A 115,552-nucleotide genomic window follows, 5' to 3' on the forward strand; every position below is an offset into this window, starting at 1 on the left:
TTTCAGTAACAATATCACCCAGTTGACTCCTTCAGCTTGCATTCAGGTCTGCCCTGCGGTGCTGGTGACAGCTCAGCCAGTCATTCCCCCATTTTGTACATATTCCTGTGTTTGGTTGCTCCTTCCTAAGTACAGTGCTTTACACTTCCCCTTACTAAATTTCATTCAATTTATTTCAGACTACGTCCCTAATTTATCCAACTCATTTTGAATCCTATTTATGTCTTAAAGTATCTGCTACCCCACTGAACTTGGTATCATCCGCAAGCTTACTCCATCCACTCCTGCAAGTCATTAAGTTGTGAAACAGAGCCAGCCCCATGACAGACTCCTGCAAAACCCCACTTGATACTTCCCCTCCTGTTTTCACGTTAAGCCATTAAAGACTCAGTGGCTGCGTCTACACAAGATGCTTACGGCACTGCAGCCTCATAACACTGCACAGTAGTGTGCTGGTCAAAACCTATGCCAATATGCTACTGGGTGATGTTATTAGGCTACTGCGCAGTAACCGTCACAACAAACTGTGCCTGTGCTACTGCACAGTAACTAGTTACTGCACATTTAGTTAGTACTTCATTGAGTAATAAACTAAACGTGCAGTAACTACTGTGCATTAATGAACATGTAGACGTTCCCAGTGAGCATGAACATCCAACCTGTTATATGCACATATGACCATAGTTCCATCTAAACCATATTTCTTTAGCTTACTTAGGAGAACCTCATGGGGAGCCCATGTACAAAGCCTTACATACATTCCCATGTGTATCTTTGAAAATATATATGCATATAAAATTCAGCTGGGTCTCTAGCAAAAGATCTACAAGTTCTAGAGGCAAATACAATAGATTCAAAAAGTTATCTGGCTCGGGGAAGGACACTGGTCTGGCAGGTTCGCTATGAAAGCTCTCACAGCATTTTTGTGGGGAGGAGCAGTAACAGTTTTGAACAGTGGTTTTGTTCAGTACCAAGAAATACATCTTTAGTGGAAATGTTCAGAGCTTGCTCTACAACAGACCGTTCCTCCATAGCCGGGGGTGTAACTTGTCACAGACCAGTGTGTAACCACAACTGGCTGCTGGCCTGATGAGGGGAGGAAATGAATGAGGTCCCTTGACAAAAGCATTTTGTCTGCATTACACGATTTCAAAATGCAGAATGATGGCAAAATCAGGACTTGGCTACATGCACGAGGGGTTCTGCTTTATCTATTGCACATGATTAAAGTAGGAGAACTCTGCTACCTTATCCCCAAAAGTGAAGGGTAATTATATGGGTGCAACGTCCGTTATGGTACAGTTATCACTACTGCAGTAAAAAGCTACCACGTTAACTAAGAGCCGTGCTGGCCCCAAGCCTGCCCATAGATCAGATGCAAGACCTTAAGGAGCACATTAACAGAGCTAGGACTGGATCCCAAGCTTTAGCTGGCCACAGGATTTCAACTGTGATAGGGCTGCCACCATTCAGTAAAGGACTGACAGCTTTAGTGCTTGACAGGTGTGAATGACAATGATGCTAGGGACCTATTCGGATTTCCAGAGTCCACGGTGTCCCTACGTCTTGTGTCTAGTGATTCCAATAGTTCCTTGTACTTTCAAAGTATACGATGGTAACGCACACGCACAAAGCAATATTCAGTTGTCAAAAATTCCAGGAGAATTAGGAATGTAGCCATCATCACTGTAGCGCGTTTCTTTCCCTGGGCTCAGACCTTTAATCTGGCCTTGCACAGTCTCTGACCATATCAGCTCTCGATCGTTATCACCCTCCCCTCAACAGACAACGATTCTCAGACTGTCTGTCCTCAGCCACAGATCAAAGCTGAGAGCACCCAGTCTTGCCACTGCAGGCTTCAGGGTGGGGGAGTTCAGGAATTTGCAGCGCTTCACGGCACTGGCAGTGCCTGTCGCATTCAGTCTCCTGCTACGCTTCTCACTCCCAGGCAGCCTGCAGTTTTTTCCACTTTCAGAGCATGTTCCCAACTCGCTCCCAAGCTGTGCTGACACCTGCGCAAAGGCAATCAGACAAACGGACAGGGTGCATCAGGATAGTGAGTTCTTTTTAAAGCATGACTTGCCCTGGCTACGCTAAAATCTTGGTAGTGTTGGCCAAGCCATTTCCCCTCTCTTGCCATGGTCTAGGTGAATCCCCTCAGGCAGCAGAGCTGCAGGTGAGCCCCCGAGTCCATCCCTATCACAATCACCCTCCATGAGCACAATGTGCAGATTACGGTTCGTCTTCATCTCGTTATCCCAGGACTCTAAAAGCTGCTTTGTAAAAATGGCTGTAGTTGCTAAGTGACAGCATCTGTAGAAACCTATCACATTCACACCCCCAAGCTCTGAAAAACAAAGAGATGAATAGCTACAGCTGGCATAAAACTGTGCACTGCCCGCGCAGTGAAATGGTTTATCGAGAACAAAGGAACAGTGTGTTTGTTGTAGCACGGCCACCTTAACTCTGACCCACCGGGACTGCAGTGGAAATAGGTCCATATTTCCCCCTGAAATCCATGGCAGCAGAGAGCAAAGTTTGCATCACAGACTTGTTATCTTTGTTTAGTTTCACCCTTTTTTTCCCCAAAAAAACTCTGCCAGGGAAGATAAGATGGAAAGTTCAGCAGTAAAATTAATTTTCATAAAAAGAGACAAAAGTCAGTATTTTCAGTTGGGTTTCATAGTTTCATAGTTGGTCAGGCCGGAAGGGACCTGAGCAGATCATCAAGTCTGACCCTCTGCCATGGCAGGAAAGAGCACTGGGGTCAAATGACCCCGGCAAGGTGTTCATCCAGCCTCCTTTTAAAACCCCCAGGGTAGGAGCCAGCACCACTTCTCTTGGAAGTTGGTTCCAGCTCCTAGCCGCCCTGACAGTGAAGTAGCGCCTCCTGATGTCTAGTCTGAAACTACCCTCCACCAGCTTGTGACCATTATTTCTTGTCACTCCCAGTAGTGCTCGGGGGAACAGGGACTCCCCCATTGCCTGCTGGAGGGTCCCCTCTGACTAGTTTATAGACAGCCACCAGATCCCTTCTCAGCCTTTTCTTGTGGAGGCTGAACAGGTTCAGGTCATGTAGCCTCTGCTCGTAGAGCCTGTCCTGCTGCCCCCTGATCATGCGGGTGGCCCTCCTCTGGACCCTCTCCATGCTGTCCACATCCCTCCTGAAGTGCGGCGCCCAGAACCAGACGCAGTACTCCAACTGCGGCCTGACCAGTGTCACATAGAGGGGAAGCATCACTTCCTTGGCCCTGCTCGAGATGCATCTGTGGATGCACAACAAGGTGCAGTTGGCTTTCCTAACCGCGTCCCCACACTGTCGGCCCACGTTCATTTTGGTATCAATAATGACTCCAAGATCCTTTCCTGCCTCTGCACTGACGAGAAGGGAGTTCCCCAGCCTGTAGGTACACTGCTGGTTCTTCCCCCCAGGTGCAGCACCTTGCACTTGTCAGTGTTGAAACCCATCCTGTTCTCATCCGCCCATCCCTGTAACCTGTCCAGGTCCGATTGCAGCCTATTCTTCCCTTCTAGTATGCCTACTTCCCCCCACATCTTAGTGTCATCTGCGAATTTGAACAGGGTGCTTTTCACCCCCTCGTCCAAGTCACCGATGAAGATGTTGAACAATGCAGGCCTGAGGACTGAGCCCTGGGGAGCCCCACTGCCCACATCCCTCCAGGTTGAATAAGACCCGTCCACCACCGCTCTCTGGGTGCGGCCCTCCAGCCAACTAGTGACCCATCTGAGTGTGTAGGTGTCAACGCCACAGTCTCCTAGTTTTTTAGTGAGAATGGGGTGAGAGAGAGAGTCAAAGGCCTTCCTAAAGTCCAGTTTGTGTTGTGTGTTTGTTTAAATTACTTACAATTCAATGATTCCTTCTGTCTTCAGTGTCAACCTGACAATTTTAAAACTAAACCAGTTTTCCAAGCCAAAGCTTTCAGGGCCCTAAAACAGCCTTATCACAGACGCAGGTTGCAGTCTTCTCCCAGGCACTGACTTCTGCCTGGTGTTCTGGGAGAGCCACGTTTAACCATCAAGATTCCTGAAATATTCAGGACCGGTGATAAATATTTCACAGCTCTAAGCAAAAGCATTTAAACTCTTATTCTCCATGCCCTTCTCCTGGGTCTCCAGACACTTTGAGGTGCTCAGGCCTGTTCAACACCCAACACCCACTCTCCCAGCCAATGTTTATAAAAGGATACCAATTAAACCAAATGACGCTTGCCTTAGGGTCGATCCAGCCCTTTAAGAACTTGAATAGAAGCTGGCTTGGACTCTTAATGCAACGAGATTTTGAAGGAAGGGAAGAAAGGGCATAAATGAGCCTCCTGACACACACAGGGGGCATGTGAGGGGAGGGGAGGCAAGGCCATGTGGCAAATCCTCCGCACCCAGGAAAGAATAAATCCCTTATTGTCCGCCTCTGCAGCTGTGTGCTTCCAACAGTGCACACACACATGCCATGGGCACCTGATATAGATATTAGGCAGTACCCAACGGCTTTGATGCTGGGGTGCAGTGTTCACTGAAATCATTCCTTGGAATAAATAATGAACTTACAGAGGAGAGGAGGACAGCTATTCCTCAACTACAGGAGACCGCCACAGCATGCTGGAGCGCTGGCCGCTGGCTGGGGCTGGACTAGGACTCAGGAGAACTGGTTTCCACTTGCATCTGTGCTGGGATAGACTGGCTGAGGGATGCCGGGCTCAACATCTTGCTTCTCTTCAATCCTTTCCACTCCCCTGTCTTGTCTGTCTCGACAATCTGTCCTTAAGGCCCTGGCTGCCTCTTGTTGCTCATTTATTCAGTGCCTGGCGCAGTGCTGGGGGGGTCTGGAGGTGCCACTGCAATCCAAATATCATGGAGCAAGACTTCCCAACAGTTGTCTGCTACTGCAGGCTGCCAAGGGCCCATCTCCTCCAGTGAAGGCAGCCGCTGACCAGGAGGACGTGGCGGTCGGTTTCCACGGGTCAGTTTCCACCTGGAGGTCAGTTTCCCCGGTGCAGCAACGCAGTTCCCCGGCAGAGACCTGCTCCACCTGAAGAGACAATGTTAGGAGTCATCCCCCCTCTGACGGCAGCACCCCTCAGGCAGGCATCCAGGAATGCAGCGGCAGAGGCTCAGAATCTGAGGACAGAAGAGAACCTGCTCACGTGGGCGTTATGGGCCAACAGAAAACTGTGCCTGACACTAGTGGCCAGGACAAAGCACAGATAAGGGAGGTGAATGTGTCCACAGCTGATATGAGAAAGACAGGACCTGGCCCAGGAAAGGTGCCAGCTCCAAGTCAGGCAACCTACAGACAGACTTGCCTGTGTGCAAGCCCATTGCACACATCCATGAATCTACTGGTGTGAAACACATGTGCAGGCATTTGAACTGATACTCCAAGTAGGCCGGTAGGCCCTTATAGTCATGCTCACCTTATGGTCATGCTTTACTGGGGATTACTCTACTCTTCAGGAAGAAAAGTAAGGACGCAGATATGCAAATGATTTCTGAGCTTACCTGTCATTGCACATGTGAGAAATACACAAGCAATGGGCACAAAATCGGGTTCATATTGAGTAGAGGCCCCAGGACTGGAAAAGCCCGTTATTTTCTTATGCCTAAAGGACTTCTCCTTTTTGTCAACAGGTAGAAGCAAATATTTCCATTACTAAGGGCTCCAGATCCAATCTTGCTAGCAACCATGGAGCATGCTGGCATATGGACCCATGGTTCATTACAAATGGATGCAAGAAGTAGACCCAGGCCCTTGCTCACCCCCAAGCGATCATATTAACTGTGTTAAATTCTGCCTTGCAGTAAAAGAGGACATGATTCTACATCCTACACATGAAGGCAACCACTTCCCTCCAGCCCGGAAGAAAATGAGAAAGCCACAGAGCAGGGATCTGTGCTCTGCACAGTGTCATGAGGAACCTGCAGCACAGGATGGACAACACCCTGGGAAGTGCAGTGCAGACACCTGGCCTGACTCCCCCGTGGTGGTGCCGACTCACAGTAGCCACACGTTGTCTGCCTGCCTGAGCAAATGCCACATGTCAAACCCTGTCTGCTCTCCCTGTCTGGTGCTGGCAGGGGGGGCACGTCCCAATTTAACCCCAACTACAGGCACTGCAGAGTCCAGAAAAGATGCTTGTTTCTCTGACTCCCAACAACAAGTTCTTCTTCCCAGTGGGGATCAGCCCTTCCTTCAGCTCTACTTTGGGACCATCTTCCCCACCCTCTGTTTATTACAATGAGATCAAAGACACATCTCCATGGAAACAGCTTAGCGATTTCAGTGCCAGAGCCTTAGATCCTGTGTCTTGTTTTTGGCTCGGATTTTTCAGCCGAAGGCTCGAGATGAGACCTATCAGCAGTTGCTTTTCTCTATACATGAATCAATTAGTAAGAGCTGATAACACGAGCGGCATGCATATGTATGATCATGTTAATTAATATGGATGCGCACATGACGGAACAGAACGGGGCTGCAGTCCAAATCCAGGGGAGTCTCAGCGCAGCTGTCTGGAGGGAGACCCAGAGGCAGACAATATGAGCAGATGTATGCAAAGGGGGAGGGGGGGAGGAAGAAAGGGGCATGCCCAATGTCAAAAGCTGCATGTGTTTGCAGTTGGGTGTAGGGGAAGGTTGTGACTGTCTCTGCTCTGCATTTCCACCTCCCGATGGGAGTGGAGTACCTGCCGCTGGCATTGAGTGCAGCCACCCACCTCTGCAGCACAGCCTCCAACACCTGGACTTGCGAGCAGTGGTGGCAACAAATAAAGCCATAGAGGGTCCAGGCTCTGGGGTCTCAGGCACAGCCTGTCTCCCAGTGCTTTGCCCCACAGTGGTAATCTAGGTGAGTCTCAACAGCACTCAGGTCATGCACCAGAGGGATGAGGGTAGGACCCCGCATGGAGGTGCCTTTCACTTACTAAATAACACCATTACAGAGACAATAGCAAGCACAGACACAGCAGAGGAGGGATGACATGGTGCTGCACCCACTGCACTGAGTAGAGCAGGGACAGGCACACACATGATCCTTCTCTCATCAGAAGCTGAACCCATCCAGCTGTACCAGGGCTGCCCAGCTGTGGACGTTCTCATTTCTGACCCTTTGCAGCCAGATGCCCTCATGTGCAGACCTTGTACCGGCTGAGAGAAGTCAGTGCTGGGATCATGCCAGGTACCAAACTCTTTGTGGTTCTGAAACCCAGGGGAGATTTTGAATTGGGTTTACATCACCGAGCTCTCCAAGACACTAAAGGCTCCGAACAAAGGGAATGAAATTCAGTAGGAAGGCTTGCATTTTAGCATGCGTGTCCTGAGATGAGCAGGCAGGCAGGAGAGAGCAAGCTATTTAAGCAGCTGATCAGAATTCCAGGCCATGCCTAATCAACACCATTCACTACTGAATTAGATAGCATTCAAGGCAACGATTCTGCACCCGCTGAAGCCAATTGAAACCTTGCTACTGGCTTCAGCAAGAGCCGGCCTGCGACTGCCAATACAAATGCATTTGAAAGCACAGTAAGGGATTCCAGGGTACAAACCCTGCACTGTCAAATCCAGCAACTAACACTCAGCCATATCCCAGTGCACACACAGGCAGAGCCTGTGAAGCATCAGTCAAGGGCACATAAGCTGCACCCTGCTGGGTCTCAGAGCTTAATTATAAAATAGAAAGCAAAGAACCAATGGATCTGTTGGGCTAACAAATGCTTGGAGAAGACAGAGAGGCAGAGAGTTACAGACAGTGGAGTAGGACACAGATGGTCACAGCTGAACAGCACAATATTTTATAACTCTATGTTCTGTACTAATTCACTTCTGATTCTGTTACTAGTCCTGGACCTATACCCTCACACCTGACACCAGGCCAGACCAAACAGGACAGTCATTCAAGCTTGTTCCAAACTAGACTGTGGCTTATTTATAAGTAAAGTCACAGCGTGGCCACCGTACAGCCACGAACAAGGTCAGGTCAGACAGACATATGCAAACCACTGCAGACCAAGGTTCAATTCCTCATTGCTTTGCATGCTGCGGGGTCACGCGTGCACACAACGCACAGGCAGTGTTCCCAGTGTGAACACCTGAAGTGTGCCAGTTCAGTCACATCCTGCACCCATTCTGTGTGCTGCAATGGACTGACTATATACAAGCAAGGCTGCCCTAACCCCGTCCTGCCTGAACACACATTCCCCGTCATCTCTGCTGGACAACAGCCAGAAGTCCAGAGTCTGCAGGCAGCTTTCCTCACTGCTTTTGCTATCTCATTTCCCACCCAGTCTCATTTACAGACAGGTGCTCATTGGTATCCACTTCCCATTCACAAGTCTCACTCCTTTAAATGAATTTTCCTTGGACCAGAGCCTTCCTGGCATGGCACCTCACCCATTCAGGCCCCGGTGCAAGAGGAAGTGTCAAACCAGAGATGTCATTAGGCAGAACCCCTCCACTGGCAACGTACCCCTAAACGACTTTTAGACCGAATCCCAGGAGCGAACATGGTGCAGACCTTACCGTTTATCAAAGGGTGACACTAGTAAGATATTCCCAAGGGTGGCAGCATTGCAGTGCTGGTTACCGGTGGATGCTTCATGTAAAGAAACCAAAAAAAATATCTCAAGCATCTGCTTGGGCTAAATAATGTATTCAGGATAAGGCAGTTTCTTTGAAGCAGCTTTTCATCCTTTAGCTCACTACAAAGCACAGGACCCCTCTTGTAAGATCTCTGTGCAAAGATCTATCCTCGACCAAAGGACTTCAAACATCTAGCCTCACTCAGAATCCCAAATGCACCACATCTGACTTAACACCCCAGGATGTGAAACGTTATAAATTTAATACATCAAGACATGAATAATGAGCATTTCTGCTGGCCGTGACAAGCAGGGATCTGGGGTTTCCATTCGCTGCGGAAAAAAACATGGATTTTCTTCTTTAATGGAGAAAAACACAGATTTTTCTCTTTTAAAGGAGAGAATCACAGGTTTTCACCTTTAAAGAAGAAAACGTGTGAAACGGTGGGTTTTCCCTTGCAGGCTGGCAGACTTCCAGCCTGCAAGGGGCTGCTTGGGGCTATGAGAAGAGGGTGATCAAGCAGGTGGCACCATGCACATGCACATGCACATGGCGGCCAGGCGGTCATGGAGAGTAGCTCCTGTAGCTTCCTCCAGGTAAGTCTATGGAGCCAGGGGAAGGGGCACAGGCCACACATGGGGGGAAGGGGGCACAGGCCATGCATTGGGCTGGGGGTGGAAGCGGTACAGGCCATATGTTGGGAGGTGGAGGGGAGTGGGGGGCATGTGCCCCCTGAGATTTCTGAGCCCACAGTGGGGCACAGGGCTGCAGTGGGGTGGACCAGCTCTGGCCATGAACCGTTGCCACAGCCCAGTGGGAGGACCTAGCATGGGAAGGAGCACCACACCAAGGGGTACCAGCAAGACTAGAGGAGCTGTGGGTCAGGAATGAGAGGCCCTGGCAGGGCCAGGGGCATGTGGGTCAGGAGTGAGGGGCACCAGTAGGGCTGGGGGGCTATGGCTTGGGAGTGAGGGGCAACGGCATGGGCAGGGCACCAGCATATTGGGATGCTCAGCACCACAAAGCAGCAGGGGGGACGATAGCTGCAGCTGAACCCGCATCCTAGTGAGCAACGGGGCAAGGGAAGCCTGATTTTCCATGATAAAAATCCCCAAATCAAATGCCAAAATTAATAGGTATCTAGAATTGATTTAATTATAGTGATTGAGGCACTGGTAGGCTTCCAAATTGCTTTAAAATTGTAAACATATCGATAAAACATTGTATTCAATTGATACCTCTCTCTCTCTCTCTCATATATATATGTAGTGGCATTTCATTTTAATTGTGGAAAAACATGGATTTTGGAGTTTTATCAGAGAATTTTCAATTTTTAAAAAGAGAATACCAGGATCCCTGGTGATATGCCACTGTTAGAGACACCACAGCTTTCAGGCAAAGCAGCTTCCAGAAAAGACACGTGCAGCTTTGCCTGGGTGTCAGGGACTGTCTACCTACCCAAACCGTTAACTCTCTTCTCCTTCCCCAGTAGGGGTTAATAACGAGGTGCAAAAGCTATAATTTCTAGGATGAGGATGCAGCCACATCAGGGCATGTAACAGCTTGGCTGCTACAGCAACAGGCATTATAAGAACCTGGGTCAACACTGGGCCAAATCCGGGGCAGCACCTCTCTCAGGGGATGCAACCCCTGCAAAATCCTGGGCCTGACTCTTGTTCTCAACCTAAGTTAGAGCAACCTCAGCAGCTGCTCCAATTCACAGCAGCTTCCCATGGGTGTTGTGAGTCCCACCAGCCCAAAGCAGCCAGAGAGAAGTGAGCTCTAACCACTCTCCTTCTTCCCCTATATCACAGACTACACAAGGGGTCAGGACAAATCCAGACAGCACTGGCTACATATCACCTGGGAGGCCTCCAGCAGAGAGGATGTTCCCAATGTGTCTTCACCAATGGTCTGGTCCCTTCACACTGATGCATTTCAGAAGAGGGAGAATCAGGTCCCGCTGATCGTCCCATAGGTACCAGCCACCATGGGATAAGGGCTAAGTTCCCAGCTCCAGATCAGCTCTACTCCAGACAGGACCCAAATGACTGGAGGCAAAGAAGACTGTGCACCACTGGGCAACCTGTGCCCTAGAGCTGCCAGAAGAGTTCACACCACAGCACACATGCTCTGTTGCCGTTCTGGTTTGCACCCAGCTGGAGCAAGCCCAAGGGGGCTATTCTGGTAGATGGGGATTGCGAGAACACACAACCCCTGGCCCATTTCCCATGCCCTACACCAGGGGGGCTGAGCGCAAGCCGGTTATGCTGCCTTGCTGCTCCCAAAGCAGTCCCCAGGTGACCAATGAAGCTGCCTTCATGAACCCTCTGCATTGTTAGAGCAGCCCAAAGCAGCCAGGATCTGAGAAACCCATACAGCAAAACCTGCCATCGTCACGAACAAACAGCGTTCTACCTGGCAGCCTCCGAGAGCACCACGGGCTGTGATAGACTGAGCCATCCTTGACAGTGCCCCCGTCAGACAAAGGCTAAGGCCCTGGGGCAGAGCTGTGCGTGGAAGTCTGTGCTGCAGCTGTGCCAGTTATGCCTTTCTCCCTCTCCCCGCAACATGCCAAACTCAGAGGGCGCATCCAGATGAGCGCGCATGTGCCTCTTGCCCCACCGCAAACCCCACTGAGACAGGGCAAGAGGCATGTGCAGGAAGGAAAAAATGTTCCCTGCGCTGAAAGTTTGCAGTGCGGGGAGAAAATTAGACCCCTGGATATCCAGGGATCTTAAAAAAACACTCCGTAGAAGAGCGGAGCAAAGCACGGTCCCAGACCATGGCAGGAGGTCAGTCCTCCAAAAGAGACGCTTTGGTGTCAGCCAGAGCGTCTCTTGTTCTCCTGCTGCCTTGGCCCCTGGTGATGTCCAAGGTAAGGGGGGAGGGGGGCTGGGGGATGTGAGGGGTTTGGGGAGTGGCAGGGGGGATGTCCCCAGGGCTGCGGGGGATATGGACCCAGCCCAGCCCCGTGCGGCTCGCTAGTCCAGCTTTGCACTGGAGCGGGTCATAGGGCTCCGGGAGGCATGCACAGGACCCGTGCTTCCCAGAGCCCTGTGACCTGCTCCGGTGCAAAGCCAGACTAGTGAGCCACACAGGGCTGGCCCATGTCCTGCCATGTACCACTCCCCCGCAGGCACAGCAGGGCAGAGGCAGGACCCAGCGTGGCGTGCAGGGACTGCATGCCATGCCCAGCTGGGTCCTGCCAGCCCTGGGACCCTTCTGCATGCTGCGCCAGGTCCTTCTGCCATGACTCGGCCTAGCCAGGTGGCAGAGAGGCCCCAGGGCCGGCAGGACCTGGCTGGGCCCGGCGCGCTGGGCCGGGTCCTGCTGCCATGACTCAGAGTGCCCCGCTCCTACTGCTGCTGCTAAAGGTAAGTTATGGGTCCTGGATGGGGGGGTTGGGACCCTGGGCAGGGGGTGCTGTGGCCCTCCAGGGGGGAGCTGGGGCCCTGGGCGGGGGGCATTCCATGTGCTGTGTGGGGGGCTGCACCCTGTGGGGGCCAGGAGACCAACCCCTCCTGACCAGCCCCCCCACAAGGTCTGCCACACCCACAGTCCTCCCAGCAATCACCCCACACCTACCCACACCAACCCACATCCCTCCACACACACCCTCCCCCTTTCCCCCACACCCCTTCCCACCCCCTGCCTGCAAACACCACATTCCCCCATCACACACCCATCATGTGCGAAGAAAACCAAAATTACACATCAACACATATAGGTATTTAGAATTCATTTTATTATGATGACAGAGACACTGGTAGGCTTCCACATTGCTTTAACATTGTAACTATACCAATAAAGCATTGCCCAACTGATCGCTGTCTCTCTGTCTCTCTGTCTCTAGTGGGTGTGTGCGCGTGCGTGCGTGTGTAGAGTGGTCTTTTGTTTTAATTGTGGAAAAACATGGATATTTTGGGGTATTTTTAAAAATGGATTTGGGATGCTGCTGCAGCAGTCCAGCCGGCACAAGGGGTAGTGTCCCCAGGTACCAAGTGGCCGGGCCCAAGGAGCTCCTGAGAGCAAGTAGCCCTGAGCTGCTTGCCAGGGCAGCTCTTTGTATGGATGGGGCCAGGATAGGGCAGCTTTTTATACTGCTGGGGACAGCACAGGTGCAGGCCCCAGGCTCTAGCTCTCCCTGGCTGTAGCTCCAGGAGGGTCCAGGCAGGGTTATTTTGCCCCAAGTGGCACAATTTGCTTCACAACAAAGTGCATGTCCAAGCACACGCACTGAGGCAAAAAGCCCCGGCTCAAATTTGCACTGCTTCTATTTGAGCTGCTGCAAGCACATGTGCTTGCATGTGTGGATGCACCCAGAGAGAACCGCATCTATCGGCTTAAACCAGGGCAGGCTTGGCTTTGTGTTATAACACCGTGCACCATGTCTGGAGCACCTGCACTGTCCACACAACTCACTGACTGCAGGGAGAAAAGGGCACTTGTAGTGCCGGCTGCTCTCTGCCATGCAGGCCTGCCTGCCCAGACCAGGCCCAGCACAGGTTCTTTATATCCTACAGGTCCAATCAAGACACTGAAATGGGACCAAGCCCCCAGAGGTGGTTTTGTCAACAAAAAGCAAAACTTAAGATGTTGGGTAGCTGTGAGGGACACAGAGGAACAAGCCTGGATACTGAGGGGGGCACAGCAGAGAGGGAAAATGGAGACCCCGGTTCTAAGTCCATCTTGCACCCTTACCAAATGCTTCCCAGGTGCTTTAGGAAGGAGATGGGGAGAGGAAGGATGACAAGGGACAGTGTGTGCAGAGAAGAAATGACAAGAAGACCAATTATCCAATAAATACATGTGGGCCTCTGCACTCTGCGCCTGACATGCATTCAAGGGCACAGACAGCAGCATTTTCGTTAGCCAAGTGAAATTCATATCCATAGCATATAAATTAAACACACATACAGGTACAGCATACAGGTCAGTGTGCTAACATATTTCATGTAGACTTTCCTGCTGCTGCTTTATAGAGTTGCTGGGGAAAACCCATTAGATAAAATTCATTTAAGAGGAGAAAAATGAAAAATGACTTGCAAAGGGTCAGAGTGTACCCCTCTCTGACCTACACCAGGCTTAATCCTAGCCTCAGTGATCTGGGAATTTATTTCCATGAAAGTTAGCATCTTCAGAAAGTCTTAAGCATCCCCTAGGTTGCTGTGTCCAGAGCTGTGTCCCAGGTTATTGCAAAGTCTTTGAAGCAAGGTACTGACAGATGCTTTTCAAACTCATATCGGAGCGTTAGCACTCATGTCCAAGCTATTTACATATCCACTGAGCACTGACTGCATTACCAAACTCCTCAGCCCCCATGCACTGGGCTCAGTCTAATGCCAGGCGTAGGTTATCTGGACAGCAGACTCTTTACTGGTCACCCCCAAAGCCCTGGCCAGGAATCTAAATGGAGCATCACTAGGATTTTGCAATGAGAAAATCCAAGAGAATTGCTATGCAGCATCCCTGGATTTGCAGCAGACAGAAGAAGTTGTGCACCTCCTGAAGCTTCCTCCTGGGCTGCAGAGACAACGGTCTTGCTACCTCACCTGTTTGTTAGGTTGCATGAGGATCCAGGCAAGCACCACAGGCTGCACTCAGTACCCTCCAACAGAGCATCGTAACGGACCCTGTCAAGGGACAGCATGGGAGGAGCCCACAGACAATGTGACAAGGTGGCATGAGCCAAGGTTAAACAAACCCATCCGGAGTGGGTTCTCAGGGTTTCATTTTGAACCTGTTGTTGACTGGTTTCCACTTTCTCTACTCACTGTAACATCAAGGAAAAGGTCAGTGTAAACTAGCCACCCCATGGCAGTACAAGGAGCTCAGCAAGATGTGGAAAGAAATGATCTCGCAAAGGACCGTGAAGTAAATATTCTTCCTGGAGGTTTCTGGCTGAGCTTCTCCATTTTCTGTTTATAGCCCATCTCCTTCTCCATGCTCTCTCATTATCCGTTCAACCAGATTGACTCTGGTCCTCCGAAGCCAACCTGTAACAGCCGATTGTTCTCAACAGCCCAAGGAGGGCTGCCTCTGCTCTGCTTGTTTCTTTAGCTCCGAACCACTTCAGTAACACCAGCCAGCAATGGAGGCAAAAGCTTGCTTGTCATTTTTTTTTTAAAGACATTTTTTGTGTTCCCAGCCAAATCCAGTCCAAATCCACGAGTCAGTCCAGAGCCATAAGTGGCCCTACAACGGGTAAAAATCCTCCACCCCTGCCAGGGGCTTCAGATATTTCCAAAGTCTTTTGGCAGGCATCCTATGTGCAGGCCCAAGCCTAGAGGCTTGGGGTTTGCACGCCACCAAGTTTTGCCTGCCCTCAGCCAAATGGCCGCAGGAACAAGCTACGGAGAAGCCTCCCATTTCCATAAAATGGGCATTAAGCCTCAACAGCTCGGTGGGTACTAAACCATGCCAGAAGAACAGTTATCCCTGAGAGTCTTAAGGAAAATTGCCTTCTTGGCCCCAGATACATGGTGTTTCCCCTGCCAGGCAAGCTTCCTTGTCATTAGCACCGTTCCCAAGTCTGCAAATGGAGACTAGGATTATGCCAGGACCCTGGAAGAGATGGAGAGGGTCGCTGGTCTACCGTATCTTCAGAGTGAATGCGAGTTGGCCAAGGCATGCTAATTCCTTGCGTCCACCTCTTTCCCATCACCCACCAGGAGGCTCCCACCACTCTTCCTCTTTCCATTTCCTTAGCCTTTAACAAGGAACAATGCATTTTCTTGCTGCTGACCTGGAACTTCCACCATATACCACAAGGAGGGTGCTATGTGCAAACCCCTGCCCCCATCCTTGTGATCTGCTTCCCTCCCAGGTCCATGGCATGCAGGACAAGTCACTCACACGCCAGGGAATATCCTGGCACACAATGCGTAAAGCCTGTGTTAGCAAGCCCAGAACAGCAGCTGTGCACACCAGAAGCCTTTCCAAGAACACAAACAAGACACCCTGCACTTTCAAAGGCATTATTGCTCATTTCAGAGCAAGCGTAGGATATAATGAAAAGCTTCATCCCCTTTCCCATCCCTCTTCCTTTGTATCTATCAAACCAAATCAGCTCCTTTCAGCTGGAGAAGCACTAAATCTAGCAGCGTTATCTGGCACAATCCTCTAGCCGGAGGCGACAGAGCACTAAGACCAGATCCACCCACTTCAAGGAAAATTCCTGCTCTTTTAATCCTTATCTCCTGCTTCAGACTGGCTGCTGCAAATGCACCATGAGATGCTCAGCGGGCAAGAAATGCACATTCTTCCCCAGCCATCAGAGGGTCGCCCACCACTAACTCCTGAGACCCTTAGGAGGTGGGCATCTGACATGTTTCCACCGATGTAACCAGCCTGATACTGGTACAATACAAGACTGGACACACAGCGCAAACCACTACAACAGCTCTAAACTGATGCTGCACAGAAATCCCTGTGGATTGAAGGCAAAGGTGGATTAGAAGGTGGATTAGAGGTGGATTATCATCATTACATGATGATAGTGCTGGGAAGGACCAGCCTAGACGTAGGCAGCATTTTGTCAGACACTGCATAGACCCACAGCAGGATACAGTCTCTGCTTTGAGGAGCTTTGAGCCCAAATAAATGAGGCAGACAGCAAGTCAGAGAGTAAAACGAAGCATTGAGGGTGGGACTTGCTCAAGAGTAGCAGCAGAACTAGGAAGGGCCTCCAGGTACCCAGATCAGAGTCCTGCCCACTAAGCCACACTACCTCTGTGGTGAGGGACAGGCGAAACACCCCGCTCCAGCTACGACCAGCGCTGTAGCTATACTGTCACCTTCCAAGGCAGCTGAGCTGCAGGCACTCAGGGTGAGCCCAACTAAAGGGTCGTGCTCCAGAAATGCAGCTCAGCACTACAGGGAGTGATACAGGGCACTAGGTAGGACTCTGGACCAAGCGAACATTTATAGATCCGTGGAGTTTAAGGCCAGAAGACATGATTAGGTCTTTCCACCTGATAGCCTGCATATCGCCTGCCACCCAAAGCCACACCTTTCACCCAGCTGTTCCTACACTGGGTTTGCATAACCTGGGTTTGCAGTCTCCAGAAAAGCACCTGATGTTGACTTGTAGAGATGGAGAATCCAACACTTCCCTTGGTATCTTGCTCCAAGTCACCCTCCTGGTTAGGAATGCATGCCCCACTACCAGCCTGAATTTATCCAGGTTCAGTTTATAGCCATAGGCTCTGATTACATCTTCCTCTGATAGACTGAATAACAGGTCAGCGCCTAGCACTCCCCTCGATGAAGTTACTCATATGCTGCAGTCACGTTACTTTCCATGTCCTATACAAACTGAGCTTCTTAAATCCCATGGGAAGGCATTTCCCTCTGCTGTTCTTTGCATGGTCTCCAGTGTTTCAACACCTCCTAAAACATGGACACCAGAGCTGCAGGCAGTATTGCACATTGGGTCCCATTCTTTCATTGTTTCCCTGTTTAAGATAAAAACCTCTTAGCCTCAGCCTCCCAATGCAAGCTCATGGCCAGTTACTTGTCCACTGGGACCCCAAGCCTTCTAAGAGGTGCCGCTTTGCAGAATGCAGTGTCCCTTTCTGCATGTAACTATGTTTTTGGCTATATTAGAAGCATTTTTCTTGGAAGGGCCTGGGATATCAAGAACCCAAATTGTTCTCTTCTCCTCATTATTTACCACTCTGCCACATTTATCAGCAGTGATTTTATAATTCCTTCTAGATCATTCATACAAAAGTTGAATAGCACAGGGTCTAGTCCTGATTCCTGCAGAACCCAACTCCAAAGCCTCCTTCAGCCATGCTTCTGGATGGGACCACTACTTTCTTAGGTAATCTATCAATTACTCTGTCCTTAAGGTAATGAATGCTTTGATATAAGATAACGCTAATTTTTTAATTAGAGAATCTTGTAAAACATTGCAAAGTCTATTACATTCACCTCTATCAATCAAACTTCTAACCGCTTCAAAGAAGGAAATCAGGTTTGACAAGCTCTATTTTCCATAAAGCCGTGTTGACTGGCATTAATTACATTCCTATCCCTTAATTCTTTATCGACTCAGTTCCATGGCAGCTCTTCTCTGATTATGGCTGGGAGTGATGTCAGACTAACTGTCCTAGATTTCGTCCAGCAATTCCTCTTGCCCTCTGTGAATCTTGGCACAACACCGACATTTTTCTGGTCTCCTGGAACTGCCCCCAGATTCCAAGAGTTATTAAACATGAATGGCAATGGTTCAGAGATCTCTTCAGCCAGCTCTTTTAGGACTCTTGGATGGAAATGAACCAGGTCTGCTGATTTAAAAATAGGTTTCCACCTGGTTGATGTTGTCCAAGACCTCCTCTCTAACAAACTGGAAGGTGCTGCCTCATCCCTATATAATCACCATCCTACTCCCGACACGGAACAGGACTACTTTTGAAATTCTGCCTTTTCTGCAGCATTATCAGCCATTTTGCCCTCTCCAGCAAGCAGCAGGCCCATACCCCAGCTAGGGTTTCTTTGGCTCCAAACAGACTGAAAATAACTCCTTACTGTCTATAGCTCCATCAGCCACAGATTTTCCCAAACTGTCCCTCATCCATCTGACCTTGTCTGCTCTAACCAATGCACAGCAACTTGTTCATTAAAGAAACTACAGAAACAGACTTCCCTACTGCTCACACCTCATCTTTGGGGAAAGGACAGAGGAATAAACAGCACGTAACAAGCATTAGTCACATTACTGCACTCCAGGAAGGTGCTAAAACACTGCATGAGGATTGTGGTACCAGAACCTATGAAGAATAGAACAGAATACAAGTGCAGCCGTCTCCCCCTCCCACTAGCTCCAGTCTTCAGGGTCCAACTCCTACTATCCCATTAGCTCAATGTAGACATCTACACCCTGTCTAAGCCACCCCCATATTTACTTATTTTGATTCCTTGCTTTTCTCTCCCTGAGGCCGTGCTTATTGTGGAGGGCTTCACAAGTGTGAAGGGCATAAGTGGAATGGATGCTGCTTTAATAACCTGAATCTACTGCAATTTGTTAACCTTTTCCCACACTGGCCTAATTTCTGCACTCCAAGCAGGGGTCCAATAAGAGCACTTAGCCATAGGGAACTGGAGACCAGGCAAGTGGTTCTTTCTTTGCTTCAGGCCTTCCCTCTTCCATTATGTTTGACCTTTAACTCGTCCGGTAGTTGGAAGAAAAGGAGACCGTCCGTGAAGCTCCTGCTAAGCTTACATGGAGCTTCTTGGCGTTCACGCACTGACACAGCGCTCCTTCACTTGTTTCAGCACTCCCACCTCAAGGCCTGTCCATTATTCAAGACCCTGTATCCACTAGGAAACTGGAGCACATGTAGAGAATTGAGCTAAGTGAGGCAGCATTCACTACAACAGATCAGCAAAAGCAAAGGCAAGTTGTGTTTAACATCATGTCTCTGAGGGGACCTGCTTTTTTTTGCAGCTGGCTGAGCGGATGCCAACACAAGCATGTTATAGCTCAGAGAAAACTGCCAAACCCTCACCCTTCTTGAAGCCCCTTCCTTTCAGCCTCACTGCACCCTTCCCTGGCATCCCCTGCTGTCTGCCCTTCTTGCTTCTCTCTTCCTTTGTCTTTCCCTTTAGTCAACTCCCTTCCCCTCCAAACCATAGAACGAACACGTTGCCTTTACGCTGACCGCTCTGCTTGGATGTCGTTTCCTTTCCCCCAGCCTTAGCTCCCTAGTTTTTTAAACTGCAGGGCCAGTCCTCCACTCTGTTTGTATGATGGAGTCCTGATCCCACTTGGCCCCCTGTGTTATGATAGCAAACATGTTTCATCCTAACAGCACAGCTCATCTCTGCCTACGCTGACTACTCAGCTGTGCATCAGTCAACCTGAGTGCTAAATATTGAGCTTAAAGAGGATTCAATTTCTCAGTAAAAACAAGGCCCTGACACATGGTGTGTCTGAGCATCATTCCTTGACTAGTTTAGCTGCTGGCCTCCTTGGGGCAGGAGCCAATTCTTCCTCTGCATTTTATATGGAGCTGAAAACTCTGATGGTGCCCAGTAAACAACTGGCAAGGAGGCAATTTATGTTAATTAATATATACAGCCAGCTTCAGTGACAAGCAGAAACGAGTTAAAGGCAGAGGCATCCTCAGTGCTTGCAATGGTGAACCAAGTGGGAAATTCTGCTACTGCAGTTCCTTTGAGACTCCCCAAGCTCCGCTACTATAGCTGTTTGCCGGGAAGCCCAAACCGCACCCTACCCACTCCATATGAGGCCAGATGCACCACCTCCCATCCGAGCGGCAAGCAGCAGAGAGGGCAGCTTCCCACTTGCTGCCCCTCAAGGAGGAAAGTGCAGCCCATCGAGAGGCAGGTTCCAGCCTGCAGTGCTTGGATTGGCTGTTAGGGCCAAGAAAAACCGCTGCATGTTGCCGTCTCTTTTTCCTGGGCCACCTTGCTTGGTGCAAGTGGGGAGGCTGCTTGCCAACTCCTGAATCCCTCACAGGTTACTGCCATGGACCCAGGGGCGCCATTCAGCTTGCAGGCTGGCAGCCCCGGGATGCCTACCCACACTGCTGTGCAACCAGCAGCAGGAAAAAAGCAGGGCACGGTTGCTCCAACATGCACGGTGTCTGGAACAGCTATTGAGTGGTTCGGTTTTCCTGAGCCACTCAATTCACTGCACAGAGATGCTCCCAGACTCACAAGGGACAGAGGGTGGGGAAGGAGCTGAGCCAAGAGCACACACCAGCACTCCTGCTCCTAGAGCATGGGAAGGTGCCTTCCCCTGAGTAACTTCTCCATTTGGTGTTAAAAAGACAGGATCATAAATGGCTTTAGTCCTCCTGGGCACCATCCTGCAAGTCACGTCTGACCAACCTGACTGCTTTCTAAGATAAGATGACTGGCTCTGCAGATGCAATATACCTCGACTTTAGCAAGGCTTTTGATACTTTCTCCCACAACGTTCTCACAGGCCAGCTAGGAAAGTACGGGTTGGATGAATGGACTCAAAAGTGGACAGAAATCTGGCTGGATCATCGGGCTCAGAGGGCAGCAGTCAATGGCTTGATGTCTAGCTGGCAGCTGATATCAAGGAGCGCACCACTTAGTTTTGTCCAATATCTTCATCAATGACCTGAAAGATGGCATAGAGTGTACCCTCAGCAAGTCTGAAGATAACACCAAGCTGGAGGGAGTAGTAGATAAGTTGGAGGGTAGGGCTAAGATTCAGAGTGACCTAGACAAATTGGAGGATTGGCCAAAAGGAATCTCATGAGGTTCAATAAGTACAAGTGCTAAGTCCTGCACTTAGGACAGAACAATCCCATGCATGGATATAGGCTGGGAGTGACTGGCTGGGCAGCAGCTCTGCAGAAAGGACCTGGGGGTGACAGTGGACAATAAGTTGAATATGAGCCAGCAGTGTGCCCTTGTTGCCAAGAAAGCTAATGGCATCCTGGGCTGCATTGGTAGGAGTGTTGCCAGCAGATTAAGGGAAGTGATCTTTCCCCTCTATTCTGCACTGGGGAGACCACATCTGCAGTCCTGTGTTCAGTTTTGGGCCCCCCGCTATAGAAAGGATGTGGACAAATTGGAGAGAGTCTGGCAGAGGGCAATGAAAATGGTGAGGGGTTGGGGGACATGGCTTATGACGGGAGGCTGAGGGAACTGGGCTTATTTAGTCTGGAGAAGAGAAAAGCAAGGGGGGAATTAAGAGCAGCCTTTAACTCCATGAAGGGTGTTTCCAAAGAGGGTGGAGCTAGGCTGTTCTCAGTGGCGACAGATGCAGAACAAGGAGCAATGGGCTCAAGTTGCAGCAAGGGTATAGTTAGGTTAGATATTAGGAAACAAACTCTCTCACTAGGAGGGTAGTAAAGCACTGGAACAGGTTACCTAGAGAGGTTGTGGACTCTCCATCCTTGGAGGGTCTTAAGACCTGGGTAGACAAAGCCTTGGGTAGGATGATCTAGTTGGGGCTGGTCCTGCTTTGAGCCGGGGCTAAACTAGATGCACCGGGATGAGGTCCCTTCCAGCCCAATTTTCCATGATGCTATGATCCCATCACTGAGCCCAAGGCTTTCAGGGGCTCAGCTTCCTAAAGGGACTTGTAGCTTCTCTGGGACTCACTTTCCCCCTGCCCTGCCTCAGTCCTTGATCCACAAACACAGCTTCCCTGCAGGCCTGGGAACGGAGGACGGTGCCTAGCCCGGTCACAGAGGGCCTGGGCACATTCTTGGAGGAAAGGGGCACGGGTCACTGTTGAGCACGGGGCCTCTGAATCAGACCTGAAACGCTTGGGAGAAGAACAGTGGAAAAAACCCAGTCACTCCCCTCTCTGCCCCCGGGGCCACACCAGAGGCTGGCACAACCCAGCCAGGGGCAGCACTCATGTTCTTCCAGGCGGTAGTCAAGGGTGCCCTGGTCTGGGTGCCGCGCCAAGGACCAGCGCTTTGCCCTCCGGCCTCAGTTGTCCCGCCTGGAGCATGGGGAGAAGCAGAGGGGGTGCGGGTCTGCGCACAGCGCTCCTCCGCCCGGGCAGCGCGCAGAGCCGGAGCGGCGGGCGGTCCCCGGGGAGGCGAGGGATGCTCCGGGCGGCGGCGGCGGCGGCGGCGCAGCGCAGCGAGACCCCTCCGCGCTCGGCTTGGCCCGCCCCAGCGCCGCCCCGCGCTCCTCCCGCTCTGCAGACACCGGCCCGGCCCGGCCCCGGCACCAGCCCGGCTGCAGCGGCGGCGGCTCCAGGTGAGTGCGGCCCGGCGGGCGGGGGCGCGGCGGGGGTGGGGGGCTGCGGGCAGGGGGCCGGCACTCGCCTGCGGGGCCTCAGTTGTCCCGTCCGGAGCATGGGGAGAAGCAGCCCCAGGCAGGTGCGGGGGTGCCGGGGCTTTGGGCTCGTGGGAGACGGAGTCTGGTCCAGAAACACAGGCTGCATAGATAGCTTCACCCCTCCGGCTTGTGCGGTCTCTCGCACACCTAGATATCTGTGCGCACACTTTGCAACCTTGCAGCATATATTATTTATTTTACACACACGTGTGCATGTGCACATTCACATACACACAGACACTTTGCAGCATCTATTGCACACATGCAGGGGCACACACCCATAGACACACTTTGCAACCTTGCAGCATATATATATTACACACACACACACACACACACACACACACACACACGCACGTACACATTCACATACACACACTTTGAAGCATTTTGCACACATGCATATGTACATGTACCCGTGTGTACACACACTTTGCAACTTGCAGCATGCTATATATATTACATGCAGCCATGCATATGTACTTGTACGCACACACACACACACACACACACACACACACTTTAGCTAGTCTAAAAGCTGGAAATGCACCCTGCTTTCTACTTGACTTCAGACTACCAAGCCTAACAAGGTGTCATTGCTCTAAATAGTGACTGAGCTCAAAGGAAGCTGCAAACATTTGCACAGAGGCTTGTGCCTTACAACTGCAGCATTGCTTTACTGGGCAGTTTCACTTCTTGAATCTATCTAGGCAGCTCCGAAAGTTCACTTTAGAAAGCATAAGGCCCCTGGAGAGGAGGTGAACAAAGGGCCTTGAGCTAGGAGTAGTGGCTTGAACTTGGGGCATCTCCAGAGAATTTTGTTGCGAGATGCTGCTTCTCTAGAGAGTGGTCAAACCCCTGCATCTCCTATAGCCATGTGGAAGAGACAAGGCAGCTGCATCCTCCCTGCATTTGCCAAAGTAGGCACAGAAAATAGCATCTATTAATGGCAAATTGTCCAGCTCTATGCAGCAGTGACAAACAAACAACTTTTCATTTAACCTACCTTCTGGAGAGATTCAGGACTTCATTAAGGTCTGCAAATCACACTGAGATGGTCAGAGGGCAGGTGCTTTAAAAGAACAGTATCTTCCATGTTTCAGGGGTGTAGGGTGTAGCGAGCGGTGTTGGTCTAAGGACATAGGCAGACCAATGTCTAATAAAAGATATCAGATTTACCCGAAGAACCGTGACTGCTTAAAAGAGCAAGCTATTGTTATAACAAGGCATGCATCATATAAAGCCTTTAGAAGAGAAGCATGAAATTAGGGAAATGGTTGTCCTGAATACATATTCATGTGAGGTTGAGCTTTGTCGGAATCCACCCTTTTCTGCTTTTCAGTACAGACAATATTAAAAAAAAATAATCAAAGGGGATTGGGTACCTTTGTGCTTTCAAACATGCCTCTAGCTACCCAATAACCTTAAAAACTAACCCCTAATCCTGCTAGCCTTTATTTCTGCAAGTCGTCTGACTGACTTCAGTCCAACTCGCTGCATAAGAATGATTCACCTGAGTAAGAGCTTGCAGGATTAGGCCTTCAGACAGTAATAAAGCCAACAGACCGATCACAGCTACAACCTGAAGGGTAAAATGCCTTACCCATAAGCGAATATATGTTTGCAAGTCCCTGGAGGTTTCTGCAGAGCTGGGAATGACTCGTGCCAGGGGGACTAAATGAAGCACGTTTCACAGTGACAAACATTTCTTGGAGGCGTTACAAATGATGATGAGCAGAATCAGGTGGCACTTGTGGTGACAGGACCTGCAGCTTTATGGCATGAAATGCACCCAGCCTGACCAACTGCTGCCTTGGACCTTACTTACCCAGTTGCTCCAGGGAACGGTGGCTTGTGTAGGTCTCCACACGCAGCAAGGTTCAGCCTATTTTCTCCTTCAGCAGAGATTGATCTCGCACGCTTGGAGGAAACAAGGTTAAAGGAATGTGAATTTGGTTTGCACAGGGGTTAAACATCCCGACATGCAAGCATCCTTCCCTTCCTCTCCCAGGTCTTGACTTTCTTCCACATCATGAGTTCAGCCTCTTAGTCAAGAAAAATCTTTCTTTAGTCTACATCAACAGACAAATTGAGAAAATTGCCCTCAGCCTTGCATCCCTGTTTATCCTGGTAACAAGAGGATGATCTGAAAGCAGCACTGCTTGCAGATCTGGGGAAGAGAGCTACTAACTGGCTAGGGCATTTCTCCATAATTAGCTAATGCTTGTTATGTGCACTCTGGGCTTTTCATTTAGGCTGACGGGCTATGAATTTTCTGCACTATGACTGCTTATTTACAGGACAGCATCTAATTCAAGCAATTAATCAGCTTTAACAAAGTCAGCTACGGTTCCTCAGATGCACACAGCGCCCAGTTTACTGTCCCTCTCTCTGAATATCTCAGAAAAGTTCAGAGGTGAAGAAACAGAATCCATATGCCTCCTTGAGGGTCTGACGCCCAGTTTGCATGAAAAAGGTTGCACGCAAAGACACACAGAATTTAAGATTGGCCGGTTAGAGACGACATCGCCCAGTTTAAGGCCAGGTTGTTTTTTTAAAGCACTGAACAATTCAGATGAGCATCTGCACACCCTTTTCTCCCCCTGGGACCAACACACCCTCTGCACACCCTGGGCGGCTCCTCTCCTCACCAAATTCCAGCGAACGTGGGCTGCGTTATGTCGGCAGTAATTATGCTATTGCTATCAGGCCAATGTCAATATAACTGAGAATAAGTGACACAACCGTGAAGTACAAAAAGAATAATTCATAAATAATTGTCAATTACAGGGAGTCATTTATAGGGAGCTGATTTACAAAGGGAATAATTTACGAGGAACCGAATCGCATGTAAAATCATTTATGTGGAGCTGTCAGGGAGGAGTGCATTGCCTGTATTCTGCTGTGTGATAAGGCGGCTCCGTTTTGAAGGGAGGATTTCTGGCGAAAAAGTTAAAAGCCGTCAGAATTCCCCAGTAAAAATAGTTGCAAAAGGTACTGTCTCAGCAATTCCTCAGCCAGACAGGACAGCGCAGACGGGGTCCCTAGAGCCCCAGTCCCAAAGGCTTTGTCCTTGAAGTCCTCTGCAGCTACCTTGGGCAGCGCAGGACCAATGCCAGTCTTGGAGTTGTGTGTGCTACCTTGTACACAGCGTGTGCTTGTGTGCGATGGAAAAGGTGAGGAAAACCTTTTTACAGGCTTCCAAATGCTGAATACATAAATCCACTGAAGGGCTGTGGGGGCACACTGGCATAGTACATCTTCACTGCACAAATCATTTCCTCCACGCACTAGAGTTTAGTGACCAGACTAGGGCTTTAAATCTCTTAATCTCTCCTGTAAGTTTTAGGAAACTTTGCAGTACTTCAGATCACGCTTGCTCTGCAGATGTTAGGGTTTGGGGAGTTTTGGGGAAGAGTGCAGGGAGGAGGTGCCCCCCTCCCCATACATATTGCCTTTTACCTTTCTGCAGTTTGCTGATGTTCACAGATGTCATAGATTTTTAGGGACAGAAGGGACCTCAATAGATCGAGTCCGACCCCCTGCCCTGGGCAGGAAAGAGCACTGGGGTCAGACAACCCCAGCCAGGTGCTTGTCCAGTCTCCTCTTAAAGACCTCCAATGTAGGTTGCTCCATGGGACCAGGTGGGAACATGGATGCAGTGATTGCTACTTTTATTATTCAGTTTTTTTCTTATTAAAAGAGCCTGCAGGAGTCCACAAACCACCGCCCCCCCATTGTGATATTACATCTGAAAGTTGTACTAAGGTTTCCTTGACACAAAAGCAAAGGATCACATAGCCCTTTTTGCACCACTTCAGTTAGTGAAAGAGCCTGTCCAGATATCAGAGCAGGCACAAAACACATCTCTTATAGTTAAGGTTGTAAACCAGCTTCTATTTTAAACTTAAGGTGCCCATGAGCCTTTCCTAGCCATTAATTTTCTCTAGTGAAGTGTTTTAGGAAAGCTTGCTAAATGGAAGCAATCATGGTGGTTTTACACAATGTAACAGGTTGTGGCCATTCTGCTATAGGCAAAAACATTGAATGCAGAAGAACTATACAGGAATCACACCAGGCAGACATGGGATAATGAGTGAACTCCTGCACTGGATCCCACAAGATGCTAAGTGCCTTCAGCCAATGCTAACCTCTCTGGAGCTGTGTGTGGTCAGCACAACACCCCTTTGAAAGTCCCTCAGTAGGAGGTTGATCCAGTTTGCTACAGCGGGCATTGTGCAGACTACCCACAGTACGGACAGTTTTGAGAAGCCATATATCTATCCCACAGCTGTAGGCCTGCTCGATATCCTGTACAGGAAGCTAGGTAGCTGCACTAGAGGGCTGTGCACACAGTAGTATTCACAGTTACACGCTACAACTCTTCTCTCTTGACACATTGATTAAAAAAAAAATAATTTTCAACAAAAAAACTTCCCCAACCTGCCCTTGACCCTGCCTCTAACAGTAGATTTACTTACCAGGGAAGTACTAATAAAAGGTAGTTTGTGTTTCTTAAAACCTTTCTTGCCAAGATTAGTTTCAACCAGGACCACAGCGAAGACGCTTTCTTAGACCCCCCCCGCATCTTTCAAAGGGCCGAACACTCCAGTCTCCTCTTGCCTGCCTTGGTGGGGGTGAGTATTCATGATCCCGTAGTGATTTTTACATTGCTGATAGTTTATACATGTAGGTGCTAAGTGTGACTAAGAAACTGGTGTTTGGATTATGGTTTTGTATGATTATTACAAAATTATTGAATGGGTGAAATCTTGGCTCCCGTGAAGCTAATGGCCAGATTCCCATCTACTGCAATAGGGCCAGGGTGTGCAAGGAAGTCAAACCGATCTTCTAGTTACCAGTCTGGACCAGGGTATGGCACAGCTCTCACTGTATCTGCTAACCCACAAATGTTTGCTTTGCTAATGTAGGTTGCTTGGGGCTTCTGTGGATAGTAACTGCAGAGTGGAAAGTGCCTCCATGTATATGCTTGGATTGCCATCTGTAAAGGGAGAGAAGCAAGGGTTCTTCTGACAGTATCGTTCATTGAATCAACTGTGTATTTGGGAGAGATGGTAGACAAGTCAGCCACAAAGGGCATGTCTACATGTCGCTCTGTGTCACAGTAGTGATGTGCTACGGTGATGTAGCAATCACGTGAGTCTACACTTCCTCGTAACGGCACGCTCCCCCATTTTAACACACTGCTGCAGTGAAGTCATGGCTAAAACAACCCGCGTGCTGCAGTACGGGCGGTTACTGCGTTGTGTTGTAGTACTTCCTTTTAAGTACTAAAGCACACCACAGTAACAACGTTGCCGTAGGGCAACATGTAGACATGCCTAAAGTGCCCTTCCTCAAGTCTGGGAAGGGAACAGGTACAGTAGAGACACAGGAAGAGCAAAGAAAAGTTCCCTCCTCTTCTTGAAGACTTGCATTGTGTTGTGTGTCAGATGACGGGGAGCTATTTAAAAACGGCCCTGCAAACCCAGGAGAAAGGCCCACATTTGTGCTGGATGGGCACAGTATTTGCATAGCACAGACTGGAGGCCTAATCCCATCTCAGCATGCGCTAGGCTCAGCATACACCCAGGCTGGAAGCCCTCTCTTTCTTTCCCCAGAGTCCCAAGCAGGGATCTTCAAGAGGAACCTATGTTGTAATGGTAGTCAAATGCCTAATCCCCGAGTCTGGGATTTTCCAAGTAAGGAACCTGGAGGTGCTATTCCCAGGACACAAACGGCATTTCCTTTCAGCTGGATGCTTTGATTTGCACTAGGTTTACCTTTTTGTATCAGCTCCAGGGCTCTTGATGCTAATCTAGGGTGGCACAAAGGTACTCAGGCATGATGAAGCTGGGCCATAAGTGCCTAGCTTGATGGGCAGATAAAACAAATGAACACAAGTCATTCACCACGTCCATTTGCTCATCTGAGCTGGCAGTCTGCCCCGGACCCAGGCTCTGAGGCTGCTCAGATCGTCTCCAGCAGATACTCCGAGTCAATACTGTCAAGAGCGGGGGTAGAAAGGTGCTAGGAGAAGCAGTTGGCAGTGCACAACATGTATTATTCATGTTACAAAACACAGGAACTAGGCTACCTGTTTTGAGCATCATCTGCTGGTACATCATCAACTAGTCCTGTAAACAGAGGAAAACGGCACTTTAGCCAGCAGCAGCCCAGACCGCAAACTTACCCAAGAGCAAACTGTTAAGGGTCGCAGGTGCCTCGCAGGTCTAAAAGACGGTGGTTGTATTCACTCTTTCTAGGCAGTATCACAGTCCCTGGGCCCATCTGCAATGCTGCAGTGCAGACATGCTCAGGAGTTCAGCTTTGGGCCCCGCGCTTTGAAGGATGCCCTCATCTCGACCAACCCTGCCCTGCAGGAGCTCTACACCAAAGCTTTCTCCAGTGCAGAGAAGCTGTTCCTCTCTGAAGCCTACAACCCCCAGAGGACGATCTTCTGCACCCTGCTCATCCGGACAGCCTTTGACTGGATCCTCAGCCACCCAGATGCCCCCGAGGACTTTGAAACCTTCTATCACTCTATGATGAGGAGGAAGCAGAGTTTCTATCGAAAGCACATCTACCTGCAGCCTATCGGTAAGGCAGGTGCCTGCACAAGGAGGGGAGAGGGGGAACATCTTTAAAGACATGTGGGGGTGATTTATAAATACCAACAACCTCCTTTTCAGCCTCTTATGAGCACAAGGCTGGGAGGGGCTCCCCAGGCCATCATGTGCAGCAACTACTTACTCAAAGGCACCTAAAACCCATCTGCTCCAAACTTTCAACTTACTACAAATCCTAAAAATCAGAAATGCCAAGAAGAGCCCACAACACGCTTCAGGTAGTAGTGGAGGTGAAGGCATGGCCAGCACCCTGCTACTGCCACGGCAGTGAAGTGACAGGTTACTTAACTCTTCCATCCAAGAGCAAAGTCTGCAAATGGCCAATGCCACAGCACGGCCCTTGTGTTCCCGTGATCAGATACTGGGATGCCAGGGCTGGCTTCCAGCTTTGATTCAAAGCCATGGGTCACTGACAACAACTGGAGGGAAGGGACACACTGGAGGCAGCACATAACCTGAGGGGTCCTGTCCCGTGTGTCCTCTGATATACTTACATTCAAATACTCACAGGACCCACAGCTGTAGGGCTAAGCTTTGAGAGGCCTGCCACAAAGAACCTGCACCTAAGATTACTAAGCAAGCACCCTCTCCTAGAGACCCATCTCTCGCCACCCCCAGGCAAACCTTGATAAGCAGCCAAAAATACAGCTCCACCCCTACCTCATTCCCATTAGCCCTAAAGAAGTCGCTTCAGATGTTTCAGCTTCTCTCTAGCTATAAGGTTTGACACTGGTGCTTTTGTTCTTAGATCTCACTGAAGGGTCTTCTGGGATCTCACTGCTAGATTCCCTTAGGAGCTGTGTTGAGTCTTTCTTCCTGGGCCTTCGGGTAAAGTGCCTTCCCTCCATTCCCATCTCGTCCATTCGCTGCTGCTACCGACAAAACCAGGACTCAGACAGGGTGCAGCTTCACACAGGTAAGAGCGTGGAGTGATCTGCCAGGCACACCAGCTCCTGGCCCACACCCGCTCCCTTGGGAAACATCCGAGTATTCATCTCCCTGCCCAAACAGGAGGAGGAAGGGAGTGAATAGGGAAAAATCCCGTTCCAGTGGAAAACGCAGAACTTTGGGGCTGGAAAGAACAATAGAAAAAATAGACAAGGCAGCAGTTCACATTATATTTTCCCCCTGTTTTTATTTGTCAGAGATATTTTATTTAAGTTTTGCAAGATAAAAGCTGCTCTGTCCTCCCTCAGGGAACAGAATACCTTTTGGCCCATGTTTCCCCATCTGTTACTGAAAGACAAACTAAACAGATGGCCTGGGCAGTGCGAATGGGGTGGGTATTTGTTAGCCTCACATTAGGAAGTGGGGTTCAAATGTCACTTTGGTCCCAAGCGAAATGGGCTTGTTGGTTGCCAAACTAGCAAAGCCATCCTGCTGCCTAGTACTGCAGGCAGTACTGGAGTCAGGCTGCTATCACAGGTCAGGGCTGAAATACTCACAAGGAAGTTCTCACAGCAGCAAGAACTAGTGCATCCTTTCTTTCATCTGCCTTGGCATTGAATTCACTCACTGGCCCAACAAGAATCCACTTCTTTGTCCCCAGAGCTCTCCTTTGGTTTCATTCTGTGTCGTAGCGTCATCTCCAGGAAAGCAAAGTCTGAAAAGTTCCCAGGGTAGAGGAGACAGACAACTGGGCAAGGAACTCGGCTAGCTTGGATTTTCATCCTTCCAAACCACAGTGGAAACTGGGACTCTTGCCTCGTCTTCCAGGCTGATTTGATATTTACCCTCCCTCTTCTGTTTATCCAGATGGGATCCTGAACTTCCTAAAGAATAACAAGCCCATGGATGCTCTCTGTGTCCTTGGACTCACACTCGTGGACCTGTACCCCTGTGAGACCTGGAGTTTCACTTTCAGCAAATTTCTGCCAGAACAAGGTGGGATTCACATTGTATACTCTTCCCACGTTGAGCACAAACAAGAAGGGTTTGTATAGTATAGTGGGACATATCCACTGGGAGACTAGAATAGCCAGGTCCTTCCCGGGATTGCTGTTCATCTCCACGTTGATAGGAAATAGGACTTCTCTGTTTAAAACATGGAAACTCAGGACTCCATGCTGCCAGCATCCTGCTGATGTGTACAGGGGAGGCTGACATGGTACAAGCCTTTTGGGATGTATGCTCCACCCCATCCAGTGCAGTGAGGTATACAGTCACTGGATTGTACTTAAGCAGCTTTCCCATTATGATGTCTATAGGTTAGAGGCAGCTGATAGTAGGCTAAGAGAACATCTCTTACTTATTTGCCTGTCTTCACAGAAGTGGGAGTCTGCAGCTTTGCCAGATTTTCTGGCGATTTCCCCCAGGCAGGCTGTAGCGCCTTAAATCCAGCCCTGCGGAGGGGAAAGTTGTGCGAGGTCACAGAGAAGACTGGAGACCGGACATTGCTGTTCAGCATGCTGGAGATGGTCCAGTGTTGCAAGGTGCGGTAAGCAGCCTACACAGACCCAAATGTCCTGCAGCAGGGGGGTTATGTTCCAGCAACCTACAGATCCTGCCTTCAAGTCTCAAGAAGCAGAAGTGAGACTGACCTAACCACTGCCAGTGAAAATGGAACAAAGTATTCGCGTTAACACATCATGCTCAGCACTTTGCGCCTTCCAATCCTGTTCAGCCATTCATTAATTCACCACAGGACCCCTGAGCAGAGTGAAGGGGTTTCATTTGTTTCACACACAGGACAGAGAGCAGCACCGGGAGGGTGCGAGACCTGCCTTTATCATCAAGTCTGGGTTTCTGCTCCCACTACCAGTCTCATGCTCAGGGCACTGTCTGGAGCGCTGCCTGTCAGGAACTGGGTGGGCAGGTGGGCGATCCCCTCTCTGTGCCCAACGCTGTCACTAGAGAGATCCCACCAGTCTAGGAAGCACTTGTCTCTAATCCATGACAGATGTAACCAGGTTCACAGGTGCATACAATTTTAATCCCAGCCCTACAGCATAGAGGAAGGGATTTGCCAGACCCACCTCCATGGACCCACCAAAAAAGTTTGCACATTTTCAGAACTCCTTGTAACCCAATCCTTCCGCCTGTACACACATCCTCTTGCTATTTCTCCCCAAACTCCCTTCTATAGGGCTTCTTACAGGGCTTGGCTCCTTCGCTGAGCAGCTGTTGCAGCTTCATACTTCTCTGCATTCCCTGCTGACTGCTCAGTCTTTCTTGCCCTGCAGTGCTTTGCCAGTCCCCACTGGATCTCTGATTGGGAGAGGAAGGCAGCTATATTGGGTGGCTGGAGCATTTGCAGGTGGCTATCTAGTGTTTCTGACCTATGACTGTGTGCCACCAAGAGCGCTCTCCCCCCCACAACCCAAGTTGCTTACAAAACCAATATCCAAACCCCCACTCTGTAGAGCAGAGAGTCTGCATGTTGGGATAGATTGGAAATCTGGGAACTAGGCTCACTCAGGGCCACTAGCAGAGCAGCCTGGAGGGAGCCTGTAGTTGAGCTGACACGGAGCTTGGATTCCTCTTTTCCCCCAGATGTGGAAAGGCAGAGAGAAGGGAGGTTGCGGTGGGGGCCGGAGCCTGGAATGACCCTTTTCTTCGACGATTTTTGCTTTCTTGGAAGGTCATGTGCCATGAGATCTGCCACCTGATTGGCCTGGGGAACTGCAGGTGGCTGCAGTGCGTCATGCAAGGCGCGCTGAGTTTGGACGAAGCACTTCTACGGCCCCTGGAGCCTTGTCCCATCTGCCTCAGGAAACTGCAGTATGTCGTGGGCTTCAAGCTCGTCGAGCGCTACCAGGTGAGAGACAGACTGCTACAGCTGCGTTTTGGGCACTGGGGTGAAGAAGGGAGTCCAGTAACTTGGTAGTCTATCCCTGAAGCAGCATCCTGTGAACATGTTATAGAAAGGACAGGCCTAAAAATACACACAGCTCAGCCCCAGGTGTCAGTGCGAGTTACCATGGGAGAGGGGGCACAACATGACAAACTGTGACTAATACTTTGCGCTTTGTAGACAGCCTCCAGAGCTGTGCACCAACACTAAGATGGTAACTGCTATCCCTATTTCACTAATGAGGAGGAGGAGGCAGAGCCAAGGTCAAAGATGTAGTCAGAATGTGAAAGCTCCTGGATCCAGTCCTCTGCTACAGGACTACATGATTTTGTCTCTCAAAGCAACCCCTCCTAGCACAACTACCTTTAGACATCACTCATAGGTCATTCCAGTATTAATGACTGCTAATGCTATCTGCCACTAGTGGCTAAACAGCTAGACTCAGTAGCGCCGAGAAGAACACACTGCAGTTCTTGCAAACCGCCCATCTTGGTTTTGATTCTGTTCTCTCCAAAGGACATGCATCATGCTCAGAGACCGAGTTTTCCAGAACTGCCCATTTTCAATTCCATGCATTGTGATTTCACCATGTCTGTAATTAGCTGTGCAATTTCAGGGGGATTTCTAGGTTCTTTTCCTTAGTTCTTGTTTGTTCAGTTTGGAAGGAAGACCTCTTTCATACAGAAAACAGTTTTCATTGCAAGTGGAGACAGAACACACTATACCTGGTTGTGTTGCTCATCACTGTGAGGAACAGCCCACCAGCCTTATCTTCTAGATCAACTGTCTGGGTCTAAAACTGAGAGATCCTCACACCCAGCAGCACTAGGCTCCAATTACTACAAGTCAAGGGGACAAGAGCTGCAATGCAGCTACTCCTTTTCAAGAAGAATCGCTCAATTAATGTTTCTATAAATGGCTTTCTTCAACACCTGTTTCACTGCAGTGAATATTGCGATTAGTTCAGCCTCCCCAATGCCACAGCAAAAGCAGCATCAAAGAGAAGAGACAACCCTCACCACCATGCATCATGATTGCCTCTAAGCCCATAAGAAAATAACTAGACTAGGTACAGGCTATGTATTATAGTTGTACTCATCTCTCTAAGAGGCTTAGGTACTGCCTTGATGCAGGCTGAATAAACATCTAGAACGCCTAGAAAGGCGGATGAAATAGGAGAGGGCAAAGAGTGTTTGGAAGCAAAATCTGATCAGAAAGCCAAGCTGCTGGCAAAACTCATTTTGAGAGGCCACAGCAAATCAGCGCCAGGCATCTGGAGTCAGCCTTACTTTTTGCTATTGGTTTTTCCAGTTGGAGAATAACCAACCTGCCTAAATCACATAATGGCTCAGGTCCTGAGTAATAGATCCGGGGAATACCAGGCACAAAGCTGCTCTCCCGCCTGGAGCAGACAATGCTGCCAAGGTTAATGACTGCAGCGCAGGTTACGGGCAGGGCACCCAGAGGAGGAAGATAATCTTTCTGTAAGAGGATGAACGCTGCAATTAATCTGAGCTGCCCTCATAACTCTGAGTTATTTAGACATCAGGCAATTAAGAGCCTCTTGTTCCAGGGTTTAGTTTATCTTGCAACTTAAAGCAAAAAAATCCACAGGCACATAATGCAATCTGTTCCACTTACAGCATTGGCATATCCTGCATCTCTGACCTTGATTTTGTTTGTAGTATTTTTCTTCAAGGCTGCAGTGAGGAGAGCAACTGGAAAGGGACCCGGGCTTGTCTTCTCAACAGCATTAGTTCCATTTAGTTTCTCAGTTTAGCCTAGCTTGATCTCTTACCCTGGAGATTTATTCTCCCTGCCCTTTGCAAATTGCTCTGTTCTACGTGACTGCATAGAGGAAATCCTCACTTATAACCATGTCAAACTGACCCAGGGATTTAACAGATGTGGGCAAGGGCAGGATCACCCTCTGCTACAACCCACTGGCCCCTAGTGTCAAATAGCAGGCTTTATGCCATGCTCAACAGTATATTTTGAGCAGGCGAGGTCCCTGCTGCTTCTCCACAACCATTCATTTCGCAGTAACAAGTGTGTGCACAGGCTCCCCTGTCTGGTTAAGCACAAAACACACAGCCAGATCTACCACCACAAGTAAAAGAAACCCTGCAGACAGAGAGACTGGAAAGGATTCTGCCCTATAACAGTGATCTTGGGGAGAGCTATCCCTCCACTAGACCTGGAAAAAAACAACCTTGTGTGTCTGGATGTCCTGGCCTCAGCTCACTTTTGCTTGGACTCGTGCTTCCCTCCAGTATTGTGGCTTGGGCCGGGCAGCAATTTTGGTTTCTTTGGAGTTTCATTAATGTGCTGGATTTTAAAGAGCCATTATAAAATCCCTAGCATAGCTGCAGCTCTCAGGCAGCCTCACTGTCATCAGTCCCTGCTCTGGCCCCTGCCACACTAGCTGATACGTGCGCCTGTGTATGGAGGAGGATAGGGCTGGCTTTAATCATACAAGGCACCGCATCAAGGCAGGGAGGGAAGTCTTTCTTTCTGGCCAAGAAAAATAGCAAGGGATCTCAGCTGTTCAGATACAGCTGAGCTCAAAGGGACCATTTTTTCCCTGTACAAAACTCTTCTCCAAGGCTTTGCTTTCAGACTGAAACGGGAAACATGGCAGCCTTCTCCCAAACACTCAGCTCAGTCTCTTTATATCACTGGCCTGCAGGAAGGAGACAACAGGGGGAGGGAAGAGCAGGAGGAAAGGAAAACTTTGGGGGAAAAGCAGCTCTGCAAATTGCCTGCAGGGCTCGGAGGCTTAGCCGGAGCGCGGCACTGGTGCCCTCTGCTGGAACAAGCCCGGCACAAATCCTGCCAGGGGAGCACAATGCAGTCCCACCCCGAGCCCGCGTTAGGGGCTGCGCTGTGTGCTTGTATATCCCGGCTGTCTCCACTGGGTGTCCGTGACCAATTGTACAACCTTGCAAAGACACCAGCTGTGGAGTAACAGGAAATGTAGATAAAAGGCACTGGTATGTAAGAAGGTGGGCACAGGGGTGTAGAAAGCTGAGCAAAGGAGCACCCCGCACATAGCAATGCACCACTTAAGGAGACTGTTAGCAAGTGGTGACTGTCAGTTGCTACTCTTCATTCCCAGCCGCCTAAGGAATCAGCGTGCCAGGAGCAATTCGTTGTTTGCCACGTTGTTTGCAGCATTTAAATATTTAAACAGGGAATCATCTCGGGCATTTCGCTTTCCATGGCTTCTTTCCTGGAGCCCAGCTTTTCCTCATGCATATTCCAGCGTGAGAGATGAGGAACAAAACTGCATGTTAAAACAGGATTTAATAGGCTGCTGAAATGAGATTCTTCACACTGTCTCAGGAGCATTTAATATTCATATTGCTTCCTCTAGAGGGGCACGGGTTGGTTTGTTGCTTTTACCCTGATTAAAGGCCTGCAGAGGTGAGCAGACGAGCACACGGCTAGGCCTCTGCCGGCTGCTGCTCAGGAGTGGTCCAGCCCTGGCCGCCTCTTTTAACCATCAGGGCAGGGGCCTTACAGGCTGTCAAGGTGCAGATACATCTTTCACACCCAGTCCCTCCCAAATAGGAGTTCAGTTTGCAGCTCTGCTCTTCTCTCTCTCCGCTGCATCACCAGGACTGTTAAGGGTGCTTCTAGCTGTAGGCACCTGCCTTGTACTATCTGAAAAGGGAGTCTCTTTTCAGAGATGAAGTGTTCGGTACTTCCTGAAAGCCCGAGCCCTTTGGGTCTCAATCCTGAATGAGCCCTTTGAATATCCCAGCCCCCTGGTGTTTGCCGTTGTGCCAAGTTCTTTCTCATTCTCCAAAATGAAACCTTTCTCCTGTCTCCACAGAAACTGTATGCTTGGACACAAACTGTACTGTCAGCCTGGGCCACTCAGGAGCCAACAGACCTGTCAGCCTCCGAGGACCTCCTGCCATTCAGCTCGGACTCAGGGATGTGCTGCGAGAATGACTCCGAAGCGGTCACTTCCCTGTCCGAGCCCCTAACCCCGGACACATGCAGCCAGGCCCTCTCCATTGGGCAGGAGCTGGAGCACGATGAGCAGTCGTGTTCTCTGGCTGACACGCACAGCGAGCAGGAGCTGGACGGCACCACCAAGACCACAGACATCATCAAGGAATACGAGCTGTGGCTGGAAATGTGCATTGCTGCCTTGGAGAGGAATGTTTCTGAGGAGGAACTGGCCCAGGTGGACCAAGCTGTGGATGCCCTTGCCAGGTGGGAAATGTTTACAGGGCAACTTCCCACCATGAAGAAGGACTTGCCCTTCACCAGGGACAGCGTAGGGTTGAGGAAAGTCCTTGGAGACAAGTTCTCGTCCTTGCGGAGGAAGTTGAGCTCCAGAAGACTGCCGAAGGGGGAATCCTCTCCTCATCACTGGAGATGGGAGGAAAATTAGCTGGGGCCTGACTTGTATGTGCCCATCTCTCTGTCCTTCTGGCTGGGAAAAGGCAGCCTGACTCCTCCGTTGCCTTTGATTTAAGTTTTGTTTTGTTTTGTTATTACCCTGCATCAGATCTTTCCCACCAGAAGTTACATCTCACCAGAATGAAGTGTTTCTTTTTCCCCCAATGTGGAGTTCAGTCAGTCTGTCTATCTCCATCTCTAAGAGCTTGTCTGTATGAGAGAGTAGCACTGGCTTAATGTAAAGTGTCAATCCAAACCTATGACAGGTCCCATGTGGATGCTCCTACTTCAGTCTGCCTTAAGGTGGCTTGGAACAGGTTTAAGTTAAAACCAGCTTAAAATACATTCATGTAAAGGTTTACACCAGTTGAGGGGAAAAAAAGGAGCAAGTTAAGCCAATGCAAAACTCCAGTGTAAGGAAAGCGCCAATCTACTTACTAAAAGCTTGAGCCATACAAACATGGCCATGATTTTTCATCTCATGTAATGCCAAGTGTCCATTTCCAGCCAGATCTCTGATCCAGAGGTTGTAGGAGCAGAGCTGAGGCTTTCTAACCACAGACCCATAGAGTCCAGGTAGACAGCAGCAAGCAAGGTCTGGGAAGTCAGATGGTAATGGGCACTGGGTACAGCAATAAGTAAAAACCACCACTGATTATCCATCACAAACAATGGCTTTATGTTGGCTGCCACTTGGATGACACACAGGGGATCTCTAGGAGCCAGTACAGCCAAGATTGTAGCCATGAGCTGTAACAACTTCAACTTTTATCCTCTGAGCATTGGCACAGAGAGGAATTCCTGACACAGTCACTGGTTACATTTGCTTGCAGGGACTTTGCTTGCAGCAGCTGACACGTCAGCTCCTTCCCCTCTGGCCAAGGTCCCCAAGTCCGGTCTGAGTGCATTTACTGATAGGAAAACACTGCAGAACCTGCCTTTCAGTTGATAGCAACTCTCCAGCTATTTATAGCTGGCTGCTCATGAGGCTGACAGTTTTTCAAGCCTCGTAATAGCAGGGGCTGGCCCTCTCCATCATGGTTTCCTTCTGAATTCTGGCACTGATAATGCAGTCATCAACTTACTCTTGGTGGCCAGACTTAGTAATTTTAGATCCAAAACATCTATTTAGTTTCCCGCTGCCCAAGACAAGCAAGCAGGTCAAACTGAGTCGCGAGACTCCCCCCTTCCCCCAGCTGAAATGTTGGGCTTTAATAAGGGCACCGAAATACAGGCCCCAGCTTTCTCCATGCAGCTGAAAACTGCAAAAACCAAGGATTGCACTTTGTGGAAGAGGGCAGTGAGACAGCTTGCTCATGCAGGTGACTGGAGAAGCCGGGGTGGCTTTTCCAAGACAAGCTTGATCAAGGGCAGATGTCTAACGAACAAATTAAAGCCAGCACGGTTCATAGAAAGAGGAAAAGGGGGCCGACTTCTACAAGACTAATGATGTCAATGACTGGAAACGTTCCCGCCCTCTCCCCTCCCACAGCCCCTACATCTGGAATCCATGTTAGGGGAAAGCAGCTGCAGCCGCCCCCTGCCGGCTCTGTAAACCCGAATCGCTGGTTCACAATTGCTTTTCATCTCTCAGCTTTTTCAGATCTACTGAAGCTTTTGAACAAATCCTACATGGACGATAAACCTAGTTGCTGTCCGCATCCTGTTCTCACCCTTTAAAACACTGTTACTATTTTAAACAGGAGCCGACTGGTTGTCCAGCCTGTTCATTCTTGCTTGCTCCTACAGTGAAGTCATAGGGCTAAATGTAAGGCAGTTCCCAGAAAGATCATGAACTCGAGATGATGGCATTAGTGTAGAACCAAAAAGGAAGAGGGAGGTGGCAGCCCTCAGCTGTGATTAAATTGCAGAGGGAACACAGGAGAGGGGTGGCTAGCTAAAGCAGAGATGTGCTTTTAAACATCTGATTGACATGGAAGTCTCCCTTGCAGGAAGTGACAGAGGAAATGCAGGGCTATTCCCACTCACTACTTTGAAGCCAAACATTAAAAGGGGGGGGGGAGAAATGCGGCTGTAGCCGATTTAGCTTATATATAGCTTTTTGTTAGACATTTATACCATAAAAGCAGACACTTCCTTTGAATAGCTCAGCTCCCCAACTCCTGACATGCTTGCAACATTATAATCGATAGTCACCCACTTACCAGTTCAGAGTCTAGGGCCAGTCCAGAAAAGGACAGAGGCTGCACTGGAACTTGGAGCTTCGCATACCTGGGTAGGATCCAGGATGCAACAGCACTTCAGGGACGGAAATATAAAAGGATGACCACTCTTCTAAGCTCTCAGACAGCTGTGAGATAGTCTCTACAATCCTGGTGTGCAGGTTTCTTGTGCATCAGGCTACACTTAGCACCTGCAGAGAGGTTTCCAACAAAGTCCTCTTTAATCAGGCCACGCAGTTTTTCATCCCCAGTCAGATAAGTGGCCAGTTAATATTAGATACTACATGAATTGTGAAGCAGCTTAACCAAATACTGCACAGCCCAGGTCTGGCTCATGGAAGCAGGATGTACAGGTGACCAGAGCCAGCAGCCACCAAGTCCTGCTCAAGGTAGGTGATGGGCATGAAAGAGGCAGAACAAATGACATCCAGTTTAGTACATTGTCAGTATATTGTTGTCCATGGTAACAATTGGGAAACATTCACACAGGAGAAAAGTGCCTGGCCAAAGGTTTTGTAGATAGTGTCAGACACAGAATCAGGACAGATACCATTCCCACCTCTCCGCATGTACCCAAGCTCTGGAGGGGAGGGGTGCCACTGCTGGAAGAGCAAACCTGACAATTCTCTGAGGGAAATAAGCAATTATCAACATCAGATGAAGGTGTCCCTGTAAAGAGTTAGTCTTCCCTTTTAAACAGCACCCACTGCGGTTAAGATTTGATTAACCTTGCTGCGAGACACTGCAGTAGAGTTCACCAATAAAAGCACCGGCTACAGTGATTAGCTGCAAATAGGCAGGGCACAAGAAGCAGTCTTCGGGTTTGTTTTTAGAAGGTTAATTTGAAGGACCCATAAATCAGTGCAAAGTAGCTTAATACTCACCACAGGCTGTCAGCCAAGAGCAGTCACAAGCCCTGGTGAAGCCATGGACTGCTACATGAGGTAACGCACACAGCTACATCGTCCGCACATACTGCACTGCAGCACCTAGGCTTCCTGTACTAGACAGTACTTCACCCCCACTTGGGGAGCCTTTGGTGCAGGATGTACACTGCAGAGCTGCACCAGCAGAATCAGTGGTAACTAATGACTGAGAACGCTCCAGGTCATTCAGCTCCTCGGCATCTCTCTCAAGGAAAGCAGTCAGTAAGCTGGGGTGGCCTGCAATCCCCAGGAGATGAGCTGTGGTGGCGTGGGACAGGGGGTGGGGGGGACGGGACAGCGGTACAGGGTTCAGACACAGCTATGTGAAGCACTGGCAGGAGGGCAGCAGTGTCCTCAGCTGCATCAAAGCAGAACTTTGTTTCTTTGGGTGTCAGCAGCTCCCTTGCCTGCTGTCTAGCTCCTAATCACTGCACAGGAGACCTACGCAGCCAAGAAGGAAACAACAAACGTTTAAAAGGATATAAGTAACAAGGTAGAATTTTACCCCTTGCAATAGCACAGCTCCACTCGTCAACTGTGTGTGAGCTTGGGGGCAAGACCCGATGTTTGGAGCCAGTCGTGCCCAGTCAGGAGCAAGGCCGCACGCACTATGAAGCATGCTCGTGGCATAGTCTGCAGGCCACTGCTCCAGGTCTGCCCCGAGAAGGGGCCCTCTTGCCTCTCCCCAAGGATCAGGAGGCATCCAGATACAGACAGTCTGAATGGGGCTGTGAATTCCAGCTCCTAACAGGACGTCTGGCTGACAACCCCTCTCTGCCACCCTTGAAAGCCAGCGCGCCCATCTTCTCAGCAGGCACAGAGTGAAGGGGATGTCTTGCCTTCCTGACTAAGGAGAGACTGACAATAAATGGCGATTGGATTACCAACCCATTTCTTTCATGGGAGCAATGCTAGGGAAACTCCCAACAGCAAACGCAGGCAAGGAAAACAGGTAAGATAGCGGGTGCTTTTAGTGCACCCAGAAGCTGAATGGAGAGAAGAATACCACACCACTGTTCTGGATTTGCACAGTCATTAGTCCACTTGCATCACATCCAAGGGGCCTCACTCAACTTTGCACAGGTGGGACCCAAAATCTAGCCTCCTCAAGAGTGCTGTACAACTAAATCAGCTTGGGTGAGCTGGTGCACAGGGACCATCTTCAGAGCCTTTGACTCCCAGTCTGCAAAAGCAGTAATGAGCAGTCATCTCTGTCCAGTTAGACTAATTGGAAGCAAGACCAAGCTTAGGCCTCTCTCTCCCTCCAATGACCGAGGGAGGAATCAGCATTGCATAGACAATTTTACTAGCTGTAGAACAGGCAGCTTCATGCTTTATAGTCCCATGTGTAGGGGTCAATTTTAGCAACTAGTGCAAGAAAGGCAGAGATGTAGAGAGGGATGTGTCCTGTCCTACTGAACAAACAGTAGCTTGAGGGAAGCATTAAAAACAGTATGAAAGCGTATTTAGGACAGCTTCAAGCCGAGTCAATGGGATAACTTTGCCAGGGAAAGGCAGCAAAGTGTCTTTATTTTTTGGAAGAGGTGGGGGTGGAAATCAATTGACTGCCCTTCGCTCGAGTTCCCCACTATCCTATAAATTGCTCCAAATAATAAAGATTTCAGCATTCTCACGAGGAAGCACTTTTCCTTCGCATTCCAGTAGGAAACCCATCCTGCTTGCTTAACGCATCACCTAATGGGAGTGGGAAGTCACAAGCATATTTTTGGTCCTAGTTGCTCATCTGCCTTGCTGCGTTTGATCAACAGAGCAGCATTTCCATGTGTTTATCTGCACACTAGTTGGGACACAGATGAAAAGTCAAAGTTGGGTTGCACCACTTGGGTGTCTGTATTTTCTTTCTGGCTCAGAACTGAACTGACTTTTGAGGTGTCTGGCATCCACAGTGCCCAGAGAAGGTGCAGGTGCTTAGAACTTCTTTAAAAGTAAATCAAGCAAATTAACATCTGTGCAGAGAGATTTTAGATAACAAATCGGAGGCAACCAACCTCTCAATTGCTTGCCAAAATGGCCAAGATCTCTTGGTGAAGTGGTTAAAACTGTGTGCGATTGCCCAGGTCAAAGTAATCAACAACGTAGTGTTAATTCAAAGGACTTGCAACAGACATGTCACCTCTCAAAGCACAAGAGATGAAAAGTAAAGGTACAACAGTTAAGAACAATGCTAATAGAATCAGCTGGTGCTAAGATTGCAATACTGCAGGAAGGGACCAGTTAGATCATCCTGGGGTCAACACTTCTACACTGGTGATAAAAAGCAAGCAAGGCTGACAGGGGAGAAACACCACCCAGATGAGGGCATAGATGGTGAGACTGCTCTTACTGGAAGCTAAATCAGCAGGGGAAAAAATTACTTTTAGCAGGTGCCATCAGCCAAACTAGCTCAAAAATCTTTCTTGCTTGAGTGTAAAAAAATCCATGAGCACAACTGCTTCTAGCTGTATCCCCATTAGCTTTAATACCTATACCAGCTACTAGAATTTGCCAGAATTGGAGTGAGCTTGAACTGAGCTCTAAATAGGAGAGCAGTTCACCAAAAGTCCCTCCTTGCGCCGTTCTCAAAGGCTCATTCCTGGACAGAGTAGAACTGAGGACGAGGCAGGGAACCCAGAAAGGTTACAGAACGTGCACTCCTTCGCCCAATGTCTTGTTGCAGGACAACCCAGCCTCATGTGGCTTGTATGTTACTCACTCAAAGCTCAGATTTTCTTCTCTCAGGCAGAAAGTTCTTTCCCAAAATAAAATTATCCCATTTAAGACATGGTTGAAGGATACGGCAGGCCATAATGAACAGTATAACAAGTCAAGTTTTAATAGATTTATAAAATTCATATATACAAAACAGTAAACTAATTCACCAAAGCTATAAAATACACTTTGTACACATCACAATATAAATTTTATCTAGTACACAGTTTTCATAAAATTGAGACTATCACAGCAAATAGGCTGCTTCTATTATGGATGCTGTTTTGGTGCTTTATAAAGACACTTCAATGGGCAGTCTGACACTGTGCTTTTCCATTATGCAATTTTCACCTTAACTCATTTTAGTTTGTCACTGTCTTTCAAGTACGTACAAGCTGTTAGAAATTAAGGCTAAGGCCTTTCCTGCCCATGGCAGCGAGCAGTGAGCTAGTTTAGAGTTGCATGGCATTGCATAGGATGTGTGCTACAATGCATAGGCACCGCAGAGTTAAGTTAACTGCAGAGTAGAAGATAATACTTTGCATTGATTTCCTGGCTACATGATTGTGTCACAAGATTAACTAGTGTTTTGTCAGTTCATTTTCACATGTATCAAACCATATTAAAAAAAGTCAGCTTTGTCAAACAAATGATAGAATTGGCTGTTTGTGTTAAGTGTAGTCTTTGGAGATCCTGTTTAGCGGACATTTAGTTTAATTAATAAAAAGATGTATTAGCTCTTCTAGTCCATTGGGCAAATCCAAATAATGAAACATGCTCATTTGCAAAAATGCTCTTTATCCCATAGACTGTAAAGGCTACGAGGCAAATGCAAGTTTGAACGCGCTCATGCGCACAACTTGCAAAGAATTTACGGCAGTGCCTTGAAGTCCTGTGGTCTGCTGAGAGATCATCCTCGCACTATTGTCTAAAGCCACCTGCCCAGCAGCTTACCATGAAGCATGGTCTGACTGAAGCAATTACTGGGCAGAAATACTAAGAGACAGTAAAGTCACTCTGAGTGAGCAAACTCCCCTCAGGTCTTGGTTACCGGAAGCAGTCACCCTTCTCCCATACCAGGTGTCTCACTCATCTGGCAATCTCTGTTTATGCATCAAAATGTTTCTTCAAGGTTTTAAACTGGTGTAAGACATGCTGCCTATCAAAGGCTTGCAGACCACATATAAAGGGATTAGGTGCCTATAGCACAATGAAGAATAGCTGAAGAGGATCTTTCCAATGGAGAAGCAGGCAGGCAGAGAAGTTCCAACTTACTGCTGTAACAAGCAGCCAAAAAGCTCCCAGGAGTCAGTCACCTGAGCTCAGAGTCACCGCTGTGGGCTTTTGTTTGTTCAGTACAATCAGCCTTTACACAGCAGCATTCAGGATCTGTTTAGAAACTAGAGTCCCTTTCCCCTCCACCCCCTTCCCTCATGTACTTTGGCATTTTACCAAAAAGCCCATCTTTACGTTGGCCAGCAGAGATGAAATATAGATGTAGGCCAAGAAGGAAACTATAGCAATTTACAGAATACACCAAAGCAGCCCTAGCTCTCCTGGCACTGGAGTCATCCAGTACCTCCCCCCCTTCCCACGGAAAGGCAGGCATGTCAACATGCAGACAAACCTAAACACTGTGTTTAGGATACCCTTTTAAAAAAAGAGACAGTCAGGCAATTCATAGTCAAGGCCCAGCTGTCTGACTCAGTGGTGTGAGCAAACAGAGGTACCACCTGATTGGTTCACGGGGTACCCTGGCTCCAAATATTTTGGCTTCTCATTCTCGTTTGTGTAAAACAATGTAGTGTCCTTTAAGTAGCGAATGAAGCAAATGTAGTGTTTGTTGCAAAAGCGTGATTCATGGCTCCAAAGCGGAGATCTCTCCAGGTAGCCACAAAAATAGGCCCAGCCCAGGCAGGAGCCACACAAGTACTGCGGTGCTATGTTGCCCTGTTGGAGGTCATCTCTAGGCTGGGGTGACCTTATGTAGAAGTGAGCAGGCAGTGGATTTGATGCTCTTTCAGCCTAAGACTGGCACAGACTACCCTAGTTAAAAACATGTCCCAGGTCTGATGTCAGCTAGAAATCTGAAACATTGCTCCATTTTGTAAGTAAACTATTCTCTAGGTGATCTGCTAAAACATCCCTACCCACAACTTTTCTTGCATTACAGGAGAAGGGGCACAAACAAGAGGGGCTTAGAAAGGAAGTGCTATAAAGCACCTCTCCTCCACCCCATTCATTTTGTACTTGACACCTCTATGAAGAAGTACATTACTATTAGTTTGCAGAAATCAATACTGCCTCCATCAGAGAGGATGGATACTTGAGTAAACAAATGGGGGTGTTCTCCAGCCTCTAGTTTTTATTGCCCCAGGTGGGCATTAAGCAGGTTGTCTGACAGTACTAATGGCCAGCTGGACATGAACATCTGTTGAAAAAAGTGTCAAATCTAATTCAGGCCTCAAGGTTCATTGTTTGAAACTTTGGGAAACATATAAAGGCTACTCTCAAACAGCACTTGGAGTTTCCCCCTCCCCCACATACAACCCCCACCAAATTTAAGAAAAAAACCCACCCAAGGCCTTGCAAAAAAGGTCAAGCGTCTACACTAGGGAATCTAATCAAAGGCAAAGCATAGGGCATGTCCTATTACTGCAACTGTGAGCTGCCGGTTACAGCCCAATTACACAACTTACATGGTGGTTACTCAGCTTGCTTGCACGGTTCAGTTTCAAGCAAGAACACGAGGATCATCATCGTAAACATTTACATTTCACTGATCAGAGCAACCCAAGAGCTAAAGGACTAACTGCAAACCTAGTCCGGTATTATACAATGAGAGTTCAGTTCCCATTGTCCTGCTCAGTGGTGTAATAAGAAAGGCCATACAAACATTCATTACCTCTACATTTCAAAGTACTGTCCCTGAGCTGTCAGCTTAGGGCACAAATGAAGTGGTCCTGGGCCTTCCAGCTTGTGCCTGCTCAAGGAAAAAGGATTACTACCCTCTCCAGTGGCTCCATCACCAATTTCCAGTTTCTCTGATCACTGGACTTCTTTGCAGACTCCCTCTCTGCATGCACTTGTCCACCAGGACTGCTCAACACCTGGTACTTTATCAATTCCAACTTTCCTTGGCTACAGCAATTGGCTTCAGGATAATAATTCAAAAGCAACTTTTTCCCCCAAGTTGGCAGAATTCAGGACCATGGATGAATTTTGAGAGGCAGCTGCTTGCAACACCATTTCCTACTAGCCAGTGTAAGCAGCCTCACCCCAAAAGCATAACAATGGCTGCCAGCAAAGATACTGAAAAGAAAGGAATGCAAAGAGAAGTTCCTCTAGACCGAGACTTGCTGAGCAAGACTCCCACTTTTGCCAGCCTTGGATAAGATACATGTATGGGAAACACAAGAGGGCTCTGAAACGCACAGAAACCAGGCCCCATGTAAACAGTGATGTTAAACATCCATTTTCTCTAGCGTTTAGACAGCCAGCATTAAACAAAGGCTAGACTGTAGAGGGAAGGGAAGGGGAGGGGAGGGGAGGGGGGGGAAGGAAAAAGCCTGTGCACAAGACATGAACTAGAAAAATTAAAACCCCATCAAAATGTGACACCTTCTCATTGCTTGCATAACCCCCTACAATCCTTGTGATACCCTTCCCCACCCCTCCCTGGGAAAAAGGAAGTTAGTGCTGCAAATGCATTGATGGGAGGCTGCTTTTCACACCAGCGACTCCATTTCAGCTGCTGTCGGGGCTCCAACACAGTGAAACTGTAGCCTACATGGCCACATAATCAGCTTCACGAGCTCCTCCCACACTCCCAGAGCTCCTTCCAAACCAGAACCTCTGAACTACAAATGCTCCGCTCCAGCTGAACCTCAGCCAGCACTGTTAACCCATTGTTAGCTTTGAAAAAGCTGGCAGAAGGGGCTGGCTTCAGAAGCTCCTTTGGACACGTTTGAGCCTTGCTCAAGATTTGACAGGAGACTTTTAAACGTGTAATTACACAAAGTCAGCACGCTCAGTTCTGCTCCGCTGTATCGTATGAAATGGGAATCAGATGTTTAACGTTGATGAGAACTAGAGACATCCTAAGGAGCTGTAATTTAAAGTCAAGCGGCTGTTACGCTTAACTCCATTAAACCTTCATTGTCAAGACCTCTTGCTCCCTCCACATCTCAGGAGTCTGGTTTAATGGCTTGTTAAAAACAGCAGTGGCCTATTAAACGTGTCACTTAAATACAACTGTGAAGTAAGCTTTTAAGTAAACAATCCAACATTTAAAACCCATCCGCCAAGTAAATCATTTGGTAATTCTGGAGTACTAACTGCCCTGCAAAATGTGGTTGGCTCAGGGTACAACTTCCTGGTCAGCTTTTTTGAGAGTGGTAATTACCCATGACTTAAAGGTGTCTTGTGCCAAGCTCACCATTTTGAAGATACAGGATAATAAAGCCCTGTTTAGTACAAGCCTCTAATCTGTCACTGTTTTATTTATTGCTAGTTTACATAAGGGTTGCCTCCTTTAACATGCTGCAAGCATTTCCTCTCTTTGTCCTTGCGGGAGACACCGCTCATGGAACAACCCTGTCAATGATCTACAAGTGACACATGAGGAATAGTGACGAGATCTGGATGATTTTTTTTTTTTAAGTATACATTCAAATCCTCCATCTGATTATGGGTTACAGGAAAAACTGTTTCCTGCCTACTTGGATGAACAATAGCCCAACAAAAGTTACTAAAAGAGCTTTCTTGCCCAGCTGTGTTTACCTGCAAGTGGTCTCCAGGATGTCAGTGGAAAATAAAGCTACTACTGGTTTCTTATAAGAGAATTGAGCAGGAGATCAAGTTTGGCTGCTTGAATTCAGCATTAGTAAATTAATTACAGACTTCTGGCTTTGCTGAACTGTAGCTCTAGATAATCCGGTACTGAAAAAAGCAGGGTGTGTATTTAACTAGTTCTTAGCCAGGTAAATATAATTTGCCAATTAAACAACATTTATTCATCCAGACTCCAGCAAGAGAAGAACCTGCTGGGGTGACTGCTGTGGTCTTCCACTGAAATTCTTCAATCAAGTCCCATTGTATCTGGACAAAACATTCTGGGACAAAGTTTGTCTAAGTTGCAGATCTACCCAATACAGGCTGCTTCTGTGGGCTGCTTTCATAAGATATTTGAACTGTGCATCAAATGTATTAGGTTCAAAGCAAAAACAGCCATGTGCTGGACTCCCTGCAGCAGTCAGTGAAATATCGTAACATCTAGGCTTACCCTATTCCAGTCTCTCTCTTTTTAAAACCATAACCACAAAAAAAGCAGCTAGACCAAGTTTTCCATATGTGTACCCAAAGCCATGGTGATGGCTTTTGATAAAGTTAATAAATTTGTACAGCTCTTGCTATGCAGCACCTTCACAGTCAGGTCCAATATTAAGCTTGTCAACCAACTGCAGGGAGTGTCAATGATCATCAAGGATACTGGTTTTCTTTGTTAAAAAAAATACCAAAATGCTGATAAAAACCCCAAATCCACATTTTCCCATGATTAAAATGAAATGCCACTATACATATAGGTATCAGATGAACTTGTTTTATTGATATATTTACAATTTTAAAGAAATTTGGAAGCCTGCCAGTGCCTCAATCATTATAATAAAATGAAGTGTAAATACCTATATATTTTGGTCTTTGATTTTGTTTTGTTTTTATCATGGAACACCCCCCCCCCCCCAAAAAAAAAACCCAAAACCAGAGCTCCCTTTACCACCTTCACTCACCAGGACGTGGGTCCAGCTGCTGCTCCTCCCCCCGCCCCAACCTGCTTTGCAGCACCCTGCTGTTGCCCCTCACACCCAACCCGCAGCCCCCTGCCCCACCCCAGGCCTGCTGAAGGGGGCCCCAGCTGCCCCCCACGCCAACTCCTCCAGGTCCTATTTATCCCAAAGGCTGCGGGAGGCAAAATGAGTCTGAGTAAGCCCTGGCCCTGCCCTCTGGACAGGGCTTAGGGTTTTGCACCCTTTAGGCAAGCAGCTCATTGCAGGCTGGAACTCTGTCAGCCTGCAGAAGGCTGTTTGCAAAAGGGGAAAATCCACTTTTTTCTTCCGTGCAGGAAATGGAAAACCCAGATCCCTGATGATCATGTAGTACTACTTGAGACAGAAGGCTTAAATTACAGATTTATGGAGATCATTCAGATCTTAGGAAACCCAAGGGCACTGACCATGAGAACCACACCAGATCCTCCACCAAAGATGAGAGGGATGCACTGCAATCTTGATTTGTGGAATAAGAAAAGTTCCTAGGCAGTTCCCTGCTCTTGGACCAGCCTGCGTGAAGAAATACCGCCAGATTACAGTCAAAGTAACCCAAAGGGCTGAACAGTACCTGGGCATCAATGACAACTAGATGCATTAGAGCTATGCCCCTCACTGCATCGGGAGGAAAGTGGGGCTGAAGTGATCCTCTTGGATCTCTACATGCTAACATAACAGTGCAAAGCAGCCGCATCATGCCAGAAGGAATGGCTATTTACTACTCAATTAAACCAGCTTGTTATCAAACTGTCAAGATTATACATGGGAAACCCACTTTTCAGGGTGCAACTACAGTAAGTTAAACATTACCTTTCAAACTATACACTGCATTTATTTGCTTTTTAGTTCTTTTAAAGAGATAAGGAGACCAAGAATACAAAACTTTAAGCACTCATTAAATGAATAATTCAATCTCTTAATTAAAAATTACAGTAGATTTCATATGTAAAACAAACACCTCTAGGAAAATATTAAAGGGAATGTTTTATCAAATAATTTAAGCAAGTACATTTTCCCATCCAGAACACCTGTGAAATAGCGCAGCAGACGCATACAAAAAAAAAAAAAAAAAAAAAAAAAAAAAAAAAAAAAAAAATCAATCAACTGGGAAGTGAGGTTACTTCGCCTCCTGAAGTCCTCTATAGAGCAGAGGCTCCTGCTAGCAAAGTCTATACTTGAATGCTGAAGCAAAAAAAAAATCTTTACATCTAGTTTAACCAAATAATGAATGGACAAGTTCAGCAAAAATGCATTTCACTTGATCCCCTAGCTGCTATTTGTATCAGTTCATGTTAAAAGCATTTACCTTTCCAAAATGTAACAGCTGAAGCAGTTCTCCCATCTAAACCACTGCAGAACATTCCCGGTGGGACAGAGACTTGCTCCCTTCCTCTGTTAAGAAATTGCTAATTATAGTGAAGAGTTAAAAAAAAAAAAAAAAAAAAAAAAGATTGGTCCTGGGAAATAAGACTTCTTACTAATGCAATTAATTGCTGTTTAAATGTGCCATGTAGAAGAAGTGTAATTTTAAAGAGAAATAGATTTTTGTCTGCAGTTCCTTACCAGTTTACTTTACCAACACTTTATTTGCATTATACAGCACTAACGCCACCACATCCTTTTCCACTCCTGAGGCCTGCAGAAAGAAAACGACAAGTATTTTTTCTGCATTAGGAAGCTCTATTCACAAAACAAATCCTGATAGGAACTTCTGCAAACCACAAAGGAAACAGGATTCCAGATTTTATCCAAGCTAAAAAGCACAACAGGACCCTGTTCTGGAGTTCTTTATAGAAAAACATTTCCCAGGAGATTTAACTGCAGCAGTTATGGTTGCTTATTCTGATATACCATTCCAGCCTCAAGGAGGACAAGACTCAAAGGGATATTGCTGACTTAGTACAGGTGGAGGCAGCCCTTAAAATGTTATTACAGAATGAATATAATGGTACCAATTGCACAGTAAACATGAGTTTGAAAGTTCCCTGAAAGACAACACTTTAGCACTGAAATAAAGGCAGATCTGAATTTTGTTCATGTACCTCATTGTAGCAGACAAGTTTGAAGTATTTGTACACAAAGAAAGGCACCTGACAGGTAACTACAAAAGTTTAGAGAGCTAGGAATTTAACAGTTCACATCAACATTATTCACAGCCTCTTGCAATTTCACTCACACACACACGCACACCATCGCCTAAAATGGGCAATTCTAGACTTGACTGCTTATTTATAAACTATATGTGCATTAAGATAGGTTAACGATCCCACTAAGAGATGGATTAAGGGCTAGTTTTACAGCAGAGTCCTGCTGAGCAAATATAATCAGTGCAGCTGTAGAATTGGGATCTCTGTAGTGTGTTCGGTTTTCCTATAAAGGTAAGCAGTTAGGAACAGATCAAGCAGCTGCTGTACTACCAAAACCATTTTTTTTGCAAAGCTTAAAATCAGCTGCCACACTGAAGACAGATAAAGCCCTGCCATCTGAGATGGGAGCTTTACAAATACTGCTAACTGCAGGAGAGAGAAAAGTGAAATTTCTAGAAATTCAACACTGAACTAGCGCACCCACTAAGTGCAGTTGCGTGGTCAAATACTCTAGTAGAGGCCTCAAAGCTGTACTACCGAAGTCAGTTCCCAATGGATGTAAAACACAGTACACGTAGTGCAAAATAAAACTTTGTCCACGTCAACCAGGCCTTAGTTCTTCATTTGACCCCAAACTGGCCGGCTGGGTTTCCTTTACACAGTCCTAGACTTGTGTTTTTGGATATAGATGCGAGATCTTCAGACAAGACGTGTGCATCCACCTTGGCAAAGGGACTCCAGATCCTTGGCAAATACTGCATACGCATGCAGATCTGGTTATGTGTTTAAGGACTGGGTGTAAAATTTTGATCAACTTGCTGCTTATTTTTCAATACAACTACCAATCTTGTTATGATTTACGTCAGACCGATGAATTCAGCACCTTCTAACTACAGAGAAAGGCAGTCTGTATGGCTACTGTCCTTACAGAGTAATTTCCATTAAAAAGTGTCTTCCTTACATGGTTTGTCAAAGAAATTAGATTGTTCTATAAAGGCAGAAGGTAACTGTTATTCACTATTCCAACTGGGCATCAAACCTACAATGGCCACTTTTCAGTAGTGTCATTAGTTCAAATGATTCAGTAGCTAAGATTGTTTGATTTCTTCTGCCAATAGCGCCTGTTTGGACTGGCTAATTTACAGCATTCCTGAGCCAAGTAAATAGCATGGGTCTTAAACCACACGCAAGGGCCACGAAGATAAAAACAAAAACAGAACAAAAAAACCCAACTTTGAGCTATAACTCTGGTAGACTGCAATAAAACAAGGCTGCACTCTTTCACTGCAACATGATATCCTTCAGGTTCTCTTGAAGGATTGTGTCCTTCACAGCATGAAACACAAAGCGGATGTTTTCAGTGTCTATGGCAGTGGTGAAGTGATGGAAGAGTGGCTTACTGCGGTTTCGCCTTTTTCTGTCAAAACACTGCACCAGGTAACGTTGAACATCTTCTAGCCGGTGAGGATCACCCCTGAAGTCCGAGAAATGCTTCTTAATGCTGACAGTCTTTACCTTCTCTATCAGAAGATCCATTTTATTGAGGAACAGGATGATAGAAACATTAAAGAACAGCTTGTTATTGACTATTGTCTCGAAGATGTTCATGGATTCCACCAGTCTGTTTGTGCGCCTGTCTTCCATGAGAACCTGATCATATTCACTGGAGGAGACCATGAACAGAATTGAAGTTATACCATCAAAACACTGGAACCACTTCTGCCGCTGAGACCTTTGTCCACCCACATCCACCATCTTGAAAGGTATTTTTTTAATGATGAAGTCGTGCTCTACAATTCCCTTGGTAGCTTTCCTAGCCAGCAAAATATCTTGCTTGCTTGGTAAATAATTCTGTAAAAAAACAAGAAGAGTGGCAAATGTCTCTGTTTACCATTTTAAAATATGAACTATTAGCTAGCACTTGAAGTGTAATGATGTGTTATTTTTGTGTTATAATGACCAATAATGCTGATGTTCTAAGAGGCTCTAGTTTAAGAGCTAAATGTTCAGTGCCTAGGTGAAGAACTTGAAAATTAAGTCCAAAATAATAGACTTGTTGACCAATGAACATATACTGAGAAGCTGCTCCTGGAAGATCCTGTTGAAACACGTCTGTAGGCCCACTACATTCCTTCAAAACTTCATTCTTTCTGCATCTATAAATTCAACTCTCTAATTTCCTGACCAAAAACTTTTTCATCTTTAGGATATTCTTGCCCACAAGATTACTACCAATTAGAAATGCAGACATCCACCACCACATTAAATGCCTGTTTTAAAACTGAATCTACCAATACATTTGTTTTCAAGATGTTAAACAGTTTTGTAAGCCAAAGCATTCTCTCAAAGCAGATACTTATTAACAAGCATTAAGCAAAATTCTATTACAGATACTGTCTGGCCAGTCTCACCACTATGTACTGGGTCTGCAAATTCCTTTTTCACTGTACTACTTTTCAGAAGATTGCAAGTAATAACCCAGAAGGCATTTCACTCTTCTTCTCTTTGAGCCTTACAAGAACCTAATTCTTTTCTTTTTTTGCTACTCTAAACATCAGCAACTAATACAACAAGCCATGGTTAGGCAGCAGCAACTACATGGTGCAAGTTTCCCACGAATGTTCCAGGCAGCAGAGCAGTATAAAACTGGGTGTGCTCCTGCTCCTGACATTGTGTGGGAGGAGAGAGAAAGGGAGAGAGATGTGTGTAAACAACGCACAAGCTGTATTCCTTTTTACCATTTGTCAATGCAAAAAGTGAAGCTTAAATTTTAAAAATCAGTCAAGTCCCTTTCATAGGTCAGGGTTTAATATGCTTCAAGGTGCCATGATTTCCTAAATTAGAGCATGCAATTCTTTTATTACAGTTTTTCAACTGGGATATTAAATTATAGCATCTGCAAATTTGCATACCCTAACTTTAACCTCAGTGGGATATAAAGTTATGCCTCACCAGCTGGCCAATCCGATCCAGGTTATCCAGGAAGTATTTCACCGATTCACCCTGTAGAAAGAGAGAGAAATAAGTCTTAATCTCGTATCTAGGGTTGCAAATCAAACAGCTGAAAACAATTATTGTTATCTGTTTGCTTTTCCACTGGGTGACATTTAAAAGTTAGTAAATTAATGCTTAAACTACACTGGGTGTGTCTACAGGAGACCCTCATGTTGCAGTAGAATAGCTCTAATGTGCATTAGCGCTGCTGACAAAAACTGCGTTAATACCCAAGAGAATTAATTAATCTACTGCTCGTCAGCATCACATAAGAAACACTTGTCTGTGCTAGTCTGCAGTAGCTCCAATCATAGCATAAAGGTAGTACCTGTAATTAGAGGTACTAAATTTGATGCGCCATAATCACGGTGCATTAACGAATGTGTAGATGTGCCCATTGTGATGTATTCAGAGGGGTGTAATAAAAACAGCGCTGCCTATTTTAACTTGAAGCAAACTTTCAGGAATGCAACTGAAGCACTTTTAACATGACAACAAGTGTAGGCAACAGCATCACCTGTGTTATATCTCCCCTGAATACCATCCTCTACATATTACCTAAAGAAACTGAGAGAGCTTAGAGCAATGGTTTAGAGAATACATACATGCCTGTATCCTATCAATGTTAGTAATACAGTTACCTACCTTTACTGAAAATAGCATGTTTGTTTTAAAACTTCATGGCAAGGTCAGCACTTCTTATGCATTAGCTAGTGGGGGGGGCCTTCTTTTGTTTTTGAAGATGCAAAAGATTTATGCCACCTTGGACTTACAGGAATAATTATTTAAATCTTGCCAAGAAGAATTCTCGAAGACCAATTTTTCCTTTAAAATGATTCTCTCTGTCAGCTACACTGGTTTTCAAAATCTAAACAAGGCATATTATTAAAAAAGCCTAGGTTGGTATTTTGGGAAAACGCATCAACACCGCTGTGGGATACTGTAAACCTCAACATATTTAAAAACACATTTCCATCCAGGAGTGAACAAGACAGTTTCAACAGGATTTCTGATGAATCACATTTAATAACAGTCAAATCAAATGTCATTTAGTATTGAGGAATCTGCAGGGCCACTGCATTTTTTTTTAAGGTGTTCAGGGGTGGAAGTGTTTCTAGTTAACAGGGAGCTTCTATTTTAGCTCAAAGAGAAAGCTGGCTTCTTTCAAGAAAATCTTCTTCTAACTTCTCTCTCTTTGCATGTTTTCAGTGTTGAGCACAAACATCATCTATAAAGTTAGCACCTATTCCTTGCTGCGTTTTATAATGTTATCCTTGCAGCTATAAAGGGATCTAAAAACTGCCCTAAAAAAACCCCAACTCAGACCTTTCCGGAGGATGAAACAAATAACCTGGGATCATACTACCAGCACTTGTGAAGATCAGCACCAGTTGATGAACTCGCCAAGCAGTTAAATTCAGGTTCATGGCCTCCAGAATATTACCTGGTATCTTCCACACATAATCTCAGTCTAGGTACGCAATTCCCCTCCATTGCCACAGTCCTTGAGGGGAAAGGACCATATTCCTTTCCAGAACAAGTGAAAGGAAATACCAGGCTGGAAGCCATTTAAAGTGACTTAACAATGGGAGTGAAGACTGATGTACTCTATTATGGTACTATACTTAAATGTAAGGCATAGAGACAATGGAGTTCAGACTTGTCATTTCCCATCCTCACATACTACCGGAGGCATTTTTCATAAGGGAGTTTAGCCTACGTACTGAAATAGGAAGTCACCACGTAAGTAATCCTGAGGGATTTACAGAAGATGAACAATAGAGAGAAACTGAGTTTTTCCAGCAAAACATTTTCCAAAGAACAACTTGTTAAAAATGAGAGCTTCCTTACAATCCTAAACTATCAAAGGGTGAAGGTAAGAACAGTTCCTGCAGTCTGATTGGTGCTAAATAAATAAATAAATAAAATCTTGCCACGGCAACAGGAGCTGGAGCAGGAAATATAATTAGACTAGATGAATAAGAAAAGTCTTCCTATACATCACGAGTCATATTTAGGAAGCAACACAGCCTTACAAGGGAAAGGTCACCAAAAAGAAAAAGTCCTTTCCCTGCATCTCCTTTATTGCATAAAAGGCCTTCAGATGGTACAGAAAATTGCAAATGAGCTGTAGCTTTCTCTCCCCTCAAACACAGCACAGAAAACAGCTGTATGTGTGTAAACGCCTGGAATATGCAAGCAAGTTTACCTGATTTATTGCTGGTTCCTCTCCTGATCTCCTCCCTGTATGATTAATCATTTTGTTACAAGTGCGTTACAGCTTTTAAGCAAAAGAATTTGAAAGGCATAGCAATCTGTTACCAAAACTTCCATTAAAAAATGATTCAGTGGAAACAGACTACCTTTAGCCTAATTTCTTATGGTGCTTTTCAAAAGACCTGTAATTAAGCAAAAGGATTAATTTGAGGGATGTCCAAGAAGTACTTTTAAGCAAACTATTCTCCACAGTATATTCAGGGAAAGAGGCTGATTATAGCAGGCTGTTTGCACATGCTGAAAGAAGTGGATGGATCAGAACATGTCTGAATAGTCTCTCCTAGTGAACTGGAGAGCTCATTACAGAAGCCAAAATGTCCATGACCCCATAGAGCTGTAAGTGTTTAAGGCATTTAACTATAAAACACCAAGAGAAAGCTAAAGGCTGCATGTTTCACCTGAACAATATTTTGCCAGCAAAATTAACAAGTTTTTCTAAACATACATTACATATGAGAGAAGCCCAAATATAAATCCAGATTAATCTCACTAGCTAGATTAAACTGCTGTCAATGCAAATTAATGTAACAAAACTGGGGAGGAAGGATGAGTTGGTGGCTAAAGCATCAAGGGCTGCTCTACACATGCAGGTAAAGGCATGATGGGATCTAATGCGTGATCCACACAGTTGCACTTCCTGCCATGCCACACTTGCATAGTGGCATAACCGTGAGATCGCAAATCAGATCCTATCACACGTTATTGCCGGTGCAGGGAGGCTGTATACCAATACAGCAGAACATGTCTGTATACTGATGATGTACAAAAAAGACTCTAAACATACCAGATATGTTGCATGTACAACAAAGTTGCCCAGCTCCATGTATTATTTAGTCTGTCTGGCCTGTAGCAGTGTCTAATCCCTAACTAGAGTTCAAATTCAGTTATCCCAATTTTGCATACAATTTAACAAACTGACTTTTTTTTGCAGCATCACGATAAACCTTAAATGACAAGCCCAAACCATTACTTTATCACTCAAGAATATGGAATTTGAGAGAATGAATAATATGTAGTATTTTAGAGAAAAGGATGCATGGCAGACCCTCACTGGCTTATTGCTATGAAAGAGCTCATCAAAATGAATAAATGAAGAAAAAGGTGGGCAGGCCAAGAATGCAGTGCAGAATATATTGTAATAGATGCACAGACATCAGGGCCGGAAGGGACCTGGGAAGATCATCGAGGCCAGCATCTCAACCTTGGTTGTGAGGAAAGCTCCCGTATAACAGGGTAAAAACAGCCAGATTGAAAAGTGAAGCCATGCTAGAATAACACAGACTGAAGGCTACAAGATTCAGAGCTGTCACTCAGAAATGGATTTTTTTTTTAAGTACTTATAGGAATTCCCAATATTTTGGTTCATTAAAAAGATATCCTGGAACACACAACTGCAAGCCAGGGCATGGATTTAAAGCAACACAATTAACCTCTTTTAATTCCAATTAATTATGTCTACATATTTTCATCCTGCCTAACTGCAAGTTGCAAAACAGAAAATAAAATAACCAGCCTTCCTTTTACCCAATAGTATATATGAACCGGCCTACATGAAAGGTATTCCAATATGACAAATTTAAAAAACAAAGTAATTAGATTCTCCTTTTACTTGACAAGACAGTTATAGGATCAAGACATTAGGAAAATGCTTGTACCAACTGTCTCATTTGGTTTTGGGGAAAATAACTTAAAACCACACATGAAAGTTTTGAAAGTTTTCTTACTCTGTGAGGGAGAAACTGGTCATATATTTATGACAATTTAAACAAAGTTGCTTTGAACTTTTTGAAATATTCTATTACAATCTTATTAAAGATATCAGTGTTACTCATATGAGTCCTTAAAAATTAAACTTGTTTTCAGCTGGCACTATAGTACTTAGGTAATGAAGCCAGACTATACTTGTTACAGCCAACAGTTCTGGTAACCGAAAGTGCAACACTAATAGGAATGTAGTTTCATAACAAACCCTGTGCTCTGGTTTTGCATTAAGGCATTCAGAATTAGGCAGTTAATTTTACGAACCATTGCATATTACTCTATCGCTACAGACCAGCAACTCCGTTTTTCTTCTCTAGGAAGAAGAGAAACTGTCTGAACGCTGGCTCTTCCACCATTTCATTTATTAAAAACAGTTGGATGTAAATTTATACATATGTACTTTCTGCATCGTTAGGCAACTCCCTGAGAGTTCTGTGTACAAGAATAATTTAGTCTTCCTTAAATCTTGTGTGGTGAGCTAGGAGTTATCACAAACACTTGGATGATTCATTTGAATATTGCAAATCTCTTCTCCCTCTGCAACACATATCCTCTGAGTAACAGTTTTGCCAACTGGGACCAAGTGAAGGAGTAAGAGATGCTGTTCCCATTGTTCAGCAGGCTTGATGAGTCATTGCACATCTGGGAACAGAGGGATCAAGAAACACAAACAGCAGGCCTAAATGAGCCACAAGTCCCACAATTCAGCATCACTCTGGGTTTCCCATGTCATTCTTCACGGATTTTGGTTTAGATTGTGAAGCAAGTTCACAGTTGTAGAAAACAGCATATTTACCCTAAAAAGTGACCTGCAAAGGCAAAAAAAAGGACCATAAAGGGGCCTATCAAAGTAGACTGAAAATATATCCTTGGAGTTGAACTAATTAATTTCTACTCCCTGCACTCCCAACTATGCTAGAAATCGAGTTTTTCTATGCTGAGACCAAAACCTCAAATCAGTCAGAGATTCTTCTGAAACAGGAATACACACCCCTCCTTCATGAAATCTAGGGGTACACCGGAAAAAATAAAGATGGGATAATCAATACAGCTCTTTACTAATTCTGGGGTGACTGGACAATTGGGTTTAAAATAGATCACAAAAGGCTTAAAGTTGCAGAATTTGGGTATTAATAAGAACAATTTTTTATCTACCTAAAGCACCAATCCCAAACGAGTACTTGACGAGCAACAGAGGGTACTGGCACAAAGGAAGCAAGCAAGCAGATAAATCAACCCCAAAACACAAGTTTGAAGGAGGCAGGGACTGAGTTACTAAAGTACCACTGACTTGTGCTATCCACGTAGCCCAGCAAAATTGGGCCTAGTCTTAAACAAATCAGGGCTAAGCTGCTCCAGTTCAGCTGCCACTTAATGTAGGATAAGTACAGGTATGCAGACGGTTACCATGTACCAGCATTGCCACAGTAAGTCTCCATTCCTCTTAACCCATGATAAGGAAGGCATTTTTTTCATACCTTTAAAAATCCCAAACTTCATAGCTCCTTCAGGTAAGAGTAACAGTTTACGGAGCGCCTCAAAAAATTTCCAGGAAAAAAAAATATCAGGAGATGCCATCAAATTTGACAAGGCGAGCAAAAGATTTTACAACCCTTGCCCCCCCCCCCCCTTTTACTTCAAACAATTCACCTTTAAGCCAAATAACAATAAACAGACAACAGATTCTTTATGGCCACCTTTAAACACGCCCATAAAAGCTTTATATTAAAAAAGATTTGCTATAGAAGGAAGCTCAGGCTTGCTACTTGAAACCTTGGCCTGATATTTAAAGTAATGACAAGTTGCTTAGTTCCATAACGATGGTGAAATACCAGACCTGTATCAAGCTACCTAAAATAGTCTCGTTCCAACTTGCTACCTCTGAAAAAACATAGTTCTACTGAACTGTGCTCTGAACCCAGAGGACTTGAAATGGGACCCTCTGTTCTAAAATAGCTGTTTTTCCTTTGCTTGTCCCAGGGCCCTTTTGACACAAGATTAATTTAGCCCTTCCTGATCATTCTGTCTCTATGAAGCCTCACCGCTAAATTTAGAGCAGACAATTTAAGGTAGATCTGTCGGTCTCTGCCTAGCTCAGATGAAAAATTAAGCCTCAGGAACAGAATAAGGAAAGACTGTACTTCAATGAAGCATATAATATGGACTCACCAACAGACTCCCACAAGTTATAGCAAAATACTCCTCACCATTTTGTGTTCTTTTTCAAGACAGACTGGAAGCAATAAAGACATCCAAAATAATGTTCTTAGCCTGCAGCCAATGCTGCAAAGCTCCAGGTGGAAGCTATGAAAACCATGTTTATATCATGCCTTCCTTTTAAAGGGAGTCCTGAGTTGCATAAAAGGGGAGACATTTTGGTATTCCAGGAAACAAAAAGGAAGCCAAAAAAGCTTCAAACAAGTCTGAAAAAAAATCTTATCCTGCAACAATGTTCAAATGTCTACATATGTGACTTTAGCTAACTTGATGTCTGAAAGATGCTCTATGGGCCCATTGTGCCAAACTTTTGTGGGATAATCTGCCTGAAGTAACATGGTAGGCAATAGGGCTGCATGAAGCTCCAGGTGGTGATTCGATTCGGAGGAGATTTGGCCCAATTCGGTGGTCGAATCTCCAACTCTGAATCAAATCGGGGACCAATTTAAAAGGTCCGAACTGATTCAAAGCTCTCCGAATCTTTGGAAAAGATTCGGAGAGCTTTGATGATTTGGGCAGTTCCCAGGAAGCTGCAGCCAACTCCAAGCTGGTAAGTAGGGGGCGGGGGAGGGGACCATAGGGGGAGCCCTGCCAGTCCCCCGAACACTCCCTCTGCACCCCCATGGCTGCCCCTGCCCACCCCAGCTTGGTGCTGCTGGGCAGGGGGGCCATCCCCGTTGCCCCCCACTGCCCCATGCTGCATGGGGGGGCTCTGCATGAGCCACCCAACCCCTCCCTGATCCCCCAGCCCCCCCACAAGTGCCCTGCCCGGGCCAGCTCTGGCCCTTTAAGAAAAAACCCCAAGAAACACCCCAGGACTCACCACTCCTGCAGCAGCCTTGGGACTTCGGGGGTGGGGGGGGGTGGCCTGCGGAAGAGCCCCGCCAGGTGGCATGCAACAGCGGGGATCACCTCCGCTGGCAGGAGCAGTGAGCGCGGGGTTTGTTTGTTTTTTCTTAAAGGGCCGGAGCAGCGAGAGGGGGGGACTGGGGGGCTCACACAGAGCCCCCCCATGCAACGTAGGGCAGTGGGGATCACCCCCCCACCTGGCAGCACCCACTGAGTCAAGTCTTTTTTTTTTTTTTTTTAAACAAATGCCGCGAGCTGGGGCAGGCAGGGCAGCCATTGCTGGGCTGGGAGAGCAGGTGGGGGAAGGGCCTGCGTGATTCAGAGATTTGACAGCAGCCAAATCTCCAGATCAGATTGGGACACTGATTCGAATCGCCGACTCGAATCACTGTCCCCTGAAACCGGCTGAATCCGAATCTGAAGAGAATACCAGCCACTTCGCACAGGCCTAGCAGGCAAAGGCTGGGGGGAGGTAATATTTGGTTAAATTTATTTAAGGAGAAATCTGCCAAGACAAACTTAAACAGGTCTTAAATAAGAGTCCTATAACTGAAACACTATTTCATGAGGTAGAGACTTTGAAAACTCCATTCCTCCATGATTCCCATTTCTTCCACCTTTCAAAATTAAAGCTGGATGTTACGAGAGAGTTATAAAAGCATCTGCGAAGCTGGCCATCTGACTCAGTAACCTCAAAGTGTAGACGTGAGTTCTTAAGACTAGTCTCTGAGACCCAAGGCACAGAGCAGAGGAGTCCTTTTGTCAACTAGGATGAAAAATAATTGTGCTTTTCCGACTTTAGCAGCTTAAACTCCTACCACAAAAGTCACAATTAAGCTTAGAATAACATACAACCATACTTTCTTCTAAAGGACTAATACCCTGTTGTACTCGGAGGCAAAAGCATTCTAAAGGATTGTCATTTTAAAAAGGCAAATTTGGAAGAAGGCTCTTTCGACTGGATTCTTGATACAGAGGTGACCAATTAAACCAGAATGTTCATCTCCACCACGTCACACTGGTACCAGGTTTAGATCTACTGGAAAAGAAAGCTATTCAACATAGCACTGTTCAAATACATTTTTGAGTGGAAGTTGGTGAGCTCTAAATTAGTTCTCTTCTAAGGCAAGAGATAGATAAAACATTATTGCATCTACCTGCCAATCAATAGAGCTCAATCTACCTATCTATATGGAGTTAACTCTGAAAACTGCCGGTTATTAAATATGCAGCTAAAATGTCTAAGCTGAGTTTGTATCTCTCTGCTTCCATACATCTGAGCTCCCATCTGTGCACCAAAATGTACTAGCAAAGTTTAACCACTTGGTTTTTCAACCAACAATTAGGAGGGGGAGATTAACCATTTCTCCTTATTTAAGCTGCAGAATGCTTCAGATCTTCTGCAAGGCCTTTTAGGTTTCCTCCTTAACAACCAACTACATTTTTGGCTCCCCTCCACTGGTCACTAATACTGATCCAAGTTGCTGCTAGCTGTACCCTGAAAACAGCAATTATATAAGAAAGAAAGTCTGTTATATTCCCAATTCTTCCCAAACCTAGGTCTTGTTTCCAGGGTCCAGACAGTGCACTTATCAAGCTTCAGCATCCGAATATATTAAAATGTCACATACTAAGAATCACTACAAATCAGCCCACAAAGCCCAGTGCCCTGCACAACCAGCAGGGCTGTTTGCTGATTCACCCTGGCTGTCCTGTCGTTGGGAGACGCTCTGATTGATTATACTACATTCCCCATATGGATTTCAGTATAGGCTGCAAGGACACTGGTTTTTCAGTTTTGCAGTATCCAAGTTAGCCTGTACAGTACCCAGCAAACAGATTATGAAGGCTTTCTTCCTAGGGAGAAGGTGGATGGAAGTGGCCAGGTTGTTACCATGGTAGCTAATTCATTTCTACAGAAAAGCAACGAAAGAAGCCTGGATGCCAAGTTTCAAGAAGGGCAGCATTTTCCTGCAAATCAAGCCGAATGTCTCCATGAAGACAGAGAGAGCTCTCTGCAGCACTAATGAACAGAATAAGTGACAAAGGTGTCAAACAGTAAGAGCCAATGACAAGACTATGGCCTCCACAGTTAAGCTACCAGCTGCCTACATTTTGGAAGCCTTAATGTAATAACATCTCAAACACCACCACAAACACCCCAGCTTCAGCACTGTTACTGCTTACTATTGCCCAGTCTGGAAAAAAAAACAAGTTAACAGTACAGCTGACAACCTAAAATCCTATTTTACACACACACACACACACACACACACACACACACACACACACACACACACACACACACACACACACACAAAATGTGAGCCCATGCTGAAAAGAAGTTCTTTAATTTTTGTTCTAGTAAATTGAGAGCTTGTAAAATTAGTGCACTTTTAAGTTCACATGCTCCTCTGAGTAAAGCAGGAGCAGTTTCTATGGTGGAAAAACACCACCCTGCTCATACTGAAGGAGGAACAAGATGACATCTGATGTTACTTCACTGGATTCTTTGGCTTCTGTTGTGCTCTTAATTATTCTATTGTTAACAGATCTTTTTCCATTGTAACATTGAATGCTAAGAAAATCCTACATCTACAACTTATGCTATTGCATAAAACACAAGTGTAAAAAATATAGCCTGTGGGCTGGATCCAGCTTGCAGAGCTGTTTTACCCAATCCATGGGGCTCCAAGAGCCAGGACAGGACCCTAGTAGGGATGCATGTCTGACTATGGGGAAAGGCAGGGGCTGGAGACTGCAGCAAGCCTTGTGCCACTGCCGTCAGTGGATCTGGATCCAACTTGCAAGGCTCGTCATGGTCTAGATCCAACTTGGGGGCCCTGGCAAGCTTGGCGCCCCTGCCAAATACAAACTGGATTAGCCAAACTTAAAATTGGGCATTTCGTAGCCTGACTAGCAATGAGCAGGGATTTAAGGAGCAAGGTTAGCACCTTCAGGTGGGAAGACACGATATCCTTTTACACGTCAAGAAATGTCAAAGTGTTTCAGGGACATTAAAAGCCTCATTGCTTTAAGGGCAACCGTGCGCCCAACTCACCCACTCACCCTGGCACGAACTGCAGGCCCAGCCGTAAGTACCCCATGAAAAGATTCCTTCCTGTTGCCCTGCCAACTGTCTGAGCGAATACATTGTCTGCAACTGCTGTAAGAGGCCTTTCATGTGAAGCACCGGAGGTGCTCTGCGGAGCCACGCCGTGCCTGCCAACTCAACTTCTGAGTCTAAATGGCACCGACAAACAGCCAACGAAGCAGGGAGAGGGAACAACCCAAAACAGCTGAAACAAAACACCGTGGATCGGTAATGTACAGGGCGGGTGTATCCAACACGCAGGTGGATGGATGGAGAGCAAGTCTGATGTATTCCTAATGGACAGCTGCCATGGAAAAGTAACTCATTCCACCTCCTCCTCCAGCATTTCTAAGCAATTACTTGTGCTAAATGCCCATGCATAAAGTTTACTAAATGAACTTAATCCCATGCTTTGTATCTAGTGCCCAAGAGCACAAATCTAAAGGCCACACATCGAGACACTTGGAAAGCTAGAAGAATCTAAGACAGAAAAACATTGCCATATGAACTGAGACTGCATTGCTGACGTGGAGATCAAACCTACAAAAAATCATGTGCAAGCTTATAAACCAATTTCCTTTTCAAATGCCTCATTATGCAAAACAGGAGGGAAATAAATATCTAGGGTCAACTCTTTTCCTCATGGATTGAAAAAAAAAAAAACCCAGTTGAACACCAGTCACGAGAGAACTTTGAACCTTTCCATGCCAGAGCCCCAGCTCAAAAGTCAATGCTTTCACATTAAAAAAGCAGCATGCACATCCTTCACTATTCCACACACTTCTTGCTAATGCTCTACTTCACTCACTGTTAGAGGATTATCATCTCAGGCTTGACAAAGTCTGTCTGCATTTAATCTTTGTTATAGTAACCTTAAGCACAAACAGTAAAGAAAGTCTATTTTTAAACAGGACATTTTTAAAATAAATTATTTTTACTGCTTTTTCCATTTCTATTTTGCCTGTCTGTACACAAAAGAAAAAACCTTTAGAGCCCTGTCTTGTTGTTCTGAAAAGTTTATGATCTGACTGGAAGATTCAGGGTAAATGGATTTGAAATCCATTAGATTTTGATTGGGCAGTCAGCTTACAATTTTCCTTTTAACTGCTTACAGCTTACATTTTCTTCTTATCTACACCCCATTAGTCCTTAGGTGTGCTCAGCTGCACTGTCTAAAGCTCATTTCTCTCCTTCGTGTTTACACACAATTACTTTTAGATGCAGGCAACATTTTCAAAATGTGCCTAACTCTTTTTGGAAAGCTCTAACTTGTGCTGTACAGTTACCACCTAACTAAGCTATCCCATTTCTTCTTTTCTTTAAAAGCTTCTCAGGTGTATATCCCTCCAACATATTAGTCTTTTCACTGCTTTTCTTCTCCTTCCATTGATCAACATGAATGTATTGTTTTTTTTAAAGCAGCCTCAAGCCTTGCTTTCTTAAACCTCGACATACATTGTTCAAATCTGTTTTCTTACTACATACCTTTATTTCATGAGGGAGATTATAAAAATAAGACATTTTCTGCATTTTTCCCCTTCATATCACCACTATGCAAAATATTCCCAGCCTGGGCCCTGGCCCTGCCCACTCTCCTGCTCCCAGATGTAGCTCCCCACACAGCCACGGCCCATCCCCATCCCATCCACCCAGCTGTATGCCCTGGCCGCGCGGGTTCCAACCCCAGCTGTGGGTGCAGTGCCGACAGGCCATGGTGCCCGGGCAGTGGAGCTGGATCCGGCAGCGGCAGCCAGAAGGAGCCACCGCCAGGGCTAATGGGAAACGAAATCCAGCTGCTGTGTCACCCCAGCCCCACTGCGTGCCCAGGGGTGGCAGGACCAGCTGCAGCACCATGGCCCAGGCTGCTCCCAGGCCAGGTGGGACCATGGGACACACAGTGGGCCAGACAAAATGCCTTGGTGGGCCAGATTTTGCCCACCCCTGCTGCAGAAAGTACTGCATGCAAGCTTTAAGTTTAGGAGGCAAGTTACTTTAGACACTATTTGGGGGAAACTAAGGGCTTGGGCAGGTTAATTCGGTGGACCAAGCAATCATTTTAAAATACTACCTTCCAGTGATGTTCATTTAAAAAGAGTTATTTATGGAGAGAGAAAAATTCAGGACAAATATTCAAATCAGAAAGCACTCATCTATTCCTTCTAAAACTACCCATAGCACATGTCAAGAACTACTTCAAATATGAGTAGACAAGATACCATTTTGATATCTACTAAAATTATCTGAGGTTAAATGCTTCAGCTCCTGCTGGAGGAGTCCACTGACATTTGTACTTTAGACAAGCCATAGTTTGAGCAGAAAAAGATATTTAACAAAGTTTAGGTTAGTTACAGGGGAGGCAAACCAATTAAAAAAAATTAAAAACCCTAGCTAAAGCCCTAACGTGGGGGTCAGCAACATGCAGCCCTTGGGCCAGATCCAACCCACAGCACACTGGACCTGGCCCATGCAGCTGCAGCTTTGCCTGCTCCCATGCCCACACTGGGACTGAGTGGCAAGGTGCTGCACTAGGGCCAGGGAGCTGGAAGCTGGGCTCACCCTGCTGCTACTTCTCTCCATGCCCCATCCCTCTCTCTCAAGGCTGTGGCATGGGCGTAGCATCCCACCAGGGCAGGGCAAGGCCTTCCCTCTGCCCACTGTTGATGTACCGCTGAAGTCGCTTGGCTCACAGCTTGAAAAAGGTTACTGGTCCCTGCCCTAACTAAGCCATCTAACCAGACTGGGCTCTAACCAGCTCCAACACTACACGGAGCCAAAAAGTCTTAAAGGGACAGAATTCTGAGCTGGAACAGCACAAAAAGAGAGTGGCACTAGACACCATTTCTTCAGTTTGAGATTTTATTGAATTTCCCAAGTAAAATTAAGGGAATATTAAGAAAAAAAAGCCAACTGAATGAAGAGGTGGAGTGGAGAGCAGGCCTTCTTCAGACAAACACCAAGGGTTTGTTCAGGAGTGGAGCCAAGTGAAGCACAAGTCAGCCACAGTCTGCGCTGCAGGAATCTGCATTGCACACAGAGGAGACATTTGAAAGGTGTCAATAAATTACTCCTCAAAGCAACATGTTTTCCACTTTCTCAAACAGAAAACCTTGCATGATGTTTCCAAGAGTTGTTTTTTTTAAACCCAAATCCTGTGTAAATAATAAAGTGAATTATATGTTTACTTCACATAGTCTCATTCTCTAATCATAAACTGCAGACTAAGGGGAAGATACAAAGCAAGGAAGAGATCATACTTTATTCAGCCTTTATATTAAAAACAATTCCCCCTTTTAGACACTTGAGAAGACAGCTCTGCTCCCTTCATTAGGGTTATATCACCACTTAGTCTGTGCCAATATGAACATAGATTTTTCTGAGGAATAAAAAAAACTTTGGTTTTTCTGGCAGAATGGGACCGACATCTTCAAAATAAAGAATAACCTCACAACATTGATATCAAACACTACATGAACATTTAGCATTGGGATGGGGTGGGGAGGAAGTGATTTTTGTATGGCAAAGGTGGGGACTGCCTGGAGGGAGAAACAGAAGGCTGAGGTCTGAAACAGGGTTATTCCCACCACAGTCAAGCACAGACTACAACGTGCAACTTCCTGAAGGATATCAAAACTGAATGTTCTTGAGCGACAGTAATGGGGTGGGAAGAGAAGGAAAGGGAACTAAGCGAAGGCCATATTGGTAACAAGAAACTTGTAGCAAAAGATCAAAGTTTGACAGTTGGTAGGAATACAATATATGCACAACAGGACTTTCATAGACATTTGGGCTGGAAGGGACCCCAGAGGATCATTGAGTCCAGCCCCCTGCCCCAAGAGCTGGAAGTCAGCTGGGGTCACAGGATCCCAGCAAGATAAACATCCAAATGTGTCTTGAAGGCATTCAAAGTGGGTGCTTGAACCACCTTCAGCAGCAGTCTATTCCAAACCTTGGGGGCTTGGACAGTAAAGAAGCTCTTCCTTACGTCCAGCCTGAATCGGTTGTGGAGGAGTTTGTCACCGTTTGATCTTGTCATCCCTTAGGGCGCTCTGGTGAACAGACGTTCCCCCAGATCCTGGTGAACACCCCTGATAAACTTATAGGTAGCCATCAGATCACCCCTGAGCCTGTGCTTTCCCAGGCTGGCTCAGGGGCAATTTGGTGGCCACCTATAAGTTTATCAGGGGTGTTCACCAGGATCTGGGACAAGTGATTAGCTTCTTATTCTTCCACTTGCTTTGTAGCTATAAAGCACCTCGCACACTTCTAGCACAGCTAGTCAGCACAGACCCTGACCCTACTATTCAAATGTTTCACATATCCATTCTCATAATGAAATCAGCTTCTAAACAATAGCTGTGTGATAAAGGTAGGACAGATCCTTGCTGCTTACAAGTTCATCTCTGCCTGCAGGTCGTTTTTGGCTTCTCCAGTTGCAAATTCCAACTGGTATTTTCCAAAGGAGCTTTTCATTCCCTTCCCCCCCCCATTAGTTTATTTTCTGTACCCCCCACACCTGCCTTCCGACCAGCCAGCACTCTTAGCCCCCATCCCACAAGCTGCTTCAGGTGCAGCCACTTTTATCAGTGTTTGCTACTGCTGGAGCCAAGCAAGTAAGCCCCAGTTGGGGGGGGGGGGGGTGTAGCTTCATTAAGGGGGAAGAGCTCACTCCACACCATCCCACCCACAGGCCATGCCTGCCTTCCCCATCCCTTGCAGGTCACACTTGCCCTCCCTATCCCACCCCTTGAAAGGCTGCGCCTGCCCCCTGCTATTCCACCAACAGGTTACACTCCCCCAACCCCACAGATGACCCCCAACACCCTGGCTAGCCCCCCCCATCCTAACTTACCTGATATTGGGCAGCCATTTTGAATCAATTCAACCTCCCCTTAGCACCCCGAAATGTCTGTACTTAAGCCCTAGTTTCTTTAGAGAAAATGCTCAGGCTTCACCATGATATATTAGTTCAAGAAAGGGACACTGCGTTTGCCTGATGCTTTGCATTTTTCTGGCCTTCTCCAAAAAGACTGCTTAAAGAAAAATGAACTACCCATCAACTCTCTGCTTCCCACAGCACGCTGCCAACCTCAGAGCCTTCATCCTTGCCACCACTGCTCCTCCAACACTCTGCTTCAGCTTCCCATTGAACAGGGCTGACTTTCACCTTCCACCCGCTTTGCATGACAGCAAGAGATAGTGGAGATGAAGAGCAACCAGTCACAAGGGAATGCTAATTTAGCTAGGTAAGTGTACAGATGACACAAAAGACCTTGACTTTCTGGAATACATCAGTGGGGCTGGGTAGGCATCATACATAATGTTTTTGCACCCTTCCAGAAAATTACAGGGTGAAACCCCCATAGTAAACAGTTCTTTCCATTGAAGTTATAATGGTGCTTGCAAAAAGCAAAATCTAGAACTGCATGCACAGCTGGACTTCAAAAATCTACATACAGTTCTATAAAAAGTCACAGAAAATGGTCCTTCCAAAGGAAAAAAAAAGGATCACACATGTAGGTAAACATGGCATTCGAGTCTTTGAAAGTATTAAACTGTTCCATGACAAACTACAAGCAAAATTTGGGACAAGAGAGCTTGCCAAAAAAAATTCTGATGTAAATACAGTGCAGTCTCTTATGGGCTAAGTCACTGGAAAGCAAGAATGACTATAGCAGAGTTAGTATTAGGACATTACATATCCAATTAAAAAAAGGCAGAGCTGGCATAACTAGGTTAACTCTATGGTCCCTAAGAAATGTGTTTCTAGTTGAAACTCAGTCAGTAAAGCCTGGAAATGTTACACCGAAAAGGCTTTCCTTAGGTTGGAATAAATTATAATTAACATGGTAATCTTTAATTAAATAAAATAATGGCAAAGGTGAATTGATTTAGGAGACTCCATAGATTTTAGAGTGATCCTGCAGAACTGCATTAGGTCTAAGGTACAAAAAAGGAAAGCCTTAAAGGAACTGATGGTATAGGAGCAGCAAAAGATAGCAGCTTCCACTTGCAGACGCCAGTTTCTTAGCCAGTGCTTTGAGATTAATGTGGTCAGTCTGCAGTCTGGTTTATTTTAAAACACCAACCTCAGCACAGATGAACCACATTTTATCTGGATCTCTAGTGCAATTATGTGGGAAATGAATAACAAATACACATAATTAAAAAGTGCTACATCATTGTTTAATGGGACTGTGTTCTGACAAGATCAAAAAGTTAGTTACCTCTGATTACATTAGGGGTGCAATGGTACCTCATGTTATCAAATATGGAGAAAGCAAGATGAATGAGGGAGGGAGAGGGAACCGAGGAAACACCACCAAAATACGAAGCTGCAACACTCCTAGATCAGCAAAAAGGAATCTTCTCTTAACCAGAACTATCAATGCAACTTTTAATGCCGTCTCGTACATTTCTGATTTAAAATTTTTTTTAAAGTCTCCTAGTCCAAAACATGGGGACAGATCTTAAATGTCTGCCATTATAAAAGGCTTTAAAGACTTCAAAATAGAAAAAAAAAAAAAAAAAGGAATTTTTTACGTGCATTTTCCTTTTCTGTCAGAGCTATGACACTAGAGTACTGTATGCTTTTTGTGTGTTCATCGATTTCTGTTCCACACCCATCCCCTGGATGCTTCTATTATTCCTATTTTGTCACAGTTTAGAGTGAAGCAAGGACATTACCACTATAAGTAGTAAGCCCAAATCATTCAGCTATAGCACTTCAGTTTATACTTTCCCGTCTGATCAGCAGGTCTTGCTTACTATGAAAGGCTGTTTACATTGTGGTCTAAGTGTCTGTCTAGTATAGTTAATCCATGTGTGCATAAAAGGGAGACAATCCACAACTCCCATTGCATTTCAGTGGGAGTAGCGGACCTAATTCCATTAGTTACCCAGAACTCCCAGCTTTAAAGTTTGACTCGTTTCCCTGCTCCCGAGATGCAGCCACATTCCCGAAACGGGAGTCTCTAGAAAAAGATTACTTGTCAATTTTGGAGCCTCCGTTTTAAATCATTTTCTGAACAGATGCCTAACTGCTTAATCTAAGCTAAGATCTGCCCACAAAACTAGATTTCTAGCTGTACAGAGTTGAGCTTTATTATATACAAGAGAAGACCAGAAACTACTCCAGTGGTTTTTAGCAACAGTTGGGTACTGGCTCACAGTCTGAGCTGAAGTTTCCTCCCTTGTTTCTCACAGCGTGTGCCAGCATTTTCTTGGTGGGAATGGGAAGATTAATTACAGCTGTAGTTGCTCTGAACAAATCCTTATATTCAAGAAAAACCTGCCAGACTTAGAGTAGCATCAATTAGGACTTAGAAAGACACTTCAGCAAAAATGGAATATAGAGTGTTCCTGTAACTGTTTTATGCCTAATAAAAATTAAACCTTTTTTTTTTTGGGGGGGGGGGGGGGGGAGGGGAAGGGAAATGCAGCTATAGTCTCAAAATCCTAATGTAGTTCTTCAGTCTCAGCAGAAGTGCTGGACCATGCGCTGCTGTGAGAAGCACGCTGCAGCCACATGAAGAAAGATCCAGGACTGGTACAGTAGGCAAACTTGAAGTTTATAGAGTTGTCCAGCCCTTTGCAACGGTCCTTAGAAGTAAGCTACAAAGACAAACTTATTCTTGAAAAGGAGCAAAAGTCAGTAAGAGTAAGAAGGAATACCATGACTGGAAGTACTGTTGCACACCAACACCCCCCCAAAGAAAACATGCAACTTGCAGAAACATGCAGAATGGGACTCTTTCCAGAGTCATGGCCAACTGGGTGACATATGGAGTAAATCCTCCTGGGAAAATACAGTGCCCAGGAAGTGTGGCATCAGGAACTTCCCAGTGCTGCAGCCTAGTCTCCTGCAATGCCACACTTCCTGATCATGGTAGATTTCCAGGAGGACTTTTTCTAAATGTTACACAAGCTTAAACTCCAGGCCTTTACAAAGGACAGTAGCAAGACTTATTTCTTTAAAGTAATTCTTTTTTAATAACTGCCTGCAAATAAAGCGCTATTTCTACATCACAAGTCTCATCAAAATACTACCAATGGCTTGCTGCTCTGGGCACAAGCTACAGTGCTCAGTCAATAGCCATGGCTCTGACAGGCTTAAAACAAAAGACTTGGCCCTTGCAGTTTGCTGAGTAGACATAAGCAGCAGCCATCTTGGCACCTGCACGACATGTGTAGTGTCCCCAAGCCTGCTTATTTTCCAGCAAAGAAAGCAGCTTCCCTGCTTAAAACATGCACCCTAATTTTAGGGAGCTTATTGTCAGGTAATTGCTACATGTGAGAAGATAATGGTATGTTTCAGAGAAGTATGGCCATCATGTTGCAAGACTCAAATCATGGCCACACATTCCCTAGGTGGGATTTTTCTGACAAACTTCACTTTCTGTTCACTTTGATCATACCAAAAAATCAAAAGTAAAGACTCGGTGGCCCTTGGGAAGCCAGAAGCAAAAATCTGGGATCACAAGTCTGCAAGGCTTTTCACCTTCAAGAACCTACAACCTAAGTAGAAGCGGCAAAGCTTTACACTTGAACCCTTTGGAAGCTACACATAAAAGTTACCATCTAGCTTGAATACCACTGAAGGATTACTGGTATCCCCCATTCTCTATGCACTATTTTAAAAAACAATTAAATTTCCCTGGGATACTTTTACGTGTAAATTTACTAAGTGGCCTCTGCTAGTGCAGGGAACAGTCGCATTGGCTAAGGACAGACAGTCAAAAAAGCCTGAGCCTGAACTGATTCAATCTTTGCCTGTTAGTTTAACCTGCAGAGATTGAACCAATCTGGAAGTACACAGACATTCCCTTTTGATTCAGGAAATGCAGGCACATGCCTGCGGTGGCTCAGGCTAGAAGCCGGGGGGGGGGGGTGCTAGTGCGAGCCCTCTCTTCCATTCAACAATGCTGAGCAGAGGCAAGGTGTGGCTGGCCCCCAGCAGGATGCTCTGATTAAGAAGGGGTTTAACCCCCATCCTAGTCTGCACAGTCCCCAGCCAGGGTGCGCCTGGAAGGGGAGAGGGAAGAAGCCCTCACCAGGCTCCCCTCCACCCCCCGCTTGCTTCTCAAGGGGCAGGAGTGTTGCCAGACCCTGGCCCCCAGCTAGCACTCTGAGACAAAGGGGGGTGGGGAGAAGGTAGGACTGCTTGTGTGGAATGCGTGCATCCGTTGATGATACTGAGCGTTTCCAATTTCCCTCTCCCTGCTTCTTCATGCTGTCTGCAGCAAGCTGACTGCACTCTCAGTCCCATGCATTGCAAACCAGGTCATTACTCACACCACTCTGTCCCCTGTTGAGCAATGTCAGATTGTGGCCTTTGAAGCTAACCAGCACAGAGCTTACTAGAACACAAAGCTCATCAGCCCAGCAAGAAAACAAAAGCTTCTCATTATTTCAAGCTCTTCTTAAACAGCTTTTTCCAAGGCATTTGTAAGGAAGAATGGAAGGACATTATCAGCTGACCTGCTGATTAATTCCAAAAAGCCTTAAGTGGACATCATTTGGTCTGCCTTTGTTCCAATTAAATTGGACATAGACACCCCCCTCTCAGCATTAGCTAGCATGGGGGCAATGTGACCGTGACCAGATGCCAGCTGGGGTCCATGTTGCTGGGGGTCTGTGCTGTGGGAGAGGGGAGGGAGGCAGGGAATCCCAGCTTCAGCAGCAAGTGGAGGGGGGAGGTGGCAGTCAGGCAAACCCTGCTCTGCCTGCAGTCTCTGCCAGAGCTCTGGCTAGGGAGCAGAGGGGTGGGGCCAGCCCTGCTCTCTGGAGCAGACAGCCCAGCCCGGGGCTGAAAAGCTTGCTGGGAAGCTGGGGGACTCTGATTTAATTTAAACCAGGAAGGAGTCTAGGAGAGAAGTTCCATAAACCAGTTTGACCCAAATCAGTTAGAGTCTGATACTACATTTAACCAGGTTTATTTTAAGCCAGTTTAGGCCATTTTGAAACTGGTTTAATGTGCACTGAACTTCTGTTCTGTTACAGATTTAAACCAATTTCTGATCACTTAAACCGGTTTGCGTGTAACTTCTGTCCCTAGCCATTAAGATTGTTCAGCTAATTAAGCAGTTCCATGTTGCATGTGCTCCAATTTGGGAGCCAGGACAGAAGCTTTCTATCCACAGGAAAAGTACTGCACCAGTATTTCATAACCTGTCTGGACTCCAGCTGATTTTCAGCAGAGTTATTTTCGATCCTGCAAGATCTCTCTCCACGATTCTGCACAGCACACGTGGTAGAAGCAAGATGCCTAAACCAAGAGTTCTTTTCTTTGTAACAGGCAATATGCAGAAGTTTGTACAAAGTGGCCAGGGGGTCCTCAACTCTGAAGCCTCCTCTCCATCATCTTGAGCCTAAATCTCAAGAACCTGCAGGACATATTAGAAGGAGAACCTAAGGCTATTCTTGGGGTGGCTGAGTAAGTGCTGGCAACAGCTGAAGAAATATGCTACTAAAAGGAACTCTTCTGTTAGCGCTCCACTGGTTTGCTGAACTCACTTCATGATTATTCTTAAATAATAAATATGTTGGGAGGCTGTCGAATGTCAGCATTAGATTTCTACAGATGCCAATTGGCAAAGCTAGTCAATAATCACAGTAGTCTATGCAACAGTTTGCAGTTTTATTTTGTCTAAAGATACTTGGAAACAGGACACAAGTGAAGACTTTCAATCACCGCTTCCCCAAACATACCAAAAAGGTATTTTCACTTCGAAGTTCATATTTGTAGGATTTTTGTGCAAAAAGCCTTCCTGGGCTGTCTTAGAGGCAGCGTGATCAAGCCAGAAATTCCAAATACTAGTACTACCTGCTAATGATCAGCCGCAATGCTCTACATTGTTATACTGGCAGTCCTCAACTTATAACGTTTCGAGTGACATTTCGTACTTGCAACGTTTTTAAATTGACACCGTTTCAACTTTGTGATGTCATTTTTGACTTTACAACACTTGATCTGATGTGATGCCATGACAGCGAACAAGTAGTTGTGTCACCCATCTCCCTGGAGAACATCTGTCCAAACTTCCTTAGACACTTTCTTAAAGAAAGCAGACAAGACTCCAGAAAAACCTGCAGCCAAGACTCCCAAGAAGAATCTAGCCAAGAACCCTTCAAAAAGTCCAACCAAGAGCCCTTCAAGAAGTCCAGCAAACTCACCTCAAGTAAGTACTTCCAAATCAATATGACTGCTATTTACAATATAAATACATTAATATAGCTATATTACCCATTTATAATTGATCAAGTACAAAATTCTGGGTTATTTTTGGTGAAAACAGGGTATTGGGCCTTAGTTCAAGAACCAATCCCACTTTTGTAACATTGTTTCCTATGGGGGGGGAAAAAAAATCGGTTCCGAGTTACAACATTTTGACTTAAGACGCCGTTTTCAGGAATCAATTGTGCTGTAATTCTGAGGACTACCTATATACAGAGAAGTAATTAACCAACTATAATTTCTGGGCAACTCATGAGACAAGCTAAGTAATGTCCATGGAAATACTGTGGTCTTGCAGACCCAGGAAAAGGGCTCAGAAACAAGATTTAAACTTAGCGCAGGTTTAAATCCCACTCTGCAGTGGCTGGGACCACAAGCCATAGGTGCCATAGGTTAACCTGTTGGGGGGCAGATATGGTCTGCCAGTCCAGCAGTTGAACAGCCCTTATCTAGAGCATTTAATACCTTAATTGCTATGTAACTTTGGGCACATCACACCAGGAACCAAACTGAAGAGTAGTGGTACTTGACTCTACTCCATTTAGAACCCAAATATCATCTCCCAGGGATGCCTGAGAGAGATGCTATTCAGCATATAAGCTCTTCACAGATATGAAAGAAATGCTGAACTAAAATGCTTTGCTCAGCAGTTAGCATTCACATTTTAATTTCAGCTTCAGAGTTAACACCCCTTTAAATGAATAAGGGCAATTTACACCATTCTAAGCTACAGTTTTAGAGCTTTCTACAGACATGATAACAGGTTCATATTCTTCGTGTTCTCATCACAGCTACCTGGGACAAAAAAAATTATAATAATTGAAAGCTTGTAGGAATACCATGGACTTTCACAAGAATGTGTCCCAAAGAGACATGGATGAAACTGTGCAGAACTTTGCCATAAACTGAAGTTTCAAAGTTCCACAAACTCCAAAAAACCTGGCAAATTCCAAAATAATTTTCCAATGAATGAATGATTGTCCACAGTCCTAATTAAAAATACTAAGCATGAAAAAAAAACAAACCCGCATTACTGGCACCTTGTCTACCAAGCTAAAACTCAGATCAATAGTAGTGTGGCTATCTGTCCTGCACATTTTTATCAGAATTGGTCACGTCACTATGGACTTATATAAAAATATAAAGTAACTGGACTAAAAAAAAAAAAAGCCAAAGCTACAGAATAAACAATATTACAAAGTCTCTTGTGTAAGTTTACAATCAAATAGTAGCTTGGAAAAGAGGAGTTTCTGCTAGCATTCAGCGCCTCTAGGTTATCTGCTCTCTACAAAAGGCATCACATGGATATTTTCCTTAACAGCCTAAATACAATGAGCACAATGGAAAGTTTTCTCCAACCTTTGCAACCCTCACATCTCCTATACTCAGACTGCTACATCACAGAAAAAAAAAAAATAATGTTGGCTTGCAAGAAGGAAATCTCTAGGTAGTAAAATCTTAGTGCAAGAGGGCTCCTCAATTGTGGTGAATTATGTTAACATAAAGAGTTACACAATAGTTGCATAAGAACCAAATGATTGCTCAAATTCTGATCTATGGACAACTGACTGCTGGTCAGTGCTGTGGTGCTTGCTCTTCCTCTCCCACACTTTCCAGATGCTTCCACAGGGTAGATGTTTCTACCGGCAAGCAAGTCAGTGCTGTTCCTTGTTCAAGGACAATTAGGATTGTTTGTTCACAGTAAGTGGTCCTGAATGGAAAAGTTAGCCCATAGCATAAAAAATTTGTGGTCCATGTTACAAAAGAGGTCAAGAACCTTTGAAACAGATTCAAGTGAAACCTCATCCAAGACCACAGTTAAGGCAGATAACTCCAAGCTGTTTAAAAAAGGGGGTTGTGTATTCCTTGGTTAGGTTACAAACCATCAGATTTGAAATTAAAATCCAATTTACCACATGTTCTATACAATCAGTGTTTTCCAAATGAAGCACACTAGCTTTTATTTTAAGAAATAATTAATGGAGATGAAAAGTTCTCCAGTCTGAAGTTAGGTTGCTCACTATCGCTTTAACAGCGAGGCCTGATGTGCTGGGGTATAATTAACCCTGTCACTGACCAAAAATCAAGAGAGTCTCATTTTTCTTGTTTGACAAATGCTATGATATCTAGATGTGTTATGGACTTTGCCATATTATAACTAACTAGCCCACTTAGCTGAACTATGTTTTAGTTCATACCACAGCTTGCGTGTGCCAGTTTTGCAAAATTTTAGAAGGCACCCTATAGCCAACACCAGCATACAGGGCTGGCTGTTGCTAGTCTACCCATAGCTTTTTGGGCACAAGTGCAGAGGGATAAGAGGGGTGATTCCTGCTAATCTTTTTTTTCCATAGGGAGAGAGAAGGTAGGTTCCAGGCCACCTCATTGCTGCTGCCATGATTTGTCATCACAACTAGTTCTTGGAGCAGGAAAAAGGAAAGAGTAAGCTGGCCAACACTTCCTGTGGCTACAGGAGAACTGTTATGCTGCAGAGCCTCACTAGTGCTCTTTTGCTATATCAGGGTTTCCCTGATGGCATTTAGAGCCAGTGCTGTTACAAAGCAAGCAAAGTTATTCTCGTAACAGCCAAGCGCCATTCCTTTTACTTGAGAAAAGACAAGACTGAGCATATCCAAGGAAATTAGGGATATCAGATACTGAATCAGGAAACCTAGAGACCCTAAAAAGGAATGGAAGCATTTATCTGTACTGGGACCGACCCCCCCCCCCCCCCCCCGACCCACCTTTCTACCTTCCTCCGAACCTCTGCATTAAATTAAATATTTCACCATAACATTAGGCAAGCTGAAGACCCTGTATTCATAACACTTCCTACATCTAGGTCTCAACCTCCACATTTTGTGGTCTAGAAAGGGACACTTATTCATGGGAGCGGAAACTCAAGGGATGTTGGTACATAAATATGTCTGGACCGCTCATACCCTGGGCTCCAGCTGATGTTTCTTCACATGCTGAAACTAGCTCCTCAGTGCTGCTCACACTGGAAATACATGGAGTTTTATAAATTAATTGCAAGCTCCTTTGTATGTAGAAGTCCCGTAGAATATGGTCTCCTCCTGCTGGCAGGGGGAAAATTTAATCCAAGCATCTAGGCTTGCACTGAAGGCCTCGGAGAGAATAAATATTACAGGATAACTCCAGGAAATGTATTCCTTTCAAACATACAGACAGAAGATGCGTGGAGGGGGAGGGAAGTCATATACTGATTACAAAGGAATTCTTATTCTAGTAGCTAAAAAATGAGGACAGAGACCTGACAATGTAACCAAACAGACAATGAAGCTTTTGTCCCAAAACTACTTGCTTGCACACAAGGAACAGAGGAACTTTGGGGGTGGGGATGAGAAGAGAGCGAAGCTGGTAAGCCTGCTTTAGGGAGAGAGACAGAGAAGCAAACAAAATACTGCTATTGTAAAATCCACCCACTCAGTTCTGAAAGATTCAAAGACCCAGACGAGGATTTACAGCCAGCACTTTCATGCACAGAGTATGAAGCAGAAAGTCGTGGCAAATGCCTAGAGGCAGCTCCTGTAGTCCTACAGAAAAAGCTTTTAAATTATATTAGGTTATGGTCAGTTATTCTATTGCCAACAAACTTTCCATCGCTAAACTTAAAATCTTTCATTATATTACAGCATTACAAAAGGGTGGTATCTGTACACTAGAATTTTCAGGTAAAAGTATTCAGCCAGTAGCCAGTACACCATGTTGTCTTACAAGAAGTGGTGCTTTTTTTTTTTTTTTTTTTTTAAATAAAGGAGAGAGAATTCAAAGGAGAACTGAGCTACAGCGTGGGTTGGAGGAGAGAGAGAGAGAGAGAGAAAACATAGGAGAGTAAAAACTCGAAAAAAACTATTACCAAAGCAACAAGTTCAAAAAAGCCTTTTCAGAAAAAAGAGAGGTAGTGTTCAGCTAGTAACGCCACTTCAAGAACAATTCCAAGTGTTAAGCAAAGTCTCCACTTGAAATCAAACATTGTTTAAAATCAGTCATAAGGCTTCATTTACACACAAAGTTGTACCAGTACAATGCCAGATGGTAAACAGATACAAGAGGCTGTGAACACCTACTTCAGGCCTATTTCAGTTAGTGATTTAAGTGAAACAGCAGTATCACTGGGGTTTGCACTGGATTTAGCCAAATCAGTTAGTGATATCTTTAGTTGGAAAGGTTTAGCTCCTCAATTTAGGTAAATGACACCTAGCTTTGAACTATTTGAACCTATTTAAGTAGCTATGCTCTAACTGAACCAACACACAGATGCATAGGGACAAGCCCTAGACTATCATTTACAATATGGGATCAGATAAGGGTTTCTACTTTAGACTATTAGCTTGCTGAAAAAAACCAAACAGGCAGGAGTTGGTTTTTTTTTTTAAAGGGAATAGACGGCATATGTTGCTCCCTCTCTCCCTGCACTCAGCTTTTTATTGTAAGCCAATTAGTTTAGGCACTGCAGGAAGTTCATGGCCACAAGAATCGAGAGTGCATTCAAGGAGCAGGAGTTCTGAAAGAATTTGCTTAGTAACATCTTAATCTGAAAATTGTTACTTGCAGTCTTAAGAACATTTTATTCTATCTCCACCACAAAACATTTATAACACTCTAATGAAATAAGCTACAGTCTCATTCACATTTTACTGAATTATTCACAGCTTAGTGAAATAAGCTACAATCTCATGTAAGGCTTTATTTCTGCTCTACCTGGGTGACATATGAGGCCCTACACATTCCAGATCAGGCCCAACTCAAAGTCGTGTCATCACAACTGTGAACAAAAGGTTGAGTTACAAGCAGTATTTTTTGTTGTAGGGTATAGTTACACGCTATTAAACAAGGAACAGTTGTGAGCTCACAACTTGGTTCAACTTTCTCTAGTATCCATAGCCTATTTTTCAAACATCAAATGAAAGCATGATTTAAGAACATTACCCTCTTCAACAGAGGGCTGAAGTTCGGTGTCATTAGCATGCATCTCTGCCTTCTGTTTGCTTTGGCATTTCCTGTATAATCCTGTACTTGAAGTTGGAGACTACAGTTAAAGCCTTTATCATTGCAGAACACTCATTTTAATGGCTTAGCCCTTTTCCAATTTGATACAATTTCCATACCAATCAGTAAAGCAAAAGCAGGTAAGGGGGGGCGGGGGGGGGGGGGGAAGTACTTTGTTCCCATCCTCTTCCTTGCCCATGCTGCTTACACACACCACAATAATTACCACACTGATGATATGTAATCACCACAGCCTGTCATCCTGACCTTCCCCTAGTCTCTACTGGTTATATACAATTATATTTAGATTGCAGGTTCTCTGGGGCTGGGCACACTTTTTGGTTTGATGTTTGTGCTGTGCCTATCAATGTGATCTCAGATCATGGCTAGGGCTCACAGGCATTATGATATGCAAGTTAAATTATTTTGTATTAACAGCTTTCTAGACTTCAGCCTTCTGTCTCAGCCTACACCTCACATACTTAGTCCCACGTAACGTAAAGATCGCAAGGTTTTCCTTTTGCCATCTTGAGCCACATAAAAGGCTGAGCTTCCAATCCAACCACCACTGAACTGCTCAGGGGTTCAGAGTGTGTTCAGGTCTAAAAGGAGTTCCCGTTCTTCAGGGTGATGGCTAAGATGGTATTTTAGGAAAGCCAGTTTGCATGTAATTTGATTTACTGGACACCTTCATGAAAAAAATTCTACCCTAAAATTAATCAATATTTATTTGCGAGTAAATCTATGCTTGCAACATAAGGTTGTTAGAACAGTTAATAAAAGTTTATACTAGCTAAATCAACCCTATTACTACTGGGAAATTTAGGTGTATTGGACAAGCACCCAATATTCTTTTAAGCACAAATCTCAGGCAATTCCAAAATATTGTGAAAAATAAAGCATATTTTTTCAGGAATGCAAAGAGACAAATTTATTTTATACCCATTTTAAAGAAGCCATTCCTGGTATGAGAATTTGTGAAGCTGTTTCAGCAACAACAAAATCTTACCGTCACGTTATGAAACTTGGCATCATGGAACCACTAACTGTAAACTACAAACAGCCCCAAATTAAAAAACAAATTCTTACTGCTAGAACACAGAGCTAAACAGAAATCACTGTTTCATCTTGATAAAAGCTATTCCATCAATTCCAATAATTCCTTTGGATCCAAAAGTGAGAGACAAATCCTTAAACTTCTTGAAATGGAATGCGCTTGACCTTCAGTGTTTATTTATGCCATTAGTTTTCATAAGCTTTGCCAGAAACAAGACAGACAAGTTGAAGAATGGTATTGTATTTCTAAAGTCATTTAGAATTAAACAAAAAAACCCCTCACTCTTTTGGAAGACAGCAGAGTAACAGGGTCACTTACCTTCCTTGTACGAATGTATTAACAAACATAACCGTACGCTCATTTGTCTAAATGAGAGAACACAGTACAGGGGAAGCAGCAGTAATTTCTGATTTTGCAAAGGACAATGTGCTTTAGTATTATACCCATTATAAACTAGATTATAGTGTTATACTGTATTACAGTATATGCTGTGGTTATATCTTAAGCACTACTATGTACAAGGACCAAAATTCATTTGGACTTATTTCCTCCTTAAGTAACTATGAACTGATAGTGCAGACTTCCACCCACACAAAGTAACAGTCTCCCATTCCAGACCTTAAAAGTACACAAACTAATCTCAAATCTGCAGAACTACAATCCTAACCAGATGGAAGAGACAGTCACTTAGATCTCACGTTTAAATCTCAGATCACAACAGTACCAAGTGGGTTCTCTTACAATTTGAGCGCAACAAATTTCTCGTGGTGTAAAGCTCTGTATTTTACATCACCCCACGAAGCAATACTTACGGCTTGAAGGTTGATGGGTAAAATACCTAAAAGTCCCCTTTTCCCCCCCATTCTTTCAGAGATGAGGCAACAGTGATGTCTTGACAGCGGTGCTGTAAGAAACCGCAACCTGGAGTTCATTTTACTGGGCTCACTTTTGCTTTTGGCAGCGCTTGGACACAAAATCGTTTCTCAACTGCAGAGAAGTGAATTCTTTTCTTCGAGTGCTTAACATGCTATTTATAGTGTGTTCCTTACTTTGCTGCTATCTTGAAACACTAAAGTAGCCTTTTAAGCCCAATTATAGATTCACAACCTCTCCTTTCAATTAATAAAAGAAATATTAGTGTGAAGTAATACAGTGAGTAACATGAAGCATAAGCACCAGTTATGTAAACTGCTTAGCTTCTGTGCCTGAATGACTGGTCAGATTTTAAATTAGCACACCAGTGTTTGAACTTGAATAGATATCCAAGTCTTAAAAACACAGTGAGTGAACAACAAAATGTCCAGCCAAGCAAAAAAAGGATTAGAGTCCCTCAAAGATCTCCTCATTGTCTGGGGTGGCATGGAGGCGTTGAGAGAGGAAAATATAAAGGTACTATCAGCTGCTTATGAGGTCAAAGAGTGAGGGTATGTGTTTGAAGAACAGTCACATTCCCCCACCAGAAATGTTCTCTTCTATTATGCATGTATAGTCTATCATGCATTGCGATTTGAACTCATTTCTGTTCCAAGGAGGAGAGGAGGGAACACATTTAAGTTTTTATTTTTAGGCTGATTGCCATCCTTAAGTTGCCACTCCAAAATGTAACTCACAGATATAATAATGAAAAGGAACAGTCAAAGAAGAAACAACTTGGAAGGAAACTGCATTCATTTCCAGAGACTTACTCTGCAAACAGGAATAGACTGCCAGCATCAATACAGTGCGAGCTGGCAAAACTGGGAAGTTACAAGCAAGTGTGCATTAATCAGTGACCTACTATGCAGAAATCTACAAAGCAGCTCAATTTTTAGTTCAAGACAATCCCTGCCTTTTTTGGTTTCTCTTGTTGCTCTAGTTTATCCAGTTGCGTGCACTTATTCCACTCCCTCTGACATGCAGTTTTTCAAGTTTGGCTCCAATTACGGCTCATTCCTGCTGCTGTAATGCTCAGATTTCTAGCAGTGCTACAGCTTGCTTGTGTTTTTATTAAATCCTGCAAGTGGCAAGCTGCTTTTCCAATTGAAAAAGATATTCAGATACAAAAAAACACCTTTTACAACTCCCCATTTACCAGATACTTGCATGTACTCACCAACTGATACTCGCTTCGGCGACTAAAAGCTTCCTTGATCCCAGAATCCCGCCACAGTGCGCTCAGTGCAGGTACATACAACTGGAACATGGCAGGCTCTACGGGCATTCCAGCTTTGTTCTCAAAAGCCATCAAAAACATTCCATGCTTCTCATTCTCCGTGTACTGCCAAGGGATTCCTAGTTTGTCCCGGGCATCAACCAGAACCCTGCAACCCTAAAAGAACAATTCAGGAAAACAAGGAAAAGAAAAAAAAAAGTCAGTGATCAAAGAGTACACTATAAAAAGGAACAAGAACCTAGAGTACATAATGTTTACTGTGCCACATAAAATCAGTATTCCTGTAGGAAAACAATTCAGAAGGAGGTGCAAAACATACTACATTCATTCTTGCAATGAAGGAAAAGCTTGCTCGTAGTAGCTGTGTAGCTTATATGTATTTCTAGTGAAGGGCTACATCAAATACCAGGGAAAAAACCTATTAAAGATAAAAATAAGGCTAATACCAGATGCTTATTGGGATATTTTATGTTTAGAAATAACATATGCCCCCCACTTCTGGCACTGTAGTACTGAGTACAGCAGAAACATCCCAGACAGTGCAAAGAAATCAGAATCTCTTTCTACCTTTCTGGTACGTACATTAGTTGAAGTGACGTGCTACTACTGAAAAACCTTGATGGAACGCAACTTAAGAATTCAACACAAAGTTGTTGCATACATGGCCCAGGGGCTGGATCTGGCCTGCCAGTAGTCCAGTGAAACAGAATTCAGGGTCCCTGGACCCCAACTGACATAGTTACTGGCAGCAGCCCCCCAGCTCTGTGACACTGCACCTCCCTGGCTTTGCAACGCCCCTGGTTTTTTAAACCAGGGGTGCGCATGCTGCTTTTTAAGATTAATGCCAGCCTTTAAACTTAGTCAAGTTTTTTACTTATTATTCCGATTACATATATGACTTCGGTATGACACAGCCCTGCTGGTCTATTCCTCTCACCAGCTTGGACCTGAAACACTGTATTTAAAGAGCTACTGCAAAAGCCCTCTCAAACACAGTACTGACTTTTTTATAAAAGAGAGAGCACCACAAGCTGCCATTTAAAAATTGAAATGATCAAGCAATTCCTTACCCAATTATCATTATTAAGACACCAGAGATTAAAGAAGCGAGCCATAGCTACCCCAGCTCTTAGAAGGACTTGGATACACACTTGCATGCCAAATGTTTTAGAAGGGACACTGAGCTCATACAGTACCCAAGAAACAAAACGTCACATCAAAAAGTAAGTTATGATACAGCTCGTGGCTGCTTACAGACATGAAAAAACACATGACAGCCATGCCCAAAAGAGACATCATGTTAGTATGACTCGGCTCACCCAACGTTTGTACAGATCACGCACTTCAGTGGGGTATTTTGGTGCCTTTATCCAATAGCTGACCGAATCAGCTTTAGATAAAAGTGCCAAAAAGCCTTGCTGATGCGCACGATCTATACAGACACTGGAGAGCTGGGTCAAACTAATACGCTGCCTCTTCCAGTAAAGTGCTGGTTTGGGGTTTTTCCATGTCTGTCAGCAGCTGATATGCCTGTGTTGAGGAACCTTGAAAATTTAGTGCTATTTGGGTTAATCGTGTAGCTAGAATTCACCATGCAAACCACAGTTCAGTGGTTCTCAACTTTTTTGGATGAGGCACCGCTCCATTACTTTTCTGAATTGAGTGGCACCCAATTTCAAAAACTAATGTATAGATTACAGTGCTTAACTCCTTGCAGAGAAGCCTGGCAGTGTGAATGGGGGATAGTCCAGACAGAGAGACAAGCCTGAGTCTGCACTTATCTGCTTAGTTTAGCTGCTGATCTCCTAACACCTCACTTATCTCCTCGCACCTCACAGCACCCTTCAAAAGATCCAGTGGCACCCCAGGGTGCCTTGGCACCTGGGTTGAGAAATGCTGCTCTAGATCTGTTAACGTCACTAGGAACGATTAGTAAATGTGACCATCTTACCTTGAAACAATTTTCTGGCACTGGCAGAGTAGATTCAATATAATATCTCATCACTTTCTAATGGATTAAACTGCAAAGCTATTTGAATTTCCAAGATTCTTTCCAATTTGGTTTGAGACAAAACTTTTTTCCACGAGGTTAATCTCTGTAGTATTTGAGCCCAATAGCACCCAAAAGTAATCAATTCGTCTTTTAGATTGTGAGCTTTCCTATTACAGGTGAACAAGGCAGGTGCAGCTTTCCTTCAAGGGTAAGGATGTTTTAGTTTCAAACAAACAGTAGGATTGGAGGTAGAAAGGACAGGAACAACTCAGAAGTCCAGGAACTTAAATCCAAGTATATCAGTAACCATTATATAGCCATGTTTTTACAAGTGCTGTTTCCCCCAATGTAAACAGGCAAGATTTTTGCATTACTATTTATTTCCACAGTCCTCCAGATTAACTGTTTAAAGGGAATGTCTTCATCACACCAAAGTAGAATACAATTAAACACCTACAACTTTGTCAGAGGAGGCTGTACACACACACACTTATTTATTTTTTTTAAATATTTTTGCTTTACAGTATTGGACTGCAACCAAAAACTGAAAAACCACCATCCCCAATTAGCTAGTGAAGCCTTCAGGATTTGCTTGTTTTTGAAGCTCTCACCATAACTAAAAGCAAACAGACAACAGCATAAGGCCACCTTTCTGAACTGCAGGGGTCTGCACTGTCTCATGACTATACAGTCTTTAACTCTTCTACATAATACGTTCCTGAATAGCATTAAAATCACTATAAAAAAAAAAAGAGAGAGACTAAAAACAGTTTTAAATTACTTGCTCACAAACAAAATCATCCTTCAAAAATCTGAAAAGTTAGGGTTTTTTAAGAAATAGTGCAGTGCTATTATATTACAGATCAACTGATAGAAAGTTACTATTTGTACATATTTAAATGTCAAGTTTGCATTTTATAATCTTTATCAATAAGTAGAGCAGTTAGCATAGTTGATTTGGGCTATTCTCCAGCAACACTATCCATAATACACAATGTCAGTTATTGCCATTTATCTCCCACATGCCTCTTAAATTTGGCAAATATGTATGTAGTGCTCCAGCCCACACAAGCCAGTTGTGACCTTTCACCTGCTTAGGCTCCAGCTCTCAAAACTATCTCACTCAGCCATTTACTGTCTAGCTTCTCTATCTAACAGCTTTCAAATTGTTTTAACCCTTAACCATCTCACTATTTCAGTATTTCCTTAAGATGTTCTCAAATGAAGGTCGCAGGAGTTGTCTCTCAAGATCGTTTTACTTCTGCCCGTCAGCAACACAACTGTAGCTAAGTACACAGTTCATCATCACATGGTGACCCTTTGCTTTTCATGGCTTCCATGCAGAGACAGATACCAAATCGTGGAGTTTATTTTAGCTATGGTTCCCTTTTTGCAGGAAAAAGGACCCTAGTTTTCCCATTTCAGTAACCGCCTGAAGTAGTGATGTTGTGTAGACACCACCCAATAAATGCAGCCATCTAATCAGTTTTAGAGCAATTCCCAAAACACTTCACCAAAGGATGTGCGAGTTTTATAGTCTAGGGCAGTGGTTCTCAACCCTTTTTGGACCAGGATCCATTTGTAAACATCAAGACCAGCCCCGACCCAGTGCCCCTCACTCCCGACCCTCTGTCCCCAGTGTCCCCGCATGTGGGGCAGGGGGTTAGCGTGTGGTGTGAAGTGTGAGGCATGCCCCGCTCCCCAGCAGCCCCTTGCAAGCTGGACTTCTGCCAGCCTGCAAGGGGGAAAACCTCAGTTTCCCACTTTTTTCTCCTTTAAAGGAGAATGCATTTTTTAAAATGTGTTTGCAACCCTTTCATATATTCTTGCAACCCACTTTTGGGTTGTGACCCATGGGGTGAGAAACGCTGATCTAGGGTAAACTTTTCAAAAGTATTTAAGCTACTTCAAGAGACTGTGGTCCTTAGGTTACAACTGAAAACTGTACTTAAAAAAAAATCTAGTGCTAAGTGGAGCACTGCAATGCCACCCTTTTACACACCTGGCCTGCAGGGGGTCTTGAATGCTATGCGAGGCACACAGCCTGCTTATACAGGGAGAACAGAAACCAAGGCATGCAGCACACTGTGCAGGAAACTACCTGGAGCTAACCAATATGGAAACTTGGTTAGGTCTGAAAACCCACCCTTTCCAGGACTCTGGTACCATACTCAACACCGCAGGGAGGTTAATGTTTTGATGTTGGTGGGCTCTATTTTTAGTATACTATTTGTAGTTCGGTTACTTTGTTCAAACTTATTTATATTATGGGCATGTGTGTGTTAGGTTGTTTTCAGGAGCGTGGCATTTAGCCAAAATCCCTAATAAATTGAAATTGAATTGAATACAGGGAGGCACCTGCATCTACTTCAAACTCACAGGAGAAAGTTCTGGACTGAAAAAGGAGGCTACACCATTTCTTCCAGAAACCCAAGCCAGGGTTCCTCTTATTTTATAATAGGACCAGAAGCAGTGAAAGTTTAGATGCCCCTTTTTAACCTAATGGCTACAATTACACTACTTACCCTACATGTACAAAACTTGGGTTCAGTTCCCTCCTTTGCCTAATCACTACTCCAGACTCTTCTGGGATGCAAACACTCTTCACTTTTTATTGAAGCTGCTCTACAGTCTAGCAAAGATACACTGGGCCAAAAAGAGAACAAGACTCCTAGTCCTGTGCGTAGGTACACTCCGAGGCGGTAGGGTCAGGAAGAGTCCTGGATTCCTGTCCCCGCTCCAAGAACGGTTTATGCAGAACTTAGGCAAGTGCCCTGGTCATTGGGTCATGAAGTCCTATCTCTATGCTTTTCTGGTGAATCTCAAATTCTTTCCTGCACAGCAGAAAAGAAGCTTTACTAGAGAGGATACAGACTGCTTCAAGCAGAACAGCCTACAACAGAGGTGCCCAACTCCTGGCCCACAAGCTAGATCCGTCTCCTGGTGCCATCACGCAGCCTACAGGGCTCCCCATCAGTCTGTGGTCCTGATCCAAACATGCAGGGCTGAGGAAAAGCACAAGGGCATATAAGATCCAATCCAGCCTGTGGACCAGACCAGAGCCCCCTACCTGGCTCATAGCACCAAAGGGTTGAATGCCACTGGCCTATTGTCTAGGGATCAGGGCATCCTCCTAAGCGATATGGGTTGAACCCAGGTCTCCCACATCCTGCCAAGAACTCTAAGTATTATATAAGTAATGGCACTGGTATCATCACCTGCTTTCCCATTCATGTTTCATAAGGTAGGGGCTGAGACCCTATTGTGCACATAGTCTAATCCAAGCATTTTCAGCATGTTTATCACAATAAGTCCCTCAAGAGGACAGAGAAACTCATAAATTTCCAGGACCCAATCAGGCTTATGCAAAAGACAGACAACGAGTTAATCAGCACTGGTGAAACCGAGGCACTTCAAGATGCAAGGAAAACCAAGATACCCCTGGCATTAGGAAGCAGATGAGTACAGGTTTGCAAGACTGCAATTTGGACTTGCACATGTAAATCCCATGTTAGACCAAATTCTTTTTTTGTATCTAGGCTTTAACGCCTGCCTGTAACTTACCCCTATCTGAAAGAAAATGGATACCAGTCAGTTCAGAAGTCAAATAAGCTTTTTCTTTAAACATAGTAAACTTAGAAAAAAAAAGTCTTCCTTCAGACTTATCAGCTATTTTCTTCTCATATAAACACAGCAGCAATAAGAATATATTTACATATCATACATGAAGACTGTTCATCAAATCTGAAGGGCTGTCCTAAGTTTAACTCCCATATGAAGTTAGAGATAGGTTCATCACTCAGATAAACAGGAAATACAAGGAAGTTTCGTTAAGTTGCAACAAGTTGGGGAAGAGCCTGAACCAGAACCAAATGGATTATTCCTCTATCCAGTCACTATAAGGGGAATAATACCTTTTAATGTCAAAAGGCCACCCCAAGTGCAATCAATAATCAAATGGCAAGTCTGGGAGAGACTCAAGTTTGCAGCATTCCCTACTGCAGGTTGTCTGCCCAAATACCTAAAAAACAGTCAATAATGCTAAAGGATGAATCCTTGATTAACCTTTTGCTCAAGTGGTTTCTTTGCCACAACCACTGTCTTTGAAAACAGCAAAAATGCAACAGAGACTAAATATACAGGTGACCCTCACCATTCGCAGGGGATACGTTCTTGTGATTCCCTGAAGGGTGAAATCCGCGAATATGGCACTGCATTCATGAACGCAGTGCCCCTGGAGGGCCGGGGGGGGGGGGTGGTTATGGCTCCGGCAGCGATGGTGGGAGTGTGGCAGCAGCAAGCACGGAGCTCCTGTAAGTGTATAAAGTGCATTTAAAAATGTGGGTTCGGCATTCGCGAATATTTGAAACCACGAATAGCGAGGGTTTCCTGTATTTCAGTGAAGACTGTAGGGATTTTGTTTTTTAGTGAGAAAACTACACTTAGAGAAGCAAGACCTTATCCGAAATTTGAGTTTGTCAATCCGGAAACAGTGGATTATGGATGCAATGAATCAATAATTAATAATATGAAGCCAGAATCTGAACCCTCAGACTATACTCAAAGCATGTAATAATGCATGTCTTGTCTTAGGAGGAGATGGAGGTCATCACTTGGAACTGTAACAGGCCTGCAGTTCTACAGGGTGAAAAGCACCCATAGGAGAGGTAAATTGGTACATGAAAAGAAACTGTTACAGAACAATGAAAATCCTGGAGAAGTCTATAATTTATACCTGAAAGAAACATGCAGAAAGAGATCATGCACCATGGCTATTAATTTGGCATAACGAGAACTGGGAAAGACCATCATTTTTGCAGGCCAAAACCAGCCTATAATACATAACCAACACATCCTGGGGGGTAGGGAATCCAGTGCAATTGGTTTTTCATTATTTTCCCTCACTTCCTCAGGTTTTCTTCTATTTCAACAAGGAGAAGAAGACAGAATGACAAAAATGAAAGAGGTGGAAAGGATACAAACAAATCACTGCAGTAAATGAGGCCTGGATTCACAGCATGTGTCAGCCACTGCACAATAACTACAGATGTGCACCCTGCAGCAAAGGAAACTGGATCTAACACACGGTAGTTTACACTCAACGAAAAGTGCACATGGGCAACTGTTCCACAATAGCTGATATGCTATAAATCCTCACCCTTATTCAGCTCATAAGAACTTGTCAATATGTCCGTGTCATAAGAAAAGGCTTTTGACTAAGCTGCAGAGTGATTCTGAATAGCTTGAAACAGGACCGAGGGCTTTATCCACAGAATTCAAGTCAGAAGACTCAGGTTTTCCTTTTCCCTGCCCTCCCTTCCTCCTCTATCTTGGGGGACTCTGCCAGTCACAATATCAAAAAAGCAAAGCAAAAAGCAAAGCAAATTAACTGAATGCTGAAATTAACCGTTTCCTAACTGGTAGAGTGCTCAGCAATCACCTGGACAAGGGAGATGAGATTGATGTCATATATCTTGACTTCAAAAAAGCCTTCGATCTGGTTTCCCATGATCGTCTCTTGGAGAAACTGGCCAATTGTCGCCTTGGGTCCTCCACGATCCACTGGCTGGAAAATTGGCTCCGGGGTTGGACCCAGAGGGTAGTAATTGATGGAAGTCACTTATCGTGGTGTCCTGTGACCAGTGGGGTCCCCCAGGGCTCTGTTCTTGGACCCATACTGTTCAACATCTTCATTAATAATGTGGACACTGGAGTCAGAAGCGGACTGGCCAAGTTCGCCGATGACACCAAACTTTGGGGCAAAGCATCCACACCAGAAGACAGACGGACGATCCAGGCTGACCTGGACAGGCTCAGCAAGTGGGCGGATGAGAATCTGATGGTGTTCAACGCCGATAAATGCAAGGTTCTCCACCTTGGGAAAAAAAACCCGCAGCATCCTTATAGGCTCGGCAGTGCTATGCTGGCTAGCACTATGGAAGAAAGAGACTTGGGGGTCATCATTGACCACAAAATGAACATGAGCCTGCAATGCGATGCTGTGGCTAGCAAAGCGACCAAAATGCTGGCTTGCATCCATAGATGCTTCTCAAGCAAATCCCGGAACGTCATTCTCCCCCTGTACTCGGCCTTAGTGAGACCGCAGCTGGAGTACTGCGTCCAGTTTTGGGCTCCACAATTCAAAAAGGATGTGGAGAAGCTTGAGAGAGTCCAGAGAAGAGTCACGCGCATGATCAGAGGTCAGGGAAGCAGACCCTACGATGACAGGCTGAGAGCCCTGGGGCTCTTTAGCCTGGAAAAGCGCAGGCTCAGGGGTGATCTGATGGCCACCTACAAGTTTATCAGGGGTGACCACCAGTATCTGGGGGAACGTTTGTTCACCAGAGCGCCCCAAGGGATGACGAGGTCGAATGGTCACAAACTACTACAAGATCATTTCAGGCTGGACATAAGGAAGAATTTCTTTACTGTCCAAGCCCCCAAGGTCTGGAACAGCCTGCCACCGGAGGTGGTTCAAGCGCCTTCATTGAACACCTTCAAGATGAAACTGGATGCTTATCTTGCTGGGATCCTATGACCCCAGCTGACTTCCTGCCCTTTGGGCGGGGGGCTGGACTCGATGATCTTCCGAGGTCCCTTCCAGCCCTAATGTCTATGAAATCTATGAATCTTCCCGGCTGCGTCATCACTACTGCAAACACTTGCTTCTGCAGATACCGTTTCTGCTACTTACTCCTTGAACTGTCCCTTGAAGATGTGGGAGAAAAACTGAGGGCAGGAAATGAGTAGGAAAGAGATGAGCATGAATATTAATGCCCGACACCCCTCACTTAGGCAAGCACCTTTTGTATGACAAACATCTTACTGCAGGACCACATCCAGATTGCCCATGGGAACAGGGCCGTGAGCTAGTCAACTGGCCATATTGTTTGAATTAAAATTGAAACAAGCCAATAAGATGGCATGTGCCAAACTGATCTTCCTCCAATATTACTTCGTAGGCTAGAAGAGTATGATCTTACCTCTAGCTAATGATCTGCTGGCACAAGTAGTATTATCTGAGCTGCTCTGGTGCCAACAGGTATGGTAAAACAAAGTATGGGCCAGTGACTGCCCCTGCCTCTTCCCCCCCCTCTACAGGCTTCACACCATGCACATATGGGTAGTCCCACTCCCTTCCTGCTGCACCCCCTCCCCAACCACTGCACCTCACATAGCACCTGCCCAGGCTTGGGCTCCCCCACTGCACTACAGAGGTGGGGAAGCGCCCACGCATGCATGGCATGAAACCCAAGAGGGCTTCAGCCTCCATTGGAGCAGCCCCCATGGCATGTGGCCCCTGCTGGTGTGGCCTATGGGGCACATGGTCCCCGGTCATTTAGAAGATGGACAGCCCTCCCTGAGATACAAGAGTGAAAGCCAGACTAAAAACCAGAAGTGTGCTGCAATAACGGATTACACAATGGACTAAAATGGCTCTGCTGCTTCATGTGAAAGGCAAAAAGAAGTGGTATGTGGGAGCCACAGCAGCACGGGCCCAATACAACTGCAAGAAACACAAGGTAAGTGGCAGGAGTTGCACAGTAAAACAACTTGGTAGGCCAGGCAGCTCAGATTCATCCTAAAGAAGCTGGAAGGAAAGTGATAATCAGAGAGTACAATCCCCAGGCTGACCTAACATAATGGTATCTGGTTCCCACTGCTAGAACATCAAAGAAATCATAGCTTGAGTTAAATTTTTGTCTCTTTTTTAACTGGCTCTGGTTTCTGAGCCTCTGTGAGTCAGAGCTGACTTCAGAGATAAGGAGTGCTGCCAAGTTCTTGAAGAAGCAGGTTCCCTGGATACTAGCCATGAAGAACAGGGCGCTGGAGCTAAGACTTCCCTTTAGAAAAGAGTGGCACAAAGCACTTGGGTATTGTGGCACGGTAGATTCCTGGAAGCAGTCTTCTTCCTACCTTGCCACAACACTCCTGGACACTACCATCTCCTCCACTCAGTAAAGAAGGGAGAAAAAACTGACCGGACATATCAGTTGCATATTTGAAGTGAGAATCTCCTGAGGACTTCTTACCCCAAACCATTTAAGGTTTGCCTACCATGTAATGGATAGTCTGGGATGAACCTCATTCAGTGCAACTGGATTGCCAGCAAGGGACCCTTGGATCCCAATTGAATTTGCTGAACTACCATCTTGTCTCTTTAAATACTGTTTTTCTGCGTTTTTAAGGAGAAGGTTCTTCCTACTAGGCAGGGTGGGAGGATGGAAAATCCTAAAAACCTACCACACTGGAAAAGCCTCCTGCCTGGCCACATACATTGGTTTGACACCAACATAAATTGACATAGCATGGCACTGGGGGAACCACTTCCTGTGTACAGCTTCCAAACAGTTGCACCGATTTAACCAAGGTCTGTGCCATTAACACCTCACCTTTGGTTAGAACAGTGTAGCATCCAAGTTTAGACAAGCTCAGAGAGGAGAGAGCCTTTGAGAAATCTCATGGTTCTCTTGATCAGACAGACATCTAGGAGGTTGAGAAAGTTACGTGAATAGTTCTGCTGGATCTACTTTCAAGCTAAATGGTATAAAAGGTAATCCCACATACTTCCATGCCTAAAAGATGCAAGGGGAGGGGGGAAATAATCAGTCATAATAGATCACAAAATGCTAGGTGCCCAGATGCTTAAATCAGCAAGTTCCTCCCAGTACAAACTTGGCCTAGCTCCTTCAACTGCGTTTGAATCAGTACCCTGGGTGAAGCCTGAGAAGTGGTTCTTCTCTCCTCCACCTCCCAATGGTCAAACTGAAAAAGCCTCCCTTGCAGAACCCATCCTACAGCCTTTTTAGCAGTAGGAAGGGCTGAAGGAGTTACTGAGAATGGCTTTAGAGCAAGGGTGGGGAATTATTTTGGCTGGAGGGCCGCTTAATGAGTTTTGATGAGCTATTGAGGGTGGGTCACAAGGGTAGCCCCACTCCTTGACAGGTGCCCCACACCCTGGTCGCCATCTTGGGACCGGACATCCCGGCCCCAAACCCAGCCTTTGCCCCCAGAAGTACTCCTTTTGGGAGGGGGGTTGCCATCTTGGAACTAGAAAACCCCCCAAATCATACTAAAAGTCAAACATCTACTATGATGTATTTTAATTTTATTTTAAAAATATTTTTGTCATGACATGCATTTGCATAGTGGATATAGACACGATTGCACAATAGCTCAAAAATAAAGTTTTACTCTTGTATACTGTGCATGTGTGTGAGGGGTGTAGGGTATGTTGGAGGTGTGTGTACATGGGGGGGGGGGACTGTGGGTATGTGAGGTTTCTGAGGTTTGAGGGGTTGTGGGGACTCCTCCACACGCTTCCCACCATGGCACACAATCCCCTGTCACTGACAGCAACTGCAGGCAGTGAGCCCTTTGGGTGCACATAGCCCGTGCAGGTGCTGCCAACCAGTGGCACATGGTTTTAGCCAGTTCCGTGAGCTGCATATGGTGGCAAGGAGTGGAGCCAAGCCAGTTTGTCTCTACTGCACAGGCTCACCTGCAGCTCGCAGCACTCACATGCCTTCCGGGGGGAAGCCCTGCGCAATGAAGCCTGTTGCCTTCCCTACTATCTTCTGCCACGTGCAGGTCCTGGGCCTCTGCTGGAAGTAGAGGGGAGCCCCGCTCCCTGCTTCCTGGTGGAGTCCTGGCAGCTGCACATGATGGCAGGGAGCAGGGAAGGCAGCTGGCTCCATCGTGCAGAGCTTCCCCACAGTGATGCACGAGTGCTGGGAGCTGCTCATGAGCCCTGCACGGTAGAAGTGAGGAGGCCTGGCTCCTCTCCTTGCCGCCATGCGTAGCTCCCAGAACTAGCTGGAGCCAAGCACCACAAGGCGGCAGTGCCTAAATGGGCCATGAGCACCCCAAGAGCCTGATACCTGGTGCTGCCGCTGCTGGCAGATAGCAGACTTGCCAACTTTTTATTAAGAAGTACATTTTTTCACACAGGACAGCCTCTTCCTGCATTAGGAGGAATCTCAGGTCATCTCCCTCCTATTTTCAGTCTTGTATCATTCTTTTTCTCCATAATCTCCAACTGTATAGATATCTCTTTTTTTCTGTTGGAACCAGCTTCCTTTTCCTTCCTTGCCAGCCTCCCCAAGCAACCTGCCTCACCCCCTTCCCAAACACTTCTCAGCTTCAGTCTGTTTTTCTTTCTTCAGTCTTAAGAGCAGATTTGTTGTGCAAGTTTTCACCAAGTGCTGGCTAATCTTCATGGTGCCCTTATTCCTTGTGCGACGCTCCAGAATCTCTTGTTAAGAAGGCGTGTCCTGATTTTGAGTTATCCATCAGTCTCCTCCCTTCGCTCCTCCATCATGACTTTAATCTTTATGCAAACCCCACCATAGCCTCCAACTGCATGCTTAGGTCTCAGATTTTTCTCTCGAAAACTCTTTACATATGAATTGTTATTGTGTTACTACTCAAAGATACCATATACGCATCTTGCAACTCCTGAACCTTATCAGGTTTTGTTATCCTCTCTCCTCTTTAGGTCACCTTCAAATGCTGCTTAAGACACTATCATTGTCCTCTTTTCCTGATCTCTAGCCTTAAAAAAAGAACAAATCCAGTGAACTCATTTGTAGGATAACTAAGTGGCTTATAAACCCTTTTCCCTTCATCAGCTCTACCCTGTGCAAAGGCCTGGAAGCTACCTGTCCACCACCAGCAGTGATCACAGGCAGGAAGCCCCCAGAACACACACATGCATAGCTGGAAGGCTTCTGGTTCCAGTCTCAATAAATACTCCAACAGACAGTCATTTATTCCACAAAAGAACTCATTCCCTTCCCACCTAGAAGTCCTGCACAAACTCCAGCTTGCATTTTGACAAGCGATGATCAAGTTTTACATACTCCTGAACAATATGGCTCTCAACTCAATATGGTTCAAATTAAAGTTTAAGAAAACCTTACTATTTCAGAATGTGTCACAGTATTATGACTGCTCTCTACAAAGGCAATCACTCATGAAGTAACTCCTTGTCTGTCTGTCCCAGGTCTTGACTGATGACTAATGTTCCTCCCATTATCTTCAGCAGCATATGTTCAACATCCATCTTAGTTAAAGTTTGTTCCTAAAGAAGCCAAAATACACTAAACCTCGATTAAAGATAAAAAAAAAGAAGAATCGCATACACACGCACACTCCCCACCAAGTCTTAGTAAGTGAGCAGGCAATACCACACTATTTTTACCTTGGCATCCATTTTATGGTCAACCTATCCATGAACAAATGATTATTATTGACGGTCATTTATTTAGAGATCAATTATAGAACTTAAAAAAGTATCACTGAAGTTAAAAAATTTGGCTCCAGCCTTTCACTGAAAAGAAATGTAACTTATCTAGTACAATATTATTATTGCAACATTTTTCCTACATTCCCAAATTGAGAGAATAGACATTCCTTGCAAGAAGAGATCTTTGGTAAGGAATTGACTTCTGCACGATTCAAATGAGCTTTCAGGTGCTTTTTGCGGAGATCAAAATACTACAAAAATTCAGAGATCCAGCACATGACGTATTACATCCTTTAGTGTCCAATATATAATACAGTAACAACGCTCTGGAAGCTGACTGTTTACTAAGGGACAGGGCTTTTCAATACAAGAGTTCTTATTTGTAGAATTAAACTCCCTGATTTTCCAAGCTACAACATTATGCACATTTTGCTATAAAGAGGTCCCAAAACTACTTGTATTTCAACAGAGGCTCATGAAATGCATGGTCGAGCTTACCAGTTACGGGGTATGACAGATATCTTATTAAAATCCAAACTTGCAAGAGAAGGTATCTGTCCAATATGAAGGGTACCTGGTCTACAAGTTTTGTAAAACTGAGAAACTAGGTTTCATCTATCTTGCTATGACAATTAGTATAGAAATGGGAGCTATTTCCATTTCCATGGTAAGTTAGCATAGCCTCAAAAAAGTAGTAGTGAACTTACTGATGACATTTCCTTACATAACATCAACCTAAGGTTAGGCATTTTTTTAAAAAGCATTCATTTGGTAGAAGGAACGCCTGTTGCAATAGTTAACAGTGATATCAAAAGTCAATCATGACAAAAAAAAAAATCAGTAAATATTAGTGGTTTAAGAAAACTATATTCCACTGAGCACAGTCAGGATCATACTCTTTGCTGAAGTCTTCCTCTCCTTCATGCCTGTCTATGCGGAAAATGCAGGTAACTATTATGGCTAAGAGAAAGACAGATAAAACCACTGAGGGTTGCTAAATACTGTGTATTGCACCAAAAATATGTGGAACACTAAATTATGAAAAATGTGTTTCTTTGGATAGTAGTTCCTCGAATTCCTGAATCTGATCGTAGGGAAATGTCACAGATTTCTCAATAAAACATTTCCAGAAAGATATTCTTTGGTGTTGACTACAGTACTACAAGCATTCTTTGTTAAAAAGAAAAAGTGAACAAACTGTGGCCAAAGCCTGACCTCTCCCTCTGTTTCTGATTAGCTTACTTGTGCCATGGTTAAAGTCTCAGATTATAGAGAAATTGCAAAAACTAATAATTAAGTGTCAATAATAATAATAGAATCCTCTCCAATTCCACCTGGATTATTAGGGGAAAAAAGAAGGAGTAATGCCACCAAGACGACAGTTATGCAAAGCAATCTTTTTTTTATTTTATTTTTTTTTTTTTTTAGGGATACCAATAAGATAGTGGCGTTAAAGATGCCATAAGCACTTTCCTTGGAGAGTCTGAATCAGAAATGAGTAGACAATGCAACCTCAAAGTTAATTAAACAGATTTGCTTCACGTCAGCTAAAAAGTGGTTTTTGGGGACTAACATATTTCATGGAATGGAAGCACAATCCAGGCCATGATATTTACTGTCCAGAGCACCAGTTCCCAAACTGAAGTTGTGACTCCTAAAGAAGAGGGTCACTAGTGTCACAGACATTCAGCTGTGTAGTCAGGCTCACAGCGAGTGGGATTGGAAGCCCAGAAAGACAGGGTATTGCTGCCGCAGAGGCAAAGAGCCATGCACACTCAAATATTATAAACAAATTTATAACCTGGAACTTGTATCACACGCTTCAAGAAGTTACATATATCTTTTCACCATCTAAATAACCCAATGCCACCCAGATGAGAGAGCAGGGTAAACAGTAAAAATGACTGCTCTTCCCAACTGCTAGTCCACTGTACAAATAAAATGTGTGAACAAAGGGAAGTAGGAAAGTGTCATTTACTTAGTCCAAAGGAACACAAACATTAAGAAACATTTGGATTAGCTGCTGAATCTCTGTACTGGCAGAGGCAGGGATGTCTGCAAACCCTGAAAAGACTCCTTGTCTCCAAATAAATCCAGTAAGATGGAGACAGACGCAGATGAATGAAAACATCTTCTTGCTGCAAGCAAACCTAGCAACTGAAGAGCCAGGCAAAGGACAGATGAACCTACTAGTCCAGGTTGAAACTTGTTCTCTGAGGCTAGGAACAAATATTGCATTTATCCTTGCGTAAACTGTGCTTGCATTGGTCCTGGAACAAATATATCCTGGGATATTTACAGACATACTTTGCAACATCCCAGGACAAGCTGTTACTACTTTTTATCTTGGAAACTTTAGGATTTATCCCAGGACAATGGACAAGGACATCTGTACAACTGCACTTTGTCCTGGGATACAATAGCTTATCCCAGGATAAATGTGACATCTCTTTGCAGCCTGAGACTTTAGAACAAACCCTTTCAGAATGACACCAACACTTTTCATTTAGGTGGTATCTTTAGAGATTCAGTGTTGTAAAGCTTACTTTACTGACCTAGCTTGTAACTAGTTCATGAGCTGAACATTGCTGAAGCAGCTTCTGGTGCTCCGAATTTACATGTTAGGTTTTGAACTATAAAGCTCAAAGTAGACCAAGAGTGCCTTTCTTCCTTATACTACACTGCCTAATCCAATAAAAGCTTTACCAAAAAATCCTGCTTTTCTCTTGGTTACACCCAGCTGAGGTGCTCAGAAAAGCTTTCCCTTGACCTGAAATGGAAGGAGCTGGTAGCAGAGCCCTCAGTTCTAGGATACCACTTCCTTCACTCACCTAAAATCCAGAAAAGTCTAGGTCTGTTTACCAACAGGGCATAATGGGTTTGATTTGCTTAAATAATGAAGCTGAATTCTGTTGTCAGTTTAATTCCATTTCCCTGACAGACAAGATGTCTACAGCCTAAAATGGCACCCCTATTTAAGTCCCCAGCTCAAGCCCAGTATTCACTCTGCTAATGGATGGGACTAGTCACCACTGCACTGTTTTTCCATTGCTGGATAATCAAGTATTGAGATGACTAACCTTCCTTACTCCTAGTTTTGTTTTGATTTTTTTATTAAACTGGAAGGGGGGGGGGGACTGAAAAAGCCATTCCACTTCCATTCTTTAAAAAGAAAATCACAAGGCCACCAGCTCAGCTTAAAACCATAAGACAAAGAAAGTGAAGAACAATAAAGGTGGTAATGGTAAAGAAGCTCCTCTTTTCATTAAGCCTACATCTGGCACATGCAAACACAGTATCGATGGTATACTAACAGTTTTCATAGCTCTCAAGTGTTTCAAGTGCAGTACAGATATTAAGCAATAGGTCAGCAATCCGTGGGCAACATGGAATTTTGTGTCATTAGAACTAGGAAGATTGTGTTTTATTTAAAGATCATTTTATGGGAGAAATTTCAAAGCTATGATAGTCTGCTGGTGATGTCAGAATTGTGAAATACACCTCCATAAATTTACAACAGCTTTGGAATTGGGAATATTTATTAAATCTATATTGAGAAATATGCGGGAGGGGACATTCAGGAACTATAGTCAGTTTTTCCTCCTCCTCCCAATCCTCCACATTCCAGTAATCTGTACTGCTATTAAATTTAAAAAAATTAAATTAGTGGGCAAATGCCAAAAATGCACCTTTGTTTCAAAATTCCTTTATATATACTCTAGGCCCTATGAACCAGTAGGAGAACTGGCTAATGTCTTTGCTAACATCATTTAGGGCTCGTTTTTGTTTCCAAATTAGTAAAAAAAAAAAGAATTAAGACTGCTGAACAGAGCACCAGCTCCTCAAATTGAAGCTACTGATGCTTTTCCTGGAAAATACTAAAGCTTACATTTTTTTCCACCAAAGTCTTTAATTTATGTTCTTCAAAACTGATTGGTTTATCACAGGTTCACTCTGACTTTTCCTTTGGAATGAGAATGAATATTCAAGTGAACAACCATAATTACAAATAGCCTGAATTATATACTATTAGATGTAATGTAGTCAACTACATTAACTACTTCCCTCCTGATGCAAACAAAAAACCATCCAGATCCAAAACAACCACTATCTCAGGGATGACAGAATCTGGGATTAAGGCATAGTAACTTTACATTCTATTGACTGCATGCACTTGAAGTAGGAGGAGCACCTAGAGCCACCTGCTTTCTTCATTTGAGAAATGATTTCAAGTCAGAAAAGATAGGAGGAAGCAAAAATTTAATAGTTTTACTATAAAAAGACCCAGTATACTGTATTCCAAAAGTGAAGTAAGAGTGGGCTTAATAAAATTAATATTTTACTTCTGTTACCTTATGTGGTATCTTTGTATATTAATGCTGGCTCTAATTCAAACAAAACAATTCAACAGCTAAACTCTTTAGTTTGCCAGCTCTACTGGTTGTGAGCTCTTGTAAGGGTATAGCCGTGACAAACGGAAGGGATGATACTGTCCTGACACTAATCAACAATAATATTCCAACCCAGCATGAAAAATTGAAACCCAAGCATTAGTAATTTCTAGATACTACTTTATTTGCATGCAAATTAAAAACAAAGCAAAACAGTAGATCGAGACTAAGCAATGCAGGAGTTTTCAAGAGTTCCCTGTGACATGAAGCCATTCCTCCCTGGATTCTCAGATTAATAGAAGGATTTCTTTGCTTTAGGAAAGGACTATCTGAATGTATCCAAACATAAAAATAAAACTTGCTTATGTAAGAGTAAACTGCAACTAAGTACAATGGTGCTGCCCTCTCTACCCATTAGGCAACCTCACAATTTGTGGTGTATGCTTCAAGCTACATACAACCTTTTCTACTTGTTCAGTCACAAACTGTGTGCCTGAAGTCAGGAGACAGGATTGCGACACGTTTAAGAATACTCAAATCAGCCTTAATCTAGATAGTCTGTATACAAGCAGCAGTAAAACTGCAACAGTGCAGACATGACAAGGCCAAATGGAGCCCTGGGTACATGGGTGACTAGCTCTCACTTCAAGCCAGGCTACCACATCTTCACAGAAATCCAAGCTGTTTGCTTAGAACTAAATTTGGGTATGTCTGTAGAAATTTAGTTCTAAGCAAACAGCCTAAGAAAAGCTATTACTGCTTTGCAATATAATTCCTGAAATGTTTCCATTCAAAATCCTCAGCTTCAGTGACACATGAAGATTTCAGCAGTAACTTCTCCAAAATCTCATTCCTGGGCAACCCTGGACTTTTCACATCTGTGGTCCAGTAGTGTTCAACCTTTTTGCCCCCTCTCCCAGGCCAAATATGTGACTCGGACCCTGCACACCAGGATTGGGCCTCTCCACCCAGATCCAGACTGCACTGCCCTCCTTGTGCCAGGATCAAGATTGAGGGGACCTTGTACTATCTCTACCTGGCCCCATGCTACCACCATGTGCACCAGATCTAGCATGCAGGGCCACAGCTTGCCAGGCTCCCCACAGACCAACAGGGAGGCCAGATCCAGCCCTGCAGGCCAGATGACAAGGCACTGGGAGGCTGGATCTGGCCCACAGGCTGGGTCTAGAGTACCTCTGCTTTAGTCGACTCTTATGACTATCATCTAACAATTAAAGTTTCAGTGTAACTTTAGTAAGCGAGTGTGTCCATCTCAATATGTATGGCATGATTCCAGAAAGGTTACAGAATTTATTTGATACCCATTTAGCTTAGTTTAGCCATCAGACATGTACGAAGTAGGCTAAACATGCTGGCATAGGTATTTCATTGTTAGTGGATTATGTATAATGGCCATCTCATTCAGTAAGGCTTGTTTTATTTCAAGCAACGTGTCACTGTAATACTCGAAACCAAAAAGATAATAAGGAATAGCAAAAAAATTGCACAAAAAGGACATCAGAGTGGGTGACTCACCAAGTCACTGTATACCCAGAAGTCCATAAAATCTTCATTAACTGTAGTCTGAAACAGCAGAAGTGGGAACAGCTATTGTACGTGTTGGCAGGGTAGCCATTCAGTTCTTTGACACCACCAGCAATAATTCCAAACAAAACTTTTACAGATCATGAGAAGCCTTTCACGAGATTTGGAACTTGCAATATGCAAAGATTTCCTCAGTCTTCATACATTTGAGATGCTTCTTTAACATATACCACAGTGGCAACTCCTTGTACTCTCCACTTTCCCTTTCCAGGTGGGTGTGCTGAAGTCATGGAGCTTGTGTACTCATACCAGAGCATTAACACTAGTGCTTTTCACTTCAAATCATCAAAAAGTTACTTTGAAACTTAGCCTTCATTAACAAGCAAAACCCTAGTTAACCAATGACTATTTACTTTAAACCAAAGCTAAACTAATGTATTTGAAGATTGTCCCACAAATGCCAGAAAAAGCTAGCCTGGCTCTAAACCATCACCTGTACTAAATGGAAAAGTAAATTTTGGATCACAGATTTACTTAGTTAAAAAACAAAATGCTGAAAGTATGTCCTCCCAAAAGGGTGGGGAAAGAAATCTAACAACTCAACTTTAATACCCAATTTGCAACAAGATACAGGAAAAGCAAGAGGCTGGGAAGTTTTAACAGAAAAGTGGAAGTTTTGATAATGAAGGAAAACAAGACTGTTGACATCAGCCAACATACAAATTCCACTATTTTCAGAAAACAAAATTTAAGGCCCATCTAAACCAATACAGACAGTAGATTTCCAAGCAATAAGCACTTTAGAAAGAATGCACTCTAGACCACTGAGAGGGAAGTAATCTACTCTTCAGAAAGAAATTTAGTCATGGTGGGAAATGAAAATTGACCACTTAATCCCCGAGATTTACACGGCATTTCTCCCATAGATCCCAGTATTGCAGAAGCTTAACAAAATGGCTATTTGACAAAGCTATGGGGGGCCATTAAAAAAGAGCTAAACCTGCAGCCCTACTAGCAAGAAGAGTTAATATTAAATTACTGAATACAAGTCACTTTCACCAAATGTGAACAATAAAAAAAAAAAAAATTCAGACAGATGCTGTCCAAGTGGCAGGCAGGTCAAAGGGGGCTGGGGGGGAAGAGTAAGGGCCAGAATGAAAAACTAGGACTTGGCAGACCCAGCCTCATCCGAAGTTATTACAACTCTGTGTAAAATTATGACCTCTCTCTCTTCATACAGCACCATACAAGGGCCAAGTGTTAGGATTAAGCCAGAAATCTCCATGCAGGTCTACAAAGCAACCCCAATGTATTTCCTGTTCTTGCAGACCCCTTCACTAAAAGCTTCCTCATACCAGTACTTTAAGTCATGTTTAAGTCAGGTTAAAGCATTAACTCAAGGCTCACACTTGACTTTGAGTATACCTGAAAGCCTAACATTTCTTCCTACTCAAATCTTATACCAAAATCCTGGGGGAAGAAAAAGAAAGATGTGGTAGAGCTATTTTTTCCAAGTCTAAGGGCTCCTTGTGCATTGCACTTACTAATTTCTTCCTGTTCCAAGAGGAATGAGTCACCTCCTGGAACCGGTAACCACAGGGAAGTCCCTCCTGTCAGCTGCCCACCCCTCAGCACCCATGCCCAGGAGCGTGCCTCCCGTTTTGTAATGCTCTCGAAAAACATCAAGGGAAAGGAACGATCTTCTAATGGCAGATGAAGCTTCAGATGGTACGATGGAGCTCGTCCATTGTAGCTTCCACCAAGCGCTTGGTAGATGTTTCCTGCAACCACAGCTGGAACCAAACGTGGATGCAGTTTTCCTTATTTTGCGATGCACACAAGCCCCTACCTATATTTTTGGCGGCGAATCCCATGGACCTGCAACCTGGTCCCATTCAGAACTGAGAAAGATCCTATACCATTACCTTTAAAAGCAAAGGTTGTCGTCACACAAGCCTGCCTGTAGGAAATACTTATCACCTGCTCGGGAAGGGGCCCATAAAATGACTACAGCATGAACTGTACAGGGGAAAAAAAAAAAAAAACAGAACCACCCAAAAAACACACGCTCAGGGATGTGCCCTACCCCTTTTTTTCCTCATGGCAGAGGCAGACAGAAGCAATAAAGAAAGTAGTGCGGGCGAGCCCTATCGCCGCAGCCTGCACCCCGGGGGGAACGCCTTGCCGCTCCCCTTTACAGATTCGTAGATGTTGGGGTTGGAAGAGACTTCAATGCACCATTGAGCCCGACCGCCTCCTGGGCAGGAACGAGCGCTTGGGCCAGACCACCCCAGCCAGGTGCCTGTCCAGCCTCCTCTTGAAGACCCCCAAGGCAGGGCAGAGCCGCCTCCCTTGGACCTTCCCGTTCCCAGTTTTGGCCACCCTCCCCGCGAAGAAGTTTTCCCTGATATGTAGCCTAGACCGTCTCTCCGTCAGTGTGTGAGCACCGTCCCTTGTCACCCCGAGACGCGCCCGGGTGAGCAGAGCGTCTCCGGCCCCTTCAGAGAGCGCCGGGCCGCGCCGCGCCGCGCCGCGCACCTTGAGGACGTTCTCGTAGATGGTGGCTCGGAAGTCGAGCAGCGCCTTCTGGTCGAACTCGCGGCCGTGGATGATGCGCATCTGCTTGAGGAAGGTGGACTTGCCGCTCTCGCCCGCGCCCAGCAGCAGGATCTTGACGAGGCGCCGCACAGCCCGACGCTCCCGGGCCAGCATCGCGTCGATGTCCCGGCTGCGCCGCCGCGCCTCGCGCTCCGCGTCCCGCCCGCGCTCCTTGGCCTCCCGCCGCGCCTCCCCGCGCCCCCCGGCCTCGGCCGGCAGCAGGCAGCGGCTCAGGCTCCGCACCACCCCGGCCATGGCGGCGGGGCCCCGGCCGCTCAATCGGCCCGCACCGGGCGGCGGCCGCCGGCGCTGAGGGCCAGGCGCCTCACGGGGGGGGGGGGCGAGGCGGGACGGGCGGCGCCCCCACCCCTCATTGGACCGAGCGGTGTCCGTCACAGCGCAGCCGCAGCCGATTGGCCTCTCGGCGGGGCTGGGGGGAGGGGAGAGCGCGGGGGGGCGTGGACAGCAGGGAAGGGGGCGGGGCGAAGGGCGGGCGGGCCAATGAGGAAGGGGCGGGGGGAGGGGCGTCTCCTCTAGGGGGCGCCGGGAGACAAAGCCGGGCCTGCGGGCCGGGGCGGGGCCGGGCCGGGCTGCCCCGCCCCGCCCCGCCCCGGGGGTGTCGGGCTGCAGGTGCCGTTGAAGGGAGAAGCATTGAAACAGGCGGCCTGGGAGCAAAGGGCGACATGGAGGGCTCTTGGCTCCAGGCCTCCTCTTGTGGGAAAGCCGAGGATGGGCTGCAGGCCTGAGGAGCAGCCAGGAACAGGCCCTTGCCCCTGCCCGACCACGAAATAACAGGAGCAGAAAGAAATGCAGGGGGTCGGACTCGATGATCTATTGAGGTCCCTTCCGACCCTAACATCTATGAATCTATGAAAACGTTGCCAACTGCCCGGCCAGCGATGTGAGGCAGCCGGCGAAAAACACTGCCAACGCTGCCTGCGGGCGGTCACCGCTCACCCCCACCCCCGGTCAGCCGGACAGTCACCCATCGGCCCAGCACCGCAGGTCCCGATCAGCCCAGCTGGCCAGTCTGGGGTGCATCAGCACCCCGATCGACCCAGCACCGCCAGTCCCCGGCCGACCAGCACTGCCACCACCACAGCCACGGCCACGGCTACCTGCAGGAGCTCTCCGCTCGCCACCGCCGCACCCGCACTGCCTGTGGGCAGTCGCCGTGCCCCCAACCCCCGAGGGCGCGCGTCGTTCGTGGCCAGCGGCTTTCGAAATGGTTTAGAATCTGGCTCTGTCCGGGCCCGACCAGCTGCAGAACTGCAGAGGGAACCACGGCGGGCCTGGACGTTTCTCGTCGTGTCCTGAGTTACTTGGAAATGTCACGAGAAAAAAAAAAGGTTAAGGTTGCATCAGGATGAGCACTGCAGATCAGTCATTTAACAGCACGAAAAAGGTATAGGCATCTTATCGTTATTGCCGTGACCAAGCATTATGCAGGCAACCCCCGCTGAGCGCTTTTAATCGGTTCCTGAAAAACCGAACATCAAACGAAACAAGCATTAAGTGAAACCGAAAGTATTTGATGACCCAAGATGGCAACCGCGAGCGTTATAACGAAACTCGCTGAGCGCTAAGTGAAATCGGGTATCGATTTAAAATAAGCGTTATTACAAAATAGCGCTAAGCAGAAAAGCATTAAGCAGGGCTTGCCTGTACCCCAGGAAATTCAGAGTGAGGGATTGATGAAAAATGGAAATGTGTTAGGTATAGAACATGGCGTAGAAGGTATAGGTATAGAGACATGCCTTTCATTCGCAGCGTACAATAGCCATATCACTAGGATTAAAGTACTGTAGCATTTGCAGTCACAGACGAGAGGTAATTGATTTTTAAGTAAGCATTAGGGGGTTTTTCATATTTTCTCAGTGGTGCCACAAACCAGTTAAATATTATGTGGTTGCTTTAACCACGCATCCCTATGTGGAAATAAAAAAAAAAAAAAAAAGAGCAAACAGGCAAGATTTGAGGTCCCAGCGTCTCTCAACAAGACAAAGCTTAGTCTCTCAGTCCCTAACCTTCTTCCCTTCCTAGCATTAGTTTCCATCAGGACCTTTCCTCCTTCAAAATCCTAGTATGCAGATGGGCCTTGGCAAGTATCATGATGAGCAACACTTCAGTTCTGAATTCAGAAGGAACCGCTTTCTTTTTCTAATGGGAAAAAAACCTGCTTTGTATCTAGTTCCCTCTCTGAAATGCAGGAGATTCAAGGTCAAACCCCTCTCTGACTGCAGTTGTGATAGACTGGCACAAATTGAGAATTAATTTCCCAATCGTGCAGGCCCCGTGCTATTCAGAGCCCTCTAGGTCAAGGCCAACAATAACTTCTACCTGGAGTGTAATAGTCAGCATGGTCAGATCAGAGAGCACTGGTATCATGTTCTCCCACTGAAAAGCTCTAGCAAGGAAATTGTTGCTTTCTGCATCAGATTTAACTTCTGGATTGACTTCAGATGTAGTTCCACACAAAGCATGTGAGAGTAAGCCAGTGCTGTACTGACAAGGCACAACCTACAATAGCAAGGTGCACATCTGAAAGAAATCCGATTCAGGCATTGGCGGAAAAACATTCTCAGAAATGATGGCTGTATGCTGGCCTAACAACATTTGGTGATGCAATATCTTCTGGCTGCAAAATGAAGTAACAATTAATAGTCCCACACTCTCAGTGCAAGAGGGAGCTATCTTTTCTGTGTTTTTTTCTGTTGCCATGGAAATTGCCAGCATTTTATTTAGATTTATCTTCAGCCAGGTGGTTTTCATTCATGGCCCAAACTCTAGGCTTGGAGTGCTATAGTATATGCAGGGGCCAGTAAGAAAGATGTATAGAGACCTGGGGAAAGCTCCTAAACCAAGGGGAATTCACTGGAAATTAAGACCCAAGAATGTTCATGGAATACCCAGACGCAGGGCAAATATTTGAAACAAATGCATTCTTCCTGAAAGCAAACATATAGAATATTAACCACACACATTAAGCTATCAGCACTTTTCAAAACAATTCCTTTTGTCCTTAGCTGGTGCAGCAACTTACCGAGGCGCTGCAAGAAGCAGGAACAGCAGTGCACAAGAACTGTTTGTCAAAAATTCTTCCTTAATCGCATCCGAAAACTTTATTTGAGGAAAATTAGTTTGTCTTCTGTGATCTTTCTTTCTCATAGGGCGCATCTACACGAGACGCTATGTTTCCATAGTGATGAGCTACGTTGCTGTAACTCATTGCTATTATGGCGATGTAGCGTTGGCAAGCAGGAACCGTGACGCCAAACCGACAGTGCAGTAGTAAATCAGGACTCTGATTGCTGCATAATCATTTAGTAAATGCTTAAGTAACTAAACAACTGCACAGTCCAGCACTCGTGTAAATGCGCATATATGGTTTGATCTCCAGCATCTAACCCAGGGGTGGCCTGCCAAGGGATTGTCCGGCCCATGGCAGGTCCCTCGGCCCTGCCTGGCCCAGGTGTTGGCATGGCCCATGGCAGCCCAGGCCCTGGCACATGCAGCTGGTCCCTCTGCCCCTGGGCATGCAGCAGGGCTGGGGTGGCATGGCAGCCAGCCTTGCTCCCCAGCAGCCACTCCTGGACTTGGCCCCACTGCTCAGGCTGTGTCACAGGGGTGTGCAGGAAGCAGGTCACGGCTCTGCCGTGGGCCCTGGCCTTGCACTGTCACCACGCTGTGATCCACATCCTGGCCCCAGTCCCACCCGCCCTGCTCCCAGATGCCACTCCCCTCCCACAGCCCCATCCCATTTGCCTGGCCATGCATGGGGCATAGCCACTTAGGGAGTTTTGGTGAGCTGTTGGGGTTGGGGGACAGTGGAGGGAGGTGCTGACCAGCCCCACAGCTCACCAAAACTCCCTAAGTGGCTCTCTGGCCCAAATAATTGCCCAAACCATATCTTACCCAGCGTTTCTCAACTCATGGGTTGCAACCCAAATGTGATTGCAAGAATATTAGGGTCACAAACAATCAGAAAAATCCAGGAAAGTGCAGGTTTCCCCTTGCAGGCTGGCAGAGAGCTCCGGCCTGCAAGGGGCTACTTGGGGCTGGGGGGAGCAGAAGGAGGGTGATCAGGAAGGGAGTGCCACATGCATGGCAGCCAGGCAGAGGACAGCAACTCCTGCAGCTCCCCATTGGTAAATCTATGGAGCATAGGAGACATAGGCAACACATTGGGGGGGGGGGGGGGCAGGGAGGAGAGACACAGGCAACATGTCAGGGGGACAAGGGTGGGGCACCTGTCCCTTCAGATTTGTGCACCCACAGTGGGCATGGGGCTGCAGCCTGGCCAGATCAGGCAGGAGCCACCTCTGTGGCCCAGCGTGTGGATCCCAGTGCAGGAGGGTGGAGCAGGGCAGCAAGACTTGTTGCTGCCACTGCCATGAACCCTGTGTCAGCACAAAGAGTAATAGACAGTGGGCAGCCCATGCTGCCCTCTCCTCCTCCTGCTACCAACTGCTTGTATGCCGGGCTGTGGCTCTGCCCTGCCACCATGGCCCAGCAGCTGCCACTCCCCTCAGGCCACCCGTGCTGCCTGCCATCCCACCTCCCCTCCGGGATAGAACCGTGGCCTGAGGGGAGCAGCAGCGGCTAGGCCATGGCACAGGGTAGAGCTGTGGCCCAGCGTGCAAGTGGCTGGTGGCAGGAGGAGGTGAGGGCAGTGTGGCCCCCTGCTCCCCGGTCCATTACTCCTCATGCTGCTGGTGTGGGGTTCACAGCGGCAGCAGCGAGTCTCACTGCCCCACTCCACCCTCCCACGCTGGGACCCACCCACTGGGCCACAGAGGCTGCTCCTGCCATGCTGGTCCAGCCAGGCTGCAGCCCCATGCCCGCTGTGGGCACACAAATCTGGGGGGGAACATGCCCCTGCTTGGCCCACACCCCCCCCACCCTACACACCCACCCTCAGCCCCACACACTAGGGTCTGGGGGTCAGAAGTGAGGGGCAGTGGCAGATCCAGGGGGCTGTTTTCTACTTAAACTGTCTACTCGGTGGGGACTGGCCATCAATGTTTACGAATGGGTCTTAGTACAAAAAAGGTTGAGAACCGCTGATCCAATCCTTCTTGAGGAAGGGCACCTGCAAGATATTACCTGTAATTCCCAAATGTAGCCACTAGATGCCATCATTGTCCCACAAAGAAACAGCAAACTAGGACAAGAGCAATCAAACCAAATCAAACATCCACATCTTAGGAACCTGATTTCCAGAGCAGCTGAGCGCTCAGGACTCCTGTTGATATCCCTGGGATCCACAGGTGCAAGCACTTCTGAAAATCAGACCCTACCTGCCCATGAAGTGAGCCGACTGTTATTTTCTGATTAGTTTTGTTGCCCTCCTTCAGTACAACACACAGCCCCCACCACTTCCTTGCCTTGCTGACTAAACCGTTGCTGTCCCTGAGGATCTCTTCAGATTCCCAAAGGATCCTGGGGATTTCTGCAAATGCAAACAAATATCAAGGCTAATTCCCTTGATATGCCTGCTTCATCTGTAAGTGAAAGGGAAACCACAGTCCCAAATGAACTGCTCAGCAAATAAATCAGCCACCAGACAGTCTCAGTTCCTATTCATTCATCCATGTTAACAGCTCTCAACAGCTCACTTCTGTCCATCCATCCAGCTGTCAGAAGGAAAAGCCTTTTTCCCCATGCTGATAGTATTGTGGCTGTTTCTCTAACCATCCATAAGCTATTCTGGGTGCAATTCAAAAGGAGGATTGTTCGCCACTACAGAATTGCTACAACTCTGTTCCCTGCTGTCAGGCTGCATGGCCAGGGCAGATTATCCCTATAGCTAGCCATTAATAATGTAACCTCCTATTAATCTCCCTGCTAATTTCTTTCCTATACAGATAACCAGTAAGTGTGTGAGCCCACAGGGTTAAGAGGTTGTAGTCAATATACTGCCCTCAGCCTTCTACCAAATACACTGTCACATTCTCCTTTTCCTTGTCATCTGCCTAACTTCTACCCCTACAACCTGCTACCTTGCTCCACCCGTGGGCTCCCAACAGACACAAAACTATTTTTGTGAGTGAATTAAATAAAAAGTATAAGCTATAATGCTGATGTTTCTAAGTATAATGCTGATGTTTCTTTTACTGTACTCCCTTCATTTCCCATCTTCCTATTTTTCTTGTCCCTGTTCCCTTTTCCCTGACTGTTATAGCTGCATTGCTCTTCTCTTTTTTCTGAGGTGAAGAAATCTCTGCGATGCTGGCTTTATTTAATCTCTGTCTGTCACTTGCAGATAGCAAAAGAGAGAGAGGGAAGGACAGCAAAAGATGGAAGAAGAACTGAAAGGGCTAAAAGAAAGAGAGGCAATGAGAGGAACAGGCTCTCAGTTTTCTCTGTTGCCCACATAGCAATTGAGTTGTGGTTGGAAAGATGATCTGTGGGGAGCTAGGTTTCTGAGGCAGCTGGAAGAGCTGTCCGATGTCACACGAAGCCTGGAAGGTCCTAAGACAGTTGGGAAGGTTGGGGCCCAAAGTCCTGTGGCAATTGGGAGTGACAGTTGCACTGCTAAGTGGGGAAGGTGTTTAGGAGGCTGCAACACCAGCAGTCTCATTTCTGTCTTCCAAGTTGATCCACAGCCCCTAGAAACTTGGCTCATCAGGCATAACATAACCTCAGCCATCCTCATTTCAGGTATTGCCTTGCCCCTCACCAAACTAGTACACTGATTTGGTGAACCAGAGAGGGGAGTGTGACAGGGTACCTCTCCAGGGCTGGCCATGAAGCCCCTGGACTCCTTTCAGCCCTCACTTACTGTGAGCAATCACCCTTTCAGTTGCCCATCACATCTTGATGTCTTTTTTTTTCTTTTTGCATGAGGGAGGTTACCCCAGGGTTTCCCAAATTGCTTTCTCAAATGACCACCAGGTGCACTGTGGTTCCTACCTTATGGCCTAATTGCATGGCTCTGTTCCTCCCCTACACCATGCCCCATGCCTTGCAGATAGCATCTTCATTGATGTTCTCTTCCACTTAGCCCCTCCTCTTGGGTTGTTCCTGGGCCCTCTCTGGTCCCACACTCGCAGCCCCTTAATCTGGGCTCTGGGCCCCGCCCTGAGTCCATATGAACCTCCTCCTCTCCTTCATTCCTCTCCAAACCTCCAGACTGCTTTCGGTATTATTCTCCATGTTGACCATCTGTAGTTGCAGCCATCCTGCGGAGGTGGTGTTCCCTCAGCAGGCTCCAAGATGTTACTGCTGGCTCACCTCAGGATCTGGGTTTATATCCAGCCCTTCCTCCTGGATCAGATGATTGCAGTCAGCCCAGGCTGGCCCTGCAAGCTACTTCAGTCCCAACCTGCCTACTCTTAAAGTGTCAGGAGCACTAAGCCTCCCGCCACAGGGAGTATGGCCTTGTAGAGCTTCTAGGACAGGGGTGGACACAATGGCAGATCCGGCCAGTGGCCAGACTCCATTTCCCAGCAGCCCCTTCTCGCATCGCTGCACCAGTTTCTATGGAGACCCCAGCAGCAGTGCTGCCATGACCGCAGGGGGCTAGGGTTTCCATGGAGATCAGCCCCAGCAACAGTGGCAGGGTGCCTGGCAGGGTGGGAAGCTACTCCATGGCTAGGGCTGGGATCTTGCAGTGGTGACAGCATGGTCTGGAGTTGGGACCCAGCCGTGATCTGCCGTCTGCATGCCCTTGCCCAGGGCATGTGGGCAGCGGATTGATTGCAGCTCTGCCCCAGCTGTGGACCACATTGTCACCACTCCAAGATCCCAGCCCTGGAGCAGCTCCCCTCCCAGCCAGGTGCCCTGCCAGTACTGCTGGGGCTGGTCTCCATGGAAATCCTGGCCCCCTGCAGTCATGGCACTGCCATAGCCAGGGTCTCCATGGAAACTGGCTGCAGTGACGCAGGCAAGGACTGCTGGGAAATGGAGTCCACTACAGGCCTGATCTGGCTCATGGACCAGACTTTGCCTGCCCCTATTCTAGGAGACATTTTATCCAACAAAGCCATAATTCCTCCTGGGAATGCCATTTACAGGTGGCCCCTCCACATCAATCTCAATATTGGCCATGGCTTAAAAAGCATATAATCTATCCTCTAGTGTTGCAGAATTACCGGCAAGTTGCATCACCTTTTTATATACCATTAGGGGATAAGCAAAAGAACAGATGTGGCTCCAGCATTTCAGTGAAACAAGTAGAATTTGAGAGTGCTATTTTCATTACACCTTGATTGCTTGCCCATGGTGGAGACACTGCTGTTATTATTCCAGCGGTTGGCAGTAATAACTCTCAAAATTCAGAGCTGCTGCAAAGGACTTGTTGAAACTGGCCTTCAAACTAAGTGACGGTACCTTAAATTGCTGAGCAGACAACTATCATATGGCGCTACAGAGTTGGGAATAACAAAGTGAAAGAAAGTCAAAGAATATACTAATGGAATCCCTGATGATAAATCACCTGAATTGTTCTTTCTGACCATTGGGTTAGGCAATCAAACTGAGTCCAATATCAGACTATTACTACTGGGTGATGGGACTCCTGAAGCTAGTTTAGCTTCGCTTCATTAGAGAAACTGTGCCCATGGTGGGGGGTGGAGCCCAAGGGCCCAGGGGTCCTCTAGATGTGCTTGAAGGCTGCTCTGAGACACTTGGAATTACAGTGTGTCGGAGAAGATTTGATTAATCGAGTCTGCTGGAGCGTGCTAATTGGTGTACTCCAGCCAGACTCCACGTTTCATGTATCAGCATCCCTGCAATTCAAAATGATGGCGGGGGCACTTTAACTAAACCTCGTCCGATGAGCTTTAGTTAAAGACCCCTTGTTGCCATTTTGATGTGCGGGGATGCTGATACATGAGATGCTGCAGGCACTTTAATTAGAGTAGCTCTCAGAGCCACTCTAATTAAAGCATCCCCTTTCTCTCCCTGGAGCACGTGTAAAAACGCCCATGTATCGTGCATTTAGATGGCAGGGCTTAGAAGTCTGAAGAAAATGTATGAACTAAGCTCCCTTTTCTTCTTTTCCATCGTGCAACTATCAGTGCCTATCTGACAAGGCACTGCTTACACAGCTTATACTATTTCTGCTTACACTTCACACACTTGCTATCAGGTAGCCTTGTAATATTTAAAAGCCAGGCCCCTAATCTAGGCTGGTGTTTCCAAAATCTTTATGCGACTCTCTTGGTGGCCTTCTCTGCATATTTTTGATCTTTGATCAAATAGAAAATAGACCCACGTAATGAACAATGACATTCTTGTGGAGGAATTAAACAGAAATGGTTTCAATATAGATAATATTTTGTAAAGGCCTCAACATCCAGACCAGGGCTGTCTAACTTTTAAGTGGCTGAGAAGCTTCATGTTGTGGGGGCCTGAGGCTAGAACCATGTTGCATGGTTCCTCCCTCCCTTTGCTGCACCCGACATAGGAGTCCTGGTGTCAACTTCAGCTCCCTGGCTGCAGGCCCTCTCACTGCATCATACTGCACAGGTAACCCCTGGCATCGTGGGTTGCACCACGCTGTGCTGCCCTGCCTCCTTGCAGGGAGGTGGGTAGGATATTGAAGCCAGAGGAGGGAAGGGAAGGCCTGAGATCCTGTTGCAGCCAGAGTGATGGGGGCAGCAGCAGCTAAGTGGGAGCCCAGGGGGGCCACATGTTAACCTCTCATGGCCCAAATACAGCTCATGGCCCACTGGTTGTACAGTCCTGACCATGTGTTTCCAGTACTTCAGATTTCTACCACTAGCACTGAGGCCATGACTGCATATTCCCCACATCTTATGAATCCTACCATAAGTTACCTTTTTCTTTCAGGCCCTATCCTTTTGAGATGCTAACACCATTGAAAGTAAAGGAAATAAAAAGTATTCAGCACCTCCCCAGATAATACTTTTAACATTAAATTTGGATTTTAGCTACTACTTTTTTCCCATTTATTTTTACTTCCTCTAACCCAATATTCAAACCTCAGTCTCACATATTCTCTGAGCCCTGGATTCTCCCAAGCTATAATGGATTCTGGTTCATAATTGATGGTTTAATTGTAACAGGACTGGACAGAGCTCCAGAGACCTGGATGCATTCATGCCTTGACCCCAGTGATGGAGAGCTGGATAAGCTAGCAATTCCTCCATCTCTAATTGCATGTTTTCAATATGTTCCTATGCTTAATTATTCTTT

The 115,552-nt window shown here is 45.8% G+C and overlaps 2 protein-coding genes across 3 annotated transcripts; one reads left to right on the forward strand and one right to left on the reverse strand.

Moving 5' to 3' along the window:
• Positions 1-22,240: 22,240 nt before the first annotated feature.
• AMZ1 (archaelysin family metallopeptidase 1) lies at positions 22,241-38,941 on the forward strand. 2 transcript variants are annotated; one of them, XM_014610759.3, is made up of 7 exons: positions 22,241-22,317; positions 28,665-28,998; positions 29,776-29,943; positions 30,783-30,911; positions 31,296-31,459; positions 32,608-32,784; positions 36,659-38,941. In XM_014610759.3, the coding sequence occupies exons 2-7, from the start codon at positions 28,695-28,697 to the stop codon at positions 37,226-37,228; spliced, it is 1,512 nt and encodes a 503-aa protein (XP_014466245.1). In that variant the 5' UTR covers positions 22,241-22,317; positions 28,665-28,694; the 3' UTR covers positions 37,229-38,941. The 2 variants fall into 2 exon arrangements, with proteins under 2 accessions (XP_014466245.1, XP_019350228.1); XM_019494683.2 differs by lacking the exon at positions 22,241-22,317 and adding an exon at positions 26,110-27,035.
• Positions 38,942-43,155: 4,214 nt separating this feature from the next.
• On the reverse strand, positions 43,156-105,698 carry GNA12 (G protein subunit alpha 12). Its single transcript, XM_006260636.4, has 4 exons — positions 105,329-105,698; positions 83,554-83,769; positions 53,919-53,969; positions 43,156-52,817 (listed from the first exon to the last, which is right to left on the reverse strand). Exons 1-4 carry the CDS (start codon positions 105,641-105,643, stop codon positions 52,248-52,250), a joined length of 1,152 nt encoding a protein of 383 aa, XP_006260698.1. The 5' UTR covers positions 105,644-105,698; the 3' UTR covers positions 43,156-52,247.
• Between the last annotated feature and the right edge of the window lie 9,854 nt (positions 105,699-115,552).

Source organism: Alligator mississippiensis, chromosome 13 (assembly GCF_030867095.1).
Source record: "Alligator mississippiensis isolate rAllMis1 chromosome 13, rAllMis1, whole genome shotgun sequence".
NCBI lineage: Eukaryota > Metazoa > Chordata > Crocodylia > Alligatoridae > Alligator > Alligator mississippiensis.

Bases quoted from the DNA above. Each gene is read 5' to 3' on its own strand.
- AMZ1 (XM_014610759.3), top strand. From the start codon at position 28,695: ATGCTGCAGTGCAGACATGCTCAGGAGTTCAGCTTTGGGCCCCGCGCT. The intron at 31,460-32,607 runs GTGCGGTAAGCA...CTTTCTTGGAAG, and splicing joins AGATGGTCCAGTGTTGCAAG to GTCATGTGCCATGAGATCTG. The intron at 32,785-36,658 runs GTGAGAGACAGA...CTGTCTCCACAG, and splicing joins AGCTCGTCGAGCGCTACCAG to AAACTGTATGCTTGGACACA.
- GNA12 (XM_006260636.4), bottom strand. From the start codon at position 105,643: ATGGCCGGGGTGGTGCGGAGCCTGAGCCGCTGCCTGCTGCCGGCCGAG. The intron at 53,970-83,553 runs GTGAGTACATGC...CTCTTTCTACAG, and splicing joins GCCGAAGCGAGTATCAGTTG to GGTGAATCGGTGAAATACTT. The intron at 52,818-53,918 runs GTGAGGCATAAC...GTTTTTTTACAG, and splicing joins TGGATCGGATTGGCCAGCTG to AATTATTTACCAAGCAAGCA.